The 142815-nt window shown below is 32.0% G+C and overlaps 14 protein-coding genes across 30 annotated transcripts; 5 read left to right on the top strand and 9 right to left on the bottom strand.

Annotated features, from left to right (window-relative positions):
* Nucleotides 1–12912: 12912 nt before the first annotated feature.
* On the bottom strand, nucleotides 12913–14510 carry LOC118044765 (cytochrome P450 71AP13). Its single transcript, XM_035053232.2, has 2 exons — nucleotides 13494–14510; nucleotides 12913–13356 (listed from the first exon to the last, which is right to left on the bottom strand). Exons 1-2 carry the CDS (start codon nucleotides 14403–14405, stop codon nucleotides 12913–12915), a joined length of 1356 nt encoding a protein of 451 aa, XP_034909123.2. The 5' UTR covers nucleotides 14406–14510.
* A 5835-nt stretch (nucleotides 14511–20345) lies between these two features.
* Nucleotides 20346–22241, bottom strand: LOC118044766 (cytochrome P450 71AP13). Its single transcript, XM_035053233.2, has 2 exons — nucleotides 21330–22241; nucleotides 20346–21192 (listed from the first exon to the last, which is right to left on the bottom strand). Exons 1-2 carry the CDS (start codon nucleotides 22239–22241, stop codon nucleotides 20581–20583), a joined length of 1524 nt encoding a protein of 507 aa, XP_034909124.1. The 3' UTR covers nucleotides 20346–20580.
* A 10894-nt stretch (nucleotides 22242–33135) lies between these two features.
* On the top strand, nucleotides 33136–36934 carry LOC118044768 (serine/threonine-protein kinase AFC2). 4 transcript variants are annotated; one of them, XM_035053234.2, is made up of 12 exons: nucleotides 33136–33316; nucleotides 33907–34096; nucleotides 34485–34511; nucleotides 34594–34747; nucleotides 34854–34902; nucleotides 35000–35114; nucleotides 35383–35474; nucleotides 35620–35776; nucleotides 35855–35919; nucleotides 36020–36117; nucleotides 36207–36309; nucleotides 36408–36934. In XM_035053234.2, exons 1-12 carry the CDS (start codon nucleotides 33230–33232, stop codon nucleotides 36552–36554), a joined length of 1284 nt encoding a protein of 427 aa, XP_034909125.1. In that variant the 5' UTR covers nucleotides 33136–33229; the 3' UTR covers nucleotides 36555–36934. The 4 variants fall into 4 exon arrangements, with proteins under 4 accessions (XP_034909125.1, XP_034909126.1, XP_073259703.1 ...); XM_035053235.2 differs by lacking the exon at nucleotides 33907–34096 and having other exon boundaries at nucleotides 33191–33316; XM_073403602.1 differs by lacking the exons at nucleotides 33136–33316; nucleotides 33907–34096; nucleotides 34485–34511; nucleotides 34854–34902; nucleotides 35000–35114.
* A 3479-nt stretch (nucleotides 36935–40413) lies between these two features.
* Nucleotides 40414–42215, top strand: LOC118044769 (cytochrome P450 71A1). Its single transcript, XM_035053239.2, has 2 exons — nucleotides 40414–41474; nucleotides 41556–42215. The coding sequence occupies exons 1-2, from the start codon at nucleotides 40542–40544 to the stop codon at nucleotides 42174–42176; spliced, it is 1554 nt and encodes a 517-aa protein (XP_034909130.1). The 5' UTR covers nucleotides 40414–40541; the 3' UTR covers nucleotides 42177–42215.
* Nucleotides 42216–50835: 8620 nt separating this feature from the next.
* Nucleotides 50836–53405, top strand: LOC118044771 (quinolinate synthase, chloroplastic). 3 transcript variants are annotated; one of them, XR_004686850.2, is made up of 4 exons: nucleotides 50836–51736; nucleotides 52304–52599; nucleotides 52846–53025; nucleotides 53141–53405. XR_004686850.2 is itself a non-coding variant. In XM_035053241.2 (4 exons), exons 1-3 carry the CDS (start codon nucleotides 50999–51001, stop codon nucleotides 52891–52893), a joined length of 1071 nt encoding a protein of 356 aa, XP_034909132.1. In that variant the 5' UTR covers nucleotides 50840–50998; the 3' UTR covers nucleotides 52894–53025; nucleotides 53160–53405. The 3 variants fall into 3 exon arrangements, 2 of the variants coding, with proteins under 2 accessions (XP_034909132.1, XP_034909131.1); XM_035053241.2 differs by having other exon boundaries at nucleotides 50840–51736; nucleotides 52315–52599; nucleotides 53160–53405; XM_035053240.2 differs by having other exon boundaries at nucleotides 50840–51736; nucleotides 52315–52599.
* A 5966-nt stretch (nucleotides 53406–59371) lies between these two features.
* Nucleotides 59372–62685, top strand: LOC118044772 (manganese-dependent ADP-ribose/CDP-alcohol diphosphatase-like). The gene is given in 4 exon segments (XM_035053242.2): nucleotides 59372–59570; nucleotides 59696–59740; nucleotides 61696–62225; nucleotides 62227–62685. Coding segments are annotated over 4 exon segments (1038 nt in total). The 5' UTR covers nucleotides 59372–59558; the 3' UTR covers nucleotides 62678–62685.
* Nucleotides 62686–63317: 632 nt separating this feature from the next.
* Nucleotides 63318–64817, bottom strand: LOC118044773 (high-affinity nitrate transporter 3.1). Its single transcript, XM_035053244.2, has 2 exons — nucleotides 64477–64817; nucleotides 63318–64034 (listed from the first exon to the last, which is right to left on the bottom strand). The coding sequence occupies exons 1-2, from the start codon at nucleotides 64604–64606 to the stop codon at nucleotides 63547–63549; spliced, it is 618 nt and encodes a 205-aa protein (XP_034909135.1). The 5' UTR covers nucleotides 64607–64817; the 3' UTR covers nucleotides 63318–63546.
* A 13528-nt stretch (nucleotides 64818–78345) lies between these two features.
* LOC118044774 (uncharacterized) lies at nucleotides 78346–80545 on the bottom strand. Its single transcript, XM_035053245.2, has 2 exons — nucleotides 80426–80545; nucleotides 78346–80327 (listed from the first exon to the last, which is right to left on the bottom strand). Exon 2 carries the CDS (start codon nucleotides 80255–80257, stop codon nucleotides 79265–79267), a length of 993 nt encoding a protein of 330 aa, XP_034909136.1. The 5' UTR covers nucleotides 80258–80327; nucleotides 80426–80545; the 3' UTR covers nucleotides 78346–79264.
* Nucleotides 80546–81902: 1357 nt separating this feature from the next.
* On the bottom strand, nucleotides 81903–86152 carry LOC140956233 (uncharacterized). The gene is made up of 6 exons (XM_073412933.1): nucleotides 84940–86152; nucleotides 84749–84813; nucleotides 84438–84610; nucleotides 82937–83343; nucleotides 82724–82855; nucleotides 81903–82639 (listed from the first exon to the last, which is right to left on the bottom strand). Exons 1-6 carry the CDS (start codon nucleotides 86150–86152, stop codon nucleotides 81903–81905), a joined length of 2727 nt encoding a protein of 908 aa, XP_073269034.1.
* Nucleotides 86153–91364: 5212 nt separating this feature from the next.
* LOC118044775 (protein MICRORCHIDIA 6) lies at nucleotides 91365–102403 on the top strand. 6 transcript variants are annotated; one of them, XM_035053249.2, is made up of 21 exons: nucleotides 91365–91766; nucleotides 92079–92414; nucleotides 92653–92727; nucleotides 92825–92859; nucleotides 93055–93111; nucleotides 93916–93994; nucleotides 94129–94218; nucleotides 94299–94374; nucleotides 94829–94907; nucleotides 95422–95556; nucleotides 96298–96396; nucleotides 96499–96600; nucleotides 96811–96957; nucleotides 97498–97590; nucleotides 98934–98985; nucleotides 99102–99213; nucleotides 99733–99941; nucleotides 100076–100176; nucleotides 100717–100793; nucleotides 101480–101522; nucleotides 102030–102403. In XM_035053249.2, exons 2-21 carry the CDS (start codon nucleotides 92081–92083, stop codon nucleotides 102138–102140), a joined length of 2106 nt encoding a protein of 701 aa, XP_034909140.1. In that variant the 5' UTR covers nucleotides 91365–91766; nucleotides 92079–92080; the 3' UTR covers nucleotides 102141–102403. The 6 variants fall into 6 exon arrangements, with proteins under 6 accessions (XP_034909140.1, XP_034909139.1, XP_034909138.1 ...); XM_035053248.2 differs by having other exon boundaries at nucleotides 91366–91747; XM_035053247.2 differs by having other exon boundaries at nucleotides 91762–91902.
* Nucleotides 102404–112396: 9993 nt separating this feature from the next.
* LOC118044777 (uncharacterized) lies at nucleotides 112397–115988 on the bottom strand. The gene has a single exon (XM_035053255.2). The coding sequence runs from the start codon at nucleotides 115530–115532 to the stop codon at nucleotides 112605–112607; it is 2928 nt and encodes a 975-aa protein (XP_034909146.1). The 5' UTR covers nucleotides 115533–115988; the 3' UTR covers nucleotides 112397–112604.
* A 2547-nt stretch (nucleotides 115989–118535) lies between these two features.
* LOC118044778 (uncharacterized) lies at nucleotides 118536–123162 on the bottom strand. Its single transcript, XM_035053258.2, has 5 exons — nucleotides 122728–123162; nucleotides 121396–121453; nucleotides 120430–120807; nucleotides 119484–119827; nucleotides 118536–119227 (listed from the first exon to the last, which is right to left on the bottom strand). Exons 1-5 carry the CDS (start codon nucleotides 122809–122811, stop codon nucleotides 119012–119014), a joined length of 1080 nt encoding a protein of 359 aa, XP_034909149.1. The 5' UTR covers nucleotides 122812–123162; the 3' UTR covers nucleotides 118536–119011.
* A 720-nt stretch (nucleotides 123163–123882) lies between these two features.
* On the bottom strand, nucleotides 123883–126804 carry LOC118044779 (uncharacterized). Of its 4 annotated transcripts, XM_035053262.2 has the most exons (6): nucleotides 126638–126798; nucleotides 126003–126085; nucleotides 125525–125658; nucleotides 125260–125437; nucleotides 124985–125151; nucleotides 123883–124615 (listed from the first exon to the last, which is right to left on the bottom strand). In XM_035053262.2, exons 2-6 carry the CDS (start codon nucleotides 126027–126029, stop codon nucleotides 124201–124203), a joined length of 921 nt encoding a protein of 306 aa, XP_034909153.1. In that variant the 5' UTR covers nucleotides 126030–126085; nucleotides 126638–126798; the 3' UTR covers nucleotides 123883–124200. The 4 variants fall into 4 exon arrangements, with proteins under 4 accessions (XP_034909153.1, XP_034909150.1, XP_034909152.1 ...); XM_035053259.2 differs by having other exon boundaries at nucleotides 124985–125437; nucleotides 126638–126796; XM_035053261.2 differs by lacking the exon at nucleotides 126003–126085 and having other exon boundaries at nucleotides 124985–125448; nucleotides 126638–126804.
* Nucleotides 126805–129217: 2413 nt separating this feature from the next.
* Nucleotides 129218–138700, bottom strand: LOC118044780 (protein MODIFIER OF SNC1 1). Of its 4 annotated transcripts, none has more exons than XR_004686851.2 (11): nucleotides 138509–138700; nucleotides 137043–137119; nucleotides 136555–136635; nucleotides 136415–136459; nucleotides 135883–136258; nucleotides 134345–134447; nucleotides 133804–133881; nucleotides 132330–133638; nucleotides 131984–132245; nucleotides 129531–131907; nucleotides 129218–129452 (listed from the first exon to the last, which is right to left on the bottom strand). XR_004686851.2 is itself a non-coding variant. In XM_035053263.2 (10 exons), exons 2-10 carry the CDS (start codon nucleotides 137072–137074, stop codon nucleotides 129613–129615), a joined length of 4581 nt encoding a protein of 1526 aa, XP_034909154.1. In that variant the 5' UTR covers nucleotides 137075–137119; nucleotides 138509–138700; the 3' UTR covers nucleotides 129218–129612. The 4 variants fall into 4 exon arrangements, 1 of the variants encoding a protein (XP_034909154.1); XR_012167542.1 differs by having other exon boundaries at nucleotides 138612–138632; XR_012167541.1 differs by having other exon boundaries at nucleotides 138607–138626.
* Between the last annotated feature and the right edge of the window lie 4115 nt (nucleotides 138701–142815).

The raw sequence follows: 142815 nt of genomic DNA, 5'->3' as shown, positions 1-142815 counted from the left end.
TCTATTCACAATTAAATACAAAAATATATATAAAAAATATTTACAGACACAAAAGTATATATTTGCAAATAATGACAATTAATATAAATAATATCACAACACACGATTTCACAATTAACAAAATCATGGTGTAAACTTTTTTTTTTTGTCTTTATATATATAAACACCCATAAAATTTATGGCACTAAGTAAATATTATCGTTCATTCATCAAAAAGATTTTATCAACTTAACTACCTGGAGAGTTTAAAGCAAAATTGACAAGAAATTTTTTTTCACAGATACAGTTTTTACTGTGTTGAAAATATTATTTACACACGTATATATACACAAAAAAATAGTGATAACATATAGTTTTAAGATCCTGTTTATTTTTACGTTTTAAAAACATTTTTAAAAAATAATTTTTTTATTTTTTTTATTTCAAATTAATATTATTTTGTGCTTTTAGATTATTTTTATACGCTGATATCAAAACTAATTTTTAAAAAATAAAAAAAAATATTATTTTGATATATTTAAGATTGAAAAAACACTTTAAAAGCAATCACATTCCTAAACATACTCTAAAAAAAGCATCTAGCATTTTATGGATAAAAAGTTGATGAGTTTTGTGGATTAATTATTTAACACTTATACAAATAAAAATGGTCAACAACACTGTTTTAAAAAAACGCAATAGAAAAAAAGATGTGTAAGAAGTTGATGATTTTTGTAGATTAATTATTCCTCATTTGTATATTTATACAAGTAAAAAAAGTCATCAAAGACATATATGATGGTTAGCGCAAAGCAGCCATAAATAACAAATATAAAGCTTTGTCGCTAATTAATCTTACATCACACAACATGATAAAGAGAATAACATCTTAAAAACTAAAAACACAATCATTCACAAATAAATAGTTTCACATCTTCATTATCCCTATGTGCATAAAAAAAAACAGTTAACCTTAAGAAATAGCTCAACTAATTAGATTTTGAATTTACTTCTAAATAGTCGTGAGTTTAAATCCCTTTAATGCTATTAAAGATTTAGTTCAATTGATTAGGTCTTGGATTTGCTTTCAAATAGTTACGAGTTCGAGTCCCTTCAAAGTTATTGCAGGCTTACATAATCGTTAATTTCAGGATTTATGAGATTAGTTGAAGCACATACAAATTAACCAGAACATCCATATTAATATAAAAAAAAAATTCATTGTATCGCAAATGGTACAAGTTCATAGAACTCTTAACACTATCTCCAAACACATCCATTACCAAATCCTCACAACATGAATGAATGTTTTGCCTGTAAACTCTCTGAATAGATTTACTTTAGCGTCGATTTCATGACAATTCTTTCCAAACCTAACTTTATGGTAAATAAATTTCCAAGTCCAACTCTGTATGCTCTAGCATCAAAGCCATCGATAAGGTTTATTCAAGAAAGACATGGGATTCAGTCATCCACAATCAAAATTGATGATGCAACAAACTCCTATGAAAGCTACGTATTTAGATATATTTAGATGGTATGTAAAAGTGTGATAATAATTATTTTTTAAAATATTTTTTTAATGTATTAAAATAATATTTATTTTATTTTTAAAAATTATTTTTAACATCAATATATCAAAATAATTTAAAAATACAAAAAAAAATTCACTTCAATTTATTTCAAAAACACTTTTAAAATATAAAAACAAATGAGCTCTTAAACCTCTATCTAATCCAGCTTCATGGCAAATCCTTTATAAAATAAAACATTTTACTCATCAATTAGTAATAAAAATGAACAAGATTTTCTTATCTTGTTCACCTGAATTATCTCTTCTCTATGTATTTTTTTTAAAAAAATGATTGCATTCTCGTATTACTTAAAAATTGCATGTTGGTCGTTTTCATCAATTACATTTTGAACTTTGCTAGCACCTTACTAGCCTAACAATTGTTGATTTTGGTGTGAAATAGCTTTATCATGCTAAGAGACATTTATTGATGGTGATTCCTAATCTTGGAAAGAGAGATTGAACCTTGAAATATAATTAATTTTTTTTAATTTAATTTGGATTTTTTATTTTTCTTTTCCTTTTATTAATTAAAATGAGCTTTTATAGTTGAAATTGGGTTCTTAAGAGCTTGATGAATGATCTTGGAAGTGTTTGTGGTTAAAATGGTGAAAGAATTGAGTTTTGAGAACAAAAATTGATAGTTTATTAATTTTTATTTGAATAGTCACGTTGAGCTTCTACACCTTGGCATTAAAGGCCTGTTTGGAATTGTGGTAACAGTAACGATTTAAAGTATTTTTCACTTAGAAATGCATTAAAATAAATTTTTTTATTTTTATAAAATTATTTTTGACATCAGCACATCAAAATGATTTTAAAAAATATATAAAAATTTTATTTTAGGTAAAAACTAAAATCAAAATTTTTGGGAACACGGTTTGTGCCTTGTTCCCAAACACACTTAGCCTTGGTGCAGCTAAGCCCTCATTTATTTGTTTGATCTTATTAATTTTTGTTTTCTTTTTTTATTCTCTAAAATTAATTTTTATTTTCAAATCTTATAAATAATTTATATTCTTTAAAATATGTTTTATAGAAAACAATAAAAATTGAATAAAAAAAATTACATTTTTAATCGTTATAGAATTAAAACAATTAATATTATTTCAAATTTCAGTGATAAAAAAATACTCACATGATACCAAATCATGGATACACAGCAAAAGTGGCAAACAAAAAATTAAAACAAAGGAAAAAATTTAATGAAAAAATTACTAAAATTTAAAAAATTATTATTATCAAAACATCAAATAATATGCTCCTTGAACATTTTGGATTTTTGACATATCATGTGGACCTTTGTTGTAATGAATTTACGGGTGATTTATCAAAAGAAAATGTAAAAATTTTAAAAGCTGTGGAAATGATTAACAATTGTTTGGTATCAGAGCTTTTCAAGAAAAGGAGTCAGGGAGTGTTTGTTTTTGTTGGAATTGTTGTGGTTGCGATTGGAAAAAAATGATTTTTGAAAAAAGCACTTTTTCTGTGGTTTGTGTATATAATTTGAGTGTTTGGTTAAAGTTGTGGTTTGATTTTATTGTGGTTAAAAAGATATTTGGTTAAATTATGGTTGCGGTTGCTTTTGAAACTAAAATGACTAAAAAGGACATAAATAAAATATTTTTTTTTGTTAAGAGGAAATAAAATATTGTTTGCACATAAATACCGGCTAAATAATCAAAGTTTGCTTTGTTATTACAATTACATATTATTGCCCCATCAAACAATTTGCAATGCCATCACGAATATCATCCATACTCGACACCCTCTGGTGTGAACTCATTTGTGATTGTGGAACGACATCGGGAAAAGTATCTTGAGGAACGAAATCAGGGTGGTTATCAAAGTTGTTGAATGCAACATCTTGGCTCGACTTCCGTCAAATATAGTTGTGCAGCGCCATTGATGCGCCATCGAGCATCTTTAACGTATACGTAACTCATCCACTATTTTTTAACACAACAATAATTGTAATGTACACGATTATCACCGCCAGGGTAATATCAAATCTTTTCAATTAATATGTGAAGAATATAGCCAAGAAATTACAATTGCAAGCATCGATCTTTTGCAGATATGAATATGAAGTGGTTTCCCTATCTTTACAACAACTTGAAGGAACAAGCCATACACTTGTCCATTGTTACAATCCCTTTTTATATAATTAAGACCTGCACTATATAGGGCCTATATTCATATCCCTTGTATCCTATCACGGTGTTATTTTAGAGTAGTATGCATTCAGAGAACTTGGTTCTGATTTGAAATGCCATGCAATCCCTTCATTGGTAGCAAGGTGTAAAACGTAGAAAACAATTTTTAGTTTCCTAGACTTTCCCTTTCAAAACAGATATTCCTCCATCTAGTTCTATCATCAAGCTATGACTTTCCCTTTCAAAGTTCAAGGAAAAAACCTAAGATATATATAAAACCTAAGACTTATTATCTGAAATGTCAATTAGTTTAAGGAAAAAACAATAGATTTATTGTGACTTTTTAGTGGAAAAACTTTCTTATAAGAGTTGAGATTAAAACATTACTTATATAAGAAGAGTCTTCAGCTACTTTCTTATAGGCTATGACTTTCTCTTTATGTTAATGCAATATTTTCCATTTTCATATTACAACTTAATTATCCATGACTTGGCCAGAAACCATAAATATAAAGATTCCTAAATATAAAGCTGAAAAAACCATAAATGCACTTATTTAATTGACAATAATAGCAGCCATAAAGAGAAGGGGCTGCTGTCAGTTGAAAAAAAACCATAAATGCACTTGTTTAATTGACAATAGCAGCAGCCATACAATTGTTTACACCAACCTTCTGCTAACAAAACATAAATATAAAGCATTATTAACTAAAAAGCATCCATAAAATTAACAACCAACCTTCTAAAGTCAATGCACTTGACGTTGCAGTGTAAAAACAGCAACAAAACCTCCTGAAACAGCTCTCAATACACGTTGGAATGCTTGCAAATTTTGTGTCCAGCCAATGAAAATGCAAAGGACTTCTAATGCATCTTAAATAGAAACACACACACCAACATATATTTACTGCTACCAAACCCAGCAGCAAACATTTTTACCATTACCAACCATTCAAAGGTACCAACTCCCATTCAACCCACTTTCAAACATTCATGTAAGGAACTATACTGCAACCAATCAGCTGCCTTTCAACTCAACATACATTCAACCAATCAGCAGCCATTCAACACATAAAACACAATGCAATCCATTACGTTACAATATAAAATTCAAGGCTGAAAAAAGCCAACTAAACACAGATTTATCCAGCATTCAAAGTAGACTATAGAAGTCAACACTAAACCTACAATAACAGCTTCTAAAAAGAACAACAATAGTTGTTAACAATTTCTCAAACATAACAAATAGCCGATAACTACAAATACATAAAAAGTGTTCAACATATGATACGTTACAAGTTACGAAACCTGGGAAAAACAGTAAAGGCATAATCGTTTGTATAACCCATTTTCCAATTCTACAGCCGTAGCAACACCTCATGAACCTCAAATTTGAGCTGCACTTTAACCTGCGAAAAAACACATAAACATTGAAATTTTTTTGACACAAAACAGAATTTCATTGCTGCAACATACAACACACAATAACATACATTAATGTAAGTTTTCCATGTATGAAATGTAAACTTACTTCAAGGTCGGTAGTTTGCCCTTCGATCGAACATTAATTTCAGCCACTGAAATTTTCGGTCCATATCACCAATTGTTGCCCACATTTCCCTCCAACTTCTAACCATAAAAAACTCAGTTGCAAAACAATACAACTCACTACCAAACACCACTTCCTCAATGGAGTGAAACTCCTTCATCACCTCTTCTATGCTACAACCTATTTTATCTAAAACACTTGACGTGCATTCACTCTTGGTAGAAACACTATCCACTAACTTATCTAATCGAGAAAACAATTGCGATCACCTTTTGGCACTCCTTTTTTTTTCTCATTTTGTCTAGAACTTTGTTGGACACCTTTTCTTTTCCCACTACTACCGGTGGGATTGCTTATGCTATTGGCAAAAGTCACACCAGCCACCATATTCTCCACATCGGCAACAAAATTGGGAAGACTACCCTCCTCAGAATCTCCACTACCTTCATGAAGATGAGGGTCATCATTCATTGCGTTAGTGTGCATTTGACCGACACCATCCTCATCAGAATTCAGACCCTGCGATGGAGCCCAAGCATACTGACCGGTTGCAACAGTGTTTGTAAATATGATATCATATTTACAACACAAAGTTGGATCGATCCCAGCATGCCTAAACTTTCTTGCCCCGCGTATCTCCTACAACACGGGACAATAAAGGAAAAAATACATAAAAAAATTATGTGAAAGCATGCAACCAAACAGTAAAGAACAGCTGTAAAAATACAGAAAAAAACAGACCTAGTTTTTAGCTTTCCACCATTCATCAGGAGCAGTAATTGTTCCAAGTTCAGCACTCCATCCTACTCCTGTTTCGGAAATCAACCTTTTCCATATTCTCCAATCTTTTTTAATTCCGTCCCACTTATTCTTTAATTGTGCTTTCGTTAATGCATGGCTAGTTTGATCCTTAAAGCTATTCATAACAAACTTCCACCAAGCTTTGTCGAAATGTGTGTTGGGTCGCATACCTTGCTCAATTGCTTTAATGCATATGTCACAAAAAGCATGCAACATCTCTCTAGTCCAACAAGCCTTATCTTGTGATTGAGAATCGTCCATGTTCTTGTTTTTGCCTAATTTGTGTACATATAAGAGGGTGAGGTGAGTCTACAATTGATCCCTACATCCCTAATTATGTCAAACCTTTTCATCCAAACTGACAGATTTTGGACATGAGACTCGTGTATGAAATCTAAATAAAATGTTAATGACAAAATTACCACAGCTCGTATGATATGCATGAGCTCTTAAAAGAAAATAGATCATTTTGATTAAACTAAAAGAAATGGGAACAAAAACAGGGTTGCCTTCATCCTGAAAGTTGCAGCCTCTTTTACTAACAAATTATACTGTTTTTCACCACTAGTTCACCATTAAGACACCATCAATACAAAGTGTAAATTCCTCTAATAAAAAAAGGCATTTCCTTTAAAATTGAGGATAAAAATAAATCGGAAGTAGCTATGACTTAAAGAGACCAAAAGTAGAAGGGACATGAGAGACAGGTTTGTGTGGAGCAATAAACCAAAACTTTCCTTCCTATTGTATTTTGGATTCTGACTTGATAGTAAGAGCATTATTCAGTACAGAACTACAATAATTGTATCAAAGTTGAAGATGATTACTTCTAAATTCTACATGTACTTGACATATTAATAATAATAAAAAAAAAAAACACTCAAACTCCTGACATTAATGTATTTGTGGAGATAGTGCAAATGAATTGTAACCATAAAGCATACCTCCAAATTCTTAATGCTGGATGTAGAGGAAGTATAATTGAACTAGTTGTGCTTTACAATAAGATATCATAATCTACACACTTTTTAGGTCATGCCCAGTGAAAACTATGTTGAACACAAATAATCATTATAGTAATGCTAATTGCAGAGAACACACAAGATAATACTTGAAATCTATGTGTATGCTCCATAGAAGCAAAGCATTGAGACAGGCACTCAGGGACTGCAACTGCCAGTAAGAGCACTTGGTTGCAAAAAAAATAAAAATAATTTCAGCTTCAAAACAAATTCAATTCGGAAGGAAATCTAACTAACAACAGATAAGACTGTATCTCAATTGTGTTTGGTGACAAGAAAACAAAAAAATAGTGATAAGAGATTGAATAAATAGTCAACTCGATTTTTAGTCTAAAACTACAGCAAAAGAGACTAACTCCTCAAGAATGGAATCTAAAATAGTAAGTTGGCTAAATTAAAAAATATATATATATACTGAATTTGAGTCAAACTAAACTTAATCCATGAATTTATTTTTTTAATTTGAGTACCTCAAACTATTTGTTGTTAATAAAAAATAGATCCTTATGTTAATTTTGACAATATATATTAGTTTAGAAACATGACACATTTCATAAACACAAGTAATTTGAAAAAACAAACAAAAACCTGGAGAAAAATAAAGTAATGCATGACATAAGAGATTAAAATTCAATTTTAGCAGAGACAATGAAGATAATGACCGGCTAGCTCCATTTAAAAAAAAACCCACATCAAAACCAAAAGTCTTCAACAGGATATCAAATGTATTTATGCCTATGTATGCATAAAAGTGTAAGCAAATATTCACATGTCAAATTTGAACACCATGCAGAACCACAATCACATGCAAAATTTCCAATGAGACAGATACAATAATTGTTGAACCGATACAGAGCAACTAACTTGGTAATTTTGTGTGCAACCAAGAATGAGCCTCGTAAGATGCTTCTGCTTGAGCTTTCCAGGAAGATAATATTTCGATGATCTCGTTGGTTCTGCAAATAAAAGTCACAAGAAGAGCACATTTTTGTTAGGGAAAACAGTTAGTTTAAGCTGATACAACATGATCTAAACATTTTTTTAGGTCAAGTGGGAATAAAATTACTTGGGTCAGTGCATGTCTTCTTCAAACGCGAGATGAGTTCATCATGACAGCAGATCGGTGGCAGATGGGCTTGATCTACAGTCGGCTAACAACCAATTCGTGTCTTTATTAGAGAATGGACGACGAATCACAATCAATCAAACAAAAGCAGGATTAATAAGTGATGTCTAACCTTGTTTAAAACAGCAGTAAACTATCTCTCTCCCTCGCCGCCAAGAGAGATGATGAGGAAGAAGCTCAACTCTCTCCTTCTCTCTCTATCTCTCTTTTACCATTTGTCTTGAGAATGAAAAGAGTGTGTGGGTGTGTTTAATCGCGAGGAGGAGAACTAATTTTTTGAGAAGAAGGCAGCTGTGGATCGGGAGCTCAGGGACGAATATTGCAGAAGAGGGGAGACGATGGTGTGTAGTTGAGGATAGATAGGGTGAAATTAATTTTTTGGTGTGGAATTAATTTTTTGGTAAAGTTTGCTGCGTTTTCTGAACAGCAGCAACGGTAAAAAGCAGCCCTCACATGCTTTTGTTTACCCTGCGTTTGAAACTCAATTTTTGTGGGCCCCATGGAGTTTTAAAACGGTGGTTGTTGTTAAACCAAACAGCTTGCACAAGTGAAACGCTAGAAACGTGGACGCTTCCACGTTACCAAACAGGTTCTCAGTGACTATTATGAACAAAGGGCTGGAAAATCATCTGGCTTTTATTAAACTATTATTAATGCCATCAACAATAATCATAAAATTATTACTATAATCACCACTATCATCTATATTATTTATATGATTTCACTGTTTAGTTATCATGTTTAAAATTTAATTTTTTTTTACTTTAAATTAATTTTTTTATATTTTCAAATTATTTTAATATATTAATATTTAAAATAATTTTTAAAAAAATTATTATTTTGATATATTTCTAAATAAAAATAACTTTAAACCGTAATAATTATTATAATTTTAAATATACCCTTAATAAAAAACAACTCACCTCGATTCTCTTGATATTTGAACACTTGGATTATTTTTTTTATTATATAAATTTTACATTCTACTATTTATATAGATGTAAGTATTTTTCATTTATATTCTCTGATATACTACAAAAACAAGATTTCTAACATAAAAACATATTAAAAGAATGTTGGCAAATCTAGTATGTGCATTTATATTATAAGAAGTTTGCTTTCCTTTTTGGTTCACTAAAAAAAAAAAATAGTTTAGTTTTTTCCTCTGCCTTGCCTGGTTTTCTTTACTGTCACTTTCTTCCCTTCCCCAGTACATTTTCGTTCTCTCCAAACACCAATTTCCTTTACCTACGCCTTCCCCTTAACCCAGTTAGTTTTTGCGCTTTAAAAAAATTTAAATTTTATTTTATTTTTTCAAATTTAAATTTTATTATATATTTTTAGATACACTATATCAAAAATAATTTTAAAAAATTAATTTCAATATATTTTTTAATAAAAAAATATTTTTTAAAACAATCACAATTACCTCACCAAACACCTTCAATTCCTCTTCTTTTTAGCCTTAAGTTTGAAACCCAAATTTCCCTTTCAATATTCCATTTCCCTCTCCTCCAGAGCAAGCAAACTCTTTCAAACTTAGATTGGATATGGTTAATATTATTATTATAAATATTATTATTTTCATGATTATTAGTATTTTTAATATAATTATTAATAAATTTTAAAAAATAAATATTATTATTATTGAGAAAAAACCATATATTTGATTTAAATGATAAAATTAAAAATTATTTTTATTGTTATTGTTGTTGTTGTTATTATTAGTGGTATTATTCTTATCATCTTTTTTTATTAATAATAATATTAGTAAATTTTTTTAAAAAATATTACTATTAAAGAAAAACCATATATTTGATTTGAAGAGTAAAATTAAAAATTATAAGAACTTGGGTCAGGCATATTTATTATTATTATTATTATTATTATTAATAAATTTGAAAAAAATATTATTACTACTGAAAAAACCATAGATTTTATTTGAAGGGTAAAAAATAATTATTATTGTTATTATTAATAATAAATTTTTAAAAAATATATTATTGTTGTTGAAGAAAAATCATAAATTTAATTTGAAAGAATTAAAAACTATATAAACTTAGTTAAGATAATTTTAATATCATTATTAATATTATTATTATTATTATTATTAGGGGCACCAGACCCTAGAAATTTAGGTATGGTAAAGATATCAAACTCAAGTAATTTAGGTCCGTAGTAAAGGCAAACCCACATAAGATGGGTCCTTTAGAAGCGCTAGCCAAATCCAAATTATTTGGATTTGTTAGAGACTCCAAATCTAAATAACTTGGGTATATTATTATCATCAGGTTCAATTTACTTAAATCTAATAGGCTATCAAATCTAATTTGAATATTAAAATAATCACAAATTTAATTTTTAACTGCCATTACAATAATTATTGTATTATTTATCAATATACCGCATGCCACCTATCTTGTTAAGAGCGTGTTTGTTTTCATGGTTACTTCTGCATTTGAAGCAAACCACATAAGCAAAATGTTTGGAAAATGACAAACGTTATTTATTGTGTGTGGGACCCACCATAATTTACGTTTCAAACACGGGTTAGCCAAAAGCAACATCAATCTGCTTCTCCCTTCCTGCCGTGTTTGTGCAAAGTGAATTAATTCACTTTGCACTGTTCACGTGAACATTGTCTCCAGTGTTCATTGGCCCGCGTTCAACCTGGTAAAAAAAACCATTTTTTTAATCGTGTTTTACTCGAAAAATTAGTGTTTAATATTATTTAATAATACATGTAAATTAGAAGGAGATTGCATGATGAAGTAGCATTTGCAGAATTTGATCACAATTCTAATTTTATTTCTGATGATATTTTACCTGATTTTGTTGCACGCTAAAAAAAACCATGAAAATTATAGTTCTTATCAGATGAATTTTATACATAATGAAATTATAGATAAGTTAATAGAACGATAAAAAATATTTGATATAAAGTATTATTTATTTAATAATGTAATAATGGTAGTTAAAATCTACAATATTTAAATTAAAAACCATCTATATATATATATATATATATATATATATATATTAGTTATTTTATAACCTCAATTTGAAAAGCATATTAAACTACTTTTTATTCAACCTCAATTTTAACCATAGTTTTAAGCAATCTCCTGTTTAGAAGTGTGGTTGTAGTTGTTTTTCAAAGTGCTTTTCATTTTGAAAAATATCAAAATATTTTTTTTAAATCATTTTTGAGATTAGTGCATCAAAACGATCTAAAACATACAAAAAAATTAATTTTTAACTAAAAAAATTGAATTTTTTTAAAATACAGGTTAGCCCGTATTTTCAAATACTCTTATAAATATCAAATCAACCTCAACTAAAAATACTTGTCATAAAAAAATATATATATATATATATATATCATAATCATAAAAACTACGGAAATACCAAACATATCTTCTGTAACAAAACGCAGCAAGTTGAGTGTGTTTGGTATTACGGTAGCTGTTGTGGTCGTGGTTTGAAAAAAATTATTTTATAAAAAGTACTTTTAGTTGAGGTTGGTTTGAAAAAAATAGGCGTTTAAAACTGTGGTTGAAATTAACGTTGAAGAAAAAGTAGTTTAATGTGTTTGGTTAAGAATGCTTTTAAAATTGAGATTATAAAATAATTTTAAAAAATATATATTAATATTGACGATTTTTAATTTAAATATTATGGATTTAACTATTGCTATTATATCATAAAATAAATCATACTTTATATAAAATATTTTTTATTATTTCATGAAACCATCTATAATTCCATTACGTAAGAAATGCATCCGATAAGAACTATAGTTTCCATAATTTTTTTAGCGTGTAATAAAATTAGATAAAATATTATCATGTATAAAATTCACTCTAAACTACTTTTAAAAAAAAAACACTACAAAAAAAAAATAACACTATATAAAAAAAAGTGTTCATATAATGCAAGTGAACAGTACAAGAGAATTGCACTGTTTACTATTTTTTAAGTGAACAATGCAATTATTTTACACTGTTCATGTTAATTGCATTATTTATTGAATAATACAATTAATGTGAATATTAAAAAAAACAAGGAATTCTTTCTTTTCAAATACAGCATTTCTAACGCAAAAAAAAAAAAAAAAAAAGGAGCCAATGAACAGTATATTTCTTTTTTCTTTAACCAAACAGCTGCTAGCACCCCATGGTCACCCATTTGAATTATTTCTCCCCTGATCTCCTTCGATCCTCTTCATTGCAGGAGCCCTGTGACAGTATGCAATTCAACTTTCTAAAAAAAACTCTATTTAATGTTCGTCCCTCCTTGGAACGGAGAAAGGTACAATAGCTTTACACGCGATGCTTTCTCTGTTTTTTTTTTTGTCAAAACCAAATTCTGGAATTCTAACATAGTTCGTCACTCATATTTTATTTGATGACTAACTAGTTCTTGTCATTGTAAATTTCGTAATAGCCAATCACTTTCTGTTACTATCATTGAAATCACTTGTAATGTCGCGGTGTGGAGGTCAGTCTTACGTTCTTGGTGAATGCTGATATCTTCCATTATTGACTCATGTGCTGCTTGTTCTTTTACAAACTGGTAATTGGATCATTTTATTTTATTTTTTTCACCCTTTTTTCATTTTCATTTATTGGGATCTTTTATCTTGCACAATATTGGTGAATGCAGATTGGTGAATGCAGATTCCTTTTACCTTTTTTCATTTTCATTTATTGGTGAATGCAGATTCTTCTGCCTGCTCCAAATGGTATCAGCTCAAAATCTTGCCCCTTGAAATCTATACCGCTGCCCATAAATCTTTCTGGTTCGAAAGTTTCAGGATTTTCCCACAGTTCTGGATCCCTCCCCATTCCCCAGACATTGACATAAATCCGAGTTTTAGCTGGAATGTTGTAGCCATCAATTACAACATCTTCTAAAGCTTCTCTTGGGACTAAAACTGGAGAGGCAGGATGTAACCGGAAGATCTCTTTGATAACAGCTTTCATGTAGTTCAGCCGGGGCAGATCACTCTCTTGCACCACTCTTCTGTCTCCGACAACACTTCGTACTTCAGCTTGTGCTTTCTCCATGACATGAGGATTCATGATAAGCTCTGTCATTGCCCAATCAAGGGTTATGAAGGTGGTATCTGTTCCCGCAGCAAACATGTCCTGCAACAATAGAACAATAATTATATCCTTTAGCTGTAAAGTATGTGCAAAGGAACTCATCTACAAGTAATTTGATGCTTGGAACACTGAAGTTGAAGCCTTGAAGGTATAACTAGACCAATAAAATCTTCACTGACCAAGATGACAGCTTTAATGTTATCCATGGTGAGAGGAATTTCAGAAGATCCATCCTTCTGAATCTCAAGTAGAACGTCCACAAGGTCCTTCTTCTCCTCTTGTTTTCCCTTAGAACTGCGGTGCTCAGCTATCACCTCATCGAAGAACTGATCAAAGCGTCTGAAGGTGTACTGGAGCTTCGATTTCATTCCAGTTAGACTGTGCACAAACTCCATCGAAGGAAAATAGTCACCAAGACTGAATCCTCCAAGCAGTGCTTGATAATCGTCAAGCATCTTTTGGAACCCGTGACGATCATACTCTCCTCCTCCAGAGAAATCCCTTCCCAGCGCAACCCGACAATGAACATCATTGGCATATAGTGCAATCATCGAGCTTAGATTGGTGATGCGAGGAGAAGATTCCGCAATCCGACGAATCAAGCGAGCAAGTTCTTCTTCTCTAACAAAGCTGTACCAATGGACACGCTTGGCACTGAGCAGCTCAAGTATGCAAATTTTCCTTACATTCCTCCAGTAAGCACCGTAAGGAGCAAAAGCAATATCAGTGCAACCATAGAACAAGTGTTTGGCCGAAAAGAGCTGCGGACGGCTAAAGAGTACAAGATCATGTGTTTTCAGGACTTCTTTTGCCAATCCAGCTGATGAAATCACTACAGTTGGGATCTCCCCAAGCTGTAAGAAAATGATGGGACCATACTTCTTGGCAAGCCCTTGGAGAGAGATGTGAGGCATATTACCAAGCTGGTGAAGGTTACCAATGATTGGCAATTTTGCAGGGCTTGGTGGGAGATTGAGCTTCCTCTTTCTCAGCTTCTCCTTCATGAGAAACTTGAGCACTGCTGCTAGAAAAATAGTTACAACGAACAAGGTAGGTTTGGAGCATTCTTTCAGCCATTGTAGTAAAGCCATTGATGGATCTTTTCCCTTGACAATTGAAGTGGTTTGAGTGGGTTAGTGTTGATACCACAAGCTAAACAGAGACAAACCCCTTCATAGGAAGTGATACGACTGAAATTTAGGTACTAGTTTTTGCAAGAAACAAATCCTTATCCTTGGTGGAGTGTACGGACTACCTGCTTTTTTAGTGGTTTGTAGTGATGATACCACAGCCTAAATAGAGACAAGCCCTGTATTAGGAAGTGATATAATTTAAATTTGTTATAAAATAATATAAATTATATTTTAAATTTTTATTTAATAGTTTAAGTTATTGGGTTAAGATGGTTCTTTGACATAATATTATAATATTGATGATTAAGCTGTCACGAGTTTAAATTTTATTATTTTTATTTATTTGATAAAAATTAAATATAAGATAGTAATGAATTTATGTAAATTTTAAGTTCAAAAAGATTTTTAATTAAAAAAATATATTAAAAAATAATATAAATTGTATGTTAGTTTTTTTATATAAATTTTAGATAATGGTGTTGCGAGAAACAAAGCCCTATCCTTGGTAGAGTGGATGTGTTACCTTCTCTCAAAGACCATTTATTAGTTTGGAACATGAACAGGGTAGACTAGTCAGTTGCGGGAGGACTACAGCGAGGAATTTTTTCTTTAATATTACTCAACTTAGTAAAAAATTACCGGGTAAACATAGATCTATCGACCCGGACTCTAAATCAAGCTGGCTTTCAAAATAAACCATGTAGGAAGGGTTTGATTCTTTTTCTAAAAAAAAATAGAATTGATATTGATTTAATTTTTTTATCCAACAATATTAAAATAAAATTATTGAACTCAATGATAAGGGTTGGATAACAATATTAAACTAGTTTAATCAGGTCAATTTAAAATGATTCTAATTTAATGATTTTTTATAAAAAATTATATTAAAATAATAATGCTTTGAATTTACTTAGATGAACCGGCTTAACATGTGACTTTAATCATGATAATGACTAATTTTTTTATTCATGTAATTTTTTTTAACAACAAAAATTGTTTTTTTATTAGCATTATAGATAATTAAATAAAAAACAACAACTAAAAAACAATTTGGAAAAACTATAAAAATGTGAAAGGAAAAGTTAAAAAAAGTATGTTTTTAATAAAAAAAAAATACATTTTCTTATTCACACATATTTGTTTTTCACTTTTGACAAAAAACATGTTTTTTTTTAATGAAGAGAATTGTTTTAAAGCAAGCACTAATTGTAATCGTGAAAACTAGCATCAATTAATAAATTAAAAAAAATATGAATTGATGATCTTCCAAAACTATATGGAAAAAATAAATAATATATATATAACAAATATATAATTAGAAAATAAAAAAACTAATATTTTGTTTTAATTTATTATTAATTAACATATTATTTTAAATATTCTACATATACAACCAATACATAGTTATTTATAAAGCAATTGATAATATTATTGTGAAAAATCTTAATTTTTTTTAAAAACAAAAATATATTTTTTTTATTTTAGTATGTTTTTTGAATAAAAGGCATCAGCAATTAAAATGAAGGTTTGTAAAAAAAATGTAACCATAGAAATAGAAAAGAGTAGGAAAAATGTAATTAAGTTCATTTTCTTATTAATGCATATCTTGTTTGTTCTAACAAAAACTTGTTTTTCAATTGCTAGCATTGTTTGAAATTCTTAATCTTTCTATTTATTTTACTTTTAATCTTTTCTGATTGAATTTTATTTTTTGATTTAATCCTTAATCATTTGATTTTAATTTATTTTTTCTTCAATTTGATCTTTATTTTTATGTTTGTAATTTCTTTTATTTTGATTTAACTTCTTGTTTGATTATTTTGTGGCAATTTTATATCTCATTGTTTAATTTCATTGAATTTTCATATTATATTTGGTGCTTATTTTTTATTATGCATTTAAAACTCGGCTCGGGAGTCTACACCGTCATGTCCCGGGTAACGGGTTGGGTTGAATAACTAGGTTTACCAGGATCAATAAGATTTTTTATTATGCGGGAAGTAAAAATGACATTATTTTGATAAAAAAAAAATAGCAAAACAAAATCAACAAGTGTTGACATGGTTTTCCCCTAACTAATCGTTTGATTTTTTTTTTTAGCTAAAAAGTAAAAATTGTATTATTTTGATAAAAAAATAATGCAGAAAATCATTCGAATTATGATCCTTTTTTATTGATTTTTTGTTTAGATTGTTTTTTTTTTTAAAGTTTCATCATTTTCTTTTGATTTTGTTTTGTTTTTATATTAAATATGATACTCATTCTCATGATTTTTTTTTAATCATTTTCTTGTTTTTTTATTTCATTTTTTTTAGATTTAGTTCTTATTTTTTTTAATTGCTCATTTTTTTATGTTTTTTTTAATTTGTTTTTTCATTCAATTTTGTCTCTCGGTATTTGATTTTTTACATATATAAAATTTTGGTTTAATTACTCTTTTTTTTATCAATTTTTTTTCCGATTAAGTTCTTTACTAGTTTTTATACTAGATTTAATCTTCATTGTTATGATTGCTATTTTTTAAAAAAAATTAATGATTAAGATTATTTTTTTTTTGAGATTGTTTTTTATCTTTTATATGGTCATCTCGGTCTCATGATTTAATTTTGGTTTTTTTTTACAAGTTTTAAAGATTAGCCTGATTTCATTTTGATTTTTTATTTTAATTTTTTTATTTCATCTTTTGACTTTAAACTATTGGAGCTTGAGTTTTTTTTTTTTTCCTTCCTTTTTAGTTTATTATAAATTATGAATTAATCAAGTTAACTTAGGTTTTTTATATTATCATCATTTAAATAAATTTTTTGTTAGAAAAAATTTATCCATTCTACTGGCACACAAAAAAAATCAAATAAATAAATAATTGTCAGCCTGTGCATATGTTAAATATCATCATGATTTAGGTTCTCTTGTAAGTTGTAACCATCTAAATATAGCTACACTGATTCAGATCTTTTTCGCAGAGGAGGCCCTATTAGCCATCTCTGTGATGGCCATCATTGTCTTTATCTTTTATATATATATATATATATTAGTACTGTTTAGTTTTGTATTTTAAATTTTTTTAATAAAATTAATTTTTTTTTATATTTTTATCTTAAATTAATATTTTTTTATATTTTAAATCATTTTAATGCATTAATGCTAAAAATAATTTTTTAAAAATAATAATAAAAAATACTATTTTAATATATTTTCATATAAAAAATACTTTAAAAAACAATTTCATATTTCAGTCTCCAGATGTGCTCGTTGCTTCCTTTACACATTCTGTTCCTATCTTTACTTGACAACTTCCACATCCTTCAAAAGATAAAATGTTGAATATCAACAATTGAAAATTAATTTTTTTTATTCATTCGATCATAATCTGAATATTGAATCTTATAATTAATTAAATGGTCCAATTTATTGTGAACTTTTAAAATTCTTTACTATTATTATTAATCTCACCGGTGATAATGCAAGGAACAGACTAGAAACGTCATTGACAGCTTCAAAAAGTCTATAAGGTGATGGAAATTGAAGGTAGAAATTTGTCTCGTAGCTTCGTTTTCCAATACATGCACGTCAGTGTTCAAATCAGCGAACGACTGGGGATACACAGCCTCTGGGAATCTTGCATTTCACTCATGTGACGTTTGGTGCAATCATCTTAAGGTGATATTCTAAGGAAAATGACATGTCGTTGGAAAATTTTACAACCTTTCTTCTTGTTTTTACCCCGTCTCTAGAAATATAAGGTGCAGAATAATGACTTCCAAAACACTGAACATCACTCATTTCTCACTTCATCAATATCTCATTGACTTGGTATATAATAAAATAGTAAAAAGCTTTCAGGAAAGGTCATAATCTCATGGAGAAATATTCTTGGAACGCTCAACAATGGCGTCAAGGAGAGTTGCATTGCCACTCTTCTCAAGGCTTTATTCATCCCCTTGTGAACACTAACTTCTTCTTTTGGTGGACGCTGCAGAGGCTCGGGAAATGTGATTTGTGGTTGGAAAATGTTCGGGAAGATAAAGAATTCGTCATTTCAGGGAATTAAAACTTCCCAAATTGAAAATGTTTTGAGATTCAATCTGAGTTAGTTGTTTTAAAAAAAATATATTCTTAAAGTATTCTTTCATACGAAATATTACAATTATTTATTTTTTTCAAAATTTATTCTTATGCTATAATATTTTGAGTCATTCATGATTTATTTTAAAAAATTAGGTTTTAAATGCATTTTATTTTTCAGGAACGGAAAGGTGTTGTTCATGCAATTTAAATCTATACATACAGGATCACCTTGACCGGCGCTATTCACAATTAAACACAAAAATATATAAAAAATATTTACAGACACAAAAGTATATATCTGCAAATAATGACAGTTAAAATAAATGATATCACAACACACGATTTCACAATTAACAAAATCATGGTGTATACAATTTTTTTTTTGTCTTTATATATATAACACCCCACAAAATTTATGGCACTAAGTAAATATTATCGTTCATTCATCAAAAAGATTTCATCAACTTAACTACCTGGAGAGTTTAAAGCAAAATTGATGAGAAAAAAAATTTCACAGATGCAGCTTTTACTGTGTTAAAAAACATTGTTTACACATGTATACATACACAGAAAATGGTGATAACATGTAGTTTTAAGATCCTGTTTATTTTTACGTTTTAAAACTATTTTAAAAAAAATTATTTTTTTTTATTTCAAATTAATATTATTTTTTGTTTTTATATCATTTTTATACGTTGATATCAAAAATAATTTTTTAAAAATAAAAAAAAATATTATTTTAATATATTTAAGATTGAAAAAACACTTTAAAAGCAATCACACTACTAAACATACTCTAAAAAAAACATCTAGTATTTTGTGGATAAAAAGTTGACGAGTTTTGTGGATTAATTATTTAACACTTATACAAATAAAAATGGTCAACAACACTGTTTTTTAAAAAAACACAATAGAAATACAGATGTGTAAGAAGTTGATGATTTTTGTAGATTAATTATTCCTCATTTGTATATTTATACAAGTTAAAAAAAGGCATCAAAGACATATATGATGGTTAGCGCAAAGCAGTCATAAATAACAAATATGAAGCTTTGTCGCTAATTAATCTTACATCACACAACCTGATAAAGAGAATAACATCTTAGAAACTAAAAACACAATCATAAACAAATAAATAGTTTCACATCTTTATTATCCCTATATGCATAAAAAAAAACAGTTAATCTTAAGAAATAACTGGACTAATTAGATTTTGAATTTACTTTTAAATGATCGTGAGTTCAAGCCCTTCAATGCTATTACAGGATTGGAGTTTTTAGATTAATAGGATATTAATGTCTTTGTTTCCAGCACAGGTTGGAGTATTTCTTGTTGCAGATGCCTTGTTTATCAGGATATAAGATCACATTGAGTTGAGCTTGAATGCAGTTGATTGATTCACCAGAGAGCATGTTTTTTGCGTTCTTAGTGACATATGAGATTGAATGGTATCCCATTTTTTAAACCAAGAGTAGTTTAGAATGCCCAAGCACATACCTCCATATCATGCCTTTAATGTCCAATCCTGTTGTATCTAGGCATGGGTTTCTTCCTTGTAAGATGATGTATATGCTCTGAATTATGTGTCTCTATAACCACTATCCAAAAACAGTGCTCAATGTCATGGATGGTGCTTCCTTTCTTTTTTAAAATGTCAAGTCTATCTGGTTCCAAGGCAAAGCAGATCAGGCATCTACTTGCTGCATCGTAGACATTCGTTTGGTATGAACCCCTTTGTCTTTATCCCATTTGTTGAGCCAAAGAATGCATTTGATGAAGGAAAATGGTTTTTCTTTCTTATTTATTTATCTGACAAGAGGAAATGAGCAGTTCTCAGAGACAAACATTTTGTCCTTGCAGTATTATGATTGATTGAAGCTCAAAGGTGACACAACTTATAACTGATTCTAGTGTCCAAGTTCCAGCAGCAAGGACTAAGGCAGGAGTTAAGTCGCGCCGAAGTTCTGCTTTCTTTTTACAAGCAAACCACAAGTAGTAACTTTTATTCGGAAAGAAAATTACAGATTCTAGTAGACAGACTAATTAAATCCTGACACTTCTTGGGTCAATCGAAGTGTGGTTTTGCAATGACTTGCAGGGGAACTGTCCTGTGCATTGAGATGCCAAAAGCTTCTGTATTGTCTATATCCTTTGCTTCGAGACCAGGAGGAAGCTTCCAATCAAAGCTGTGGAGGAGTTGAGCCAAAGCAATTTCAACGGTTGCGACTCCAAATGTGATGGCTGGGCAGCTTCTTCTACCTGCTCCAAATGGTATCAGCTCAAAATCTTGCCCCTTGAAATCTATACCGCTGCCCTTAAATCTTTCTGGTTCGAAAGTTTCAGGATTTTCCCACAGTTCTGGATCCCTCCCCATTCCCCAGACATTGACATAAATCCGAGTTTTAGCTGGAATGTTGTAGCCATCAATTGCAACATCTTCTAAAGCTTCTCTTGGGACCAAAACTGGAGCGGCAGGATGTAACCGGAAGATCTCTTTGATAACAGCTTTCATGTAGTTCAGCCGGGGCAGATCACTCTCTTGCACCACTCTTCTGTCTCCGACAACACTTCGTACTTCAGCTTGTGCTTTCTCCATGACATGAGGATTCATGATAAGCTCTGTCATTGCCCAATCAAGGGTTATGAAGGTGGTATCTGTTCCCGCAGCAAACATGTCCTGCAACAATAGAACAATAAGTATACCCTTTAGCTGTAAAGTATGTGCAAATGAACTCAGCTACAAGTAATTTGATGCTTGGAACACTGAAGTTGAAGCCTTGAAGGTATAACTAGACCAATAAAATCTTCACTGACCAAGATGACAGCTTTAATGTTGTCCATGGTGAGAGGAATTTCAGAAGATCCATCCTTCTGAATATCAAGTAGAACGTCAACAAGGTCCTTCTTCTCCTCTTGTTTTCCCTTAGAACTGCAGTGCTCAGCTATCACCTCATCGAAGAACTGATCAAACTGTCTGAAGGTGTACTGGAGTTTTGATTTCATTCCAGTTAGACTGTGCACAAACTCCATCGAAGGAAAATAGTCTCCAAGACTGAATCCTCCAAGCAATGCTTGAAAATTGTCAAGCATCTTTTGGAACCCGTGCCGATCATACTCTCCTCCTCCAGAGAAATCCCTTCCCAGCGCAACCCGACAAAGAACATCATTGGCATATAGTGCAATCATCGAGCTTAGATTGGTGATGCCAGGAGAAGATTCCGCAATCCGACGAATCAAGCGAGCAACTTCTTCTTCTCTAACAAAGCTGTACCAATGGACACGCTTGGCACTGAGCAGCTCAAGTATGCAAATTTTTCTCACATTCCTCCAGTAAGCACCGTAAGGAGCAAAAGCAATATCAGTGCAACCATAGAACAAGTGTTTGGCAGAAAAGAGCTGCGGACGGCTGGAGAGTACAAGATCATGAGTTTTCAGGACTTCTTTTGCCAATCCAGCTGATGAAATCACTACAGTTGGGATCTCCCCAAGCTGTAAGAAAATGATGGGACCGTACTTCTTGGCAAGCCCTCGGAGAGAGATGTGAGGCATATTACCAAGCTGGTGAAGGTTACCAATGATTGGCAATTTTGCAGGGCTTGGTGGGAGATTGAGCTTCCTCTTTCTCAGCTTCTCCTTCATGAGAAACTTGAGCACTACTACTAGAAAAATAGTTACAACGAACAAGGTAGGTTTGGAGCATTCTTTCAGCCATTGTAGTAAAGCCATTGATGGATCTTTTCTCTTAACAATTCAAGTGGCTTGTAGTGTTGATACCACAAATTAAACAGAGACAAACCCCTTTATAGGAAGTGATATGACTGAAGTTTTGCAAGAAACAAATCTCTATCCTTGGTAGAGTGGATGTGCTACTTGCTCTCAAACACCATTTATTCGTTTGGAACGTGAGCAGGTTAGACTAGTCAGCTGTGGGCGCACTTCTTCGAGGAATTTTTCATTGATATTACTGAACTTAGTAAAGATTAGCGGGTAAACATGGGATCCATCGACCCGGCCTCTAATAAATCAAAGCTGGTTTTCATAGTAAACCATGTAGGAGGGGTTTGATTTTCTTCTAAAAAAAAAAAAAATGATGTGGATTTAATTTATTTTATTAAACAATATTGATACAAGGATATTAAACTCAATGAGAATTATAATTTAGATCACGGGTTGGGTAGGTTAAGTTAGTTTGACTTCGGGTAAATTTTAAGTGATGTCAATTTAATGTTTTTTATTAAAAAAATATTGAAAATAAAGATGTTTTTGATTAACTTAAATCAAATCAGGTTCCCTCAAAACCTTGATTATAGCCATGACTGAGTTTAACAACATTAATTTTTGAAATTAATTTTTTATTTAATTAAACTATCATAAAAAAAATATTTTCAACAAAAACAATGAACAAAATTATTATGGATATACGTATTCTTTTCATTAAAATTATCCATTTTTATTCATGTAATTTTTTTTAACAATAAAAATTGTTTTTTATTAGCATCATAGTTAATTAAATAAAAAAACGTTTGGAAAAACTATAACAATTTGAAATAAAAAGTAAAAATTGTATGTTTTTAATAAAAAAAAAAATTTTCTTATTCACACATATATTTTTTTTTCATGAAGATAATTGTTTTTAAGCAAACACTAATTGTAATGTTAAAAACTAGGATCAATTAAGAAATTAAAAAATATGAATTAATGATCTTCCAAAACTATATGGAAAAATAAATGAGAAAAATAAATTAAATATATATATATATATTAGAAAATAAAAAAAACTAATATTTTAATTTAATTTATTTTAAATGAGCAAATTATTTTAAATATTCTAATTACTCTCATGCCCTTGAAAAAACAAATGACATAGCTAATATCAGAGAGGCATTTTTGAATTTTCATAATTTTTGTATTGTATAATTATCGGATAATTCCTGGGGTCAACTTTTTTTTGCTTAAGGTCAGGAGGTACTTTCAGTTTTTTAATCTCAGTTTTTTTGCAATTATCTTGTGAGGTCAAGGGTGTTTTTTTTTTTCTATAATTTAAAAATAAAAATGGTTGGTTGGTGCATAGCACGAGCCCAAAATGGTGAGGTGTCTGCGCAATGATGCATGCAGACACCCAGTTGCCATTGGTAGCCTTCTGAGGTGGCATCCAAAACAGAGCGTCACCCTCTATACGGTGGGGTGGCGCATGTCGACATCCATGACATGGAGGGGCTCCAACGATAATTTTTCTCCTCCACTCTCTTTCCTCTCTCCTTCACCTCAAAAGATGTGTTAGCCTTACAAAATTATAAAGTGATCCTCAATCTTTTGATTGTATCAAATTTGATGTATTTATTTTTTAATTTCATCCCTTGAAATTTGATTTTTTTATGTTTTTTAATTAAATTTGATCCTCGTTCTTTTGATTCCTATTTATTTTGCCTTTAATCTTTTTTTGAATGGATTTTATTTTTCAATTTAATCCCTAATCATTTGATTTTAATTTTTTTTTTGTTGAATTTGATCATCATTCTTATTATTCCAATTCCTTTTATTCTGAGTTCTTTTCTTGTTTAATTGTTTTGTGGCAATTTTATCTCTCATAGTTTAATTTCATTGAATTTTTATATTATATTTGATGCATATTTTTTATCATGCTTTTAAAATTCGGCTTAAGAGTCGACCCCTATCATGTCCCGGGTCATGGTTGGGTCGAACAATTGGGGTTACCAGGGCCATTCATATTTTTTTATTGTGCAGGAAGTACAAATAACATTATTTTGATAAAAAAAAAATGGCACAATAAAAAATCAACGAGTGTTGACATAATTTTCTCTTAACTAATCGCTTGATTTTTTATTCGGATAAAAAGTAAAAATTGTATTATTTTGATAAAAAAAATTAATGGAGAAAAAAAATTCAATTATGATTCTCTTTCTTTTTATTTCTTTTTATATTATTATTTTTAGATTTTGTTTTTCATTTCATTCTTTTCCATTTAATTTTGTTTTTTTTATATTAAATATGGTACTCATTTTCTTGATTTTTGTTTTTTTTTTTTCATTTTCTTGGTTTTTTTTTTAGATTTAGTTCTGAATTTTTTAATGGTTCATTTTTATCCTTTTCGTAATTTTTTTTCTTTCAATTTTATCTCTCGGTATTTTATTTTATTTTTTATACAATTTTGGATATCATTCTTTTAATTGCTTTTTCTTATTAGTTTTTTTATTAAGTCCTTCATTAGTTTTTATACTAGACTTGGTCCTCATTGTTTTGATTATCATTTGTTTCTTTTAGTTTTTTTATGGTTAAAATTTTTGTTAAAGATTTGTTTTTTGTTTTCTATATGGTTATCTCGATGTCATGACTAAAATTACTGGTAATATTAGCCTAATTTAACATCAGTTTTTTATTAAAAAAATTATTATTTTTTTAATTTTAGGTTATTGGAGTTTGAAGCTTTTTTTTTCCTCTTTATTCTCTCTAGAGTTATCTTGGATTATGGGTTAATCAAGTTAACCCGGGTTCAATAGAAACAATTTACCCATCCCACAGCATAGCACACAAATAAAAATCTAATAAATAAATAATTGTCATCACATCAAAGCGTATGTTAAATATCATCATGGTTTAAGTTATTTTGTAACCTTCTAGTGTAGATAGCTGCACTGATTCAGTTCATTTTGCAGTTGTCTTTAGCCTTTTCCATATGAAGTAATCATCAACTTGGGCTTGGCTATTCTTGTCCAGTTGTGCTCGTTGCCCTTTTTATCAATGCTGAATATCAACAACAGAAAATTAATTATTTTTTTATTCGCTAATCATAATCTGAATTTGAATCCATTGAATCTTATAATAAATTAAATGATCCATGTGCACCTTTAAAATTCTTTATTATTATTATTACTATTAACCTTTATTTATTTAGAATAATCTCTATTACACTTATAACAAATAAACATGTCATTTCACTAAGGTGATATTTAAAAATATAGTAATGGTTGTTTTTTTAAATATAATTTTTTAAAAAAATATATTAAAATAATATTTTTTATTTTTAAAAAAATAATTTCCAGAATCAGCACATCTAGAAAATAAAAAAAAAATAAATTTTTCCTAACCCCATTTTAACGTAATGCCAAACGATGGTTTATGGCGATTGACACCTCTTCAGTGTAAAGATTTTAAAATTAATTGAGTTTCTATATATATATGAAAATGAAATCTCACCCCATTTTTCTTACGGTGAGATAGAATTTTATGCGTTTTGGATTCTTACTTATGATAATTGTAAGAAACTGATTAGTCAAAATATATATTAGTGGGATATCAACGTTCACATAAAAAAAAAAACTTAATATACACTCATTGACAGCTTCAAAAAGTCTATATGGTGATGGAAATTGAAGGTAGAAATTTGTCTGATAGCTTCGTATTCCAATACGTGCACGTCAGTTTAAAATCAGCGAGCGAATGGCGATTCAGAGCCTCTGGAAATCTTGCATTTCTCTCATGTGAGGCTTGTAGCAATCATTTTAAGGTGATATTCTAAGGAAAACGGCATCTCTTTGGAAAGTTTTACAACCTTTCTTCTTGGTTTTTTCCCCGTCTCTAGTAATATTATAAGGTGGAGAATAATAACTTCCAAAACACTGAACATTAATCAATATCTCATTGACTTAGTATATAATAAAATAATATAAAGCTTTCAGGAAAGGCCATGATGGACAAATCTCATGGAGAAATATTCTTGGAACGCTTCAACAATGGCGTCAAGGAGAGTTGCATTGCCACTTCTCTATGTATTATTTTTTTTTTTTTAAATGATTGCATTCTCTTCTTACTTAGAATTTGAACACTCGTTTTTATTATTTTTTATCTTTGCCTCTTATACTCACCTTAAGGATGTGTGAATATATCTTGATCTTTATTAAGAAGTTTATTGGTTATACTTATCCTTGATGTTCAAATTAATATTATTTTCTTGTTTCATATTTATAAATAAATTGAAAGAGGAGAAACTAAACGAGGATCATCTCGCACTTCCTTCGTTTTTGGGTGGTATTTCTTATAATTTGTTTAACGACAAGTTTTGACAAAAATTGCATGTGGGTCGTTTTCATTGATTACATTGTGTACTTTGCCAGCCCATTACTAGCCCAATAATTGTTGATTTTGGTGATGTTAGAAAAAAAAAAGAGATTGAACCTTGAAATATAATGATGGAGTTTTGATTTTTTTATTAATTAAATGAGTTTTATAATGGAAATTCGGTCTCTCCTGTCATATAACATTCTAAGAATTGAGTCAGGAGTTGATTTAACATTTTTGGACTTTTTCTTTGAATTTTCACTTGAATTTCTTCGGCAATGTTGGAATAAGAATGGTTCATCTCTTGATATACAATCTTCACTTCATTAATTATTAAAGCAAATTAGAATGTATTACTTAAAAGAAATTATAATAAATTAAATGAATTTATATGTGTGTGTATGTGTATATGTATAAATTTTATATAAACAATATCTTTTCTCTTGTATATATAGGTGAAACCACTTTAGTTTCTATTTTTTATTAGGAAGTAATAACATGAACAAAACTTATTTACCACTAATTGAATGGTCAACGATACAATAGATAACTTGATGTACGCTTAAACACAAACTTCTTGTTTTTGTTATAGTTATTGTGAATTCTTTTCCAGTAAACCCTTTTTTTTTTTTTTTTAATTTCGATGTCCATGCTAGTATTGATTCATGCAAGACAAATATCTTCTCCATCCTTAAAGCTGCTTGATTGCTTTATCTTTTTAGCCAAAGATTGATTTTTACATGGATCTTTTCAGCCACAGGTTGATTTTCACATGGATCTTGAGATAGCACAACAAATTAATTGGAGTATTGGACAGGTAGGTCATAATATTATTGTGTAAATTATGTGCTCGGGTCGACCCCTTTATACATGAGAATAAATGAAATAGATATCATCTAGAGATTTCATCGAAATTTTTTGAGTAATTGTGATCGAGAAAGAAATTGAAGTTATGAAAATATACTTGGAAGTGTAAATTATATATATATATATATATATATATATAGAAGAATTTCGATTGGGTACAAATTATACCGTTTGGTATTAAGTGGTAAAATTGTTTGACGTTAAATAGTAAAATTGCAACGGACCTTTAAATGTAAGGTCTTTCCAATTTATCACTGCACGTTGAGAACAACCACCCAAGTAATTAATGGGTTTCTACTTCTGTCACCAATAATCGTTTTTGCAAAACATAATACATTGCCTACTAAAACTTTGAGCAGATAAACATGTTTGCGCCAGAGTATATTGCAAAAGCAATTTTTTTTTTAGATTAATATGATATTCTGGGTCACGAACTTACATTATCTTAAATTTTAAAATTCTAACAAGAATTAAATTTTTGTAATTCTAAAATTTATGAAACTCTAAAATTTTTTTTTTTTTTTATTTACGTAGGTGTCCGGGCCAGCTTGCGCGCACCACGACTAATCCCACGGCTCACTGAACATCCTGCAAACCCAGTGAGCATGTAAGGCACCGCGGGGATGACAGGCATGCACAATGAGGTTTGAACCAGGAATGCAAAGGAAGGGAACAAGTCTCTTCACCGCTGGGCCAAGACCTCAAGGTGCTTAAAACAATTTTTAATCACCCCTGTTGATGCATTATTTAACTCTAGGACAATTGTAATATTGGAACAGCCCAATTTAAAAAAAGAGCCCAAATCACTGAAATTAGGAATTATACAGCATTGCCCATTTAACACAACGGCAAGGTTCTGTTTATCATTGTGAATTTAAAAAAAAAAAATTAAAATTTTTTATTTTTTTACTTGAAATTAATAGTTTTTTAATATTTTTAAATTATTTTAATGTATTAAAAAAATATTAAAAAAAATAATTTAAAAATAATTTTTTTACATTAATAGGAATTATTAATTTCCCAATACAACAAAAAACAGCATCCAAAAAAAATCTTACCAATTGGTTTCTAGATCATAATAAATCATAACACCACTATGATTGATTAAACCTCGTTCTTTGATGAACTGAGAGGTTTCACATGCAAATGACATAAATTCATTATTCTAGTATTCTCTAATTGGCTTCAAGAACATATATATATCTAGATGCCAGCAAAGAAAAGAATGATAATGACAAATTGACGAGAGTTTGTCATTGCTATTGAATGTATTAAAGAATGGGAAACTCCAATTCAAGATGCTTTATTGAGTCAAAAAAAAAAAAAAGGAGAATACATTTTAGAAACGACAATATTTATTTGAAGCTTCTCAACTTAATATTCAATTCGTTGGATGATATATCTCTAAGAAATGATTGATCTTATGAGTGTGTCTCATATTTTCTTTGGCGCTAATGGGATGAGCATGAACACATGGCAGTAATGACATTTTATATAATCTATAGTCATTTATATTAACCACTGTTCGACATGTTCATCCAGCTCTTACATTTCTAGTAGTTGTGCGTCTCTACTTGTCTTGATTTTGCATGATCATCATAAAACTCCATATTTTTACTGTTAAATAAAGCTATATCCAATCTAACATTGACATCCATGACGGTGTTGAAAATTTCTCAGAAAGTTCAAGTTGACAAGGTTATGATAGAGCAGATTGTTAATAAAAAATCCCAAAAGATGGGTCAAAAAAACTAGTAAACTTTTGCTTATATGACTTAAGTTGACTTCAAATCACAGTCGTGTAAGTCCGTTGTTATTAAACGAATTTCTAGTAGCGGCAACAGAAACAGACAGGCATAGAATACACTGACCTGGATGTTGAATCTTCAAGAATTAATCTCAGAAACCTTGTCTCTCTCTAACCAAGCTCACACCATAGTCGAACTTTCTTATCCATAGCAATCTCTCTTTATGAAGCTCAAACAGTTCTAAAAATATTTACCCAGAGACAAGAGTAAATGAGCAAACGTTTGTCGCCGTCGCGTTAAACTCCGCTAGCACCGCAGATCCAGATGATCTCTCGTACAACATCGCTGTAGTTGAACTGTTGTTGATTGCTAGGAAAATTGAAGCCAAGAAAAAAAGACAGCCCTAATGCCATGTATAATTTTTTCTTTTCTCGCGACCTTTCCCTCTTGCGCCTTCTTCAAAAAGCCATACAATGGAACAACAACCATTCAACGCATTTATCCTCATTATGCTTAAGGAACATCATCAGGAAGCCATAGCTAGTATGAGTTATTTGCAACAGCAAACATGTCCAATATACTATTTGTCGAGCGATTGTCTTGTTTTACAATCTCCTGATTTATCCTCATTATGAGTTTTTTTTTTTTCCTGCTGCGGTTGCATTTCCAGGAGCATCTCTTGGCAGCTCAATATTGCTGTCTTGCATTTTATTATTTTTAACAAATGCAATTATTTCCATGGCTCAAGTTTTATGAGACTTCATAGCATTTTTAAGCTGATGCACCTGGATCCGCCTTTGGTTCAGGTTTTGCTGGAAGGATTCCCTCCAAATATGCACTTAACGAAGATATAGAGCGCTTCCTGTCTGGCTGTGAATCTGTTCCATCCTCAATCAGGACGTTTGTAAAGTTACTGTAGTAGTTTGCTTTCAAGTTAAACTGTTATAGAATTGCTATAATTTCTTAAGTTCATCGCTTGAAATGTTATTGCAGGTATCCAGATCCCGTTAAGTCTGCCGGAGGAAGAATCCCACCACTTCTGCAGAAAAAACAGATCCCACTACTTCTAAAGGAAAATAACTTCTGAAGAAAAAAGAGATCCCATTACAATGGCTACCGTACTCTTTTCTACACAGACTGAGGCGATGAATGCCTTAATTAAAAAGAATCGAGGCTTCTGTCTCAGTAATCAAATCTCAGTGCGGGTTCTCCATTAAAGGATTCTTGCCTGAAACACAGCATAGTTTATTAAGAACACAGTGGAGGTCATGTTTTTATGGAAGCATTGAATATTTTTGACGTTTCAATTATCATGAAGGAATACAAGCTGGCAGCTATTGCAATTTCTCTTTTTTTCTCCGAGGACTTTTAGATGGGAATTGGTATGGAATAAAACTTTGTGGCTCTTTAGAGCACAACATCGGATGTTCTTTCTCCATTCGTGCAAGAAAACTTTTCTTTATCCTTTTGTTTTGCAAACCCTATATACCATCCTTGAAAATTCGCTTCATCTTGCATAATCCTATTTTCCTGGGATATTAATTGCCATTAAAACTCTTTCAAAAAAAAATGAAAAAGAAAAAAAAAAAACTTTTTTCCTTCATGGTTTCTCTTTTCTAAAGGCATTTGATAAAATCATCTCCCACAAATTTGTCTGCGGCAAACAAATAAAACTAATACTTTATATTTCCCAAATTGAAGAGAGAGCTGGCTCAGCTATATATTTATATTATTATTTTTTAATTAAAGTGAGTATTCGAACCAGTTTGCATATATCTCGACTAATTTTATAGATCCTGAAATTAAGGATCATATAAGATCCCAATACTTTCTGAGATTTATAAGACTCGGATTAATGACCTTTAAAAAGTAAATTAAAAAGTGTAATCAATTAAACTATACATCTTAGAATTGGATTAGAGCTATACTTTTTTTTCTTGTTGAGAGTGCTCAAATTAGACACCATATGATTTGCTATGCTATATTGGAATTGAAGTCCTAGGAGATGATTTCAAAATTCTAAAAAAAAATTTACTTTAATCATCAAACTTTTTATATTATATCTATTCGATCCCTTAATATTTTTTCAATTCAATTTTGGTATAAAAAATATTCATTTAGTTTTTTTCCTTATTTAAAAGAGGAGAGAGAAAGATCAATAGAGAAAAATCACTAAATTTCTACTATAAGAAGATAAATATTCATTGCCAAATGACTCAGTCACCAACAAAATCGATATTTTGTGTTAAATGATTTCATTTAATGAGAGAAGTTCAAACTTAGGTATTTTTTTTTTACCCTAAAAGTGCTTAAAAAAACATATATGAATTTGGAAAAAATTTTATTTCAAGTTTTAGGATAAATTTCTAGATTTTTTTAGGCTATGAATGGATTTATGAAGGTGTGTAAGGTGTTTTCTAATTCTTTTGAATAAAAAATGATTTGAAAAATAGATTTTTGAATAAAAAAACATTCGGCCTTTAATTTTCCAACTATTATGGTGACTGAAATTTGAGCAAAGTGTCAAGTGACTTTTTTTTTCTTTCAAAAAACATTAAAGCATATTACATTTTAAAAACATAGGCTAGTGTGCGGGCCCTCCAAAATAGGCCAAGCGCAACATAGGCCAAGCCCAACAACGCCTAATTTCTTTCTTGTTTTTGTTTTTTGTTGTGGTAATTTTGGCTTAAAAAAAACAATCATACTTTTTTTATATCTAATTTTTTAATTAATGTTTTTTAATTTATATTTAAAATAATATCCCTTATCACTGATTTTTTTATTTTTTTAAAAGTAATTCTTTAATTATTTTGTATGTATTTAATTTTTGAAGAAATCTTTCTATTCATATATTATATATATATATATATATATATATATATTTTCTTGTTTTATATAATTGAAATTTCTTTTTAAAAATAAAAAAAATATTTGTTTTTTGATAGCATTTATAATAAGTGCAACCTCGCGAGATATTTAATTTTCTTTTTGAATTTTATGTATGTGTCTATTTCTACTATCATTTGATTAAATAAAAAAAATAATGTTAATAAACAGAGTTATTGAATATAATCAAGTAAATGAACCGTATTGCGAGATTAAATATATTAATCTACATTCGTCTTTCAACTTTTCTATATATATGTATTTAGTTATCATCAATGATTTTTTTTTGTTCACACAAATAATTCTTAATTTATTTAATTGGAAGCATGCATAAACATTTTAATTTATACTTGATATTTTTTATGTAAAAAATGTTGAAAAGACCTATATTTTATTTTAAAAAAAAACATGTTTGACATGCAATTAAAAAATAAATTGATTCACAACAAAACACAAGTTAGAAAAATAGTTTTTTCTCAATGGCTCGAGCTTTTATTGTGACCTCCAATCCTAGTATAGGTGCATATTTAGTTTTAGCCGTTGAATTATAATTTCAATATATTTTGAAAATTTACTTTTATTTTAATTTTTTTTAAAAAAAATTAGATTATTTTAATGTATTGAAATAAAAAATAAATTTAAAAAATAAAAAATATATATTTTTTAAATATATTTCTAAGAAAAAAAACTTCGAAAATAAATTGAAACAGCTGTCTAAAACAATTCTGTTAATGAATAAACAAAAAATTAAAAAAAAAAAAAAAAAGAATTTGGAAATGATATTATGTTATCCAACCATCAAATGAACGGTTACGATTAAGTCTTTTGACCTGCGTGTTTGTAACGCTTCGATTTCGAAATTATTGTCATGGTCAACAAAAGCTATCTCAACTCAACCACGGTTAAATCCTAACTGTAGCCAATAAACCGAACCGTGGAATCAACAAACACATGTCAGACTCAAATCCACGGATAAAATCAACCCACGTTGTCGGTCAGTTCTCCTCCTACTTCATCCCCTCCTCCTACCTCATCCACTTCATCCCACTTTATTTATTATTCACATTAAAACAAGGGTCAGCTAGAATTCTCTCTGCACCAAAAATCGTGAAAATTTCTCTGGATTTCTCTTCGATCATGGAGTTTGAACACGTGACCGTCATTCCCATAACGCACCTGGATCGACCAAGGAAGAGAGCGCGTTTTGGCTGGGACGTGCCTCAGGTATTATCAGCGTTTGACTGTTTCAATTTGTTCTTAATTTGATAGATCTGATGTATTTTAATAGTTTTTGAATAGATCAGATCTTGAATTTAGTCTCGGTTCGTTTTCTGTTTTAAAGATTTGGATCTTTGACTTTTGATTTTTGATCTGTTTCGATTTGTTTTTATTTGCTTACGATTCTAGTTTTGCAGATCTTTGTTACAATTGAATTATTTTTGTATATGGCTTATAATTTTTTATTATAATGTATTTAATTGTTAATAATTTTGTTTTTAGTATGATGAGAATTTCTGTAATTTTTTTAATAGAAATTCAGATAAATTTGTGTTTATTTTATAACTAATTAGTCAGATTAGAAATGAGTTTAAGAGTTATGGATAATTTTATAAGATTTTTTTTTTCAATCCTGATTTCTGTTCAATTATGCAAGAAATATGATATGATATGCATTTTGTTTTTATATTTTGTTACACTCACAAATGAGTTTTTGGCAAATAGTGAAAGGGGATGCCGAGGGTGTATGAAGGTATCAGGTGAAAAGTTTTGATTTTAATATATTGAGTGGTGCATAAATGGATGGCTGTGTGTAGGCCCAGGTAGGAATATTTTGTGGACAAGAGGTTGGAAATGTAGCAAGCTATGCATCTTCAGGAGCAATCTCAGACCATACTAGTTCTCTGTTTGTAAAAGGAGTGGCTCGAAATGGTTCTCCCCCATGGAGGGAAGATGACAAGGATGGTCATTACATGTTTGCGCTTGGAGATAATTTAACTTCCCGCTGTAATTACACTTTACCACCCGTACCTTATAAACAATGAATATGCTTATATATCAAGTCCTCAAGTTGCAAACCTTTTGCTACTGGTGGGACTTTGAGGACCTTTTTTCCACCAATTATGGATATAACAGCAGTAGTCTATTAAGTTAATTTGACTTTGATTACTTTGTTGTATTGAAGTCCTATCAAGGAATAGGTTCTTCTAATATAGTGAGAACTTTACACGATCCCAGGTTGTTGGAATTCTCATTCCATAGTTGCTAGATAGTACTCTTGTCTTTGGAGATATTAGAAGTAATTCTACCGAGATTTTATCTTGACAGGTTACTTGTGATAGTCTCTCACCAAGTTCTTTTTTATTTTTGTTCTCTCTTGCTTCGACTGTTGCAGACAAGATACACAGCAAAGTGGGAGAAGGTATGCTCTGTCACCGATTCACATTCCTTGTAGTTTTCCTTCATCAGACATTGTGGCTTTATACTATCTGTTCCTTGTATAGGCACCTTTGGTCAGGTTTTGGAATGCTGGGACAGAGAAAGAAAGGAAATGGTCGCCATCAAAATTGTACGTGGCATCAAGAAATATAGAGAAGCAGCTATGATAGAAATTGAAGTGCTGCAACATCTTGGTAAACATGATAAAGGGAGCAATCGGTGAGTTTCCCTGATCTGTCCTAACCTGCTCTATTTCCATTGCTGGCCATGTGACCTGCTTTCTTATGCTTCTGTGCCAATGGTTAAATGGGTTTATTCCTTGCAGTTGTGTGCAAATACGGAACTGGTTTGACTATCGTAACCATATCTGTATTGTAAGTATATATGATTAGTTTGTGATGGATTAATTTCCCCAATTCACAAATAACTTGGGGGTTAAAACTTGTGGGTGAATGTAAATGGTTTTAACAGGTATTTGAGAAGCTTGGACCAAGCTTATACGATTTTCTTCGCAAAAACAATTATCGCTCATTTCCCATTGATCTTGTCCGTGAGATTGGAAGACAACTGTTGGAATGTGTAGCATGTGTGTAGTAATTACTTTAGCTAGTTCCTTTTTATGCATTGTTTTTATTTTTTCTTTCCTTTATTTTTTCTGTCTTTATAATATTAATGTTTAGTTCTTAACTATGATGGAGATACATAAATTCACTAATGTTTTTTTGACTCAGGCAAAATTTTTTCTGTCATTTGTCTCTCTTTAGAGTAGCTTGCTACATTGTTCGGTTAAAATTAAGTAAGGGTTTTCTTATGATTCATTTACTTACGCTGGTTCTGCCCTTCAAAACTTGCAGTTATGCATGACCTGCGTATGATACATACTGATTTGAAGCCTGAGAACATACTCCTGGTTTCTTCTGACTATGTAAAAGTTCCTGATTACAAGGTAATGCTTAGCTTCTTAGCTTGTTATTTTATGTTTTGCTCTTTCTGTGTTTTGTAGTTTCCATGTGGCATTTGCTTTGTCCTTCTCCAATTCTTTCTGGATGACTTGGCTTATTAAGGTTGTTTACATATTTTGCTTTGCACAGAACTCATCTCATTCACCAAAGGACATTTCGTACTATAAAAGAGTCCCAAAATCAAGTGCCATTAAGGTAATTGATTTTGGTAGCACAACTTATGAGCGACAAGATCAGAATTACATTGTATCAACACGGCATTACCGCGCACCAGAAGTTATTCTTGGTAATTCTTGGTCTTATTTTCTCTGTTTTTTTCCTTTCCTTGTTTTGAAATTACAACTTCCAATTATTATTATTGCAGGACTTGGATGGAGTTATCCTTGTGATATATGGAGTGTTGGTTGCATCTTAGTGGAGTTATGCACTGTATGTTTCTGTACCTCTACTTAGCTTTTCTTGTTTCCTACTGTGCACTACAATGGCTAAATGCAAATGATTTTGTTACAACTTTGCATATGTTGAACAGGGTGAGGCTTTATTTCAAACACATGAAAATTTGGAACATCTTGCAATGATGGAACGAGTGCTTGGTCCTATACCACAGCATATACTGAAGAGAGTGGAGTAAGTTATTTGTATATCTATATATTGATATATGATCAAATGTTATCACTTAAGCTTTCAGCTCTTAAACTTTTCTTCTGCTTTCATAGTCGACATGCAGGGAAGTATGTTAGAAGGGGTAGACTGGACTGGCCAGAGGGAGCTGCTTCGAGAGAAAGCATGAAAGCTGTTTTGAAGCTACCCCGACTTCAGGTTTATTTTTCCCCACGTATTTTGTGTAATTGCTGAGAATGTTGTTCTTTAATTTGTTTGTTCTATTCTTACCATCTCTTTCCTGCATTTTTTCACAGAATCTAGTAATGCAACATGTGGACCAGTCTGCTGGAGATCTTATACATCTCCTGCAAGGACTGCTTAGATATGATCCCTTGGACAGGTTAACAGCTCGAGAAGCTCTGAGACATCCCTTCTTAGCAAAAGTTCAGCATAGGAGGTGAGGAATAGAATTGGTCATGCCAAGAGATGAGGGCCTGTGATTGTGTTTGCTCTATTGTTGGTTTATGGGGGCTGTGGCCACGAATCCAGCTTACAATGGTGAAGTTCTTGCGTTAAGAATCTGCGTTGCCTATTTTACCCCAACCACTGGAGAGGTTGGCACCTGTAAATATATGTGGCATAAATTTCAGGCACCTCTGCATAATTTCAGGAACCGCTGCTGTGCGTCTTGCGTAATGTATTGTTAGAAGTTGCTAACCCAATCCCAAGAGTGTACAGTAGGGAAATCTTGTTGAGAATTATAAATAGAATGTTGATTTGGAAGCAGTACGTCCAATTCTTTTACCTTCTTTTCGTGATTAAACAAGTTCCATTCGTTTTATTTTCCTTTTTAATGGTTGCCTTTAATACAGTTTTATTCTGTCAACTCTGAATGATCATTTTCACAAGTTCAAATAGAAAATTGTTTCCTTTTTTTTTTAATCCTTTTTATATATAAATCATGAATCAGGATATTAGAAATCAACAATCTGGTGAATATTATAGATTTATTTTATCTAACAACCGGTGACTGATGCAATTATGTAAAAAATCGTATGCTAGTAGATGGATGTTGCAATTTGAAAGATTACAAATTATCAGGATTAAGTTTGTACAATTATACTATAATTGTTTTAGATAATTGCAATAGAATTATAATTTTATGTTTAAAAGAATAATCATATAAATAGTTCATCTAGTAGGGATGCTCAATAAGTAATTAATGACTTCATATTAGTTTTATAATGAAATTATATAAATAGTTTATCTAGTTGGGAAATCCTAATAATTAGTGATGTTCTATTAATTTCTAGGGGTTTTCTTTTTAAGAAAGTCGGACACACAAAGATCTTTAACGGCTTACCTTGAAGAAAAAGTCAAATATAAAATGAAGGAAGAAAATGAATTTTTTGATAAATAAAAAAATTATAAAAAATATATTCACATAGTATTTCTTTCATACTCATCAATTTTTATTTTTATTTTAACATAAAAGAGTAATTAATAGGATATCTCTAATTACTCTATGAATACTATAAAATTTCTCCATTTAGTATCATTTTTTTTTTTCAATATTTACAACCTTTCTTTCACATTTTATAGCTTTATTGTATCTTTATTTTATTTTCTATTCTTCTAGTGTTTGTTATTTTTTGGCATTATTCTAAATTTGTTAGGATCAGGCTATTTATTTTGCGAGGCTGCTTTATATATACCTGCTTAGAATTAAGTTTCTAATTATTGTTTCCCTCCTATGAAATAAATAATGAAGAGTAAATAGCATATTCATCAAGGAACCAATGATCATTTGACAAGTTGATGATCAATCTCTAAGACTTTCTATATGTGTCGCCACCCAATATCGTAATAACCTTAAAAAAAAGAGAATAACATATATTTGCCATCTTTGTTTTTTGTTTTTTTTTTTTTTGAAAAAATGGGTCTAGTTTAAAGAGTTTTTACCAGAATATTATAATCAATAGGAATCTTAATTGGTCATAAAAATTATATAGTATAAGATTAATTACAAAAAATAGAAAGATATTATCACCCTTAAAACATAATACTTAGTGCATTGATTCAAGTTGTACCACTAATGTTTCTAATACAATATAGGAATTGAAGTAGGCTGCTATTTAAATATCAGGAGTTGACTAAAAAATTTTTAGAATTATTTTTAGATATTCACCAATCTTAAATGTATTTTTCACCATAATATACGAATTGTGAAAAATTCTTTCGCTTTTCAGGATAAATGAATCTTGTCAAGGCATCTACATGGTCCATTTTCTATAAAAATTTATCTGAGTATGCAAGCCTATAATAAATTCAAAATATCAGATATATTTGTAAGAGTATATACTTAACATGAGCTATATACTAACCATCGATTAAAAACTCATCAAAAATCTTTAACCATATAAAGACCACACAATGTAACTTACCTCATGTAAATTTCATTATGGGTACTAATACTTCCCTAACCACAACTAGTCTTTTACCCTATAATTTCTTATAAAACTAGTACACTCGGGTCTCATAGTGACTTTGAACCAAACAACCAGCCAAAAACTCTTTGTCCCTCGACGCTACTTGCCTACGCGCAACAATATCTATAAAAAATGGATGTAATTAATTTTTTTTTACAACCCGCTTTGCATGCAAAATGAACGGAATGAAGCCACTAATGTGCGTGATGACGAAACTATGAACACACCAATTCCGATTCTCCGCACTGGAGTGTGATCATTGTACGAAATGTTTGGATATCACGTGCTGAATATATGCCGCTCACCCAACCTCTAAGATGTACAGCGGTCTGAAATCCTTCCACACCACTACGGTCTTTCAGCCTATAAGCTCTCTTTCTTTCATATATTTTTATCTTTTTTTTTTTGCCACGTATAAAAAAAATCATGCAACCTATATGGTATAAATGAATTATCTATTAGTAAATGAAAAATAAAATTGAATAAAAGGATTAATAAATTTTATCTTGATTTCAATCTTACCTAGTTGCAGCGTGATTCTCTCAAACCCTCATTGCAATAACATTATCAACTTTATCCTATTCAAAATTTTCCTTGCAACTAGAATTTGTAAATGAAATTTTCATTAATATTAATAAACTAACCGAATTAACATAATAATAAAATGTTTAAGTTAATACTAACCTTAAACCTTCTGAATTATGCATTAATTATAGGTTTCATTTAGAATATTAGAAAATCTGACTCCTTTTAAATAATATAATTTTCATTGATGATTTTATCATTAATGTTATGATTATGACAACCTTTAATATTTATAAATTTGAAATTGTATTTGTTAATTGAAATTAATTTTTTTAAAATTTATTAATATGTCTAGGAAAAACAAATTTATATTGAAAGATTGTTTTTTTAATAAGCCTGGTACTCCAGAATAAATGAATCTTATCATAAATTTTTTTCACACGTAAAGCGTGGTAGCTTGTGTCTGAGATACCCTGTTGCTAGCCGGTCCTCCTGCAGAACAGACAAATTAGCTCGGTAATTAAGATACATCTTCATCATATTTTATTTGAAGGGCCCATTTTTTTATATATATAAAAAAATTGTTTCGTTGACTTCGGAATGCCAAGTACCAGATCACTACGTACCTAACTAAAATCATTATGGAGAAGCATTTGATATCTTGGTCTAGCAGTTGAATAAATTTGTTTTTTTTTTTATATATTTTGGGTTCAAACCTCATTTTACCGTGCATGTCTATCATCTCTGCGGTGTCTTACATATTCATTGGGTTTGCAGGAATTTCAGTGAATCGTGGGATATTAGTCGTAATGCTCGCACAAGTTAGACCGGACATCCACGTAAATAAAAAAAAAAAATCACCATCGTGAATCATGTACCTTAAGATCTAATTCATATATCAAAGTCCAGCTGTACATGCCTCTGTTTTGAATTTCTTAATGTTGATGGTGGCAAGTTGGAAGTGGCTTTTATGATATTAGGTTCCGTATCAGTTGATTTATCAAGCTGGAAATGATATTTTGTAATCAGATTAATGCATCTCTGCTCAAGCAATTGGGAATTTGTTAAATTTTTACATCATGCATGAATGTCAAGGTCAGCTTGTATATATTTCAGTTAATCTCATGAATTCTAAAGTTAACAACTATAAAAAGTATCCAATGACCTTAAAATTTATTGAAACTTGAACCAGATGATTTTTAAAAAGTAAATATAAAACTTAATTAATTAAAGTATATCCCTCAGAGTTAATTCCACTATTTTAATGTTAGTTGGAGTCCCTTCCTCTTATGTGAATTGTAAAATACATGTTACTATTACCATCTTCATATCAATTTTTAGTCCGTAGGAGAAACGTGTAAACATCTCAAGAGGCAGGCAGTTCTATTTTCTGATAAAAAAGCTGCTGTATTGTTAGTTTTGTAGGAAGAAAGAATGGATCCTTCGATTTTTTTGCACCAGTATTGGCTAGAATTGGATAGAACAATCTTGTTCACTGTCCTGGTTCTTCCATTTCTGGCTTTCTGCACCATTTATTTCACCAAGTCCATTCAAACAGAGAAGCTCAACTTACCTCCATCCCCATTGAAGCTGCCAATGATAGGAAATCTTCACCAGGTAGGCAGGCTCCCCCATAGGTCACTCCGTACCCTGTCTGAGAAGTATGGACCTCTAATGCTCTTACACCTTGGCAGTTCTCCTGCTCTCATTGTTTCCTCAGCAGAGACAGCCAAAGAGATCTTGAAGACACATGATAAAGCTTTCTTGGATAAACCTCAAACAAGGGCTGGAGATGCTCTCTTTTATGGAAGCAGTGACATAGCATTTTGTTCTTATGGTAACTATTGGAGACAAGCGAAAAAAGTTTGTGTCCTCGAACTCCTGAGCCAAAGAAGGGTGCGGGCATTTCAATTCGCCAGGGAAGAAGAAATGGAGAAAATGGTTGAGAAAATACACATTTCATGCCTCAGTAAAGTTGCCATTGATCTTGGTGCGGCGTTTTTAACCATCTCTAACGACATACTATCTAGATCTGCTTTTGGAAGAACATATGAAGAAGTAGATGGTCAGCAGTTGGCAGAATTGTGGAGGACGGCTATGGACCTGGTTGGAGAGTTCTGCTTTAAAGACTTGATTCCCTTGTTGGGCTGGATGGATGTTATTACTGGTTTAGTTTCTAAACTGAAGAGGACTTCCAAAGCACTTGATGCTTTTCTTGATCAAGTGATCGAAGAACATTTGGCGGTTTCCAGGACTGAAGATGACATATCTGATAAGAAAGACTTGGTAGATATTCTACTTCATATTCAGAAGAATGGAATGACCGACATTGATCTCAGTCGAGACAACCTCAAAGCAATCCTCATGGTCTCTCCCTCTCTCCTCTCTCTCTGTGTTTTTCTGTGATTGCTCACCTTCTGCTGAAACTTGATTCTTTTTTAAATACAGGATATGTTTCTTGGAGCAACAGATACCACTGCAACCACCATGGAATGGGCAATGGCGGAACTAGTGAAAAATCCAAGTGCAATGAAGAAAGTCCAAGAAGAAGTAAGAGGTGTTGTCGGAGAAAAATCCAAGGTCGAAGAAATTGATATCGATCAAATGGACTTCTTAAAGTGTACTGTGAAAGAGACTCTGAGGTTACATCCGCCTCTCTTTATTGGCCGGAGAACATCTGCAAGTCTTGAATTGGAAGGCTATCACATCCCTGCCAATTTGAAAGTGATGATCAATTCGTGGGCGATTCAACGTGACCCCAAATCATGGGATAGTCCTGAAGAGTTTATGCCCGAGAGATTTGCAAATAAATCAGTTGATTTTAAAGGCCAAAACCACCAGTTCATTCCTTTTGGTGCTGGCAGAAGGGGTTGCCCTGGAATTGCATTTGCAGTTGTACAAGTTGAATATGTTCTAGCTAATATCTTGTATTGGTTTGACTGGGAGCTTCCTCAAGGCATCAACGCAGAGGATTTAGATATGAGTGAGGTGTTTACACCAGTTATTCGTAAGAAATCACCACTTCATCTTGTTCCTGTAGCCCACTTTCAAAAAACTATCAGTAACTGATACGAGGTTATGTTCTTATTATCAATCTTTCTTTCCCAATCTACGATGACTACACAAACCATATCGACAACTTGATGTCTTCTCTCCCAAATTTGTAAGAGGATTCTTCTTGTTTTTTTTTTTTTTTTTTTAACATGGATATTCGGGCCAGCTTGCGCGCGTCTCAACTAATCCCACGAGCCCTGAAATTAACGACTATATAAACTTCTAATAGTTATTATATTAGCAATAACATGATTTAAACTTGAAATCACATAGAAACAAATATCTTAATCTCAAACACTTATCATTCAACCACTTGCTGAAACCAGAAACCTTGTGAATTTCTCAGCATTAGCTTTTAGAACAGGAAGCATTGCTATAAAACTAAGACAAGACTAATTAATCTAGAAGAGGATGTTTTTTAATCCTTGCATGTTCCCTTTTTGCAGGGAGGGACCTCATTAGCTTCACTGTTCCTTAAGTTTCAGTGTGTTAGAATGAAGGGATGGAGTTAATATATATATATATTTTTTTGTATAAAATTATATTATTTTTTTGCTTTTTGATTGAAAAATTGAAGCCTAACATAGACATTTTGTTACATGGATATTTTATGCAACATCATCCCACCTTTTAATGCAAATAAATAAATGGAAGATATTTTGAGCTCTTTGAAGGTTCAAGAGGCAGCGTAGAGATTTGATCAGGGTGCAGCATTCAGTAGCATACCTAACTATGATGAGGAAAGGGGTGTGCTAGGGCCAAACCAAACCCTAAATTTAAGCATCGTGTTTATATAGAAAAATGGTGTCTAAGATAAACAATACATTAAAGACTTAATTCATGTTTTCAAATTATGAGGAAATTCCTTTCTTTTATAGGAATTATTTTTTAAAAAGAAAATTATTAGATGGTTATTAATGATGGCAGTGTCCTTTCTATTGAATAAGATTTCTTGTTATTGAAAGCATGATTTTACTTATGATGTTAAAGATTGGAGATATTATACTCAATCCAATAAAGTTCATGATGGTAAGTTGAAATTTTATCGTGGCGAATTATGAAAAAAATATTAATTTTAAAGTTTGTATAAAATAATTACAAAGATATTTTATATAGTGCGCGTAGTCTAAGATATTGTTAATATATAGTGTGTAATGGGTTAGATGCATCTTGCAAACAAAGGAAGAGGGATATATTATTATTATATGGTGAGACTAAACGCACAAGCAAAAAAAAATAAATCATGTTATAAGATCCAATAAACTCTTTATAATCATTTTATACTAACTTCAAAATTAATAAATATTTTTTTCCCATGATGAAATTCCACACTTACCAGCACAAACTATGTTTTACTGAACATTGAGAAATAAGAAAATTTCTAAAACAGCAATTTTTTAGAATAATTTGGACACTATTCCAACCTCGGCTAGCCTTATAAGATCCATTCAAATCACAATTGAAGCCGCGGCTCCGGCCACCGCAAGAACGATTACGACCTCTACTTTGAGACCGATTGGAGGAGTTATTGCCATAGGTCTACTGCTCATTTTTCTGCAGCCGAGGAGAAGCACACTGCACTAAACTTGCAGCACGCTGGAGATAGGCTGTAACAGCATCGTGTTGGCGGAGTTCTTGTTTTCTTTATTATTATGCATGAAATAAAAATAACATTATTTTAATAAAAAAAAGTAATTAAAAAAAAATTAATAGGTGGTGACATGATTTTTTCCAAGTTAATTACTTGATTTTTTATTAAGCTAGGTATTATTTTGATAAAAAAAATAGAGAAAAAAGTTAATTATGATCTCTTTTTTATTAATCTTTCTTTGTTTTGGATTCTTTCTTAGATTGTTTTTTTTTTTTTTACCTAGTTTCATCAATTTACATTTACATTTGATTTTGTTTTGTTTTTATATTAAATTCAGTGTTCATTCTCCTGTTGGTTTTTTATTCTTTTCTTGTTTTTTTTTTAATTTAATCCCTCAACATTTTCTTTCATTTTTATTTTCGGATTTAGTTCTCATTTTCTTAATTTTTTTTTATCATTTTTTTTAATTTTTTTTATCTTTTAATTTTATCCCTTAATATTTTATTTTATTTTATTTTATCAATTTTTTTCATTCTATTTTTCTATTAAATCCCTTATTATTATCTTCTTTTTTTTTCATTTGGTTCTAATTGTTTTAATTACTACTTGTTTTCTTTTTAATTTTTTGATAATGAAAAATATTATTCAAGAATTTTTTTAAAAATTTCTTTATGGTCATCTTAGTCTCATGACCAATGATACTGGTTTTCAAGATTAACCCGATTTAATTTTGATTTTTTTTAATTTTTTTAATTTTATCATTTAACATTAAACTATTAAATCTTAAACTTTCTATATTATTTTTTTATTTTTTTCCTCTGAAGTTATACCAAATAATAAGTTAATTAAATTAACTCCAAGCATTCATCTTATCACCAATTAAATAATTTTTTTATTATTAAAAACAAACCCGCCTCCCAGGCGAGAAAAGAAATATCTGGTCGCTATAAAAGCCATCCGGAATCAATTTAACATACCCCACGGAAGGGGAAGTACACTATGACATCATAAATGGTCTCCTTAGCTGTCAGTGCTTACGTAAAAACATCATAAATTGTCTTTTAGTAAAGATATAAATAAATAAATAAATCGGAAAGTGAGACGCATTAACTCCTACTGCGAGAGGGACACTGAACATGGCAAGAAACTCAAGCCCACCTGCCCTTCAGTAGGTGCAGCAACACCAGTTTGAAATTTAAATCCAACAAACACCGCTGGGCCTCGTCCTTTCTATTGCTTTCCATTAATGAAAAATATTTATTCATCAAAAAAAAAAAAAAACCAATATTTTATTTTATTAATATTAAAAAAAACTGAAAACTACACATTTTGGCCTTTTCAATACTACAATCTTGGATTCGTCCTTGTCTAACATGATGTAAACAAGAATAAATAATACTAAGCATGATTGAAATATGATAAAAAAATAATAATCTAATAATACATATAAATTATTAGATCATGATCTTAAATTAATTAAGATCTATTTGCGAGTCCCACTAATCTAATAGTCAATCTTAAAAATTCTAACAATATTTATTAATATTTAGCAGTATTTTATAAACATACGTTGTTAATTAACATTAACCACTTCATTTATTATATTATCAAGTTTATTAAGAAACTCCATATTGCTATGTTCACAAGTCTTGAGATGTAGCGTGGTCAATGTTGTAAAATGTCATATTAATATAGGTTTTTTTTTATTGTTTTTTACACATTTTTAAAAATATATTAGTAAAATAACACAATTGAAAAAAAAAATTGATAAAATAACACATTTTTATATATTGTAATTCAAAAACATGATTTTTATAGCTTATCGCTTATCAGAATAACGATATTCTTTAAAAATATTAAATAAGCAGGAGAGAGAAGTGAGGAAAAAGAAAACAAAAAAAAAAAAAACTCTAGCAATACATCAAAACTTCAATTACAACACACTAATAGCATAAAAAAGATATTAACAAAACAAATCTAACAACACCAAAAAAGGTTATCAAAGGTAACTCAAATGAGTCATATTTGCCGCCAAAGATAAGTGAGCTACCCTCCATCATTGATGATTTTTTTTATGTTGTTGAATTCATCTTGTTGAGGTTTTCTTAATGGTATTAATGTGTCAGTTTCTTTTTTTTCTTTCTCTCCTCTCTCTATTTTTTAATATATTTTAAAAGATATTATTATGAATAGCGAAAAGTTATAAAGACGTTTCTCAATCACAAAATGTATAAATTTTATTATTTTATTATTTTTTAACTATGTTATTTCATCAATAATTTTAATTAACTGTGCTAACTTTTTAAAAAGCTACTAATTGATGACTAATTTGTAAGGCCCTAGTGGTTGCATGTCACTTTCCATTCAACTCCCATTTTTGACCAAAGAACATAAATCAAGATTGATAACTTCATAGTATCCCTTTTCTTTTCCTTCTCTCTAAGCTTTTTTCACTTGGATTTTTCTTCGATTTTGTACTCGTCACTCATTAAAGACAAATAAAAACTTGCAAATCTAAAATTTAAAACCATGACTTATGCTTACACCAACCGAATAATATGACTTTTATAGTCAATTCAATGAATCAAGGCACATATTGCAATGCTACCTCCATATATATTTGTGGAGATATATGAGAGCCTTTCCTCGCGCACAAACGTGTGGATACGAGGAGTTTTACCTATTGACGGATATGACTTTAACCAAAGGTGTTAATCATTGAGTTAGGGTATCTTTCTTTTTTATATTTTATAGCATTTAGCGTCCACATTTGCTTCTTGCACCAAGAAGGTTAAATACAAGCACTATCGTCCAAATTGCAAGGGCTCGACCTTGATTAGCTGAATCTTGCTCTCTTAATTGGAAAAATAAATTACCTAGTACATTTGCTTTGTATATTTTTATCAAATTAATTATTTTTAATCAATAAAATTAAATTTTACCTTTTCAAATCAAACATCAACGTAAAAAGAAGGTTATGAAGCTAACTGAAATAAATTGTCAAGTTTAATTCTAAATAAACTTAACATGGAATGATAAAATTAAAAAATTAAACAAAAAAAAGGAAAACATTATTCAAGCCAAAATGCTCCTATTTACAATGTACAATGAAACCATAAGGAGATTTAGATTTTTTACTAGATCATTAACCAGGCTACACCATAGGTCAAATCGAGGTTTTTTTTTAAATGTAAAAAACCATTCAAGTGTTGTTAATATGTTATTTAGTAAAAAAATTAAAATATATAAAAATTGATCTAATGTAACTTGATCGACTTAAAAAGTTTAAAAACAACTCAGACGACCAATACAAATATAGTTTGACTAAAAAAATCAAGCGATATATTTTTAAAAATATTAAAACAAAAAACATATTAGATCAACTTGGGTTAATCTACAAAATTCGCTACCAAGATCTTAAGACCCTGGTAATTCTATAGAAAGTAAATAAAAAATAAATAAATACAATTCTTAGTTATCCCAATGTTAAAGAATGAAATTAAAAAATAAATTTCAACTAAAATATTGAGTCGAGACAACCCAAGTTAATTTATTAAACCTGGGTTATGAGACTAGTATATTCTCATAGAAAGCAAATCAAAAAACAAATTATGAGACTCAATTCTCAATCAACCAATGTTAAAAGATAAAAATAAAATAAAAATCAATTAAAAAATCACATAAAAAAAACCACCCGAGTCAACTAACTAAACCTATGACCTAGGTAATGAGACCAAAATAACCTCATACAATGCAAACCAAAATAATTTTGAAACCTAATTCTCAATTAACTCAATATTGAATGATGAAATTGAAACTAGTTCAACTAAAAAAAGGACAAAAAAAACCCAATCAACCAGTCTAACATGTGACTTGAGTTATAAGATCGTGATAACCCTATATAAAAAAAATAAAAAATAAATTATGAAGCTCATTTTTCAACCAACCCATTATTGAAAAATTAAATTGAAAAACAATAAAAAAAAAAATAATTCAAATCAACCCAGATTAACCCGCTAAACTTAAGTCAAGAGATCAATATAACTTCATAAAAAAAAAACCTCAATATTGAATGATAAAATTAAAAATAAAAAATATTTATTTTAAAAAAAGAACAACAAAACCCGAGTCAACCTAACTAACTTGCAAAACTCACGACTCGGATCATGAGATCATAATAACCCCATAGAAAGCATATAAAAAATAATTATGAAGTCTGATTTCCAATCAAGTCAATATTAAAAGATGAAGTTGAGAAGAAAATCAATTAAAAAAATAAGCTGAATCAACATAGCTAATATGTGAAACTCACGATATAAATCATAAAACTGAGATAACTCTGTAAGAAACAAATGAATAAATTATAAATCTTAATTTTTAATAAATCTAATATTAAAGAATTAAATAAAAAATTTTAATTTCAAAAATAAAAAGTCCTAAAGACTTTTGAAGGTAGAGTTGAAGAAGACCTTGGCATTTATTACTGCATTGAAATGAAATTCCATGGAGGTTCTTTTTCAACTCAGTCTTTGAAAATCTCGAGAACTTTTTATTTTTTATTTTATTTCATCAAAGCATTTTAGCATATGTTAATAATATAATTATAATAATATACGCTTGTTCACGCACTTCCATTTACAAAATAATTTTTTTCGATGATTAATCTTGATTATTTAATTACAAAACTTTGAATAACCTAATACATGTGTTTGTCTACTCAAAAGTTGAGCTCAAGTTCAATTTGGTAAGAACTAATTAACAGGGTAAGGCTCAATATATGCTACCTACCGTGTCTTGGTCATATAAAAATAAAAGAAAAAGACAAATGTTGTTAAAGGCTCACGAAGGGCTTCGATCAATTGCTTACTTTTCAAAGTAACTAATCAACGTCCAATCTGTAGTTAATATTTTTGTTTTGTGGACCCAGCAATAGGGAAAAATTGATGTTTTATCATTATGGCTAGAGGTTATAATATTCGGTATTAATAAAGAAAATAACTAAATTTAATATTTTTTTTAAAAAATTAGAACCGGTTCAAATCGATCAATTTCAGTTTGATTTAGTTTTTATGATAAAAACCGGTTTAAAGTGGTTGGGCTCAATTTGTATTAAGTTCGACTTGATTTTTTCCTGTTTGACTCGATTTTTTTATTTAACTTGGTTTTTTTTTACTATTTTTGGTTTGATTCGGTTTTTTTCAGTTTCAAACTAATAAAATCAAAACTAAATTAATTGGTTTTTTTTAAAATTTTAATTGGTTTAATTAATTTTTTTTATATAATTTAAATTTTTTAGTTATTATTTTTTTAGTTTTGTCGTTTAATCAGTTTTGATAATTTTTTTTTTATATGGAAGGTGAAGACAAATAGAAAAAAACAATACCATTATCAAAGCTAGATCCATCATTCCACCTTCATTTCAATTTCCAATCTTCATTCCACCTTCACTTCTTTTCACTTTCTAAATCTTTTGAATTTGAAACTATTAAACTAAATCCATCACGCCAATTTCCAATCTTCAATATTTCTAATCAAATATAGTGTTCAAGTTTTGTTTTTTCCTAATTAAGTTATCCACTAAAGAATAGTTAAAGTTGTCTCTTGATCATTCCACGTCCATTTCTTTGCACTTTGTAAATCTTGTCAATTTGAAATTACTAGACTAAATCCATCATTCTTATTTCTAATCTTTAATTTTTCTAATAAAAAATAAGGTTTTTTTTTTTCGTTTCTTTTGTTTTAATTAATTAAGTTAGCCTTGAGCAAGCTTTATTGTACCAAGATGAAGTCGTTGCTAGGTAAAGTCTTAAACCAACTATCCACATTCATATTAAAATTATATTTGAAAATATAGTAGTAGTTATTTTTTAAAATATTTTTTATTTTAAAATATATTAAAATAATATATATTTTTTAAAAATATTTTTTGATATTAGCACTTCAAAATGATATGAAAATATCAAAAAAAATATTAATTTAAAATAAAAAAAAATTTAATTTTTTTCAAAAACAATTTCTAAACACAATTTCAAACACATCCTAAATCATTTAAGAAAAAGTTATCTTTCATAGTTTCTGGCATGGAATATATAACTAAAGAGTTCATAGACCAGCTTGATTTACAAAAGTCCAAGATATTCCTAGTAGAGAAGGGTTCAAGATGATTTGATCACACAAGGGAAGCCATTTGTTATATCTTGGTTTTGAATAAGGTAATTATTAAAGGATTGATTTATACACCCAAACTTTGAAGAGTACTTATTTCATAAATATAAAAAATATATCGAGAATAGAAAAATAATCATGAATATACTTCTGTTTTCATGAAAAAAAATACTTCTGATTTAGAAGACTAACAATAGCTATAATTTCTTATTTTATTTTCTTGTTCTTACAACTAAAACAACTAAAAATTCTCTTTAAAAATCTTAAATTTCACATTTTTCTAGCTTTCAAAATTAATCCCAATAAAAATACATAAAATAGAGATGATAATAATCCCTTGCAATTTCATTATAGGTTTCTATATTAGAAAAACTATATGGTTAGATATAACTAGGTTTAAGGTTATGTTATATTGCAGGTTAAATAAATAAAAAATTGAATGTAAGAAAATATATTTATACCTTAAGAAATTATTTAACACTATTATTAAATCTAAATTAATAAGTAAATCATGAATTCTTCTTACCTGATTTTTTTTTAATCTAATTTTAACGTGATTAAGTTGATTTGATGAGTCTAAAAACATTTTAAATAATTAGTAAAAAACATGATTTAATTTAAAAAAATTAAAATAATAATTTTTTAATATTAAAATAAAAATATATTAAATTGATCCAAACTTTATAACTTAACTTACATAATCTATAACCCCCCGAATCATTAATTTTCATTTAATTTAACATTTTTTTTAAAATACAATAAAACCATAAAAGCGAACACCACTAAGAGCAATCCTTTATTTGATTGCGAAGGGAAACACATGCAATGGATGACCAGACCAAACAGTTTGGTTTTTTTTTTTTTTTTGTGCTCATAAAAAAAAAAAAAAAAGATCTTGGAAGTTTCGCGCCTCCTTTCATATTCTTTTCCCTTCTTGGCTGTTCAGCACTTTAGCTTCTAACTCTGACCCTGTTTCTGGCCTTGCATTAATACTAACAGAAGACCCTCCTTTCTCTGCTTTCCATAGCCACCCCTTTTTTCTGCTTCACACACACTTCAAGAACCCACAAACACCATAACCATGTACTCCTCCGCAACTGCAACAATCTCCTCCATAAAAACAACCATCTCACCAAACCCTAAACCCACCAAGAAAAACCCATTTTTCCCCTTCGAAAAAATCAATCTTCTTTCTTTCTCCTCCTTCAAATCTCTTAAATGCATCCACTCACCACCTTCAAACCCAAAACCTTCAAATTACTCACCTTTAACCTGCACAGCAGTCACCTTCTCTCCTTCACACACAACTGAGCTTGTCCCAAGTAAGCTCCACCATTTAATCACCGAGTTCAAGTCCCTCTCTCAACCAATAGACCGTGTTAAACGCCTCCTCCACTATGCAACCCTCCTCTCTCCACTACCAGACTCTTCCCGGGTCGATTCCAATCGGGTCATGGGCTGTACTGCCCTGGTCTGGTTGGAGGCACAGTTAGACAAATATGGTAAAATGATGTTTTGGGCTGATAGCGACTCAGAGATTACAAGAGGTTTTTGTGCTTGTTTAATTTGGGTGCTTGATGGGGCGCTGCCAGAGGAGGTTTTGAAGGTGACAACTGAGGATTTGGCAGCTTTGAATATTGGATTGCATGGTGGAGCGAGGTCGAGAGTGAATACTTGGCATAATGTTTTGGTCAGTATGCAAAAGAGAGTAAGGATATTGGTGGCTGAAGGAGATGGGAAGAAGGATTTTGATCCGTTTCCATCCCTGATTGTTAGTTCTGATGGGGTTCAGGCGAAGGGGAGTTATGATGAGGCTCAGGTTAGGATTAAACTTTCCAAATTCTCTTCGTATTGATTGGATTTTGTGCAAAAGAGAAAGCAAGTTTGGTGTAGAATTGGACAAATGAGATTAGGATTGTAGAACAAAAGTATTGAAGAGATCAGTAGTATAATTTTTACTAATGTTGGAGACTGCTTATAGCACCCCACCCCGATAATCTTTATAGGTCTTGTAGAGCGAATTTGGAGATGATATTTTTAGAGGTTCTGTTATTAAATTTCTCTTGGACTATTCTTGTTCATGTTTAATAAAGGCTAATGATTTTCCTCTTCCTTTTTTTCTTTTTTGTTCTTAATTGTTATTATATTCTCTTTTTTTTTTTTTTTTCTTTTTTCTTTTTTGGGTGCCAGGGCATGCGGTTTTCTTTTATAGGCTATAGGCATCCATAAGAGAGATGTCTTTGCATTTCTATTCTGGATTAGCAACTGGGAGAGTGGGACAAGGATTTTAGATTAATGATGTCTTTAAATGATTTAACTTGGATTAGTTGTTTATGCTGTTGGCGATAAAATTTCTGTCTTCATTAAAATCCAAAGTTTGTTTTAGTTTAATTGCAGGCAAGATACTTGTTCCCGGATGAATCTAAGGTTCAAGAGATTGTCAACGTATTAAAGGAGAAGAAAATTGGTGTTGTTTCTCTTTCTTACATGGATCCTGAAGTTCAAGGTATCTTGACTGCTGCACAGAAGCACTGGCCTCACATCCACATATCTGATTCGTTGGTCATGGCGGATAATGCTGTTGAGATGGCTGAAGGCGGGTGCAAGTTCATTACTGTTTTGGGTGTGGATTTTATGTCAGAAAATGTGCGTGCAACCCTTGATCAAGCTGGCTTTGGAGAGGTATTTCATTCTCGTTGCTCGTTTTTCTTGTGTCGGTTTCCTTGGTCATTTCTTTACTGGTATCAAGCACCCTTTGTTGTGTTTTATATGGATGATGATGCATAAAATGATGTTACTGTAAAACATTCTTACATAGTATCATCTTTTTGAATTTTGTACACAGAATTACAGATAAACTGTGGTGATGGTGTAACATACCATCAAAGAAATTCATAATTTTCTTTCCTCGTGGCATTACTACTGCAGGTTGGTGTGTACGGGATGTCAAATGAATTATCATTGGTGGTTCTTTAGCAGATGCTGCATCTACTCCTGCTTAAATGAATTATCATGGAGCCGCTTCAGGGTCTCCTCCATCTTTGCAAGTTATCTTCATTAACACCTCACCTGAGACAAAAGCTTACGCTCAAGAGCTTGTTCCTGCAGGTTAGTAGCTGTTACAAGCGTGCTTTTACCTTCCGAATCTTGTAATCTGGTGTTGAGCACCTAAAAAGGTTACGTTTGTTTCTTCTGTTTTTTCTTCTATCCCATTCATCCACAGGCTTTTGCTAAAATTCCAGATTTGAACATTCATGGGTGCCAATATTGCAAAATTGTTCCTGCAAATGACTGCGATGACTGATGAAGAAACTGCCAAGATACATCCAGCGCGTAGTGGAGATTCCATTAGATTACTGCTTCCTCGTTTACATTTGAAAGTCCCTTTTTTTCTGTTTACTACATGTTAACAACTGATACGATAATACTCTGTAAATACTAATCAGTAACCAAATAAAACAAAAAAAAACGAAAAACTTAATGCACAATAGCTGGAAAGTAGATTACAATCCATCTATAGTTTGTACTTCTCGCCTATTGTTCATATAGCTGCACAATAGTTTTTCGTTTGTCCATGTGTGATTATATTTATATTATCTATTCTCTCTCCTTTTATCATCAGCGAAAAAAAGTGAAACAATAAAAAAATAGAGAAAATAAATATGAAATCATTATATAATCTTTAAAAGTCTTAAAATCTATTAAAAATTGGAAAGAGAAAGTACAAAAAGCATTAAAAATATAAAAAACACAAAAACAACGCAGATGCTAGTACAAGATTTAGGGAGGTGGATAGCAATAAAGTAGATTAGCCATCATATCTATTATATTTGTTTGTGTGTTGTGTATATGATACACGTCATTTCGTTTATAGTGCATTTCACTTTCAATGTTCTACAATCAATCTTCCACCCTGGACATCCGGGTACTTCTACCAGCCTTTTTCAGGAGAGAAAGTCATTGGTGGTGTTTTAAACATTGTTTTAAACCTTGTTCTACGTTGTGCTTCTCCCCTGTCATGCGCTTCATCAGCATGCATATCCATTTAATCTCCAACACTCATTCATCATCCTTGTTTAAAGCATATCCCATCTTGATGAGGGTTCTAGTGCTTATTTCCATGTTCTTGGAGCACGGGTTCCTATTCATACTCATGAGCAAAATCTCAAAATACTTAAAAATTATGGTTAGACACAAACTATAGGGCAAAGACTTGTGCTTCTGATCAAGTGCCATGATAAAATTCCTCATCATGATATATAGCTGGTTAATTTGATGACCTCTAATCATGCAGTCAATTAAGTATAAATCCATAAAAATTACTTCATTAAAATGCCCTTTCTAGGGCAAAATGTCATGTGCAATGATACAATGAAGTAATCTAGGTTGTAAGAAAAACTCCTGTCATTTATTCTTTGCTTTAGGAGCAAAGTCATGTCTACTAATGTGTATGATCACAACCTCATCATACCCAAAATCACCAATAGTAGGTATAATTTTAACCTCAAATACTTTAGACCCCTTCTTACTTATTCCCAAAATATTACCTAGAGTTTCATAATCAAATTCAATATGTTTGTTCAATAAACTACTTGCAGTCCTAGGTTCCATATTGATCCTAATGTTTTATAAAAAAAGCCTAATTAATTTTGGATATGTGGTATTCTTCAAATGAAATAATCCACTCCAACCCATATATTCAAAGATTGTGTCTATACTAAAGCAATTAAATCATTACTTAATCATATCTATACCAATAAATCTATTTGCAAAAGTACTCATAAATCTCTAAATATCATTACCTTGATATGATGTAGATCATTGACACTTTTTCTTCATGATATCACAACCCATATATGTTACCCATATATGTTTATTGGGCGCCATTGAGTTTTAATCTCTAAATAATTGACTCCAAATAGGCTTAATTTTGTGGATTTTGAGTGAATTTAGAAGAAGAGTCACAATTGAGGTTAAGGTTCCTCTATTTAGGAATTTTGGTTTTTGGTGGAAAGTAATAGTTCTATATATGCTATTGAGTAATCGGTTTACCAGTTGAAACCCAAACTTGAAATTTCTTAATTTTCTCTTTTTATCCTTTCTTTACACTTAAAATGGGTCATTTTCATATTAAAATTATAACAAAAAAGTACAGAAATCGAGGGGTGAAAATATAAAAATTTAAACAGTAGCTTTATTGCCCATGCTTTCGCTTAACCGATTAATCCAATTATGTGACTGATTGACTGATTCATATAAAATCAAGATTTTCCTAATTATCTCTTTTACAAGTGTTTTATGAGTCGAAATTTATATTTTTGTCAAACTTGTAAACTCAAAAACTAAACCCAACTCAAAACTTAAAATCTTATAAATTTGATAATAGCCATCCTTTATTTATTTGGTTTAACCAGTCGGCCAGTTGAATGGTTATAATGAACCAATTGATTGGTTTGTTATTGTCAATGAATTTTTTTTTTAGTGGAATAGATATTTCATGTTAAGAGGGTATGTATTTTATCATTTAAATATGTCTAACTTGTTTCCAATAATATATACACACATAAATAATACATACCTTAAATATCTTTATCATCAATAAAGCCTAAATTTCTTAGAATTTTGCAAAAACAGTCTTTATTTAAAGGCTTATAAAAATCAACATGTTAATCAATGAATGCACTTGAATAGCTAATCAAATTCAACTTGCTTCCTTTAAATACCACAATTATAAACCAATTATACCATGCAATTTGAAACAAAATTTTTTTATAGCACTAACATATAATTTTCTAGGGCAAACTTGAAAAAATGCACTTAAACACACAAAGCATAATATTGAGTCTATTTGCAATTAATTATAAACGAAACGATAATACCTTGAAATTTGGTGATTTCTATATTTTTACTATTTTCGTTCATATCGAGATTAATTGATGTGTTATATCCTAAGTATATGGAAGATTTTAATGTACTTGTTTTGATTGATGAAAATATCATTTATATCTTGTTGAGCAAGCATTATCAAAAAACCATTCTTCATACTTCCTTGATTCTTGCATATAAAAATCAAGAAGATATTTTTGGAACTCATATCTTTTTTACGCTTTTGTGGTTAACGGTGGTTCCTTTTAGAACCCAAGTCATTCCATAAACTTTATCCTTTCTTAACAAGACATGTATAAATCAAATAATCAATAGCTTAACAATAATTTCATTTATGGTTGGGGTCATATGATTGTTTCGCTTTAACAAAATAGTTTTTGAAATACTTTTGATTCTTTTTATATTGATAACCTAAACCTCTTTTGTTAAAAACATATCTTTGACTTGAAAGCATGGTTTATAAAATCTTAGAACCTTGTGTAAATTTAATCAAGGTAGTGTTCAACTTATCAATCTTTTCTTTAAAAACCTTATTTTCATCTTCAAGTTGGCTAATCATTTTACTATCATCAATTATAATGTATGTTCTCTTTTTTTATGTATCTTTTTTAACAAATAAACATATATGAATCTTTTTCAATGAACAATATTTAGAACTTAGCTTTCTAAATTCATTATACAAAGATTCAAAAGCATTATGCAACTCATTGTAAGAAAGGTCAGATTCATCATTCAAAAAATGTACTTTATTCTCACTTTCAATGGTTATGAAACACATATTTGTTATATACTCTTCATCACTTGAGCTAGAGTCTGAACCATCACTCTATGCAACTTTTATTACTTTTTTGTGATGATAACTTTTCCTTTTGTTTTGAAGAAATGGATAATCTCCTATTATGTGTCCTATCTTGTTGTATTTGAAGCACTTTAAAAGTTCTTTGCTAGAATCTTCCCCATTCTTATATTTTATAAAGTTTGAGAATCTTTTGTTTTTTATTTTCTTCCTCAGAAAGCTTTAAAGTTGGCTTATAATTAGTGCAATATATTCTTCAATTCCTTTTTTATCTTCATCATCATCATCATCTTTAATTTGATGAACAATTTTGAATGCCAAATTTCCTTTTGGATTTACTTCTCATTCTTGTTCCTTCATGGCAATTTAATGAGTCATTAGAGAACCAATAAGCTCTTCCAATGAAAGTTTGGTGAGATTCTTAGCTTCTTCAATAGTCATCACATTTGCTTTCCAAGTCTTCAATAAAGACTTGATAATTTTGCTCACAATATCAACATTAGTATAAGTCCCTACCAAAAGCATCCAAATTTTAGTTATATTTGTCATTTTATTAAACATATTAGTTATAGATTTATTTGAAAGCATTTTGAATAACAAATTATGAAGCTAAATTTCAATAAATCCAATGTTTAAGGATACTATTGAAACAAATTAATTTAAAAATTATAATAAAATGACATAAGTTAACCCGGGTTGACCTGTCTAACTCATAACTCAAATCATAAGATTAGGATAATCTAAGAGAAAGCAAATTGAAACAAATTATGAAGTCAAATTCTTAAGTGTTGAAAGATAAAATTGAAAAAAAAAATCAATTAAAAAAAGACAAAAAAAAAACTACTCGAGTAAATCTAGATTAATCCTATTAAATTCATGACCCTAGTCATGAGGCAAGTATAACCTCATAAAAAATAAACTAAAACAAATCATGAAGTCTAATTCTCAATCAATCTAATGTCAAAGGATGAAATTAAAAAAAAATCAATTAGAAAAAAAAAACTCGAGTCAACTGAGTTAACTTGTCAAATCAATGGTTTGGATCATGAAACTGGAATAAAATCATAAAATTAAATTTAAAAATAGTTATAAAACATAATCACCAATAAATCTAATATTGAAGTATTAAATTGAAATTTAAAAATCTTTAAAAAAAAACATAAGAAAATGACATAACTCATATCAAGTTAACTCGTCAAATCCGTTACTCAAGTAAAGAGATAAATATAACCTTATAGAAAGCAAACTAAAACAAATCATAAGTCCTGATTCTTAATAAACTCAATGTTAAAGGATGAAATTGATAAAAAAAAAAATCAATTGATAAAAAAAAAAAAAAACTCGAGTTATCCGAATTAACTTGTTATATCTTGCAATCTAGATCATAAAACTAAAATAGCTTTATAAAAAATCAATTATAAAAATTATAAAATTTAATCTCCAATAAATTTAATATTGAAAGATTGAATTGAAATAAAAAAAAATAAAAAAAAAAATCACCATTCAAGGGAATAGTATCGTATGAAGAAAGGTTACAGTTGAAAAAGCCTTATCTTTTAGTGATTTGTTTTTGTTAATAATATCGAGTACCGTTTAATGCTTTGATATCTTAAAAACAATTATATAGTAAAACTATAACTCTCTCTTAAATACATGAAACGTGGGCATCTCAACTATTATTATTTTTTATGACAAGTGTAATTTTTTTTTTAATCTTTTTTTCTTTGCTCCAACCTCCATGTAAGATTCTCAAAATAAATGCATTTTAAAGTGATGCTATGATGATGATAAATTAATTATTTGTGTAAATGACATTTACAAATCACTCAAATACTAGGTTTGTCTTGTCCGGAATGCAGATAAAAATTAAAATATTAAAAAATCACAATTTCTTGAAATAAATTTATGATAAATTATTTTTTTAAGTAATTAGAAAACTCATATTATAAGCTTAATTTAATAATGCATATTGAATAATTTGTTATAAGATAGAAAAGCAATAAATAAATATCATTTCAAGGTCTTTCAAATTATTCAAAATTTTATTATAGAAGTTCATTTATATATTCTTTGATTTCTTATTATTTTTCAATTAACTTCCTTTTTTCCCCATAAAATTATGAAACCAAATGATACACTACTATTTAAAAAAAAAAACAAAATTAAGAATATTTAAATATTTAAATTTAATATGCATCAATAAAATAAAATATATCATATATATTCTTTTAAAAAATATAGATTTCTTACTTTATTTTTAAGATAGAAATTTTAAAATTCAATTTTTAATCAATAAAAGAAATTTAAAAAATGTTACCAAGTTGAAAGAAAAAAAAAGTAAAAATTTAGATTACATATTTTACACATACAATATTTGTTAATATTTCTATTTACATAGACATAATTAATAATTATTATGATTACAATTACACACAAACAAACTATTAAATGACTGATTATATATAAATAAATCGAATAGCTAAAATTATTGCGAGACATAAGACTGGCTTCTAACGAAAGCTATATACAGGACCATTTGTTACGTTAACAATGGTGGATTCTCTTGGACAATTGCCCACTTAGTCACAAATCACAATTGTCGGTCAAATTAATCCAAGCAACCACAGAAAGGTCACCGCCCTTTTCCAAACAAACCTGAGACTTCATGTCCAAATCCAACTAGAACACTGTTGTGACTTGTCGTTCCAAACAAACTAACCTTCCTCGTTCCATCACTGCTCTGTCTCTGTCATCGACAAACAAACGTAAGCAACCAAAAATGTCATATCTCTTTCCTTTTAGTTTTTTTTTAATCTATCTATGAATGAATGAATATGTTCTTGACTTTCTGTGATATTATTTTTGAGTTTTGTTTACTTTGATGAAACAGGAAGCCAATACTGTTTCTGGGCTCTCATAATTATTGAAAGAATTTTTGTTTTTCTCATTAATTACTGCTATGGTGAATAGCGTAAGCAACATTAAATTCTGGGTTTATTTATCTTAAGTTGGTGGATGCTGTTTATAATGGATCATGAAGAACATCTCATGGCGTAATTGTTATTAATTTATGGTTTTTTTTTTTTGGGTTTTCAGTGTAGTTTATGGATGGTTAGAATTTTCATGGAAATAGCATCATATGTGAATCCCAAATCTGCTCTTGATTCATTTTAGTATTTACAAAGAATGGGTTTTTTATTTGATTAGAGTCTTGGTGCAGTTCAGCTCTTATGTCATTAATTCCACTCAAAAACTTTGTCTTTAATGTCTACATCTCTTTCTGTCTGTCTGATTGCTGTCGAGTATGCAGTTAGATATTATAAATTTTAGTGTGTGTTGGATTGGGTGATGTAGGCGAAACTTTTGAGTCCTTAACTGCTGTTATTGCTCATCATTTTCACTCAGGCTCTGTTTGAAGAAAGATGAAAGCAATTTAAAGAATGGGAAAATTGTTAGTTTAATTAGTGGCCTTAATCGTAAAACCTGCGAAGCTCTTCTAAGAAAACTTGCATTGGGTAGTCTTAGTTAGAGGGTCAATTCAGTGGTTTCTTATGGATCCCTTGCAGTTAATACTGTGTTATTTTATGTATCTACCGGTGTTAAATCCTGCATTATGCAGAGTTCAGTGACTCATAAAAGTCTGGCTTCTCTAGATCAAAGGTCTAATCTCCTTCATCTGTTTATATTCTCACTATTCATCTTATGGTTAGGCTTAGAAGGTGTGTGGTTGTGGTGCCTGTTTTTCTTTAAGCACAAATTCTATGGTATTATCATTAATTGTGTAGGTGTATATAATCCTGTAGATTCTTTTTATTCAATATTTGAGAACTGTGAACAGGATTTAGTTTCCTTTATAAGATATTGATCATACCATATTTGGCTTCTGTTCAGACGTTAGTAAAAAGAGATTGCTTGCTGTAATGTGTGTAGTTAATAATGTGTGGGCTTGTGGTATAAAATTACAAGTTAATCAGCAGTTTAACTCTACTGGAACTTTTTATTACTCACAATTAGAGTAAATTATTTCAGAACCATTTAGTTGTATGAGAGGTCATAAAATTGTGTTCGCAGGGTGCATTTTTTCATTTCCAAAAAAACATGTAGCTTTTCCTGAGAGAGATGATGGTTTTTTATTCCTGATTTAAGCATTTGAATGCCCTTCGAAGATAAAAAGAAAAAAGAAAAAAAGAAGCTAAATGCATGCCCCAATTTTGTGTTTTAGATTTTTAGGCACATGACATTTTATATCCAATGGAATTGATTTCTTATACTATGATCAGATGTATCTCTAGAAAATCTGTGCAGGATATGAAATTCCTTGATCAGATTATTATTGATTTTATAATATTTGCCATCATACTGTTTCTCTGGATAGTATGTTTATATAAAACTTTGACTATGTAGTCATATTTTCCTTTGGCAATGGAAATATGATTTGACAAATTAGTTTTTATATGTTCTGGACATGTGGTTTTTTTAGTTTTTGATTCTGCATACCTGAAAACCTTTAAAACAGCAGTCTGCATTGCTAATTTTTGCAAGATTCAAGAGTGTTGCCTGGTTCTGTATAAGTTCTTTCTTTTGAGTTCTAATGACCCACAGAAGGAAAAAAAAATATCAAGAAAAGATCACCTACATCTCTATTGTCTGTGACATACTGAATTCTCTTACAATGATCAAAATGGTGGACTCAAGTCATGTTGAACGTGCTTTAGCTATACTGGTTTTTGTATGCACAGCTATGATGGTTCAATTCTTTTGCTTCTTTACCTTTGAGAATTCCTTTAGGGATAGAATTAACTCTCAATATGTGTTAAACATGTTTTTTTCTTTGTAAATCCATCATGAAAGTTCATGGATAGGATAAGCATATACCACTTGATTTGATGGTTGGATAAATATTTCATGGTTGACCACCTGCCCAAAATATATTCTAAGTCTGTGTCATTTTGATCCTGTGAAAAACACATACACCACAACCCTGATGAGTAGCACATTTACTATGAGATTCCTCCTTACCCATACTGATTCCATTCTCTCTTAATCAATTACTCGGAAGACCTTGGCTGATGATCTATCATCTTTTCCCCTGACAGGGTATCTGTGCTGGGGATACAATGGGGTCAACAAATGGATTGGTAAGTCCACCTGGGAAGCGACCTCTTTTTTCATTTGGTGTAATCTCTGATGTCCAGTTTGCTGATATTCCTGATGGTCATTCATTCCTTGGTGTTCCCCGCTATTATCGACATAGCATCCATGTATTGCAAAGGGCAGTACAAAAGTGGAATAGCCACCAGAATCTTAACTTTGTGATCAACTTTGGGGATATTGTGGATGGGAAATGCCCTCCAGGCCAATCTCTAGATGCTGTAAAGAAAGTAAATAATGAATTCCAGAAAATCAATGGTCCTGTTTATCACTTGATTGGCAATCACTGTCTCTACAATCTTCCCCGTGACAAATTACTACCACTATTGAGGATCCCAGGTCTCAATGGCCTTGCCTACTATGATTTTTCACCTACTCCAGAATACAGAATCATCGTGCTGGATGGCTATGATATCAGTGCAATTGGATGGCCTCAAGGTCATTCTAAAACTTTACAAGCACTAGAATTTCTTGAAAAAGAACCCAAATTCAGATAAAAACAGCCCAGCAGGATTGCTGGGCCTTGAAAGGAGGTTTGTAATGTTCAATGGAGCTGTTGGGAGAGAGCAACTTGAATGGTTGGATGGCACACTTCAGGATACAACAAAGCTGAAGCAGAAAGTGATCGTTTGTTGTCATCTGCCTTTGGATGTTGTTGCATCATCTCAAGAAGCACTTCTATGGAACTATGATGAAGTAATGAACGTAATCCACCAGTACAATTGTGTCAAGGCTTGCCTTTCTGGACATGATCACAAAGGTGGGTATTCAGTTGATTCCCATGGAGTACACCACAGGTCATTTGAAGCAGCCCTAGAGTGTCCTCCTAACACAGATGCATATGGACACATCAATGTTTATGACGACAGGCTACTGCTTTTTGGCACCGACAGGATTCAGAGCACCGAAATGTGTTTTAATCCTTAACCTGACTTGTAAGTTTTACATTTTATTTGGTTAAACTGCCATTCATTTGTACATTATATTATCCGCATTGGAATAAATAAATAAATTAACGAGCCATGGAAGAGCTCATCATTAAACTCAACTCGGCAATTGTGTTGTGCCTTTCTCCTTCCAAAAGAGGTATGGATGCAACTGTTGATTACTATCAATGTCCAAGATTGAATACCCTACACATTTGCGATTTACTCTTGATGGTCTCTGTTGCTCGTTCTCATTTGTTTATGTTTAATTGTCATGATCGCGGATGCCTGTTGTTACTCCATTGGTGCTTATTTTCAGAACTCAACTTCCTTTATCATCTCCAGACTTGTTGGAGGTATTACCAGAATAAATAGAGTAATACTTTGGATGATGCCAGAGATGTTTCATTGCGTGAAGATAGAAAATGTGATCACCATCACCCACATCTTCATCGTGACGCTTTGTTATTTTTGGTCCACCCTACATGTTGTCTTGTCTGCTTTTTCTTCAAAATTATGCTAAGCTGGCGTGATCATGTTGCAATTCTTTCTTTATGCTGCTGTTTTTTAATCTTTCTGGAAATGAATTGGAAGTCAATGGTTCTCTTACAGCTATAAAAAATCTTAAGGACTTGTCAAGATAAAATAACCGAGCTGACTCAAGCTATCCATTCCATATATCAGCTGCTCAGTTTTTCATAATAAAGCCACTTTCTTTTCCTTGTTTCCCCACTACAAAGTCTACATTTCCTGCGAGTTCAGATAATATAAAAAGCTCAACACAAATTTAAGAAAATAAAACATGGCACCCGCTACTTGGAATGCTACATGGGCTTATTGTCTGATATGATATCTGCTGCCCTGTTCACTTCATTGTGACCTCTTGGACTTTCTCTTCTCGATGTAGAAGAAAACAAGCAGGGACACAACAGAGAAGACACTGAAGCAAATTGAGCAAATATCCATTGTCATGTGGCGGCCGGTGATTGATTCCACTTGAAACAGACTTGTGGTCTTGTATGCATCTGTTGTTTGCCCGTAAGCCACCTCGCTCTCATCGGCGTTATAGGCATAGGCACGTATGAAGTACGTGGCGGTGGGCACGTCACGTTCAACAGTCCACTCGAGGGATTGGGAGGTCTTGTTGGCAGAGTTGTAAGGCCTGGCAACGATCTCATGTTGGCAAGTCCTGTCCTTCTTTATGCTGTCTACAGTTTTTCTCCAGGCGCGGTCTACTTGGCTCGTGGGCGCGTAGCATAGTTTGACCTTGATCGTCTTGTAGGTCGAGCCCGTCTCGGCTGTGAGGGTTTGGTTTAGCCCCCAGGTCACAGTGATCTTGTCTACACCACCTTTCAATACTGCAAATTTTATTTATAATTAGTACAATTCCTAGACTGATTTAAATATATAATTAGTACGATTCAAGGAGGATGACTTATGATGTATAATGAAAAAACAGAAGAAAAAAGAGAGTAAACTTAAGAACATACATAAACTCGTGGATTATGATTTTAAAACGAAACCCAATTATGAACTCCACAAACCCAACAATTTAAATATATTTTGAAGTTTTATTATTGTTTTTTCTTAATATTTGACATGATGAATATCCAATGGAGCACGCGGCCATCAAACGCGTAAACGCTGACAAAATCTGACCTTGTTAATCAATAAAACCTACAAGATGGTGTTCTACGGCTGGTTATCTAAATCAGACAGAGAAAGAAGATGGACTGTGAGAACTGAGGAGTTGCAAAACAGAAAGAGCAAAGAAGAAGACAGTACTTCGGGTTGCGTTACCTTGTCCTGATGTTGGTGAAGCCGTGACTGCAAGAGTTCTTTGCAGAGAGGAGAAGAGAACAGCTCCATAGCAAGGCAGTAGAGAGCAAGAGAGAACAAGGGATGCCAGGAGAAGACGACGTGCCGCCATTGGTATAGAACTGAAGATACTCTTTTCTTGTACAAAAGCAGCAAAAGAGGCTACGATCCTACTAAAACAGAAGGTATGATACTATAAAGTGGAGACTGCTCGCCTTCCTTATATAATACAAGGCCAGACAAAATACAGTAAGATCCTTCTTCTTCATGGGAATAGAAAAGAGTTTTACTTATTAGACAGATGACCCTTAACACCAGGAAAGGGTGGGGTTAACGAAAGAGTTCTTGCTTGGGATGGATATGCTTGTAAAATTTTGTTCATGCACGGTTTAGAAGTACGGTTGTACTGTGTTTTTTTTATTTTTTTTTTTAATTTTATAGTGGATGTAGAGGGTGTTGGTATACGTATACGTACCGAGGACATTTCATTCTTCGTAGACTTTTTTGTAAGTGGACCATTTCTATGGGTTGGGTTGTCCCCTAGCTTCTCCAAGAGATTAAATGATTTTTTGTATTTTAAAAGTATTTTTAAAAAAATTTACTTTTTTTATATTTTATTAATTTTAAATTAATATATTTTTAGTATTTTTAAATCATTTTGATATGCTAATTTTAAAAATAATTTTTTAAAAATAAAAAAAAAATATTTATATATATTTTAGTATAAAAAATTATTTAAAAAATAACTACAACTACCAGTCAAGCTCGAATCAAGGAAAGTTGCTGATCTAAACATAGAGGGAAAAGCCAAATAGAATGGATTTGGAAAGGAAGAGGAAAATGGTAAAGCTCTGTTATTATACGAGTGAGTGCCTTCTTGTCCCTCAACTTGACTCCAATTTTATATTATATAGTCACTAATTGGGCTACCCATTATTCTCCTATATTAAATTTTAGTCATTGATAACGGTCATTTTTTAAGATATTTATTTTTATAAAATATATAAAATTAATATTTTTAAAAAAATTATTTTTAATATCTAGATATCAAAACAATAAAAAATATAAAAAAACTAATTTAGAGTAAAAATAATTAAATCTGAAAACGCGATTTCTACTTAAAAAAACAAGCAGCCCATGAAACATGGTCCAGGTCAATGATCAGTAACATAATGAAGGCCCAACGTCGTTGATTACTCATTCGTTCGCTTCGTCAAAAGTCAACCAAAAGTCATACTCCTTGAATCCAGTCCGTTGATAATCAAGCCAGGTTCCCTCTGATTAGGGCGACTCGAGTAGAAAAAAAAAAAAAAAAAAACAAATTGGAAAATTACACGTAATGGGTTCCTTGAGAGAGGAAAGTTTTTATAGTAAACTCTAGTATCGATGTCCGATGCTCATTTTCCCTGCGGTAAGGATCAAAAATTAATTTTAACATAAAAGAAAAAATATGTGGCCGTTTTTAATTTTGAAAAAATTATGAAAAATCCCAGATTTAAATTGAAAACTTGAAATGTATTTTTAATTATTAAATTAATTGATAATTATATTTATCAATAAATATTAAAAAGAACAAATAATGATAAGCAAAGAGTATACCATGGTTGACTTGGCTCTACAATGCTGCCAATGTATGGTATGACTTTCAAATTAAATTGTGTTGTTGTTGGCTTGATCTGATTCATTTGATTTAGTGATTCTAAATGTAATTTAATTAAAGAAATTTAAAGATATTATTTTAATTTTTTTTAAAAAAAATTTGAGATAAAAATATTTTTTTATTGATTTTGGTTAGCTCGTTAAATCTGTAAAATGAGTTATGAATTTGGTTGTATTTAATAATTTTTAATTTTAAAATTATTATTTTATATGATTATATGATTAAAAAATAAAAATGCAAAGGAAAGTAATGGAGTAAGATTTTATTTATATATATATATATAATATTAAAAAAATATATGTTATAATCCTATTAAAAAAACAAAGTAAAAATTGAATTAGATTTTATAAAATAATTTATAATATAGGATTTTTTTGAAAAATAAATATTTTTATTAGTTAATTCATTTTTATTTATTTTTATTTTCTATTATGTATTATTATGCTTCTCTTTTTTTATTTTTAAGGAGTGGTTTTTTTATTTTATATTACATATTAAATATTACGAGGATTTTATAGTTCTTTTTAAGGAATGGTTTTCCTATTTCACGTTTTTGTGCGATGGGATGTGTATCTCATTGCACTGTTACAGCTGTCTTTGTTTTAAATTAATTTATATATATATATATATATATATATATATATATATATATATATATGAGAGAGAGAGAGAGAGAAAGAGAGATGTGAAAGGACAGTAAAAAACCTAAACTTCACTTAAAAATTCTTTTCTTGACCCAAAAAATGATTAAGCCGTGAAATGATAAATTTACCCTCTAATTTATTTGAAAATATGGTTATAATTGCTTTTTAAAATATATTTTAATAGAAAATATATCAAAATATTATATTTTTTATTATTTTTTAAAAATTATTTTTATATTAGTATATTAAAATAATTTGAAAACACTAAAAAAATATTAATTTAAAGTAAATAAAAAAATAAAAAAAAATTATTTTTTTTAAATATTTTTAAAACATAAAAATAAATAGATCAGATTACTGTGATAAATTTTAATGTGGTGCACCTGATTTTGACTCGAAAATGATGGTCTAAGCCAATTTTATTAGAAAATCTGATTTTAACTGTAAAAAGATGATTTTGATCGTGTTAAACTGATTTTAACCAGTTTTGACCCTATAAATCTGGTTTTGATGTTTTGGTCATGTTTTTGACGGGAATCTCAATTTTTGACTTGACAACTTTGTTTTTTCTGAAAAAAAAAATAACCTTAAAAAAATCAATTTTTTTTTTATGGGTGTGGAAAAAATTATTATTATTCTTTTGGGGTAAAAAACAGGTTACGTAGAGACATGTGTTATTTATGTATCTTTTTTTTCTTTTTTTTTTCATAAGGGTATCAAGATTGATTTCATTTCCACTTGAGATAAAAATGAGTTTTTATTTTTATTTCTTACTATCTCACATAGATTCCTACTTCAGTTGTCTCCGTCAAACCAAACATTACCAATAATAAACGTATTAATGGATGGAGCAAATGCTCATTGGCTTGGTGTGGTATTCTAGGCTGCAATTGGTACCAACAACAGCAGCTCAAAATAATGAAAGGGACCATATTATTAACGATGAAATGTCAACAAAAAAATAATAATAATAAAAGAAAAAGCCCTCAAAGTATAGTTTTAGTTAAGAGAAAGCCGTCTTAGCAATTTAATCTTAATTAAATGGTTTTAAATAGGCAGCAATTAATATATTTAATCTTTAACTTCACTCCAAGATTAAATTTGATGGACCCATTTATAAATAATATGTGTACAATTTATGTGTAGACTCAAACGGTGCCTAACAATTTAAAAGAAGACATACATATGTTTCTCTTTCTCAGGCCCTCCTGAAGTTTCTTCTTCTTCTTTGGCTATTAGCCCTGCAAAAACAAAAACGAAACGAAGGAAGTTCAGAAAGATAAAAAGAGAGCAGGGAAGAAATTTTGGCCATCTTATTTACTCCATATTCAATTGAAGTCGAGGCTAGCATATCACAGTTTTTCTTCTCCTCCGATATCAAATAAGGCTTATTATTTATTTCAGAGGGAGGGACCTTTCAATAATAAAAGCAGCCCTAGATTACTTACAATCCTTCTCTAGGATTGATTGTCTTATTGAATCTTACAACCAATCATCTCCCCCGCCACTTCTTGACAAGCATTGGCTTCCCAGAAAATGTATTTTTCATGGTGTCGTTGTTTTTGTTGGTAAAGGTAAAAAACCAACGCATGTTATTGTCACAATTGGTGTCAGTAACTAATTGGTAACAATTTTTGAAGACATTAACTATAGGTTCGGCCCGATGATCTTACAAAACTTTTCAAAGAAGGACAAAATTGTCCATCTGTTGGGATTTAGTTAGCCTAGACTCAGTTGGTGGTAGCTAAAAACCTCATTCGCGAATCCTTGAAGAGGAAAGAAATACTCCATTTTATACATATAGATGGGGCTGTAATTTCAAGATAACCATAGGTGAAGCTCAGGATCTAATTGTTATTATGATCAATATGGTCAAGCACCTGAGTCATGTGCTCTCCTAATTAGTGGCAAGCAATATTTTCTATATCCTTAACACTTACGCTGCTGGGACATCACCCTTAGAGGTCTGAATCAACCTCCCTCTCTCCTGAGTATCTCTAACAAAAGCACGAGAAGGACTTTTGCAAGACCCTCTCTCCTTTTGGATTAGATCAGAGATGTTTTGAGGTCTTGTTACAGGAGCAAAATTTTAAATTCATAGAAAGTGAAAACAAAGAAAAGTCACAGGCAAGATAACTAGGGCTATAAAAAATTTCTTTTTGTTCCCACCATCAAATAAAAATCCTTTCATATTATCACAGATCTAAATAATCCATTTAATTACTGCATTAAAAGCCAATTGCCATTTTGTTTTCCAATAGACATTTTCTTTAAGTAAAGACAAGCCATCTAGATTTAAAAATCTTAAAAGTCCTATATGGGACACATAAAATCTTATAAAAAAAATAAAAAGGCTTTCATTTGCTGATGACTAAGACTTTCCAAATCTTTGTTTATACTACATAAATATTTGAAGAGCTAATATCTTTTTTGCTTTGAAGACTTTCAAAATCTTTTTTAAAGGATTAGAAGTGAAACATTGATAATCTATAAACTTTTTTCAATTTTACCGACCCTTTAATTTTAGTATTCCAATTAATTACTTTCCGACCAAGAGAATCGTCGAGAAAATATATAAAATGTTAAACTCTACATGGATCTTTCTTTTCCTTTTTTCTTTCTTTACCGTTTTAATTACCATAGAATGTTATCTATATATGCTGAGACGGATCGAGCAACGGCGAAGGATAATATTGAGCCATCATCACCTGCTTCACCATTGACATGGCCTTCAACATAGAATTCATTAGTAGATGGACCTTCAAGTGCTCAAAGTTCACAGCAAGACAAATCTATTTTTTCTATTTTTATCATCATTAGTTTTTTTTTAAATTGCTTTTTATAATATTTGGATTGAATTTATTATTTTTACATTTTAAATTATATTTAATTGTATTTTAAAAATATGTTTAATTTGAAAAAATATCAAATTAATATTTTTTTACATATTTTTTGATGATTTTAATATATTAATATTAAAAATAAAAAAATTTATAAAACTTGTTTTAATATATTTTAAAACAAAACTTAATTTAAAAAAAACACATTAATTATACAGTACCTCATGATGTACTTGGTAGTTAAATAACAATAAATGAGCTTTCATTTTTCAACACTTTTCTCTGTCCCTTTAAATAACAATATGAAAATTACTGTAATAGTTATTTTTTAAAATATTTTTTATTTAAAAATATATTAAAATAATTTATATTTTTTATTTTAAAAAAATTATTTTTATTATTATTATTATTATATCAAAATCATCTGAAAATAAAAAAAAATTAAAATTAAAAAATATTCATTTAAAAAAATACTTTTAAAAAATAAAAATCCAGTAAACTTGTATTTTTTCAACCCATTTTTTATGCTTTTCTCTCTCCTCCTTTTATATGTGGAAGTATGTATTAATTAGCAACTCTGAGGGATATAGCTCAACTGGTCACGTTATAAATTTATTCCATATAAATCACTAGTTCGAATTCTATAAATTTCAAAATTACTACAAGCTTATCTAATCATTAACTTTAAAACTTAAAAAAAAAAAATATATGCATAACCACAATTAAAAAAAAAAAGAAAATCGTAGTAATTAGCTAGTGCCAGCGCGTAGCTAAAGCCTACATATCGAGCATGCAAGTTGCTATTATGGCTGCACGATTAAATATAGACAAGAAATTTGAGCGAGTGATAAGGGAGATCAATTGAAGTTCCCTTCTCTTTAGAATTCAACTCCCAACTTGTACAGCCAACTTTTTAGGAAGCGCTCAGCTGGTCCAGATTGAATACTCTCTATAAAAGGCCTTCTGTATTCGTCAGAGGCGAACCCAGCCATAGATCCCTGATACACCAAACCATACAGAAAAAAAGAAGAAAAAAAAAAAGCACAGTTGAGCGTTGCCATGAAATCATTGCTTCTCCTGACTATGTTGCTAGTCTTGTGTACAGGAACTAGTGGTGGAAGAGATCCCAATTGCGCACTTATCAGCTCCAATCTCCATCCATGTACCGATGTCCTCCGCCTTGGCTTCTTGGTCGGTGCCCCCTCTTTCAAATGTTGTCACGGTCTTCGAATAGTCAAAAAGGTTAAGATCATCCTTGGGAAAGAAACAACATGCCATTGTGTCAGAGACTGCATCGCGGTTCATATACTCGGAAAGAATGCACCAACTCTCAGCACTTCTGAAACTTCGGATCCTTCAGATAAAACTTCGGATGCAGATCTCTTTATCCAACTCCAGAAGACGTGCAACGTCACATTAGGCTTCGGTATTGATGAAAACACTCCCTGTAATTAGGAGGAGACGTTTTTGCGCAAGCTATTTTCAATTTAGAGAGTACCAACTACAAAAAGGAGAGAAAATGTTTGGAGTAATTAAGAGCATGGCATGGTGTGGAGTAGCTCGCCTTGTAGCTCTAGGACGGCTTCTACCATACACTGCATGTTGTTTATGACTGTGTTTTAATGAGGTAATAAATAATATGGGGGCAAAAGAAAATGGTGCTGTAGTTTACTTTTTTATTTGGAAAATCGAGAGATAATACATGGAAGGCAGGCAAATTCTACTGTACTTTCTCTACCTATCAATGTATTTGTTTTTTTTTTTTTTAATTTAATATGAATGTCCGGACCAGCTTGCATGCACCAGCTTATTACATATTAACGTATTTGTTTTTTCTATGGATGACACATGGCTAAACAATTTCTGTTTATGTTTTCATGTGCTATTCTACAACCCAAATATTTCATATATTAGTCCTTAAGCTGTACTTACTTCCCTTCATTAAAAAATGGGAGAAAACTGGCAACCACATCTGGCGATGATCGGTGGAATCCGACCATTATGATGAATTAGGTCTAAACTAGGTAATTTCAAAACTAAAAGATAGATGGATTTGGAGTTTTTAGCTTGGAAAAGTTTATACAAATCTTGGATTCAAAAGCATGCGGAAATGGGTCCTTAGCATAAGAGTGGTGGGAAGTATTTGGCCGGAATCTGGCAAGGTCGCCTAGAGCTGTAGCAAGAGTTTACTGTTAAAACCGGTCAGCTCTTCTAGCAGTTTTGAAAGGAGAATCCGCTCGAACTCTCATTTGTTGTCGGAGAGCTAGAGGCATGGGTCCGTCTATTAGGTAGCTTTACCGGTGCTTCTTTCTAAATCTCAATAACAAATTTATTTCAGACTCATGCAAGGCTCGAGTAGATAGGAAGAGGTGGTTCAAGAATTTGATATCTTTCCGACACAACGGAAGTGCGATGGAAGAGGTGAGGTAGCGGTTTCGAGCAAATTGTGAAGGAGATGATGGACGATGCCCAACTCCTTTTGTTATTTTATAGGGATATTTACAAATAATAATAATAAAAACCCTCATCTAATTTATTCATTTTTTTACCTTGTTTTTATTATTTAAAAAATTACACTTTAAAGTTTATAAATTCATTACACTTTATACTTTAGATTAAAAGTGTACTTGAGAAATTTCTTTTTCTTTCATTTTTTTGGACAATCCTTTAGATTTAATAATTAGATCTACTACGAAAGTATACTTGAGAATATAAAAAGCAAAATTTACACAATCCTAGCCACTAGCCTTACAATCCTCATCTTTCCCTCGGTCTTCATCTTGTTGTTCTAGGACTCCATCTTTCCCTGTAACCTTAATTGCAAACCACTCCAATAGCCATCCCTGTTTCTAACACCATAAAGCTCCAATCTTTCAAATCTAACCCAAATTTGTTTTTGGGTTTTGTTCAATTTGATGTCATCTTCAACTACGTAGTCATATTAGTGCTATAGGTGCAGCCCTTTCACTCAGGATTGGAGACAAAACTCTGTAATTTGCCCAAAACATGAATTTGAGTTCATTGAAGAAATTGAAAACCCATTATTCAAACAAAAACATTACATGATGGGCAGTGGTTGATGTAAGGTGGTGGTGGGTTTGAGCTTTAATATAATGATGATGGTGGGTCCAAAATCATTAGAAAAATTATTTTCTTTTCATTTTTTTTTTGTCTTTCTTTTTTTAAAGATAGTCGTTGTTATCAAGAAATTATTTGTGATTCAAGACTTTTTTTCTACTTTAATAGGTGATGTTAAAAACATCTATTTTTATTATTATTTGGTTAGAAATCAAATAACTTACCTACCCAAACTATGTTGTTAAAAGCAGACCCACGTAATAAGAGTGAAGCCTCCTTTAATTTGGCTAGAAATCTCAATAGTTCTTTATTCATCATGGTGAGATGGGAAACTAGATTTTCCCACATAAATATTGTTGTAAAAGCAATGAGCTTGGTTTTTTATTCATCTTTTGAGTTGTTTGTATTTATCTTCATTTAAACAATAATTATATAGCATTTGTCATTAATATTTGTGATTGAGATGTCAAAACTAAGGGGAGAAGAGGAGGTTGTTAGGTTAGAAAAAAGGGAGAAGATTTGTGGTGCTTGTGTTATATTTTATATATAAGGGTAATTTGATAATTTTATCAGATTTGAAAAATTAGGTTGATTTAACGGGGAAAGTGAAAAAAAAAAACTATATAATGTATTTTTTTGTAATTATCCCAGGCTTTTATCTTATTTTGTTGTTTTAATCTTTTTTTTTAAGGTAGGATTAGGAGCCTATGTACGTGTAGACACCTGGGTTTATTGGTAGGCTTAGTAATTCTAAGTTCATTCCTTATTCATTTTTATGTTTAAGATTTTTCTAAAACATATTTGGCTTACTTTTAGAAAGGGATAATAGTTTTAATTTTTAAAAATTTCTTTGACTTATTACCTAATACATCTAAAAGACTTGGTGATGTCAACTCAACTCCTTTACCTAATACATTAAAGGAGGTGACCTTTTTTTGCACCTTTTGTTTTTTGCATTTCCACTTCTTTTTCTTCTATCATTTTCTTCATTTTTCTTTTAATTTTATCTTTCAACATTTACTTGATTTTGAATTTTTTTTTTTCATATGTTATTTTAGTTATTTTTCTATAAGGTTATCATAGTTTGAAACAAATATCTCAACATTTGGTTTGCACTCAATTTCACAAGTGTTTATTTTTTTTTTATCTACAATTAATTAAATATTAAGTGAATTTAAATCCCTTTCAAAAGTTATCCACCCATGTTTAACAAGTAGACCAACCCATTTCTTGAATGAATTACAAGTCTTATTGCTGTAGCTTATCACCCTCAAAATGGTAATCACATTTCTCCTTTGACTTGTACCAATATAGGTAAAGTGGTTATAAGGTACTATGAGGCATATGGAAGATTTGTCATAGCTTGATCAGGTGTTGGTATAACTCTTTAAGGGGCATGAAAATAGGTGGTAACTAATCTTGGTATTGTTTTGTGTTTTGAGTATGTGCTTGGTTATTATAGTAAGATAGAGCATTTGGGAAGTAAGGTCATTGATGTGAACCTTATGAATATAAAAACAAAAAAATTCATAATCAAACAATCATTTCCATAGAAAGCTAAATTCATGCTTTGAGCTTGACACAACAATAACCTGTACCAAGAAACCAAGATTATAAGTAACTGAAAAAACCCCACCTAAAACCTATGAAGAGATGTGAATGAAAGATATGGAAGACGCCACGAAACTTGGTCAATTCTTAGATAAGTCATATTAGTTTAATGAAAAACCAAATAAAGGTCTGATCATCACTTGTTAAAGATGTAGACTCCTTGAAATTAATCCTAGCCAAAATACTCTGAATAAGCCCCTTAAATGCATATTTGAGATTCTTTGTCCTTAACCTGATGATTAGCCCATTTAGAACTTCTAATAGGTTCTTTAGTGTTGTTCAGATATTATCATCCCTTCTCTTCTTAAAAGAATTTGATAAACTCATGGAATCAATATCGAAATAAATTAGAAAGTCTATTTCTAATGAACCATTTATTGAAGACCAAAAGTGAAAAATAAAAGTTAGTTTAAAAATAGGACCCAATAAAAGTGACTTTAGTAAACCTATATTAGTGGTTGACATTAAGCAGCGGGCCAAACCAAATTTTTCTGAACACTAAAAAGAAACACATTTAAGGTGACGCTAGAGTTTGTTAAGGAATAAAAAAAAAAGAAAATCGAGACTCCAATCATTAAGACAACTGAGTGTAATAAACTCGGTTAATTTAATAATATTAAAAAATAGACAATCCTAATTTAATAATATGAAAAACCAAAGTAAACCTGAGCAAATCTTTTAAACTTAGGTTAATCACCTAAATTCATGACCCATGAAATCCTATACCCGGACTCAATCAAGAAGTTCAATTCCTAACCAAATTAATATTGAAGGATGAAATCGGAAAAAGCAACTAATTAAGAAAATTTGCCAAAGCAAAATAAAAAATAACAATTGAAAGAATGAGATTCAAACCTGATATGAAAAAAAAAAATTAAAGGAGATGAAATCATAAAAAAAAAATCAATTTTAAAAATCATCTCAATTAAAAACAATAAGCAATCAAAAGAATGTCGACCAAATTTGAGACATGAAAACAATTAAAGGATGAAATTGAAAACAATTTTCAAATTGAAATAATTTATTCAAATAAAAAAATTACAACTAAAAGAACAAGGACTATATCTTACATAAAAAAGGGCTATTATTAAGTTTTTTAGTGGAAAAGAAAAGGAAAAAAGAAAATGCAACTAGCAGATACTATAATAAACGCGCTACTCAGAAAGGTAGGCACCACCATGACAAATATAAAAACATCAAGGGAGGCTATTTTTGGCCCACCTAATAATAACAAAAACACCAATGTGAAAGTACAAAAAAGCCCATTGAGTCTGGTTTTAATTTTAATCTAAGGGTAACATGGTAGTTTTAATGTGCTTTGAAAAATGGAATCCCAAAAAAAGCCTTTATAAGGCTATTGAATTTATTTTTTTAATCTTTTAGGAGTAATTAAGTCATTTTACTATGTAAAAAAAAACACAAAAGACTGCACTTCCCTCAATCAATCCAAGAATGGCTAATGAACCTTTTGAAAAGATTCATTTACACCCCAAGACTAGTTCATTGATTTTCATGGTTAAGGGTAAAAATGTAATTTTATTACTCTATTCTATAGTGAATTATACCTTGTCCATAGTATTTTTACCAAGGTAATTAGGTCATGTTAATGAACCCCATGAAAATACTCATTTACCCTTCAAGGTTAGTTAATTGATTTTCATGATCAAGGGCAAATATGTAATTTTTGTGTTCCTATCCACCGTGAATTACGTGCGCCTTGTCCACATTAATTTTCTTACTAGAATTAGTTTTTTGTTAATTCTAATTAGATTTATCATTATTATTATTGGGCATCTGGTTTTACTGAAGAAAAATGTCTATTAAGCGTAATTTATTATTATTATTTGTTTTAAACAAAAATGTTAGAAAGAATTAAATAGTCTCATTGGCAACATCATCTCATTGTCATCAAAAGAAAGTATTTTGTCGTTCATATTCTGTAATATAAATATAGCTATTAATAATATTAAATCTTTAGACATCCTGTAATTAGCTATGTTTATTATAGTTTACCATTCTATAATGATAAGTTGCTCCTCACATATGTATTGGGTCCAACTCTAAGCCAACATTTGTTTGTTAGAGCTACGTATATAATCTGTGTAATTTATGTGATGCATATTGAGCCAGAAAAAACAATGTCTCATAATACAGGGAGTTGATTAATTTTATTATGAATTCCAAAAGTAGATCTCATTTGTTTGTAACTACTTTGCTCGAGTGTTTCCAGATAGGAGTGCCTTACAAAAGTGTTTCTTTTCAAGTTAAGCATGAGAAGACAACATTTTAACGATCATAAGAATGACCAAAAATATATGTGCTAGCTCAAACTTGTTTTGCAATCGACTCAAAACTTCTAGCATTAAAAGATAGATGATTAAAATGTAAAACACGGTGAGAATATATAGCTAACCCTAGATTTACAACAAATATTATTTTTGTATAAAAATTCATTTTGTTCAATTTTAAATCTATAGGTTTGAGAAACAAGAGAGAAATTCACCAGAAAATAACGGTAGAGAGAGAAAGGTTTCAATTGTCACTATTTTAACAATAAAAACAGCCAAGATTGGTGTTAGATGATTTCATTCGACGAGAGGAATTTGATGATGATGGTTTCTTACCTTTATCTTACCTGAAAAAGTACATTAAGCTCGAGAGAGAATTCTTTTTGGTTTGATTTTGTGTTTTTTGAACCAATTTAAGGGTGTTTTGAGTTGAAAGATTGGTTTATTGAGGTTACTAAGGTGTTTTTTTATTTTTATTTTTTGTGTGAAATAGGTTAAAAAAATAGACTTTTGAACTCAAAAGCACCCCAACTTGATTCTCCTGCCACCTTAAGTGATTGGAATCTAGGTTATTGAGATTTTTAAGGTGTTTTTTTGGTTTTTTGTGTCAAATAGATTAAAAAATGAATTTTTGAACCCAAAAACACCCAAATCTAATTTTTCTATCACTCTCATTTTATTGGAATCTAGATTTGTAAACAACAGATCATATAGATATGATGCCTATAAATCTTTTCTTAAAAAAGTTTCCTATAAAAAAAAGAAGAATTTCATTAAAATTGGAAATGCATCAACGAAAAGGATGACAATAAACCAAGTCTTCAGTGCATTGTCGTTTGTAAACACCACTCTGTATGTAAATATGATGTTTATATAGGTTTGCAAGAATATATTTATGGTTTGGTCTACCTCGAGGTAAGTCTCTAAACATATTCATTTTCTCATTAAGATCTATATGTTTTCTTGTTTGCTTAACAATTGATGCAACCTATAAAATCTTTGCAATAGAGTTGTTTATGCTACCTCTTGAGCCTTATAGGGCTCCACATAGACTCCACTCCTTGATTTGTCTCGCCGGATGGGATGATATTGTCAATACCTTCCTTCATTAGACATGTCAACATGCTTTATATAAATTGACACAACATATAAAAAAAAGATAAAAGGTTAGACATTCTCAAGCTCTAAAAATTATAGCCCTAAATTATAGAGAAATTACAATCCTTATACTATATATAAAACTCTAAACTAAAAAGTTCTGATTAAATCTTTTAATACGTTTAATCTAATAATCTATTCAAAAAATAACGTTATATCCTTATTTATACCTAGTCATTGACCTGAATTTTTATAGAAAAGAAATAATTATTGAAAGTTGCATTGCTAATAAAATTCAATTATCATTAGGATTTATAAATTAAATAAGAAAATAAAATCACTAAGAAAAATAAAGAATTTATTTTAACAATTTCTAGATCTAATTTGGCCATGAAAACAAACTCAATCCTTATAGAATTCGGCTTATAGAATACTTATTAATGTCAATTATTACACGTCCCATGTCAAATTTGTATGGTTGAGATTCAAACATCGAACACCATGAAAAACGATTCAATGCTATGGTTTTTTTTTTTTAATTTTTAATTTTTTGAGACTTCAAAACAGCCAAAAACCCCTGCCTTCCTAGAATATTATGTCCACTTGACCACTCTCAATTTGGAAGCCTTGCCATAGGTTAAAATTCTTACCTTGGATGCACAGATCATGTCAGATATGAATCTGAGTCCGAGCAATATATATACGGGATTAAAACGCATTTACCTTGGATCTTCGAATACGCTTTTACATAATCTGCTGTATACATGTCTATTCTAATAGAATTGGCACCTTGAAAAGGTTTTATTTTTCAATTCACCAGGCCAGTTTATCTCTAGTTTCCATAGAAAGAATACCAGTCAAGGTGTCAGGGCCGGATTTTAGTTTCCCGGAAAGATTATGAACAGAAAAATCTACGCGTTCGTATAAGTAAATAAATGGGAGAGTGAATGTGAGAAGGCAGAAGAAAAGAGTGAGCAAATCAAGTGAAAAGGTCTTGTATGCATAGAAACGTGCATGTGTCTCTTCATCGTCATCCATAGCCCGCTAAATCCTCCCCTATGCTCATCATCACACGCATTTGCCTTGTTTTGCCTGATACAGACATTCAGTAGCCTACTGAAAACATGTTATATTTTTTCTCTATATATAAAATTAAGGAAGCATACACCATTGATACTATAATCTGAAAGCAAACTGCTCGTACTTCAAGACCAGATCAAGTGAGAGAGAGAGAGGGAGAGATGATTTTGAGAAGATAGACAGGAAGATGCCTCTAGATGTGAAAAATTAATGTTGGCCATGTTATGTGATGCTATCTGTCTTGTCCAATTATGCCCACTTGCTCAACCCCAGCTGGAGCTAACTCCCAACCTCAGTATTGGACCCCATTTCCTTTCTTAACCAAATCATCTGTCACTGTCTTAAGCCAATCTGTATCCTCACTACCTCATGCTGCTGGCCCATCCCATCAACACCCCATTTTTCCTTTCAATCTTATTCTCTTGGGTGTTGATGATGATGATGTAACGTTGGTGCTTCTGTATATCGCTGTCATTCAGCTTTCCAAGCATAGAGAAACAAGCAAAAATCAAATGACCCACCATCTGCATCAAGCCTCTCTAGTGAACCAGAACCAGGTCCTGTCTGAGAGGACAGTGGTGTCAATGTCGATGAAGATAATGGTGGTGATGAAGATGACGTCGATAGTGATGATAGAGATGTGCATGACATTATTGGCTTAAAAATAAACAAAGCATGCCTTAAACCAGGACTAAATAGCCAGTCATGGACATCCCAATATACTTCTACTCTTACTTTATGAAGGTTAATAGACTCGTTACCTCTAAATTTCCATTGGAGATGCTTCACATGAATGACCAAGTCTCCATCGATCCTTATGTCCATTTCTGGTTCATCCCCGTTAATAGAATTCCCATTACTACCATTGCCACTGTAATTACATCTATTCTTGCACTCGATTGAGATCTCATGAAACCTACCTTTCTCATGGAACTTGATTCTTGTAGCGAACTTCTTCTTGCCAAATATGTGCTCCTTTCTTGAAACCAAAATGGGATCAATAAGACCAGGCCTACAACCAGTTTTCCTATAAGCATCTTTCTTTAGATCACCAAGAAGAAGCACAACCTCTTCATCGCAAACAACAGCGACATAGTACTCAGAATTAGGCTCAGTTTCACCATTGAATCTTGCAGCCTTGAGGTCCCAGAAGATATCCACAGCTTTACCGGCCTCCACTACAAACCGTTTGGAGCCTTGTTTCCTCCAAAAATACCAAGGCTTCAGCTCCACTTTGCAGGTGTGGTGGCTCTCTCCCTCAGGACCTTCAATCGATACTGATAGACCATGGAGCAACAGATTCTTGCACCATCTTATTGTGATCAAACGACACTGATCAGCAATCTTTGTACGATAAACAGACACGAAAACACTCTGCCCTGACCTGGTTACTGTGGCAGGATCATCAGTTACCTTCTCACCGGATGTAAAGCAAGCAGGGATCCCAATTGGATGGTCTAGCATTGTAATTAACTTCAAGATTTGCTCTACTTCAATGGAAATACTTGGTAGTTTAGCCTAGTATAGAGCAGAACTGAACAACAAATAGAAGTACGACAACAAGATGAGAATGAGTCATGAGCTGGATAAAAACTGATCTTGCTTACATAATTAGAGAGAGAGAGATCTTACTGGTTACAAGATGTTATCAAGTCACAGATAGTGCCAGAGGTTTTCTTGGCAGCATTAATGGAAATAAAGAAATACTGAGTGAACTGTGAAAGTGAGTGAAGGAGAACACCCCTTTTTATATTCAATTACGCTTTAACTGCTCTTACCTGGATTTTGTATTTTATAAACTTGTTTTGTTTCCTTTGTTTTCATGACCTTTTTCAAAAAAAAATTTCCTTCTTCTTTTCTTTTTAGCAAGACAGCTTTAATGAATCCAAGGTGTTTTTGCTCAGTCTACACACACACACACACTTAAAATACGCATCCCATGCATGGTTAAAAGAAGAGAAGGCCATTGTCACCAGATTGAGAGTATAGATTTCTACGTACGTTGGTAGAATCCTTGGAAGCATGACAGCACATGAGATAGGAGGAGTAAAAGATATGACCAGTCAAAACTTTAAAAAATTGAATCATCGAGAAGTTGGCTTTCCAATGTGGGTCTTACAGGATTTTTTTTTATCATTTGATAAAAAAATTAATATAGTTTGATTTGTGGGTGGTCAGGTTTCAGCACTTTCGTGGTGTAGGAGAGGAATCTAGGGACAGCTGAAAAGGTCTGTGAAATCTACGGTTGCCATTTTGGGTCCTAGGACAGAGAGGTTTTGCAGTCTTCACGAGCCAGCAAGCCCAGTATCTGCAGTTTGACAGAGATGGAAAAGAAAATTAAAAAGAACAAAGGAAACATGTCTCTTATACAAGCATATGTCTAGCTTACTTTAATGGTATTTGTACAATATAATAAATACAATAGAATAATATAACAGATAATTGGCCTATGACTATGTTGGATTAGATTGCTTCAATACACCCATGTAAGTTGAAGGTGCCACATTCAACTTGGATGATAGAAGCATAAACCATGGCGAGAAATGTAACAAACGAATGTGAAGTAGAGAAAAAACAAAATTGTAAAGAGAAGTTTTCTCTTGTGTATTGAATAATACAGCTCGTCGAAATATATACAGCAGGCAAAGAATATTCTAACTAACTTATCCCATGCAATATCAATGCTACCCTTTATGTATAGTGCTTTACAGATGCAATTAAAGAATAAATAACAGAGTAACAGAATTCAGGTAACCATGCCATCCTTCTCTGCTGTGACGTGGTGTATTGATGAGTCATCCTCTAATACCCCCCCGCAAGATGGAGAGTAAAAATTTACGATGCCTATCTTGGATAAATGAAAATTGAGAACAGAGGATGATAGAGCCTTTGTCATGATATCAGCAAGTTGATTAGAGCTGGAGATATAACGAGTGCAGACGTGGCCAGCCTGAATCTGATCTCGAATAAGATGGCAGTCGAGTTCAATGTGTTTAGTCCTCTCATGGAATACTGGATTTGCCGTAATATGGATAGCAGCTTGGTTGTCACAGTGTAAGAAAACTGGTTGTAGATGTTGGACATGGAGTGCAGACATAATGTATTTCAGTCAGGATAATTCAGTGCAGGTGACAGCCATGGAACGGTATTCGGCCTCTGCCGAAGACTTAGAGACCACATATTGTTTCTTAGATTTCCATGAGATCAAGGAAGAGCCAAGAAAAATACAGTAGCCACTAATAGAACGTCTGGTATCAGGGCAAGAAGCCCAATCAGAATCGCAATAAGCCTCAAGATGTAAAGAGGAAGAACTGGAAAATAAAAGCCCCTGACCTGGTGCACCCTTAAGGTAACAAAGAACTTTGTGAGCTGCATGTAAATGTGCATCAGTAGGATTAGCCATGAATTGGCTCAAATTGTTGACACTATAACAAATATCAGGCCGAGAGACTGTAAGATAAAGGAGCCTGCCAATAAGACATCGGTAAATACTGGGATCAGATAAGGGAGTGCCTGTGGTCTGAGTAAGGTTGAGATTTTGTTGCATTGGAACCTTAGCAGGGGTGCTGCCTAAGGTGCCAGAATCTGCAAGAATATCCAATGTATATTTCCGTTGGCAAATATAAATGCCTTTGGAGGATCTTGCAACCTCTATGCCGAGAAAGTAGCGTAAAGGGCCAAGGTCCTTGATCTGAAAATGCTTGTGAAAAATGGATTTCAATTCTTGCACAACAGTAATGTCACTACTTGCAACCAGTATATCGTCGACATAAACAAGAATAACAACAAAAGTGCCATTAATGTCACGGGTGAAAAGGCTATAATCAGCCTTGGATTGAGAGAAACCTGCAGCAAAAAGAACATTAGAAAATTTAGAATACCATTGCCTTGAAGCTTGTTTGAGACCATACAAGCTTTTGAGCAATTTACAGACTTGAGTAGGGGATCCTTTGGTGTAGCCAGGAGGTTTATTCATGTAGATATCTTCATGCAAGTCCCCATGCAAAAACGCATTATTTACATCGAATTGATGTAAATGCCAACCTTTAACTGAGGCAGTAGCTAAGAGACACCTCACGGTAACCAACTTAGCCACAGGAGAAAAAGTCTATTGATAATCCACTCCCTCAAGTTGGGTGAAACCGCGAGCCACAAGTCTTGCTTTAAGACGTTCAACACTCCCATCAGAATGATACTTAATTTTATAAACATATTTGCAATCAATGAGAACTTTGCCAGGAGGTAAATCCGTAATCTGCCAAGTGTGATTGGCCTCCAAGGCTGCTAATTCAGTGTCCATGGCTTTACACCATCCAGGGTCTTTAAGAGCTTGCTTATATGTTCTTGGTTCAATATGAGTGGAAATAGTAGTTGAAAAAGCTTTATAAGAAGGAGAAAAATACTGGTAAGAAATAGTATTATGAAGGGGGGAAGCAGTACCTGAAGGGGAACATAACAGCTGGTCCAACGGTGGGATAGGAGGAGTTAGAGCAGTCTGATGACAATGGTAATCCTGCAGGTACTCAGGAGCGCGCCGAGTTCTGGTTGGCCTGCGAGAAGGGGAAACTAAAGTAGAGGGAGAAGGTAAGGGAGTATGAGGTAATTCAGGTGAAGGATGTAAAGACTGTGGTGGGGAAGGAGGAGAAAGAGGAGAACTCGGAGCTAAAAAATATGGAGAGGAAGACTGGGAATTAGTAATGACAGGTGAGGGAGTAATGGTGGGGAGTAATGGAGGAGATGATGGTAGAGTAGGAATAGAGAGGGAAGGTGAAACAGAAGGTGAAAAATGAGGATGGAAGGGAAAAATAGATTCATGAAAATGAACATCACGGGATAAAAAAATGTGATCAGTTTGTATATCAAGTAATTTATATGCTTTAACCCCAAAAGGATAGCCTAAAAACACACATGCTTGCCTCTAGGATCAAACTTCTTACGCCCTTGTGACAAGGTAGAGGCATAGGCAAGGCAACCAAAAACTCTCAAGTGTTTGTATTGAGGAGAAGTGTGGAAGAGATATTCATAGGGTGTTTTGTTATGAAGAAGAGGGGTAGGAGTTCGATTAATAAGGTAGGTTGCTGTGAGAACACAGTCAGTCCAATATTGGGGAGGAAGGTGCGATTGAAACATTAAGGCACGGGCAATATTCATTATATGTTGATGTTTTCTCTCAACCCTGCCATTTTGTTGGGGTGTGTCGACACAACTCTTTTGGTGGATGATGCCCTTAGCTTGAAAAAAATATGTCATGCGAAACTCAGCTCCATTATCAGTTCTAATGGTTTTGATTTTAGTGTGAAATTGAGTTTCAATTAAACTGTAAAAGGCCATAAAACAAGACCTGGTATCAGATTTATTTCTAAGCATATAAACCCATGTTGTCCGAGAGTGGTCATCAACAATTGTAAGAAAGAAACGTGAACCATCCACTGCAATAACTGAGTTAGGACCCCATATATCACAGTGGACAAGATCAAATTTATGTAAGGCAGAATGTGTAGAAGTTGGAAAAGAAACACGTCGCTGCTTAGCCAAAGGACAAATGGAACATGGTATTGGATTATGAAATGTTTGATTATGTGTGATATTGGGATCAGTGATTAAAGCTAATCTAGAAAGGGAAATGTGTCCTAAACGATAATACCATAAATCACATAAGGAAGTAGTGTGAGTAGCGGAAGCAGAAGGAAATGAAGGTGAAGGATGGAGATGAGGCAATGCATCAACCAAAGCAGAGGGTGACACCCGAGACCTGAGAAGGTGATACAGACCAGTTCTAACTTCACCCATCCCAATCGTTGTCCATAATGTTAAGTCCTGAAAAAAACAAGCATTGGATAGAAAAATGAGACAACAAGAATGATGTTGAGTAAGTTGCTTGGCAGAAAGCAAGTTGAAGTTAAAGGAAGGCACACACAAAACATGGTGTAAGACAAGATGCTTAGATAATCTTACGACACCAATGTGAGTAACAGGAACATCTTGGCCATTTGGAAGTTTAACTTGGTAGGAAACAGTGGCTGTGATAGACGTAAAAAGGGAGGTACAACAGATCATATGATCTGTGGCACTAGTGTCAATAATCCAAGGTGAGATGTGTGTGTGAGAAGATGAGTGTGTGCGTGTACTGAAGCAAGTAGCCATACCAGAAACACGAGAGTTGCTGACATGAGGATTGGGAGTGGAAGAAGATGGTTGTGTAACAGATAGTGAAGCCATGGCTGAACTAGTCTCCTTGGAATGCAAAAGAGAAAGTAATTGTTGGTATTGACTCCTGGTAAGCATCATTGATTCAATTGAATCTTCCTCATGATCATCATCTGAGAGTGCTCGGGATTGAGTAACAGTTGCTGCAATACCTTTACTATTATTTCTTGTATAAAGTTTGTGACCAGGTGGGTAGCCATGCAATTTATAACATTTGTCCGCAATATGGCCAGTCATATTACAATGAGTGCATTGTGGTGGATCAACATTTCCAACCTTGAAACAATTTTCAAGAGAATGACCAGGAAGCTTGCAATAAGAACAGTATGGGCGATTAGTTTTCTGGGAAGTAGACTTGGAGAAATTTTTGCTGGAGGTAAAAATTGGTTTGGCCATCATTGCCATAAGGTCAGGGGTTTTGATAGAAGGAATCATCAAATGTTGTCGTTCTTGTTGTTGGATCATGGAGAACACACGGTTAAGGGATGAGACAGGATCAAGTAGCATGATCTGATCTCTACTGTTTGAGTATGCATCAGATAAACCCATAAGGAATTGAATGACACAATCACGGTCATAACGATCATGAAGGATTTTTAATTTTCCACACAAACAATCGGGAAGAGGGTCATAGATAGCAAGTTCATCCCATAATGTTTTGAGGTGACCAAAATAGGTACTGATGTTATCTTGGTTTTGAGATAAGCTGGCTAAATCACGTTTAAGTTGGAAGATTCGAGGGCCATTTTGGTGAGTAAAACGATCTCTGAGTTCCAGCCATAATACTCTTGAATCCTCAACTAAAACAAGGCTGGATTTGACAGAAGGACTTACAGAATTTTGTAGCCATGAAACAACCAAGTCGTTGCATCTCTCCCAAGCTTCAAAAAGAGGATCTGAGATATCAGTAGGTTTAGACAATGTACCATTAACAAAAGCAAGTTTGTTCTTCGCGCGAAGAGCTCGAGAAATCGCACGAGACCAACTGACATAATTATCAGCAGTTAAGAGTTCAGAAACAAGAGCAGCAGCTGGATTATCACCATTCTCAATTCGGAATGGATTGAAAGGATCAGAAAAATTGAGATATTTGTTTGTGGGGTTTGTATCATTGAAAGACTGAGAATCAGTTTCTTTAGGAGCGTTGGCCATTGATCGGCTGCTCTGATACCATATAACAAACGAATGTGAAGTAGAGGAAAAACAGAATTGTAAAGAGAAGTTTTCTCTTGTGTATTGAATAATACAGCTCGTCGAAATATATACAGCAGGCAAAGAATATTCTAACTAACTTATCCCATGCAATATCAATGCTACCCTTTATGTATAGTGCTTTACAAATGCAATTAAAGAATAAATAACAGAGTAACAGAATTCAGGTAACCATGCCATCCTTCTCTGCTGTGACGTGGTGTATTGATGAGTCATCCTCTAATAAGAAAAGAGGCTTGGTGAATATATCTGCAGTCTAATCATTGGAGGCAACAAATTGAACTTCAAGATCTTTACGAGCTACCATGTCATGGATGAAGTGGGAATCAATATCCATATGCTCCATGAAAGCATGAAAGATTGGATTTGCTTCTAAGTTATCGTTAATCAAAGAAAATGAGGAATTATACCCGAATCACCAGGATCATGAAGAAGAAATTGAACCCATTATAATTCAGCAATAGCATTAGCGAGAGCTTAATAACACTCACTTTGGGAGTTTCAATTAAGAAATTTTATTCAAATAAAAGAATTGCGGGGGCTATATAGAAGGAATTGAAACAAAATCAAGGAATCTCGATTATCAAGATTGATGAATTTCAAATAATGCTCAATTTATCAGTTGGGACTTGGGAGAAGTTGAATCACATATAACATTGAATCTACCCTTATCTGTAATATCTTATATCAGCAAGTAAGAAGTAAGTATCTGGTTTTATTAATAATGCTGGTTGTTGACTTGTCAGGCGTGTTTTGCAACCATGCGTGGTCATCAAAAACCAATTCATGATAATAATAAAACTTAAAGTAGACAATATCTAGTAGATTAGATCGGGCTGTGACATTATCAAATTGCTTTTGACATGTGAAATTATTTAAAAATGGTTTATCATTTGAAAGATAATGCGAGGAGATTTCAACATGAACATCATCTTCAAAAATATGCACGGTGTGATAAACTAGTCAAGACTATTATTCTAGTTTTATATATATGCATCTTTTGAATATGATAAGGTCTCCATAGATGCAATTTCCTTAGTAGAAAAGATTCATGATAAATCTAAATGATATCAATTTCTCATGAAACTTAGAAAAGAATATGAGCCTTTTCATGCCATGTTGATGAGCAAACAACAACTACTAACCTTAATTTGAAGTAATTGATGTCTTTCATCAATTTGTTAATCTTATTGCCACTCATTTCTCAAAAACTATCAAAGCATTGCGTTCTAATTCAAGGGGAGAGTGCATGTCAATTAATTTTTAGAAACTTCTTCAAGGGAAAAAAAAGAAAGTATTTCATGACAAATCCTATCCTTACCCTCCCCAATAAAATGATATTACTAAATGAAAAAAAAAATTATCATATTTTAGAATTTTCTTGTGTATTGTTAATTGACTCATATGTTCTTACTTCTTTATTGGTTGAGGTTATTCAAACTATTATATATCTTATTAATCATTAAAATTCCTCAATCTGAGACAACACATCCTCATTCTTTAAATTATATGGAAAATCCCTATATTAGGCTTTAATGTATAGTTTGGGCATGGTTATTTTATGTATCTTCCTTCTCATGGACGAACTAAGTTTCTCTTTAAGAAACACGATGTGTTTTCCTAGTATATGCCTTAGGTAAAAAGAGTGTTTTGTATTATAATCCTAAAAAAAGAAAATATGTGTTTTCCTTCGATTTTTTCCTTCTTTTTATAACGTATTATATTCTATCTTTATTTGAATCACTTAAGGCCATTCCCGGATGTTTTAAATCTAAATTTGTTAACTAATAATGATATTATATGATTAATTACTCTTGTATCGAGGAACCCTCTTCATCCCTAATTCTAGTTCCTATTCATCATTCTTTTATCAGACATGTCCTCTAGATTGATATGTATATTCTCCCTCTTTTTTCTATGTCTTTTAAGGCACTTTCCACATCCTCAATTCTTTTAATTATGTAGTAAGACACCTCCATTAGCAAAAGGCTAAGTATGAAAGACTAGAAGCTCTAGCTAAAATCATATTTAGGATCTTACACCGTGTCTCTTTTATGTTAACCACATTAAGGCTGCGTTTGTTTTGCATTATTTTTATGTTTGCGGTGAAACAAACACAGCAAGATATTTAGTAATTGTAAAAAATGTGTTTTATACTGCGGGGTCCACTAAAAAATTGAGTTTGAAATGCAGTTTTTATGAAGCAGGTTTTACATGTTTTTTTAACTGAGTTTCATAAAATAATGTTTATTTTTTTCATTTTAAAAGCGCTTTTGAAAAAAATTTAAAAAAAATTATTTTTTTTGCTTCAAATTAATATTTTTTGGTGTTTTTAAATCATTTTGATTCGCTGATATCAAAAATAATTTTTTAAAAAAATAAAAATATATTATTTTAATGTATTTTCAAGTAAAAAGCATTTTGAAAAGCAGCCACAATCACACAACTACCAAACATTTTATACATGTTTTTATATAAGGTTTAGTGAGCTCAAAGCTAAACTTTATTTTGATGTTGGGGTGTTCTTGATGATCCAACTTACTTTTTGAAAAAAAAATTAAAGTCGACGGGTATGTTTGAAAGTATAGTTGCGATTGTTTTTTAAAATGCCTTTTGTGTTAAAATGCATTAAAATAATTTTTTTTTTATTTTTTTAAAAATTATTTTTGAAATCAGCGTATCAAAACGATTCATAATATACAAAAAAATAAAATAAATTTGTTAGAAGTGTGGTTGGTCCGTGTTTTCAAATGCAACCCTAGCTTGATTATTACACTATATAATATAACACTAGGTTAATCTAGGTTAGGTTTTATCTCAAACTAATTTGGATATTATTTTGATCATACTCGAGTGATTGAATATATTGACTTATTTTATGATTGATTTAGCTAAATCTAGGTGTCACTTGTCAATTTTTTTAAAAATAAAATAAAAAAATTAAAACAAAAACAATATTGTTTCGAATAAAATAGTTAACTTGAATTGACCGATCCCAAGACTTTTGCTAAGTGTATCTATGATCGGGTCTACTATCTAAGCCATTCATTGATTTTTCATTGTCATTGTCTACTAATGTGTCCTATGTATAGGCTCAACGTAGAAATCCATGAGACAGATACAATAATAAGATCAAGCTATATTTAAATACTAGATACATGACCCGAGCGATGCCGTGGGTTAATTTTTTTAACATAATTGTTTTTTTAAAAAATAAGATTTAAAAATATTAGGTCTTTCTGAAAAGTTATACCCAAGAGTCTTAGGTTTGACTACAACGTTTGATCCAAGAGTAATATTTATAAATTAATAATAATATTAAACTTACATGACCTAAGTTTAAGTGAGTCTGGCTGCAATACCGAACCCAAGAGCATTGGATGTGGATCTGGCTATAAGATTGTGTCATAAACGTGTGATAATTAAATAGATTAATTAAAAAGAAAAAACCAATATGAAGAAAAAAACTAATGAAGAAAAAGAAAAAAATCTGAATTAACTGGGTTAACCCTTCAAATCAGGTTAACCGGTCAAACCTGGGATCCGCGTCATAAAAGTTTGATAACTAAATAGAAAAAAAAATTGACGGGTTTACCCAGAATTAACTGGGTTAACCTGTCAAACCAAGTAAACCCGTCAAGCCCGATATATGTATTATGAAAATTTGATAATTAAATAGAAAAAAATTTAATATTAACAAACTAAATTAAATGAAAAAAATTAATTAAAAAGAAAAAACAATTCCGGATTAACTCTCAAAATCAGGTTAACCCATCAAACTCGGGATCCGTGTCATGAAAATCTAATAATTAAATAAAAAAAAATTATTAGAAGAAAAATAACGAAAAAAAAGACAGCTATAGTATTTTTAGGATATGTTATAATATAATAGAATAATATAATAATAATAATAAGAAAAGTTAAAAAGTGTGGAAAAGCTACAATGTCTTAAAGTGTTCCTTAATATGCTGTTCATCTTATTAACTAGTCTGATGGCTATAATTTTGTTCTTGCAATTGCCTTTTCTAAAAAAAAAAAAAAAAACCATCTCCTTTATTTGTAGGCCCATCTAAGAATATTTTTAGTTCTTATTCTAAGAATATTCTACACCATCTAAGAATATCTTTATTGCATTTTTTTTATTTTTTATTCTTATTTGATTATTGTTATGCTCACTAAACCTTTTTTATTCTTAATCTTTGATTTTCTCTTCTCTATTTTCTATTTTTTTTTTATTCTTTTTAATATTTGAGTTAATATCACCAAACCATTTTTTTTTTATCTAATAACAAATTAGCACTTGAATCACCCACCACGGGTAAATCATTTAAATAACAATGATCGAATGACTTCAGTCGTGAGTCGCCCCTCCACCTCTTAATATTAAAATTTAAACATATAAATTCAAAAGCTAATTAAATTAAGAGATTAAAATAAAAAAAATGCAATAATTAAATTACAAAAATAATAAGTTGTACTTTTTCTTTAATTAGATTATAAAAAGGATATCTGAGTGTATGAATTCATTTTGGTCCTTCAAGTCCTTTCCAGTAAGTTTGTTTTGTACTTATTTTTGTGTTTGTAGTGCAAAAAACATAATAAGGTGTTTGATAACCACAAAAATTATGTTTTATATTATGGAGTCTGCTAAAAAAATGAGTTTGAAACATAGTTTTTGTGAAGCAGTTTTTACATGTTTTTTTAACTACGTTTCGTAAAACATAGTTTGTTTTTGTATTTTAAAAACACTTTTGAAAAAAGTTAATAATTTTTTATCTTTTTTCCTTACTTCAAATTAAAATTTTTTTAGTAGTTTAGATCATTATGATGAACTGATATTAAAAATAATTTTTTTAAAATAAAAATATATTATTTTAATGCATTTTTAAATATAAAAGTATTTTGAAAAGCAATCACAACCATAAAATTACTAAATATTTTATACTTATTTTTTTATTACACATAAACCTCAATCATAATTTTTACTAAACATATATCTAAATCTAATAAACCACATTTTTTTAAAACTACAACCATAAAAATTACTCAGAAAAACAAACACACTTAATAATGGAGTTTCAACTTGCATTTCTACAAAAGGAAAGGGTCTCAGGAGTTTGTGTAGCTCTACTTTCTTTTTTCTCCTGTAAGAGTTTGGAAAATCTTTAATCAAACACTTAAATAGAAAAATAATAAAATTTATAAACCAACTTTGCAGTTTGGTTCACATCAAACTAAACCAAACCATCCTTCCATTTCCATTTACTAACAGCAAACATCGAAGCAGACCCAAAAACACATACTAAATTCCGGACCACCTGCAACCAACAAACAGCCACTCCCGCCACCATCCGTCAACCACCTCCGCAGCGCAGTCGACACAGAAATCTACATTCTTAAGACTGAAACCCAACCTGAAAAGGTGGGGGGGAAGATGAGAAGGGAAGGAAGCGAGAACCCTCAGGGGAGTCGCCAAATCTGGTGTCAGCAGAAAAAGAACGAGTAGATCTACAAAGGGAGAAAAAGGAACTTACTGTGAGAACCCTCATTTTTGGTCTATCTCTATCCTCCTCCTTGTCTCAATTTGTTGACATCAAAGAAGTTATTGTCAAAGGAACTTGTTATATTTTGAAAATTCATCTCCCAACACTCACTAGACAACTACTAGTTGAATTGCAGTCCTGGGCTTAGTAAGGTTTTCTCCGTCAATATTGGCGTTACTTGATGTCTTCCCATGTTCATATTATTCTGATTATACTGCTGCAGCATGTTTTCAACTTTCTTTGTTCTGAGAGTTTTCCGTAGTAGCATAATCTGCTCAATTATTTATTTATTTGTTTGAGATGAAGCATTGTTCACTTTGCAGTGATGGTGGGCTTGGAAAAGGTTGATTTGAAAGCTATTAAGTTGGAGAAAGGATATGTTGGGGAAGGAGTGCAAGAGGAAAACCGCCGTAAGGCCCAACAAGCAGAGGTTCGGAAGTCTGGCACTCAATCTAAAAGACAAGAATCTGAAGAAACTAGAAGCTTGAATGCCTTAAGTACTGGCCAGAGTAATTCAATTGTATTGGAGCAAGGGCAGCCTCCAGTGGATGACAGTGGCATTTCTTTTGCATCTACAATATGTCCAGCACCACTTTGTCGTCAATTTTGGAAAGCTGGGAATTATGATGACGGGCTCAATTCCGAGACCACACTTCAAAGTATGCAGCTATCAATTCTTTCATCTTAATTTCATGACTGTCACTTATTATTGAAAATCTCTACTTTGTTGTGCAATCTATCATATATGTTGTGGTGTTGCTTTACTCCTTGTTTTCTCTTATAAGTTGGATGGTAGAATCTTTTGCAATTCGCTGAAGTATCTCTTTTCAGTGTGTGTTTGTACTCGATAAGCCATTCTCCAAGTTGCTCCTTTTAATTTTCTTTATGGTATAACAGATGGCAAGAGTTATCTCCATGTCCACCCCATGTTTCTTCATTCAAATGCCACTTCTCATAAGTGGGCTTTTGGTGGTATGTCCAGCTAATACAGTATTCTATTCCACCTGTACTTTGGTGATGATGAATTTAAGAGTAGAGTTTGCATCTAACTACCTTTTCATGTTTGCAGCCATAGCAGAACTGATTGACAATGCAGTTGATGAGGTAAGTAGCCAGTTTTCTTTTTCTTTTTTAACTGGCTTATACAAGTTTGATTATCATGTAGTCTATTGTTGAAAGTACAAAATAATGTGGTGTGGTGTTTTTGAGATCATTGTTAGTGGGCCTATAAGCCTGTACATGTCATGTCGTCACACTTGTATGTTCTTGCTTAGATGTTCTCTTGACTGGACAGAGCAGTGTCTGAAACCCAGACAAGATGTGCATATCAGGGAACTGGTTGGGACACCTGTCCAGGTGATCTGCTTAACCTGGAGGTTGTAATTTTTTTTGGTTGATGTTAATAGCAGGTTGTACAATTTTTCATTTCTAATGGTTTTTCCAAAATGTGACAAGAGATTACTGCCTGCTTTAACACACACACATGTATGTGCATGTGCACGTGTGCATCCCCAAAAATAAGCGATAAGAAAAGTGAATAACTTCTCAGTTGACATTTGAATGCTTAAACCACTATTTATAGAACTTTTACCATTTCTCAACCTTAGCAAGCTGAATCTAAAGTTTATGAAAATCTCATCACATCAATCATAATTTTTTCTAAAATAATTTACTTAAAACTACTAATTTAAAAGGAAAAGACCACATATTAATTTAATCTCATTGTATGTTCATAGGCTAAATAATTCCACTTTTATTAGGTGGATGTGTATGGATTTTATTTTTAATTCATTAATTAAACTTATACATGTGAATGATAACAATGTAGTTTACCTATTGACTTTGTCCATTTTCTGATTCAATGTGATGCTTGGTTCTTGACACATTTTGGATGATGTTATGACAGCACAAGTCTTGATACCTGTGCTCCTTTGTGCTTTCTTCTTTGGAAAAACGCATGTGGGTCTGTTAAGTGCTAATCCTAAGGCAAATCAGCTTTTATTTCACTAATAGCCTTTCTTATGTCTATTGCTATCAAATATATGCCATGGTCACCCTAATGTGTTAGGATCTCTTCACCATTTATTTCTGTTATCATAGGGTGACATCTTCAAGCTGTGAATTTCAGTTTTCATATCCTTTTTTTTTTTCACTTGATAGATCCAAAACGGGGCCACTTTTGTAATTGTAGATAAAACCTTAAATCCAAGAGATCAAAGTCCAGCATTGGTAATTCAAGGTGTGTTTATCTTGTCAAACATAAAGACTTGTTGTCAATGCTGTTTTGTAGTCTTTGTTGATGAAATATTTATCTTGAAAATAAACTGAATACTTCCTGATTTTGGTCTTTGCATGTTGGTACTATATGACTAGATAATGGTGGTGGAATGGATCCTGAAGCAATCCGGCGATGCATGAGTTTTGGATTTTCCGATAAAAAGTCCAAAGCAGCAATTGGACAATGTACAGAACTTGTCTGTGCTTTTACTGAATTCTATGATTATTTCCTTCCATATTTATTGCTTGAGCTGTGGTCCTTTCAGATGGTAATGGCTTCAAGACCAGCACCATGAGACTTGGGGCAGATGTTATTGTCTTCAGCTGCCACTTGGGTGATAGGTTTGATTATGATTCTAAAACTTTCACTGACTTGTTCATCTGAATTTAAATGTTTACAATTCTTGTACAAACCATGTACAAGTGAATTGATAGCCACTGCTGGCTAGTTATATATTTTCAAATATGCGTGCAAAAACATTCGATGATTTCCTAGTTCATTTATTAATCTTCAACATATTTCTTACCTCTGCCATCACAATTGTTTCTTCCCTATCTTTGATGGTGAAACTGTATAGATGACAGTAACAGGTGAGCCAAATTACGCATGATTTCACTGCATACATAAAGAACAGATATCAGGTCAAAAAGAAAAAGAAAAAGATAAAGAACAGTCTCAGGTCAAAAAGAAAAGAAAAGGAAAAAGAATAAACCTTGCTCCTTTTGTTTTCTAATATTGTGTAATATGTAATTACCCATTCAATCTTGTTTTCTTATTAGTTTATATAATGAGCAGGGTAATGACACAAAGCATTGGTCTCCTCTCTTATACATTTCTGACACAAACAGGGCACGACAGAATAGTGGTGCCAATGGTGAGTTTCACTTCCCCACTTAATTATGTTAGCTGAATTTCTTTCTGATTTTCTTCTATTTTGGGAATTGTTTTTTGGAAAGTTAATAATTGCAATTTTTTAGACGGCATTTTGTTGCTTTCTATAGCATGTAAATGTAGTGTACCACACGCATGCCACAACAGCTTGAGTTGAGGTTCTGCTTATTAGTCTTTTGGATGGTATCCTGATTTGATAATGCAACATCACGAAGGTTATTTTCATCCAAAGGAATGAGAAGATCCCAAAAAAATTGTGGGATTTTAAGGGATGAGGTTATATGATCCCAAATATTAGGCTCTTGGGTCAGACCTCAGCAGATTCTAGTGAACCACAGATCTTAAATCCTGTTATTATATAGCTGACTTAGCTGTTGACCTTTTGGTTTCCAAGACGTGTGGCAAACTGCTGCTTCTATGTTTTATCCCTGCTTTCCATTTTTGTTTACAAGTTTGTATTTCTGGAGTCTATTTTAAGAACTTGTTTCTATATGCAGGTGGATTATGAGCTTAACACAAGTACTGGTAACATGGAAATTTCACATCGGTATGATAAAGAATACTTTATGTCTAACCTTTCCATGCTATTGCGATGGTCTCCCTATTCAACAGAAGCTGAGCTGCTGAAACAAGTAAATTTTTTATCGTATATCTTTTCCTCTATTTGCCATCATTCATTGCATTTTATGTAGCTCCTTCATATGTGTATAGATTTGTTTTACAAGTTGATGTAGCTAATTACACAATAGTCTTTCTTTAAGTTTAGTAATGATATCCTGATGGTTCATTTTACTCCTATACAACTTCTGAGCTATTTAACACAGAGGTACATTTGTACAGGCATGTAAAAATCTAACTGCTATTTTTGCCCCAAAATTACCTTCCCTTCTTTTTAGAGTTGGGTTAAAAATCAAATGGTACAAAAGTGGATACATCTTGAAGTGTTTGTTTAAGTGATTGTTCCATTTTCAATAGATACTGCACATAAATTCAGAAAGAATGTGACGTAGGGCAATAGAATAGAGAAAATTCTCATGGTTGCTCAATGTTGAGCTGGGGGTGTTATGAGTAGGCCAGACATATTTTCTGCCACAATTTTGCTAGAATTGGAAGCTGAAATTTTTGTTTAGCTGTTGCAATGACATTTGGATGGTAGTAGTATTAGAACGACAAGCACCAAGCTGCACCTTGAAAACTTTTCAAAAAGTTCAATTAATCTTTGTAGTCATAATAAGTGAAACACTACTAAATGGTACAAAACTTCCAGATACACCATGATTCTAGATAAAAGCTAGAATTTGGAAATGCTTTGTTGATACTGTCTTTCTCCCTTGCAAGCTCATTTCTTAAAATAACTCCAATTTGATTTGCAGTTTGATGACATTGGATCGCATGGCACGAAAGTTATTATCTATAATTTGTGGTTCAGTGATGATGGGAATGTGGAGCTAGACTTTGATACAGATCCCGAGGTTGGAACTTCTTTCAGCCTCTTTGTAGTTGTTTTCTCCTCTGAACTTTATTATATACTACGATCACTCCCAGTTAGCTGTTTTGTTGTGGCATGGTTGCAGGATATTCGTATTGGTGGGGATGTAAAAAAAGTACAGGCAAATCCTGCTTGGAGGACAGTCAATGAACAACATATTGCCAATCGATTACATTATTCACTCCGTGTAAGTTCTTTTTTTTTTATCTGTCTCTTCATGGAAGTTTACAGTTGAGGTAATATTTCATAGACAGTGCCTCCTTTTTTGTGATAAGCCTCCCCACCTAAGTTCATGGTGGAGACATCATAACTCACTCATGCATGCTCGCTCCTGTGCAATCACATCTAAGGAATGTATGAATATGATTTTCACTGTCTGATATCTTATGCTCCTCAGGCTTATTTGTCCATATTGTACCTGAAAATACCAGAAACTTTCACAATAGTGCTGCGGGGGCAATTGGTGGAGCATCGTAATCTTGTCCTTGATCTCAAATTTCAAGAATTCATTGTGTACAGGCCTCAAACTGGTGGATGTAAAGAGGTATTACTTGCAAACTTTCTCCTTGTTCAGTTACTCTCTGCATTGCATTAAAAAAATATTGAGTGATTGAATGTCTCATTTCTCAAGTTGCATCTAGTTTTAACTACCAGACCATATTAACGATGTTCTCTCAACAATTTTTGTTGTTTCTGTTATAACTATGAGTCAACTGCTGGAGGTTCAAGTATCATATTGGTGGGTAGTGCCACCCTTGCTCTCTCTTCTGGTGGGAGATGGGATCTCAGAAAACCATGTGTGCATGTGCGTGTGTGATTCTATTGTGCCTTAGTGTGTTCTGCTAAGATTCATGACAAATATATTATTCCTGCATATCTCTCGACATTTTTTTTCATATCTTACTGCCCATCATTGTCCAAGTTTTCCAGTGTCACTACGATACTCATTTGTAAAAGTAGTTTGTGTCTTGCTGCCTTTCTTGTCTAAGTTTAGCATGTTAATCTGATGCTTATTTTGTAAAATGCACATGATTCTGATTTTCAGTGATTGTAATTCCTGTTCCTACCTGGTTAAATTTTGCAGGCTGAAGTCTTAACTACAATTGGGTTTTTAAAAGAAGCTCCCCATGTCACTGCCCATGGTTTCAATATCTACCACAAGAACCGTCTTATTCTGGCAAGTGTCTTTTAACTAGGAGGTTTTACCTTTGCATTGGCAGATATGAGAACAAACCATTGACCCATTGGAATTTTGCACTGTTCCTTGGTTTTGGCCCTTTAGTCCATTGTGTATATTTATAAATGCTGTTATGAAGTACAACCATTTTATGACTGAAAAAAACACAAATTCAAATTCTCTAGAAAACTATTTTATTTAATAACCATCGCATCATAACATAACTTGAGTGCTATCTATAGGCCCCAAAGCAGATAGAAATAGAAAAACTAAACAATTGGAAAATTTACTAAGTAAGAAATATAGCTAGGTTACTTATAAGCCAGCTTTAAATAATAATATAAATTTGGAAGGAACAAGATGGTCATCACTTTGAGATAAAGGAGTTAAAACAATGGACTTTGTACAGGAAAAACTAGAAGAGTGGCACATTGAAGGTTCCATCATTGTAAAGTTTAAACAAGGTTTCAATCACATTGACTTTTATCATTCTTTCCAAACTTAATTTTTAGAAGACTATATCGTATAGTCATCATTACTGCCACTGTTGAAGAAAAGTGATAGGTATCAGAAGCAAAATTGTTATGTTAATTGTTGATGTCATAGAAGTTCATGGAGCTTTTGCTACTTTGTTACTCTGAAATCTAAGGTCTAGAACCAGGAAAGAGTAAGGGTAAGGAAGGACTACTTTGGAAATTAATTTTCAAGTATTCTAAACTTTTAGTAGTTTGTAGGAATTTCGCTACTATTTAATAATTGTTAAGTAGATTTAATAAGGAATCTAGTTATGGAGAATTGGATAATCTGAGAAATTGAAATCAGTTGAATAGTGTCATGCTCTGCATTTTAGTACAAAATCAGAATAGTTATTGCAACACCTAAAGATGATGGGAAACAGATTGCTCATGGAATTACAAAATTTTACCAAAGCAGACTAATTATTGTAACATCAAAAGATAATGAGAAATGAGAAGTGGATGTGAGATCATATCAAATTATGAAAGGACTCTTCCTGATAGAAATGTTTAGGATAGCTGGCAAAGCCATTTAAGCATGGGGGCAAGACCACAGAATCTTACTTGTTGACTTCCTTCTATGCATCTCCAAAATAAACCACCTTATTTCCATAGAATGTTTAGATGCCTTCTTTGTGAAGTTTAGATGCCATGTGATTGTGTGTTGCTGTGGTTCTTTACCTTCACAGTAAAGTTTGCATGGAGCCTTACCATTTCTTTTACCTTGGTAATGTAAAAGGTTTATTGGTAGCTTTATCTTGCTCAGTTTTGTTCTGAAGAAAATGATGGCAAACTTCTGAGAGGTCTCTTCTTTCTCTTGCAATGCAGCCATTTTGGCCTGTTGTGAGCTATGCAGACAGTAGGGGAAGAGGGGTGGTTGGTGAGAAGCTTCTAAAAAATCCTTTCTAGTTTTTTGCCCTTTTCCTATGGTGTTGAGGTGAATTTTGTTCAGAATTGTAATTAATGCTTGACACTAATCTAGTATTACTTCCATAGGTGTTCTGGAAGCAAATTTTGTTGAGCCCACTCATAACAAACAAGATTTTGAGAGAACTTCCCTGTTTCAGAAGCTTGAAGGTCGATTGAAGGAGATGACATGGGAGTACTGGTACACTTCTCAATTTCTACTCAAAAAGAATTCTTTGTTTTGAGTAATTTGAAAGTTTTCGTCATGTTGCTCTCTATTTTGAGTAAAGAATCCTTTATTTTGAGTAATTTGGAAGTTTTTGTCATGTTGCTGTTTCTGAGGCTCTTCACTTGTTTTTTCTAATTCTATTTTGCAACTTCCAAAAATTGCCTTGTCTATGTGTCCAAACACTGTCTATGGTTGTTCAAAGTTACTAAAAAGATTATCGCACAATCTCAAGCTTCCATAATCTTTTTCCCTTTTTCTAAATAGATTACTTGATTTGTTGTTAAATGGATTTGCATGGGATCTGTGCACCTAATTGATAAATCGAAATGATTCCTTGTGGTGAAAAATGCCCCTTATTTGCTTTGGATCTGTGCAACTAATTGATTAATTGAAATGATTCTTAGTTGTGACAAATGCCCCTTACAGTGAGCATCTAATTTATGTTCTTATTTATCGATGACTTAAGTCATGCTGGTTATTGACTTTTGTCAGGGATTACCACTGCGGACTGATTGGTTACCAGGTCAAGAAAAAGCTTCCACCAATAGAGCCTCCACAAGATTCACCCCCTGGCATGCCAAATAGTAGTAAAATGAAACATGTCGCATTGAATCTTGGTATGCCAAATGGTGGCAAAACAAAACCTGTCACATTGAATCAAAATCACCATTCTGTTAGTGTGAAAGCAGCATCTGCTGCAGGTACACCCTTTCAATATGAAAATGTTGTGCTTGAATAATGCTAGATAATTATCTTTTATTCCCATGTGCTTGATTAAAATAAATTTGTTCATATCTCGGAGCTTTCTTTGGAAAAATTCCTATTGTTGGGACAGGACTATCATCAAAGAGGAAGGAGCATGGTGATTTAAACAAAGTTGAAAGAATGAAACGGCGGGCAGGGACAAGGGCAGATGCTCACAATTTGGAAATACAGGTCTGAGCAAGGAGCATGGATCTGAATATCTTATTGAAGTGAAGCAGTGCATGCAGATTACCCAATTCCCTTGAAAGCCTTGACCTTAATTCATCTCCCACAAATTTTATTTGGTCTATGCTTCTTCTATCACAACTATATGTGTCCAGGCCTAAATCTGTCTCTTCCATGCTTCTTACTTCTGATGTTGAATTCATTGTCTATGGTGAAAGTAGGAGAACAATAGTTAGTATGGTACCCTAACCAGAAATTTCTAGTATAGTAGCATTCAAGACAGAGAGGTGATTCTCAGGTTGCTTTTCTGCAAAAACTCTAAACTGATAATTTAACACGCACGCACGCATAAAAGACAGCTTCTTTACTGTGGGATTATTTTCATTACATAGCTTGCTTTTGCTCTCTATTTCTTGACCAAAATGGGTGATTTCTCTGTGCTTTTTGCAATTCATTTTCTTGTTCTGATCTATTCATTTGTTTGCTTCCTGTCATGTCATTTTTTCTAAGAAATCTGTTGCTAATTTGGCCTGCAATCTTTTGTAGTCTTCAAGTACTGCGAATCAGTTGATGGATAAGGAGACTATGAACTTGATTCAAGAAAACAAGAAACTTCATGCAAAGTAAGTATTATCATAACATTCCCGGTACATCAGTTTTTGTTCAATGTATAGGTTGAGCTAATCCTGTGAGTAATTGGTGATGCAGAGTAGGATGAAGGATTGTTATTTATATTTACTGATTTATAATTAATTATTTTTTTAGAGTTTTACTATTATCTTTGAAGTTTTATAGGATTTATTTTTATGGAAGACTATTACTAGGGTTGCTTGGTGTCCATACAAGCACCCTATTCTATCAATTATGATGAAATTATATTGAAATTGAGAAGTATTTTCTTTAAATACTTGTCCAACCCTCTGTTATAGGGTTTTCTAGCCAATTCTTAGCCTTTTCTACAGGGTTTTCTTTTATATCCCTCAGCTCCCTTCCAGAGGAGCTCTCTTTTACAGGTTTTATTCTCCCTCGATAAACTTATTCATCTAGGATAGGGAGTTCTACAACCCTTTATCTTCTTTCTTCCCCCTGTTCTATATCAATTGGGTTTTGTATATTGATCTTTTGTGATTAGAGATAGCTAGTGTCGTGAAGTTAAAGATTAGACTGGCACTTGATGAACAGCATCAAAATGCAGTTCAGGAGAATTCTGTGTTGACTGACTGTAAACATTTGGCCGTAATTGGAGGAACTTGCATTGTTTTAAGCTTGGCATCCTTGAAAATTTACTCATGTTTATTTTATTTTTCAGATGCTTGGAACATGAGAAAAGGAGGGAAGACCTTGATCTGAAGGTATTTTATACGCCACAGTTAATAATTACATGCATATTCTATGTTTTCCTTCTTTTTCAAATTTAATAAGCGTCTTTATCACGCTTGAAAGTGTATAGCAGTCCATTGGAGATGTTACACACATAAGTATTCATCTCAGTATATATGCATGTATGCTGCCTCTGTATTAATCACTGGAATGGTATAACCATGTACTTTGTGTTTTTAATTCCATCATTCTAGAAAGGCTTTATTTTATTTTTTTAAATAACTACAATAGGGGATTTGAGTTCAATACACTAGAAAATGATCTTATTTTGAAGTGGTGGAATTCTGCCAATTCTAGAAACCCTGAACTCTTGCCAGTAAGTGCGACCAAGTTTTGTTGATTCCCATTTGGCATCCAAACAGATGCAAGAAAATAGTAACAAAATCACACTCGAGGACAAGCTCTCTTGCGTTCGAAATGACGAGTTAAGTTTCGATGATTGATCAAATATCAAGCTGATGATGTTCATATTCGTGCAGGTGAGGCAGCTAAGAAGGGAACTAGGAGATGTTCAACAGGAGTATGATCGGCTTATGGTTGAACTAACATCATTAGACACGGTTAAGGAGGAAGAGCATGGACGTACGTAGAATGTTTTGGGTACTATTTTCAACCCTCTTATCGTAGAACACCTTTGTTGTTGTATCATATTCTGGGAAAGAGGGAGGGAGCTCAGTGTATCGGATTCTCAGCATGTTTAGTGTGGACGTGAACATGCATGATGCTAATTGAGAATCAACAACGCTGATGCATTGATGGGAATCGATTTATGCTCGAGTACGAGTCGATTATCTATGTTTACACACCAGCCATGGACCTGCAATATATTAGCTGTAAAAATTATTATCTATGTTTACACGCCAGCCATCGATTATCTATGCAATGGAAAGTTCTTAGAGGAAAAAAATGTTCAAGGAGGGAAACTTATTCCACTCTGAATTAAGAAAATGTTTTATAGAAAAACATTTATGGGAAACAAATGCAGGAAAATAAGTTTATAAAAAATGTTTTTTAGTTAATAATTTCTAAATTATACGACGAACCAATAGTTTCTCTTAATTTTCTCTGGTGGGTTTTTGTTGTGATGGTAGAGCCAGGAGAAGAAAAGGGTTGTGTAATTGCATTCCAGAATCATCCCTTTTTATTCGCTGAAAAACAAATACATCCATGTGATTGCATCTCTGGAGATTAAAAAAATGAAAATTGGGTGTCTGCAATTAATATTAACCTGCAGCATCTTTGGTTCGATTTATTTTTTATAAAAAATATAATTAAATTGATTTGAAAAAAAAAATCAAAACCAAACTGAAACCAGTTCAAACCGACTGGTTTTAGTTCGGTTTGTTTTTTTGAACAAAAATTAGTTTGGCTTGGTTTTTTTCTAGTTTTTTTTTTGGTTTGGTTCGGTTTGAGTTTTTTTTTTTTTTTTTTTTAAATTTCAAGCTTATAAAATCAGGTTTTTTTATGGTTTGATTTTTTCAGTTATTTTTTTTATTTTCTTGCTTTTTCAGTTTTTTTCCGTAACAGCACAATGAATTTATACTCTTATGGTGTTTTATTGATCATATAAATAGTGAATTAATATTGTGTCTTAGCTTAAGTGGTTAGCTTGTGTATCTAAATAGTTTGTTTAAAAGTGTGGTTATAGTTGTTTTTTAAAGTATTTTTTATATTAAAATACATAAAATAATATTTTTTTATTTTTTAAAAAATTATTTTTAAAATTAGTACATTAAAAAATATAAAACAAACTAAAAAAAATTTAATTTTTATAAAACACGATTTGAATTTTTACACCACGTTCCCGTGCCTAAGAGATCACAGGTTCAATAGTTGAAAATGACAATATTGTTTTTAAGAACTAGAAGACATTTTCTTTTTCAAAAAAAACATGGAAGACATGTTCCTCTTTTTAATTAAAAAAACTAAAAAAAATTTAGGCTCACGCATGCCTAGTTTGCTATTGGTGGGCCAGGCGCTAGCCCTTGCACTTTTATGTCTTTTTCTTTTTTTGTCACTCAGTCACTCAAAGGAGAATTTGATTTTATTCATGTACTTATGTACTTTTTAGTTTGAATACAGTTCTTCAATATTATTATAAATTTTAAGTTCAATTTTAATAATTTGCTTCCCAGTTATTATGTAATTGATATGAAAAAATAATAACACTAACATTAAATTATTCATAAAAATTCAATTCAAATCATTTTTTATTCTTAAAATTTTTAAATGGATTTTAAAAATGATTTAATTATATTTATGATTTTTTTTTCCTTTTAATCATGCATAAAGTATAAACATACTAGTTTGATATTTTTTATTAACTTGATTTAACAATTATAAAAAATATATTTTTTTTTCACAAAAACAATTATTTCAATTAAAAACTTTGTATTCACTAAGGTAAATAAAAGATACATTAATAAAAAAATTTATCTTGATAAACAAAAATTTTCAAAATAACTGTATTTTTAAGTTTAATAATAATGCTAAAGAATTTCGTGAAACATGAATTCTTTTTTATATTTAGAAAAGTTGTGATCTTCCGACAATGTATAGCTTGAACATAGAAACTAGTGATTTACAATATGGTTGTTAAATTATGTCCCGTTTCATGTGGTCTTGAGTCAACAATTACAAGGAGTTGTACATGCGTTAAAATTGAATCATATAGCTTAGATATCATTTGGTTCATTAGTGTGGTTTTTTTTTTTTTTTTTTTTAAATGATGTTATTAAAACTAGTTGGTTCTATAAATCAAGTTGCTAATTTTACAAGTTAGTTAGAATTAGTTGTAATATTTATTAGAGAGTGTGGTTGTGGTTGTTTTTTAAAGTATTTTTCATGCTGAAATATATTAAAATAATATTTTTTTATTTTTTAAAAATTATTTTTAAAATTAGCATATCAAAACGATTCAAAACATATATAAAAAAATTTTTAACAAAAAAAATTTAATTTTTTTTAGAAACACAGCCACGTTTCCAACTCTGGTAGTTAAAGGTTTGATGTTATATAAAATAATTATTTTAATTTAAGACTTTAAATTATTAAATAAATTTACAAAGTTAGTTTTTAATTGAGTCGTGGTAGTGGCATACTAGCGGGCTGTGAGTCTAGAAACTCACCCACTTGTTATTTGCAAGTTGCACTGTAAGAGATGAGCAGAACGGCAACTTGCATGGAAATTAATAATTGTTTAATATCAGGGCACCTGCGCCAACACCTTCCTTCCTTCTTTGAATATGCCCGCTGCCCAGAAACCCTAGAAAAACTTAGACCCCTGCATAAAACCTTGCCAAACCCCTCTCCTTTGCGTAGCCTCTTCTTTTCTTCCTCCTCGCCACCCTCTCTCTCTCTCTCTCTCTCTCTCTCTCCTTCCTTCCTTCCTAGTTTTTATCATGTTGGTTTTCTTTTATACATGGGAAGGTTATCCACCTACCTGTGTGTATGGTGATCGTTTTTTTTTTTTTTTTTGAAGGGCCATGCATGATATTGACATTTAAGGGAGATTAATTTTGAGCATTTTTTTTTCTCTGTTTTTTTCCTTGATTTTGTGAAATGAGGTTCAAATCCAAAATATGTGCGAAAAACTTCCATCCGCATGCGACTCATTGTGGGCAAAGCGGCCATATTTTGCACAAATTGATTTAAAAGAAATTACCGATATATATATATATATATATATATATATATATATATATATATATATATGGGTACTCTTGCAGTTTCTAAGAGGTCTTGTATTGCAAGGTATACATAAACCTTATAGATTAGCATACAATTTGTGAGCCAAATTATTTTCAATAATCCTCTATTGTTGTGAACTTCTGATAATGTACCTTCTCATTGTTTATAGCTCATTTTGTTGGATCTTAGGCAGTAAATTGAAATAATTCAATCGTTAGATTCAAATAAAGAAATTACTGTTTCATTTCTGAGAAGCCATCAAATGAATGCATATGACAACAATTTTCAAGAAAAAAACTAGTTAATTTGTCCTTTTAAACGCTGAAAAAACAAAACTGATATGATTAAAATCATCCCTCCAATTCATTCTTATGCATCTCTACCTCCTTCATTTTACAGCTTTGCGCCTCATTCCTTGAGTCTTGCCAAGCCGAGTGCTGTGAAAATCTATGATTTCTCATCTATTTTTTCACAAATTTAATTTCAAAATCGGGATTCTTAGAGAGTGCGTAGATTTTAAATCCAAGTGCTAGAATACACAACATGAAACTTATTGGCTGATGAATCTAATATGAATTTATTCTTATTTATTCTTACTTTTATGAGTTGTTAATTACATATTGTTAAGGCTTCTGTGATACATGTAATCTCTATATATGTGTGATATATTGTAATATAAAAGGCATGAATAAAGCAAAAGTTGAAAGACTGTCTTCTTAAATTACTGTCTTTTGCAAATATTTGCGTGACTATTCAATGGGAGGACACTCGAAAATAAGTCATGAACTTGAACATCAAATCAAATTTATTTGAAGCTTGAGCATTTGTATCCAATTGGAGACCTTCTAAAGAGAAAGGGTAAAAGGATAGAAGACTCAATTTAAAATATAATCATTGCACCAATATTGGACACTTATTTGATCGATGTTAGGATCTTCATCCTGAACTAAAATCAAATTTTTTGAGAGAGAACAAAGAAGGATATAAATTTTTTCAACCACCAAGGTATAAAGCAAATTCTATGACAATCTAATCTACAAATGGATTATCAACTTTTATCTTTAGTCTAGTCAACCTCATCAATGAATTTGCATCATACCTTCATGCAAAGAAGAGTGCAAATGATGAAGAGGAGAATAAAGATCCATCCACATTGATTGGTCAGTTTGTAGGATTTATAGTTGCAAATAAAAATGTCTTGGCTGAGAATGTAGAAGTTATTTTGACTGTCTTTTCTACAGCTTTTACTATCAAGTAATGTGCATGATTTTGGGGTCATAGATTCAGTGGTGTCATTGATCACACAACTAATAAATATAATCAACAAATATAACCAACAAATATAATCACCTGCTTGACTTTAAAAAAATTTCTCCACTATCTCAAATATTCGTTGCTAATGGTAAAAGTGCTCCAACTTTTGGGCAAGAGAAAATTAAATTACTTTTTCAAACAATTGCATCTTTAGCCTTGTATGTTCCTTCATTCCCATTTAAACTATTCTCTGTTGTACTTAATGAACTTGGGTTCATAAGAAACAATGATGACCACTCATTATTTATTCGTATAAAGTCTGATGAAAGGTTGGTGGTTTTAATTTATGTTGATGATCTTATTTTAACTGGTAATAATCATGCAGCCATTACCAATAGTAAGAGTATTCTTCATCAACAATTTGTTATTAAGGATCATGGAGTTCTTAAATATTTTCTTGGCATAGAGATTTATACTTCTCACATAGGGTTGTTTTTTAATCAAAGCAAAAATGTTCTAGGTTTGTTGCGTGAAGATCATATGCTTTAATGCAAACCTGCAAAGACACATCTAGATAGCATACTACAGTTGACTTTGGATAAGAAGTCTTTTGATCAACCTTAGCTTTATCAAAAATTGGTGGGAAAAATTATTTATCTTATGATTACACGGCCTAATATAAGTCATTCAGTTAGTATTGTAAGTCAATTCATGCACTCACCTACTACAACCCATATGATGATTGTTAAATAAATTCTTCAATATCTCAAAGGAACTATTAGACATGGAATCCTTATGCAAAACCATGGTCACACACAGATACCCAGTTACACTGACATAGATTGGACAGGAAATAATCTTGATCGCAAATCTACTATGGGGTATTGTATATTTGTTGGAGGAAATATGATTTCACGGAAAAGTTAAAAATAATTAGTCATTGCTTGTGCTAGCACAGAAGCCAAATATCAAGCCATGACCTTTATTGCCTCTAAACTTATATCGTTGAAAGCCATATAATATGATATGTTACCAATTTAATATGATTTTATTCTTTTCTATTCTTATTGAGTTGTTAATTAGATATTCTTAAGCTTTATAATAGGAGAAATATCAGTGGCATAGCTAGAATTACTTCTCCATATATATATGTGTGTGTGTGTGAGAGAGAGAGAGAGACTACAATACAAAAGGCATGAATAAAGCAAAAATCTTTCTTTATAATTTCTTATCTTCTTCAAAACTACTTAGAAATTAAGACATCATGCAACCCATGAGCTTCCTCGCTGGATATTTGGACATTTGTTTTCAGCTACCTATCCTTTGTATTTACTTTCCTTTACATAAAAGACTATATATTTGGAAATTATAGGTAACAATGGTTAAAGGGTATGTGTGTGTGTGTGGAAATAATAATAATAATAATAATAATAATAAATACAATATAATTTATTAGGTTTTATATTGTTCCATTTTTATTAATTACAAGTATTATAAGTAATACTGAGTATATTAATAATTACATAATAATCTAGAGAATAAAAAAAATTAAAAATCTAGAGTAACTTATGTTCTATTTTGTTTCATAAAGAACTTTATTTTTATACGAATTAATTTGTTTTCTTTATAAATAATTTTCTAAAAATAGATGTAGGTAATAATTTTCAACAACTCCACTTTAATTATTCTTAGAATAGTGCTTTACTTGAAAAAACATTATTTCTTAGCCGTTTCTGATCATAATTTATAATTTTATAATGTTTTTATTTTTGGACCACAATTGCCATATGTTTTACATAATTATTTTTTGTATTTAATTATTAAAAATGCATATTTTATAAGTAAAGCACAGGGCTATAATAATATGGTTCAAGTGTTTGGTGATTTTTGGAGAGAATTTTAGGGTCATTTAAACTAGTGATATATTTAAGTTTTGATTAAATTAGAAATTAAAAACAAGCTCATGTATTGCATTGGATATCAATGCACATATAATTTATGGTGATTACTATTGTTAGGTTACTTGGAGTGTTTAGTTGTCTCTAAAGCTAATATTGAATTTGTGTATCAAGTAAGTAACTATTTATCTTTTTCATTTGTTATTTTGAGTTAGAAAATATATATTTATGTACTAAATGAGTTTTCTTATTAGAATATTTATTGTTTTATAAATTAGGAGGATCATACATGATAAATGATTTGTAAATAATGTTAAGTTTTTTTTTAAAGTATGTTTATGATTGCAAAAGTATTTAAATATGATTTTGAATATGTTTTGCTTTTATGAACTCATTCATGGATTGAATAAGAATATGAATTTGATTGACTATGCTTTAGATCCAATCTTTGAGATTAAACACTTATAGACATTTCTATTTAGAATTTGATGTCTAGTTATATGACAAGATATGACTCATTGTTATTGTTGTTAGAATAATCATATACCTTTGACTCAGAATTTGACTTTAAATATGAATGTGCAATCCACATTTCTTTTCAAAATGATTGGTTTGAATTATTTAAGTTTGTGAATGATTTAGAAATGTATTTTTGATCTTTTGAATATTTGAAATTACTAATATTTTAGTGTAATAAATGAACTGAATTTAACCTAAATATATATTAGTAAGTTTTGCCATGTTTGGTTCAGTTAGAAAGATGAATTGTTATTTACTAAGTGTATGATACTTAAATTTTTTTTTTTCCAGATGGTTTGGAAGATGTATAGAACATCAAGTGGTTTCTTCAAACCTTTATAGTTGATTTATATACTTTAATATTTCAATTATTATATCAATTTATGATCTTAGACTTCTTGTACATTTGTTTTTATTTGATTTTAAAGTTAAGTTATTTGACGTGAGATGATTTATGTTTGGTTAATTTAATTTATGATTCAAAGTAATTTATTTTAATGGAGCATTATTTTGAGTATTATTTTTAAATTGGAGTTAGGATATCTTGCATGTCTATAAGGCATGTAGTGTTGTTATGCAAAAAGAGTATTTTCATGGTTTTTGGGTTCGGTGCATGACAATGATCAACATAATAAAATACTATAATTTTTTAACAAACATTATTACAATATTTTTAATAAATATCATGCTATTTTAAGAAAATTATTATTATTATTATTATTATTATTATTATTATTATATATTTTAAGAAAATAGGATTTGTTTTAAAAAAACAGGAATCACCTGGAAAATAGTGGGCTATTGGCTAGTTATAATATATATCAAAATTAAGTTGATGAAATTCGTAATACTTGACCAATGAAAGTGGCCCAAAATTAAAAGATAGTGTCTCTTCCTCTTTTATGTTTATTGAGACATATAAACATAACAAAAAATAATTTTTAATTTTAAGTGTTTTTTAGGAATCCTAAGGATCCAATGAAACAATTTGAGATCATTTAGTGTTTATATAAAAATTACATGAAGAACAATATTTTTTTCTAAGGTTCGATTAAATCTTTAAGGTTGAGTTATCACAAACCATAAATCATTCAATTATCTACTATCTAACAGTAATTCACACGAACTTCAATATTAAAAAACTCATAAAACTCTTTTAGAAGAGAGAGAATGTTATGCTTTGAATGCTAGCTCTTTCTTTTCTACTCAGACTAACTATATAAGTGTATATGATGTTTACAATGTGTTTTTCTTATAATTTTATTAAAAAAAACAAATATAAAGCATAACATTTTATTTATAGAAAAAAACATGATAAAATATCATTTTGCCTCCTGAAACATATCGCTTATATTACTTCAAGACAATTTTATATATTTATACAATAAAGTGCTTACTTGATTTATAGGTCTAGAAATGCAATCTCTTGTATTAATTACATTCAAATCCTTCATTTATAAAATATATGTATAATCAAGTCTTACTTAATTAATCATTTCATTTTAATTTCTTACAATAATTCTATTGTAATTTTAAGAATTTTGATTGGAAATGAAAAAAAAAAAATAGTAAGGTGATCTCATCATACATTACATAAAAGTGTTAAGAATAAAAAAGAAGGGATAACAATGTATTTTTGAAAATGAATAGAAAGGATTACACCACAACCAAATAGATTGTCTAAATACAACAAGCCATCATATGATGACACATAAGAGACAACCCTAGATCTTTCTAAAATGAAATCATGTTGTTAATAGTCTAGTTAAATAGAAATTGATCTAGTTTAAATTTCAAATCAATCTAATTTAAAATTTAAACTATTTTCCAAAATCATATTTTAGCTATTTAAAAATAATAAGGTAGAATGATATTTTCATCTTAAAGAATTCAAAATTCAATTTTAGCCTTTAAAGGCTCAAACTACCTTCAATTTGTATATAATAGTTTTAATTTATTTTTAATTCAGTTATTATGATTGTCTAATTTTTTGCATTGTTTGATAGGACTGGTATGAGTTAGCTGGTCTTTCCTGTTTGATGGGACTAGTGCCCTATTCTGGGCTAAGTTGACTAATTTTCCTAGTGTTATGGAACTTATGCAAGATGGCTGGTTTGATCTGTGTAACGGGACTGGTGCCTTGTTTTAGGCAATTGGATGGAGGGATTCCTAAGTTTTTAGGAATGTGTATGGGTTTAGGCACTGAGTTTTGGAACCCGGATTGAGGGTTGCCAACTAAGGTTAGGTCGTAAGAATTCTCCTTGTTTGAGAAAGAAGTAAATTAAGTTATTTGAGAACTTAATTACAAATAGAAATAGTAGGTGGTTAAATTGGTATTTGTTATGTTGTCACTTTATTTGTCATGCAAATTAATTTACCTTAATATTAAATTAATTTTGAAGTTCAACACGACCTGACAAGACTTAGTAGATTTGAGACATTATTTTTTGTGTAAGACTAATACATGTACTCATGATAACATTAATAATTGTGAATTTTATTCCATTCTTTTGTTATACCTTGGGTATTTTATTTGAATTATTAAAGTCATGTAATAAAGGAATTATATTATGATGGATTTAATTTAGTCACTTTTGTAAATGAAGGAATTTATTACCATGTTGAATTTAATTTATTTACATATATTTTATGTGAGGTAGTATTAAATTTCTATCATGTTATTTTAATTATTTGGATGAGGAATGAGTTCCATATGTGGTTGTGTTTCAAAAAATAATTACCTGAATTTTCATATGTGTGATTGTGGAAAATTCTGGGATGTTACATGTTTGGTACATGCGAAGCACACTAAGGCATGTGGAAGGCTCATAGCTTTTAAGTGACACGTGAGCCATCCTCCAAGCTCCCATCAATGTTATTTTTTATGTTGTTAGAATTGTCATAACAACATCTTTCTCAAAAGGTAGCGCATGTTTCTATGATTGGTTTATGCTATTCTTCCTTTATGCTTCAATATTTTTCTATTCTTTAATTTTAATCCCTCTACTCTCAATCTTTAGATAAATAAAAAATCCAGATAATATCTCAAAAAATAAATCATCACCCGATGTTGGGATAATTATTTGATATAACAATGAGCACAAAAAAACACATTGAAATAAATTATCAATAAAAAATCATAATCAATACAATATAGAAGGATGAAATAGAAATTAAAAAAAAAAATCAATGGCTAAAGAAAACATAAAATATGAAGGACCAAACTTGAAAGTACCTTTTGTTAAAACAACAAAAAGGTTGTTCTATTTGTTTTTTTTTTTTTTTTGAATTCTTGTGCCTTATTTTATTTTTGTGAAATCAATAACCAATTTCATATCAAGATATTTTTTCTATATCACAGTGACCATATTAAAATAAACCATCAACTTAAATTCCCAACAAGCAAACTGAACGTGTTATGACAGAATTATATGTAATATCATAAACCAAAATGCAATCCCACATCAAGAATTCAATGCAAGCACTTGTGGATTCTTGAACAACTGCACATGATATTTGCCTCTAAAACAACAAGCACCTAGTTCTATAAATTTTGAAACTATTGAAACTACAGGGTGGAGCATTATAATTTATAACAATGCCACTTTGCAAAGAAAGGAAAAGAAAGAAAGAATTACACAAACTCAAGACGCTGCACAAGTTTTGAGAAAGAAAAAAAATCACTCCATCTCCTCAAACCAATGTATTCCCTGTGATTTCTGCATCCATTTTGAAATGGAATATGCATGTTCTAGGAGTTTGCTTATCTTGTGAAGGAACCAATGCCATGGAATTCACTTTCCAGTACTCGCCATTCGTTCTCTTCTCCTTGTCTCCATACTCCCATTTTTCTTCTTCTCTTCTTTGTTCAGTGCCCCCAGCATCCATGCTCGAAATCGTAACTTTCCTCCAATTACACCAGATTCTTACTATCATATAAAGCATCACCAAGCATATTAAAGAAGAAGTAAAGACAATGGCCACTATAATACCAACAACAGCAGTGTTTGAAAGCTCCCTTTTTTCTTGACCCGCTGATTCCAAGCATGATACTAATGGTGGGCCGCATAGCTTGTCATTGCCCAGGAAGGAGCTAAGTGGGAATCCTGAAAAGGTGGAAGGAAGTTGGCCCTGGAGATCATTATTTGACAGGTTTAGCATGTGAAGGCTGGTCAGCTTTGCAAGTGAGAAAGGTACTTCTCCTTGGAGGTGATTTAGAGATAGGTTCAATCTCTCTAACTTCATCAGATTTCCAAGAGAAGATGGAATCTCACCAGAGAAAGAATTTTCACTCAGGTCCAAGATCACTTGCAACTCGGTCAGCTTTCCTAGCTCAGGTGGTATAGAACCAGTCAGGAAATTCTCTGAGAGCCTCAGTTCAAAGATTTTCTCGCACTCCTGAATTGTTGAAGGGATCAAGCCTGAAAGATTGTTTCTCTGAAGATTAAGGACATTGAGAGAAGTAAGGTTTCCTATCTCCTGCGGTATGTTGCCTGAGAGTTTGTTGCTATGAAGAGAAAGCTTGAGTAATCCTGAACAGTTGCCAAGCTCAGCAGGTATATTTCCATGGAAGTTATTGAATGAAAAATCTAGTTCTCCAAGTTCTTCTAAGCTCCCTAACCAAGGAGGCATGGTGCCTGCAAGCTGGTTATTGTTAAGTAGGAAGTGTTGGATCTTTTTACAGTTTGAAAGCTGAGGGGGCACTTCTCCTGTGAGGTTGTTGAATGACAAATCAAAGAAGGTGAGCTTGGTGAGTGAGCCAAACTCACTAGGAATTTCTCCAGAAAGATGATTGTGAGCAAGACGGAGACGGCTTAGATTTCTTGACTGGGTTAGTTCAGAAGGAATGGGACCAGAGAAGCTATTGTTGGTTAGGTCTAATACAGCAAGAGAATTTGAACCCAAGAGGGGAGAAATGCTGCCGCTAAACCTGTTGTGTGAAAAATTGATGATTTTGAGGTTTTTGAGAAGAAAGAGGGATGCGGGAAGAGGACCTTCAAAGGAGTTGTTGTAAAGAGTTATCTTGTTCAGTTCTGTAAGGAATCTGAATGTTTCTGGCAAGGTTCCTGAGATCTTGTTATCTGCCAACGCCATGATCTGAAGCCTTTTGCAGTAGCCCAAGCTCGGTGGGATTGGACCTGACAAGTCATTCTGTCTCAGTTGAAGCATGTTCAGATTCTTAAGCTTCCCTATTGTTGCAGGAATCGATCCCGTAAAGTGATTTCCAAAGAAATCAATTTTTGTCAAGCTTGTGCAGTTTGTTAACTCTCTTGGTATTCCTCCTGACATCTGGTTGTCATAGAGATAGATGGTACTCAACCTCTGCAACTTGCCAATTTCTGGTGGGAGTCTCCCTGTGATCATGTTGTCAAAAAGAATTAAAGTTTCCAAGTTACTCATGTTTCCGATTTCTGAAGGTAAATTTCCACTGAAGCTGTTATTATTGAGCAGAAGATCTGTGAGGTGCTCTAGTTTCTCGAGGCCAGACGGCAACCCTCCTTCAAAATCGTTATCAGAGAGGTCTAATTGTTGGAGCGAGCGGCAGTTGAGGAGATCCAATTGGAACTTGCCAGAGAGACTATTTCGAGCCAGAAAAAGCTGTTGCAGTTTCGAGGAATTGCTGAGGCAGAAGTTGCTTGGGATGCTGCCTGTCAAATCATTATTAGACAGAACTAAAGTTCTAAGATTCTTCAATTGGGCATTGAAGAGGCTAATGGCTCCTGAGAAATTATTCACTGACAAGTCAAGTGTCTCAAGCTGAACCAACTGGTTAAGCTGTGGAGGAATCCGGCCACTCAATCTATTTCCAAGTAGACTCAAGTACTTCAAGTTGGAGAGCTGGCTTAGCTCAACCGGAATCGAACCTGAAAGGCTGTTATTGGCTAAGTTCAATATTTGCAGCGATCTAAGCATCCCTATTGAAGCAGGGATATCTCCCTCAAGCTTGTTGTTTAATGCTGCGAGATTTTGAAGCTCCTCACAGCCATGAATCTCTTCTGGTATGTGGCCATCGAGACTGTTCTTCTGCAAGTCAAGAGATGCCAGATGCTTCAAATTACCAATCCCAGAAGGAATGCTTCCATTAAATTGGCAGTAGGAAAGACCCAACACTCTCAACTGAGTCAAGTTGCCTATACTTGGTGTAATCTCACCTGATAGCAAGTTATCTCCTACCCTAAGAACTTGCAAGTTCTTCAAAAGGCCTATCTCTTCGGGAATTTTACCAGAGAGAGAATTTGCATAGAGGAGCAGCATCTGCAAATTTTGAAGCTTTCCAAGCTCAGAAGGAATTGAGCCAGTAAGAGAATTCAAAGACAAGTCGAGTATTTGAAGTGATGTAAGATGCCAGAGCTCGTGTGAAATGGAACCGGATAGTCCTGAGCCTGACAAGTTCATGCCCAGAACATGAGTTTGATCAAGGGAACATGTTAGTCCATTCCAGCTGCAGATATGAGCTCTTGGAGACCAGTTATCAAGAACTCCAACAGGATCAACTAGTTCTGATTTGATTCTCAGAAGCCAGTAGGATTCTGCTGAATTATCTTCACCAGGATTACCAGCAAGAACAGCATGAAGTATTGCCAGAAACAGCACCAAATTACACATTTGAGCGCTGCCCATTTCAAGTTGTGTGAAAAGGATGAATCTCAAATGACAGTCTCAGTCACTTGTTTTAAAAAACTCATTTTAGTCAATTGAGGAGCTTGGTTCCATGATGAAAGAAAAGGCAAAATCAAACAAGTGAATCTCAAGTTCAGTAGAATCAGGAAGAGAAAAGGCAAGATAGGATAAGGAATTAAAGAGGAATGTGAATGAGAGAGACTCAAATTTGTTAACTGCTACGATGATGGAACCTTTGAAGTTTATATAGTTCAGTGGAAGTAGGGCTGCCTATGATTATTGTTTTGAAAGTTGACAAAATGAATCAACAGTAATCTAGCCTTAACCACAAATTACTTTCACACACAACCTGCTCTTCGTACCTTTTCAAGGATTTCTAAAAGGTGGGGTTTTTTTTCTTTTTTTCTTTCCTCCTTTTCCTCTCAAAGCAATTATTATGGTACTCTAAATAGTAGCATGCTTAATAGCTTGTGAGATGGGGAATTGTATCTGGATAAGGTAAAGTGATGGGCATTGTCTAAAGGAAAACAAAAGGTTAGGGGAGATGCCCACTTGCTCCTAGGAAAAAAAATACCCCACAGATGGGGTCTACCTAGCATGGATTTTTTGCTACAGGAAATATCAATGGACTCTGATATCATATTAAGAAAGTTTTGCAGAAAAGAATCCATCAGAAATGTTCCCAAAAATCAAAGTAGATTTTGACTCTCTAATCCCTGCCAATTAAACTTTCAACAATTGTCGGTTTAAATTGGAATGAACGCATTACTGATTGAAGCAAGAGGATGTCCAATGAGCATAGAGGTCCTTAATGATTGAACAAACCAATATGGTCCAGTTGGGCTACCATATATTCCTTGATTTAGCAGCACAGAGGACCAGATATATCGTCAGGACAGAAGAAAAGGAAATTGGAAAGCAATCAAGGATAAAGATCAGTGACTCAATCTTGGTATGAATGGCTAGAATCATTTGTCTTCGGTGAGTTTACGAGGTTTTCCTAAATGCATCTGTGTAGTATTTTCTTTACCCCCATCATTTTCCTCTGCGTGCGCATGCGTGTACCTTGGTGAATAGATAGGTGCAATGCATTTTAAAAAATCTTGAGAATTTTCTTTGCCAACTACTATTTTGTCCAGAATTTATCCATTGGTAGTCCACGGGCTAAATCTCATCTCCTCCCTCAACCTAAACCACCTAATACCATTTTGAAAACAGGAAGAAAACAGAGGAGCAAAACAACCACAACGAATTTTACAGTAGAAACCAACTTGCTAATGATATTTAATTCCAGAATAAAGTCAGGACCACACGAAGTTTTCTCAAGAACTGCTTCTTTGGTCCAATTAGGACTTGATTAATCCTAATGAAAGATAAGTTTGCATCTTGAAAGGATTCTTCCAAAAAGAAGCTAAACATGTAAGGACAAGCAAGTTCACTTCAGAGTTGATTGGAAATTGTGTTTGCATCGGTGGCAGCTTTTTACATCTACCTTTGCTTAGCTTCTCAGGATCTAAGCAGAGACAACCACAACGAATGATATTCCAATAGTCTTTGTCCCATCACCAACCCCAGACAAGGAAACAATGTGCATATCAGCATGTACCGTTTGCTACCCAAGTGCTTCGATATTTGCTTTTGCTTTTGCTTTTGCTAAGGAAGAATACTGCCCTAGTGACTATAATTACTCTTTGTTTCCTCACTTCCCTCCCTCAGCAAAGAACAGTATCACCCTTCCAGTTCTGCATGCTGAAGATATGTTAGTATCTTGTGCAATTAAATTTAGATTTTGCCACTCTTTATACCTGCCTTTTTTTTTTATGATAAAAAAAAAAAAAAAAAAAAAGCCATTTGGGAAAAACGGTAGTCCATGTCACCATTTAATCTCAGATAACCAAGAAGGTCATTAAACAAACAGATCTTTTTTCTTCTTTTTTTTCTTTTTTTGAGAGAGGGAATTCTTTTTTTAGCTTATACCTAATCAGAGTTTATTTAAATTAATCTAAAGGAATGTTATCAATCTACAATTTAAAATGAGTGTTTAAATTATCACACCATTGACAGACAAAAGCGCAGTGGAAAAGGAGGATAGAGCCAAAGGAGAAGGTACATTATTTGAAGACCATGATGGAAGTCAAGGAACGGTAGGAATTTCATATTATAGGCAAAAGAAGCTCACGGAACAATTGTCAAAGCTGAAATATGAAAATAGATATTTCAGTCCAAATGAAAACTCATAGATAAAAGAATGAAAAGAAAAGAAAAAAAACAAAATTAAATGACACATGGAAGCAGAAGAAATAGCTAGTTTTCGGTGATAATGGCGGATGTCTTTGCCTTTGATAACAGGAAAACGAAAAAGAAAAGCATGTACCTAATGGAAGATGAAAATAAAATATTATAACTCTGGTAGCATAGAAATAGGCAAAGCCTCTAGTCATGTACTTTAAGGTAAGAGTATTGATTCCAAACACTAATCATCCAACCGTCCCATACCAGTTGGCATCGTCTAAATTCGTTATGCAGGGACCAAAAGACTTCATTATGATAACTACCAGTAAATGCAGACCTTAACACTGAAAGACAGATAAGATGGCTTTTAATGTGGTATTATCTGCTCCATCCTTCCAAGAGCTTGTTTTGGCAGCCAACTCTTCTTTGAAGTCCCCTGCAAACTGGGGATATCTAAAAGTAAGTAAAGGTACTCAACAAGAAATATCTGGCCCCTTATGTCCCTCTTGCTTCACCATTCTAAAGCAAAGATGCAAGTGATTGTTAAATGGTTCCAACTTGTTACACTCGAGGGTAACAACACCATTGCAATATTGATACAGTCAAAGAAACAATATGATAAATCAAATTTAGTAGTAATTAGAGTTTCAAGAACACTGGCATGCAAGCTTCCCACGTAATAATATTTAGATGCTGAAACATCTCAACAATGTATAAAGACACCTTTAAGCCTTGATCGTACTTTTTAATAAGCCAACGAGTACAAGAAAATGATTTGTACGCTTCAAAATTTCAATAACTTGTTTCAGTAAAAAGATGAGGAGTGCGGATGCATCCATAAGTATAAATTAGCCATGATGCTTTTGATACATGAAAAATCTAGAAGGAAAAAGGATCAGTATACAGGTAAAAGTGGCCAATGACAAAAACCAAGTGCTGTTTAGCATCCTGATCATAAGATTAGAAACTCGAAACAACACTAAATTGCAGAAATAACATCACTGCCACTTTTAGCAACACTGCTCTCCAGTATGTGTCTTCATTCAAATAATCCCACCAGTGCCACAATTTTTCACCATGCTTTCAACAATTCAATTCTTTAATATCCATTGAGCTCCAACTGCTCACCATACCAGAACCATAGCTCAAAGAAAGAAACCTACATGTATTGGATTACCTGAATCAAGCATTGGCATTCTATTCAGCAAAGCGAGATACAGCCATACCAACTTTTCGATGTTCAAGCATCACTCTGCAGTCCTGGCAGTTGGTGGGAAAAATTTCATGAGGAAGCTTGACAGCGACCAAATGCAGATGACCCCAAGGAATTGAAGGACATTCAAAAGTGTGCCTAAAGAGCTGCTTATCTCCAAATTGTGTGAGGTCATTTCAGCTCCTCTCACTGTGAATGACAGGGCTGTCACCAGTTGTGCGGCTCTATTCAGTTGATGCAATCTATAAACCTGTTAATCAAAAAGAATATCTTACATTTACACTTAACTGACTAGTAACAATAAATAACTCAAATAGAATCTCCTATCAAATACGCCAAATTTAATGAGTTGAATTGTATATATCATGAGACTTCTAGACTGTATGTCAACTATAAAACCAAGTGTATCAGAGAATAAAACTAAACACTGTTTCTTCCTCTTTTTTCTTTTTTTTTGTCCTCTCCAAAACCTAATCGTACAGAAGATAGGTCACATCTGCCCTTACTTGAAAGATGATTGGAATGACAGGCCAAGAAGGTGACTTCTGGTATCTTGCATACTGCTCAAAAGCAAATTGTACTACGATACCAACCAGGTACGGAGCAAGAGTTGCAGAAGCTGCAGGGCCAGTCCATGGCCAGACCAAGCCCATTGTAACCATGGGAATTATAAGACTAAGTACCAAGGCAGCTACAGAAGAGATTCGATGTCCCAAATGGGGAGCCAGGGTTCTGTTATTGTTTACAGAAGATAATGGTTCCACTGGCCTCCTTAAATGGTCTATTAGCAGAAGAAAAACAGCAACACCACAGTAGAAAAGAGCTTCCGTGAAGAACAATATGAGAAAATCTGCAGATAGATAACAAAGGTTCAGAGAAGAAGCAAATACATCCAGCAATCAAACTAGGAACACGAAGCAAGAACTTAAAGAGACCATATCCTAGAAGCAAATATCATTTCCTATTTCTCAAAAAGTAACTACTATTCAAGTTACATTAGACTTTGAGATACCATATCCTAGTTGCACACAACTTCAATGCTCTTTGATAGAATCCTCTAACACCATCCTTCACTGATATCCTTTATATCTCATTCTCCCAAGTTGTTAGCATCAACTATCCATTCTCGTTCACAGCTTTCTAAAATAAATGTCAACTGAAATCTCTAACATGGTCTGTGGCTCCTTGCTAAAAATCAAGTATTACAGGACAGCATAAACAGTGTGATACTACCAAGATTCGTATAAATGTAATATAGTCTAATTATATACAATACCTAAAATAAATAAACCAATCCCTCCTTCCAGACAATCTTAGTGGAATTTTTTCCATTCTTCTATGCAGTTTTCTGTATTTTTCACTCTCTTTACTTGCTCATTTAATGCTTGTAAAAAATAACAATTGACATTAATTGAAAAGCAATATCACAACAAAATAAGTAAGCCTGATCACCTGTAAGCAAAGAGTCCTCGAATACCGCAGAGAGTATTTTGCGTAAATAAAGCGATGGGAAAATGAAAGAGGCTACAAGGACAGCAGGACCAATGAACCATAATAGACTGCTTGGATTCCTTTGCACATTAGATATAATGACTTCATCCACCATTTTATATGGGCGATTATAAAATGAAATTAAACCAGGTTTCCCATCAGTTCCCGGGAAATGATTAATTGAACTGCTAGTAGTAGGGAGAGCTTCAGCAGTAGGATGGTCATCTTCTTGTTCTGATGCCTCTGGTTTGATCTCACTGTACTGTGACTGATCTTGAGAGGCTGCAAAGATAATATGTTGCCTTCTGGGAAATTTTCCCTTTAATTTTGGTAGATCATCTATGAAGTGGCACGAGTGGACCATGCAAAATGCAGAAGAAGACTATTAGAAGGCAAATTTAGTGCAGTGGCAAGGACTGAGAATTTCAGAATTAAGCGCACCAATTATATTATCAAATTTGAGAATCTTATCAATAGAGGATAAATAACTATATCATATTTTACTCACCTTGTCACATAAAATTGATATATTGATCCATTTTTCATAAAGCATAATGTTGAAGGAAGTGAATTAGATGCACTTCACATGTGCTTATTTATTCTTAAATGTGAATTTAATCTTATTGGTTTGTTGAACATTTTGTCCTTAAGATAAGGATAAAAAAGAACTTGCTTGCTTGTCTTGATGACTGAAGTATGGACATACTTTGGGACTATAAAAAAAAAAAAGCATGTGAAGACCAATATTACAGAAAGAAGGGCATGACAAGAAAAACCAACTTTGTCACGCACTGTCTACTGTATGGAGGCTCTAATATCACTACAGTTAGTAGCATCATGGACTACATCAGATTTATGGGAGTCAAATTGCACCTTAGAATAAAACTTTAGAAATTTGGCAATCATTCAAGCAGTCTGGGAACTTACCATCAGCATTTCTAAGCTTATAATGTAGTCCATTATATGGTCTTTCTGACAAGCTCAGCTGAACAATGAAACAAGGGTGAAGTGTTAGAAAACTACCATCGAGCTTGTCATCTAGAAACAGATCTTTATGAATCCTTGGCTAAGTTTAGCATAAAGTAGCAAGAAGTCAAACGATGCATCATGCTCATTAAAAAGAATTCACTGCTTTAAATAGAAACTCTGCCAGAAAAAATATCATAAAATTTGAAATTACTCAAGAGTTTAACAAGCAAGTAGCAACAATCTAAACAAGAAAAACAGTTAAATTGCTAACAAATTCACATGGTATGGAATTAAAAAAAAAAAAAAAGTTTATGAGAAAAAAAGAAGAAGCATGCAAGCATTAGTTAAGGCGGCTGAGTTGGTTTAATTAGTTGGTCTCTTCCAAATCTGGTGGAAACTTTACGAATAAAATCCTGAGAAACATGACCGAGTATTTCAGGTAAGAGTATATTAGTTGTTGTCAATTTCAAAATTGCATGCATAGAAGAGGAGAAGTTGAGGATGCCGCCTGAAAAAGAAAGGGAAAGGCAGGAGGGGATCAAAGGGAACTGCCCTGGTTGGAACATGTGACAGCTGATTCATTTTGAATGTATATATTTGGGGAATATCTTAAAGGAATGAAGAAAAACCATGAAATATGAAGCCATCTACTGAAGAGTCAATCAGCCAACATAACTTGTATCATCTCACACATACATCAAAAGAAAAGCATTGCTCTTATGGGCCATAGACTATTGTGCATAATGCACCTTCATCTTTCCAGAGAAACAACAATGCTAACAGAATAAGTGAAGAGGATTTCCGCATTTGATTCTCATTTTACCAGTGTACAATGAAATATTAATCCCTCAACAGAAGTTAAACATCAATTTCTAACTCCATGCTTAACTGCAGAAGAGGATTTAATTATTCACCCCTTCTCTCAAATTCCATTATCATAGTAAGAAAAAAGAGAGATTTCTTCTTCAGTATTGGTGAAATTTACCATGCCATAAATCTAATTCCTAAAATCTGATCCCAATTGTAATCAAAATAAATCACCCAAAAAAGAACTTGCAATTCTAAGAAGCATTAAAACAAAATGCTGTCACCAATTGCAAAAATCACAAGCATCTCATTTGAAGCATAACAATCCAATAGGCCGTACTCAAGAAGCCAATTTAGACCAAATTACTCCTTTCTATCATCATGTCACTGAGAATCAATTAAAAAAAACTCTTACTGCACACAAAGCAATAACAAGAACCAGCAATACTATTAAGAGAGACTAAAACAAAGCAAAAAAGATACCTGGGAGCTTCTCCTTAGTTTAAAAGGAGAAGAAAGCGGAGTGGCAATGCAAGAAAATGAAGAAGAAGCAACTTTGACAGCCATCTGAATAAGTAAATGTAACAGCAAAACCCAGTTTAGTAGAGAGTAAAGTAATGCATGTTGTCTGATTTTAAAGCAAACCCATTTGAATTTGACGGATTTTAAGGATACCCATATGAGATATTATTGAGGAAATGGGATTTTATTAAGGATGGGAAATAAATTTGACGAAGTCGGAGATTTTAAGGTGTTGGTTTTTTTTTTTTTTTTTTTGTGCGTGTATATATAAAGCGGGTGGACTTATGTCACATTCTATTTCAGAGGACATTTTCTTTCGATTCAATTTCCCATCTTTTATTTTCCCTAGGTATTATATATATTTCCATCATAGAAATAACAGAATAATTGCTTTTAGAGACCAACTTCATGGCATTGTATCATAATAAAGCTGTTCTAAGTGGTTTTAGAATACAAATACAATAATAATAATAATAAAATATTCTGCTTGTTAAAAAGTAGAGAATAAAGATCAAAACTGAGAAACTCTTTTCTATAAACAAACATTAAAACACAACCCTAAAGTTTATGTTCCATAATTTCGTTCTTGTTGCGTACTTGCATTGCACGAGTTAATTTTGGGAAATGAGAGAGTGGATTTTCACTCTTGGTTTAAACAACAAACTAGTTAGCGATGGACAGCAAGGAACGAGGAAGTAATAAAAAGTAATGAGCAAATAAATGTTCCATATGGATGAAGCTACATATTCTCTGCAAAAAGTCGGCCTTAATGGCATAAGAGTAAAGCTCCACTTTGCTCCTTAATTCATTTGGTATTAAGGATAAAATATCCTCTATAATCTTCTCATGGGATTTGTCCCCGGGTAATATTGGCTCGGAGAGTGGCGATGACATTTTTCCTTGCAAAGGATTCTTTTTTATTTTAGGAGCAAATTCAGCATTAACAAACCAGACGACCATGAAGAGAGATGAGAGAGGAGGGGACTTGCAATTTAATAGGAAATGAGGGGCGAGAGTAGAGGACTTGCTCCTAGCGAGGATGCAGAAGGCCTCAGAACCTTGGAAAAGGATCCCAGAACACCGCCCTTTTTTTTTCTTGTTTTGGTTTTAAGGGTATATTGAAACCATATAAATTATCATTAATATAACCCAATAATAGAGTTGAACACTTGCATGCTACAATGGAACCTCAAAGAACATAATACAACGAGGAACAAGGTGATGGGAATCTCGTGCAAGAATGCCCTATAAAATTACAGAAAAAGGAAAAATCTGCCTCTGTTGTGCTCCATGACTTGCCTGATGATACGAGAACCCCGATCTAAAATGGGATTGGTCAGCACTTCTTAAAAAATCTCAACCTCTTGAAACATTTTCCTAAGAAACTCTAACCTCAACACTTCTCCCTTGCCTAAAACTTTAACATTACCAAATTTAAATCAGATTAGCCTTCTTTAAAAACCTGATTGCCCTACAATAGTAGGGCCATATAGATTCCACATAATCTAGGTACTTCTCCGTCAACCACTCTTGCAATTCCTTTGTCTTTTTTCTTGAAAACTCTTTGCGGTCTAAGTTCTGTATGTGTAGCACAGGTTGCAACACATGAACTTGCATGTCGTCTTTGAGCTTCCCCTGTCTGATATAGCCAGAGGCGACAAGGTAGTAGGCAGGTGCATTCTTGATTAATTTAACTATCTGCCTAAAGCTGAAGACATAGAGAGTCCACAAGCCCTGGAATAACTTGATGTAGATGGCAACAATCAGGGGCCCCAAAATCCACAATGGAGTCAATTCTTTTGACACTCCAGCTCCATATATCACATTGATGGCCAGGACCAAAGGGATGCTGAAATTGCAACAACACAAGTTAGAAGCAGCCAAAAAATCTTAAGAAGATAACAAATATTACAAACTAAAAACCCTTGAGATGTTTACATAGCGTGTTCATTTAGAAATCAAGAGTTCGAAGAATTCTTGTATCATTAATAGATTATCATGTAGCAGTGTAGCGAAAACTGTTCAGTCGAAATGTAAAATCAAATACTAGTTTTGCCAGTCCAATAACTCAACAAAATCTCACTGCTTCACTGTACTTGAGTCAACTAAATGGTAAATCCTTTAACCTTTGAGCTATTTTGAGTCATATTTTTCATCAGAACAAGAAGTGATTTAAATTAATTCCCAATAACATAGTGGCAGAAACAACAATACTTACAATGTTAGTATGGGTATCTTTATTGTTGCATCCAGAATCAGGAAGCGACACCAAACCAACTTTACAATCTCACCTCTTTCCTTATTTTGGGTGGTATTTTGAGCTTGTTGCAATTCTTCTCTTGGAGGAGGTCCTTCCAGAATCTCATCTGCATCTTGACTTGGTGTCTGCGTGGGCAACATGCTCAGCCATTTCTTGAATAATTTATTAATAGCAGGAGATCCTGCGATTCTGTCATTTGCTTCAGAAGTATAGGAAACTGGAACAGTGTGCACCTTTGAAGAGCTGATTATGGTCTCCCCATTTTCTTTTGGCACATAAGAAAGTTTAACATAATTTTTGGAAACTTTGGATCCATTCGTTCTGCCTCCTGATTCATCATTTTGTGCACTACCCTTAAATGCTGAAATTCTCAAAAGCTTCACTTTGGGTCCAAGAGCAAAAGCCCCTGCACTGTGAAAACACTGTGGCTCAATCTCAATTTGGTTCAACAAAGAGAAACAGGCTGATCATGAATTCAACTATATAGGCATATCTTACCTTAAAAGAAGACTGCGTTTTACTGAGAAACACATATCTGTTCTTCCAAACATCTGAAGTGTCGTTACATGTGGCTTCAACTTCACCCCTATGCTCCATGATAAAGGCCTTGAAGGAAATGTTGCATAAGAACCCTAGTTGCAGCAGACAAAGCAATATGTTTTATAATTACAGTTTATTGGAGTGCAAAATAAGGGACATTGCAAAACAATGTGAAAATATGATGTTACAGACTTGAACTTCCGTTGAACAAGGAAAGTACAATTGCTGTGATACAAGACTATCAAATTCAATAAATTTTGCATCTCAGAAACATGGAAGGAAAAACAAATAACAAAGTGGAATTGATGAAAAAGACATGAATAAGGATAATTTGATTGCCATGGATTAAGGCTTAGATGACTTGAGAATAACTTGGGGGGAGAAAACAGTAACACTTTTAGGGCATAAGATCTACGCAGAATTACATTTCAAGTACCTGCATCTGATGGGTCACGAATGCCATTTTCTCCACTTCAAGCACCCACTCATTTACTCAACAGCGCCTTATTCAATACAAAGCTAAAGAATAACCAGACAAATATCAGCACAAGCTAAAAAAATCATTTTTATTAATGGAATCATTAGGATGAGGCAACAAATACTCTCATGCTCCATTCAATTTCAAAAAACCAAAGGGGGAAAAAAAAACAAAACGAAAGTTTCTAATTTTTTTTTTCCATTTGCACTGATCTCCAACAGGTTACAGAAAGAATAAGCTGAATTTTGCCATCAAATTAGCTGAAATGACCAGACTTTATTGTTTTATCCAAAAACCCAGTATCCCAATAACTTCAAATTCCTCTCGTTTTTATAATTTCCTTCAATTTTCTGAGCAACCAAACAGATACACAAGCTAAACATAGCTACAATATTCACATAAAAACCAGGCAAATGCAGAAAGCTTCAAAATTTTACGGGAAACCAAACAGACCTCAAATTACAAAGAATCCACAAAGCAGAAAACATAACTAAGCAAACCCAGATGAAAAGGTAGAAAGAATTGAGGCTTAGATTGAATAATTGAAGGTAATAAATGAAGAAAAGATAGAATTTTGATAGTTGGACACAAACCTGTCGACTTGAATTCATGAGAATAGGTCTACAGAAAGACAAGCTTTTTGTGATTATTTGATTAAAAAAAGAGAAACCCTTTTGGTATCTGGATTGAATTCCTGTTTAAACAGAACGGATGGATGGATGGATCATTGGATATAGAGAAAGAAAACAAGAAAGAAAGGTGTCTTCATTTATTTATTTATAGTTTTTATTTATTATTATTAAAACAGCGGTGGTGATAAAACTATAGGGATGTTTAGAAGTGGGATTATAAATGTTTTTTAAAGTATTTTTTATTTAAAAATATATTAAATAATATTTTTTATTATTTTTTAAAAATAATTTTTGATATTATATATTAAAATAATTTAAAAATATTTCAAAATATTGTTAAAACACAAAAATGATTTTTTTTTTCATTTTGTTTTGAATAAAATAATTATGGGAAATTAGGAATAGAATAATACAATAAAATAATAATGATAGAATAACTAGTGGCTGACTGGGCTTTGATGAAAGGGTCGAATCCACCCGAAGTCGGGGGTGTTTGGGTTATGTTTTTGCTAGGCCTAGGCCTCTTTACCTTTACCCATTCTGGCACATTGCGGCTATTTTCGTTTATTAACATGGTTTTTTTAAGAAAATTGGTAAAATAATAATATATGAAAAAAAAAACCAATAAAATAATATAATTTATACATGTCGATAATTAGAAAAGAATAAATATGTGACTTAAAAAAAAAAAGCCAACACAAATTACAACAAAAAATAAATAGATAAATAAATAAAACATTGAGACATAGCTAACTTTCGATTATGGCATTATCATTATCATTGTAAAGATATTAACAAAAAAAATCTGACACTAATAAAGATTATAAACGGTGACCTGAGTGTGTTGTACTTGTCATCCAATGATAATAAAAGGCTCACTTGCTTTTTGCAGCCCATTTTATTTACTGTCACTGGCTTCTTTTTTTTGTATATTTGCATTTTTTTCATTGAAATTTTTATATTAATATTAATGGTTTTGTAATGAGAGTTTCATTGTATTTTTTATGTATTTTTTATTTTTTTTCTCTCTCCTCTCTTTTCATTTGAAATTTTATTTTAATGTCACATGAATAGAAAAAAAAAAACTTTAATTTTGAGTTTTTTAATTGTGATATGTACAAATTATATTATTTTACTAAAAACAAATTAGATTATTTTATTTTATAAATTTAAAAAAATACTAATTTTCAATATATATATATATATATATATATATATATCTTATTATGTGTTCGATTTAATAATGGTTGATATTGGTTATATTGTGTATTAAAGGAATCTTTGACAGCATAACTTGTGAAAATTTTATTTTCATGGCACAAAATAGATCTAAATATTGCCAAATTGTCCATACTTATTATTTCTAAATTCTAAAATGCCTTTATATGTGTGTATGAAAACAATAAAAAAATATTTTAAATAATTTATTTTTAAAAATAAGTTAAAAAGAATATCGGTTCTCTTAATAAGTAAAATAAATAAATTAGTTATTTTTATATATAACTTGGAAATAAAATAGTTGATTTTATGTATTCATGAAACTTATGAAACATAACAGATAATTCAATAAACATAGTGAAAGTTAATTGTTATATTTATGAAACTAACAAAAACTTATGAAACAGAATAGATAATTCGATAAACATAGTGAGAATTAATTGGTTTTATTTATGAAACGAACAAAAATAAATAAATAAATAAAATAATACAAAATGTGCTCTTAAAACTACAAAAAGAAAAGGAAAAGGAATGACTACTTTTTATAATCAACAAACAAATGATTATTTTTACAATTTTCACAAGAAAAAAAGTATAATTTCTATACTTGTATATATACACGCTAGATAAGGATATGATGAATATCCTTGGAAAATGCGCGCTGCGAAATAGAACAGTTGTGGTGCAATTTTGATTATAGATCGTTTTGTTGATACACCGTTTTGTTAAAAAAATAATAATTGTTTTAAATAATTGTTTTTAGTATTTATACATTAATTTAATGAGATAATATCAAAAACAAATTTCAAAAAATAAAAAAATATATATTATTTTAATATATTTTTAAATAAAATTATTAATTTCATTCTGTTACATCAAGAAAAGTTAGTATATTTCATTCTAGTTTAAAAAAACAAACCCCAACATATTTGAGCTCAATTTCTAGCTGGAGCATTTCAGTTATATTTAGCGTACTTTGTTTTAGTTAAATAATGTTTTTTTTTTTTAACATCAATCATATTTTTTAATTTAATTGTTTGAGTATCCTAATATATTTTTATATCCCAGACTAAAATTTTAACAGTAAGGTCCTACAAGACCACTAATAGTAGGATAAAAATATAGAAATTAACTTTTGAACTCATTAATGACATTGTCAATATTTCATTAAAAAAAAATCATTTTATTGTACTTTTTTAAATGATTTTTTAAATTTTATTATTCAATAATAAATTAAATTTCATAATTTATTTTATTTTAAAGTTATTATGGTTTTATAAATTCAATATCTTACCGTCTCGTCTCAATAAATGATAAATGATGTGGGAGAACCAGGATAGCTCCTCTACTTCATTCTTCCTGGTGTTCATATAAAAGGAATATAGAGCACTAGTTACACTGCCCAAAACATATCTAGGGTTCCGCAGCAAACACACTGCGACCAGTCAACAAATTACACTGCTCAGATCAAATACATCTTAAAAATAAGAAAATAAATCAACCACATCCGAGGGCCTCCTGTCTGTCTGTCTTCTTTTTGCTGGACGCACTCCAAACCCTGCTCAATTAATATGCCATGAGCTGATGATGATCCAATATTATTTACAGCAGAATATGACTACCTAAACTAAAATACCTGAAACTGTGAGGGATCAAGCCCAAACTTTTATGGAGGCATTGTTTTTTGACACACCAGAAACGATCTGAGAGTTTCATCCCTAATCATAATTGGCATCTACCCGAACACTACCAGTTTGCCATCCATGAGAGTTTCCCCCGCCATGCCTTGAGCGACCCTGACCTCTCTCCCTGGACCTTGCAGCAGAATTATGGGAACCATCTTTTGAAGATTCAAAATTGTTAGCTTTGTAAATATTTTGTGGCCCTGCTGGCTGGCACTCATAATGTGCATTCTGTACCTGCCTTTCACGGTTTGCAGGTACGTTGTGTTGCTTGTTATCTTTCCCAGAACCACTCCACTCGCCATGAGAATCATGCTCTCCGCCAAAACGGCTGTTTTGGTTTCCATTTTTTTGGAACCCTGAAGACACACGTTGCTCTTGTTGAAAATCTATATTCAAAGAAGAAGGTTTAACTGGGTTACTAGGCTGTCGTCCTTTATGTGAAGGTATCTTCCTTCCATTCTTACCCTCTTGATGCACAGTGCGTGGAACTTCTTCCAAAATGCTTTTTTCAGACAGAGAGTGATCAGGATGAGGCTGGGCCTTAACTGTAGCAATATCCCTGCCAGGTTGAGACAACAGTGGCATGAAAGTTTGGGAAGTGGAATCCTTTTTATTACCCCTGCCAACTTCAGAGCCTGTGTTCTGACCACCATTGGTCCTGCTTCCTCGCTGATTAGTTGCTGAAAATGGCTGAGATTTGGGTTGCCAATGAGATGCTGATCTTTCCCCAACAGACCGATTTTCTTTTGTAGTTGCAGGTAAGTCAGCTTGATGCATATCTGAGCCTGAAGTTTGGACATAAACCTTTTCGGTGTCCCCAGTATTAATTCTCTTCTCATCAGGCTCATTGCTATATCCTGTGCCTTTTTTTCCCCTGTATGATTGCCGCCTACCTCTGGCTGTTGCACCCTGATCTTTTATAGCAAGGGTAGTGACTGGCACATCAATATTTTCAGGAATGTTCCAGCCATCAGGCTCATTCCATTCATCAGAATGACTCAATTGCTCTTTTGCTGAACTTACATCAGGTTTCTGGACTTGATGCTCAATTGATTTTTGAACATTCCTACTTGTAAAAGATGTGGTTGATTCTTCTGATCCCCGTTGGCGCCATGATCCGTGCATTTTTCCAGACTTATTTTGCCTGCCATCCCCATTCTTAGCTTCCAAAGTGGATCCTACCTTTCCCATGCCTGTGGAAGAGGTTTGAGAACTTTCAATGCTTGGAGAACCAGATTCGGGTTTTCCAGCAGTCTCATCTGGTGTAATCTGATTGATTAATGGAGCCACTGACTGGGGACTACTTCCTTGCTGAGCCATTTCTTTGGCTACAGGTTTTGGAATGTATCTTTCAATTTCTGCCCGTTTAGTTCTTGCATTATTCTGCACTTGCTGATCACTCTTCATGGGTGCACTAATGGCATTAGCCACATTCTTCTGAGGGGCTTCATCAGCAGCCTCAATTTTACTTTGTGACCGAACAGGAGCCCAGATAACAGCATCGCTACTTGGGAATTTTTCAGTTGATTTATTAGCTTGTGGATTCCTTGGCATCCTGCGAAAATGTTGCAGTTTCCACTGGTTATTTACTCTTCCATGAGCTTCTTCGTTTGGTGATGACGTGCAATGATCCATGGACTGATTTCCATCTCTAGAATCAGTCTGAGGCTGAAATGAGCTTGGATCCAAAAGAGATTCAGAAACCGACTTGCCACTTTCAGCCGAAGTGTCTAAAGCAGCAACTGATTCTTTTGATAGAGTTGGTGTTACAACTGCCAATGTTGATGCATCATCCATTTTGTGCTTGTTCTTTCCATTCCTGTTCTTCCTTCTATGATTTACTGAAGACTCAGCCATGGCAGTTGGGTTGATGGGTAAAGTTGATTCTGAGTTTGAGGTAAGCTTGTTCACACCCTCAAGAGAAACAGGAGCATTAGCTGCTATATCAGTAACATTTTTTGGTGCTTCAGTTGTAGAAGACGATAACTTATCATTGGAAGTCTTTCCCAAGGGACCATTCTGCTTCTGTCTGTAGCTCACGCGCTTCTGCTTAGAAGCTCTACTGTCATGAATATGTGGGGCATTATCAGGGTGATCAGCATGACTATCATACTGTAGCAGTGGTTCAAATTGGTCATGTATCACAATGGACTCCTTATGGGTCACATTTGGCTTCTCTGGCAGCACCTCACTTAAACTTTCTGCTGCTTTTGTCCACTTATTCAACTCTCTTGCAAGTGCCTTGGCCTTTTGCTCTCTTTCCCATTCCTCCTCTTCCTTCTCTCGCTGTTTAATCTGTTGAATAGCTAGCTCTTCCATCTTAGCAGGCTGATTAAAAACTATAGCAAGTAAAGATGCTGATAGATAACAATGGAATTATAAAAATAAAAGACGAATATATTACTTGTGTCAGGCTATCACTGGGATCAGGGTGAGGTGGCACAGATACTCCATCATCCTTCCCTTGATGACATAACCCAGACTTTTCAGTTGCCTCTGCAAAACTATGGTCTTGCCTATAAACATTAGAACTTTCAAAATGAGAGGACAATACACACTGCAAGTCTACACCTTGGGATCTTCTCTGCCACCTATCAGGCTCTTGGGTGATAAATCTCCCTTTTCCATGATGATCAGATCTTCCATGCATACCTTGAGTTGATCTCCTGTGAATTTGAATATTAGTGCTGTCCAAAATTGGAATAACAGATCCATTGTCAATGAAAGCCTGCAGGGAAAAAAGAACACACCTGGAGCTTGGTGTTTCATTAGCATCTTGTACCTCAAGGCTCTTATCTGCAGCAGAAATGCGGTCTTCATGGAAACCAGTGTCAATAATGACACTGACATGAGTTCTTTGAGATACATAACTAGTACCAGCTTCATTTGCAGAATGATTAGACTTGGCATTACGAACTTGTAACCTATTCTTCTGCTCCTCTCTACTGGAAACAAATTTAACTTCTTGCCTTCCATCAGAGGCCCGGGCCTTTGTATTTAAACCTATTTTCCTAATCAGACTGGGATCTTTCGGGGCTGCTGGAACTTCTGGAAAAGCAGATGCTGCATGTTCTGAATGTTCCAATTCCTTAACTGAACTACCAGCAGCAGCCTTCCAATTTCCCACATGTTCAAGAGGTTTCACTTTAGCACCTCCTTGGTTATCAGTGGCCTCAAAAGAAAATTCTTCTCCATATCTTCTTGTATCTCTCTCTCCATTTTTCTTGTCATCTGCTCTCCAGTCATTCTCCCACGATGACTTTCTTTGATGGTCTGCCTTCCCAGGATATGAGGTGTTGGTTGTCATCATGGCATCCCACTTGTGTTCTTCATCTTTTCCCTCTGAACCATCATGCTGCTTAAGGACTTTGTATGGTCCTCGGGTATCATGTTGATGACCAGACTCAAGTTGTTCAGAAATCATTGTGTGACCACTAGGGCCATATCCACCTGGTCTTCCATGGGAATTTCCAGGATCAGGAGCATTTTGACCGGAATATCTGTTATAGGGAGCAGGACCCACTGCCATTCCCATAAACTTAATATCTCGATCATTGGAATTGCAGTAGCCCACAGGAGGACCATAGTAGTTCTCATAAGGGACTGGTCCAGGATAAAAGCCATGCCCAAATGGCATGCCCGGGCGAATAAAGGCATCATGCATATGGGGTCTGAACACATCTCCATTCTTTGGATGTGGTCCTCTAGGTCCAGATCCTGGTGGAGGACCTTGCTGTGGGTTGGCAAGAGCAGCAGGTGGAATCTGCGGACGATAATAAGGAAATGGCTCTATTGGAAAGCCACCAGGAGCAATCGGGGGTGCAAAAGGCGGGCCTCCTGGAGGCCCTCTGTACCATACACCACCAGGATGATTATTTACAGGAGGGCCGCGCCAAGAATCATAATTTTGATGACGGATATTAGAATTAGGATACAAATGGGGATCAAGGTGCCACTTCTCCATGTTAGGCCTCGACCCATCTTCACCATACATGGGATTCTCTCTCCTCCAAGAACTTGCAGATTCAATTTTTGCATTTGTCTTTATAGAAGCATCACCTGGAAATTAGAACAGAAAAAAAAATAACATGACTATTGTTTATATTTAGTCAGGCAGTGGCTGTTGTCACATGTAAGGCATGCACTCAAGCGCGCCAGGTTACATCATAAAAGAGGCAGAAGCATTCATATAAAAAATAAAAGTCCAGTGCCAAAAATACAAACCTGCAGAATTTCCAGTACTCTCCTTCCCTGGAGCTACTACACTTGATGATGAACCAGGACGACTGTAAGAACCATGGTCTGCAATTAAATAGTTAATATATATGACTGATCATGAATGGGAAACATGCAATTAGAATAGATTAATACATCCATATGAATAAATCTTATGTGTAACATTATTTGAGAATGAGATTGGATGTCAGGATTTTTTTCAAAAGTTAATGACTCGGCATACATAAACTGATGCCAGGGAAAAAGAAAACCAGCCAATTCATTAAAATCTTCCCCGCACCCTCAATAGAAAAGACAATTTACACAACCTTTTCAAAATCAAAACAAGTAGATATCAATGTATATGACTTGGTTACACCTACAAAGACAATTGAACTATATGTGATTGAAAGACTACAAAAATGACAGCAAGTTTTCTTGGCTCTTTAAGAAGCACTGAATTCTAAAAACACCCAAACAATCATATAATGAGCCCAAATTCATATCCCAGGTTGATAGTATTAGAGGTCAAGGCAATGTAAGTATGAACCTTGGGACTCCAAGTTTTTTCCAGAGATTTCTTTTTCTGAACCCAGTGTTGGAAAGTCGCCAGAAGTCAAAGAAAACCCATCATTCTTAGAGGATGTCACACCCTGCACGTATTTAAATCAGGTAGTATAAAATTAATAAAAGAAAAATGCACAAGCAAACCCAAGAAACAAAATAAAACCAATTTGGTCTTGGCATGGGTTGTTGGGAATGATCAAGCACATAGGATGTGAGTTACTAACAACCTTATGCCAATACATGGACCAAATAGCCCAAACCGATTTTTTATCAGTAAACCAAATCTAGCCTCCTAGGACAGCCTTTCTCATTGTATTGCAACTACCTACTCTTTCTTCAAGGTATCATAATAAGAACCACAATCCGTGCTGTAAATGACTAAGACTTTCCTTGTAGAATAAAATCAAATCATATGCATATGTATGACACATGTCAAATGTTATAGGTGGCATATTCAATATTGCCACAAATATGGTTCATTCCCCAACTCTTCAAAGTTTTTGCCCTTGAACTCTACATTTACAATGTGGTAACGCCCGCCACTCAGCAGTTTATATAGCAAAAACACTTTATATCCTCCATCAAATGAGTGTTAATAAACAGATTAGTTGAAGGCTTTTATTATTGAAAAAGCGGTCAATGAGTAAGAAAAAGTTTTTATAGTGACGAGCTGCCCATTACAAACGTGTGTGGGAAAAAAGGGTAACTATGGAACACAGACAGATGTATTTATATCAGATAATAATGACAATTTGAAAATATGTAGCTCCCCAAGGGGTAGGGAAGCCATAACCTAGTATGGATAACTTTAACAGATCAATATGGTTTTCTAATGTCGAGACATGGGGATTCCTAGCAACAACCATTATGATCCAAGCATGTTGATGCCCGTCTGAGAATTTTGAGTTCATCAATTTGAATTGTAATTTAAGAGATAACGAGGAAGGAACTCCATGCATTCACAATGCAAGGAGAAGGCCGTCAAATGGATTGAAAAAGCAGCTAATAAGAGGTTTCAGGGGCTAGGGCTACTGGTTGCAATTAAAAGCAACAATTAACTTAACATGCATTTAATTACAAACATTTTAATGAATACAATCCTCCATATGACTTAGAAGGTCCTATTATAATCACTGCCAGTGAACTGTTGTAGGGTTTACCAACAGAAGCACTCTACAATTTTCATTAATCTCTCATGGCTACCATTTTAGATATTACTAGCTATATAATCAACTAATTAAACAACCTGTTGCCTACTCAAACAAACACCACTTAAGCAGCAAAGCAGCAAGTGCCTCAAGCAATTCAGAAACCTATTTGCCTATCACTATCTTGGTTTCTGCAATTGTTTGAAACAGCAGGTTAGGGGAAAAGAGCCCTCCAATACAAAGATCTGCAATAAAAAGGAAGGGGTGCCAAAAATGAAATGCACATACTTCACCAGCCAACATTAATACATGCCATATGTTCATAATAATTGGTATGAGATGATTTAATCAGTGATCTTTAAGAAAACTATACCAACTTTTCTGCTGTTTCAGTTGTACACCATGCCACTGGATTATCAGACAACGGTTCAGCAAACCGAGATAACTGTGAGCTACCAGGTCTTGTTTCTGCACTGCGAGGACGCAGCAGCACAGGTGATGTTTGATTTGATGTCAATGCTCCTGATGCCGAAGATGGCCTAGAATTTGAACCCCATGCATTAGTGATGGGTTCATGGGTTCTATCACTGCTTGCAGTTGATGGTCGAGTGCCACTTCCACCAGATGAAGGGCGGCCACTGAGATGGCTTGGAGAACCACTACCACCATCAGTGTTTGGAGAAAGTGTTGAAGAGCCCCAGGCGTTAGGTGTGGAAGAAGATGATCTGGTGCCCCAGCTATGAGTACCCCTGTCAAGGTTAGGAAGAAATTGCAGATCAAGTCTAGCCAAGTTCATAATGAAGAAATAAAGTAATGGCATCAAGGCATTTCATGAAGAATAAGAATAATAGCAAGAAAACCAGAGAAGGGCATCAAAAAACCAGAAAGGTAGATGAATTACTCACTTGGGCACAATTTCAACATTTGGGTCCAGACCATGATTTTCTAACCTTGAAACATCAGAGAGAAAACATGAAGTTTGATTGGGAGTGAACCAAGGGCCTCATCATATAAAACACACGTTATTGAGAAGAAACCTAAATACCTTTGGCTGGGTAGGTTTATTGGTTTTGGAACTGCAACTTTTCCCAAAACTTTCATGCCACCTTTTCTTGCAGAAGCCCATCTGCAAACGATCATTTTTAGATAAAAATTCTTAAGAAAATTGTTGGTTATATCCAATAATTTCAAGTTCAAAACCATTCAAACATAAAAGTTGAAACCTTTCCATAATGCAAAAACATAAAACAAAAATACAGACGCCCACACTGCCGCATCCAAACCACAACACTCTTAAATGTGAGCATGTCAAAGGCAATACAAAAACTGCATGGAATCTATGAAGTATGACATGCCTAGCAATCCTGATAAAATGGTGATGCCACTCTAAGCCAATATTGCACAAGTGTGCAGGGTAATATCAATACCATGTGAAGAAAATGGCTGCCCTCCCAATGGCCATGCAAAACCAAACACATGCTAAAAGATAATAGGTTATTTCAAAAGGCATGAAACTGCATATAAACCCCATACCTGCGCTCTGCGGTCAACATACTTGATGTCATAATTCAGAAATCTTAGCAAGGTCATCCAAAAGACTTTGACACGATCTAGGAAGATAAAGAAACAAGATAAAACTACATCAATATGACGTATCACAATAAAGAACATGGCAAAAGGATAGTAAATATTTCATGTGCAATAAATAATGATCTACATAATTTTTCATCTCTAATAAGAGGAAAAGAAAAAAGGGAAGCATGCACTAGAAGAATTAATGTCACATTTTCTTCCTAACACATTCTAGAATTCTAAAAACTAGCTCAATCCCAATTCTTTCCTAACAACAAACAGCATCATTTCTAACTCACTTCATATAAACACAAAATTTACATTTCTCAGCATTCCAACCCAAAAATTAACCCCTGTCCACATTCACCATAGAAAATGGTATTGGCATTTTATACCAGAATATAAATATACTACACACAGCATGCAAAATCCCCTTCTCCATTTAATGTTTCCGGTCCTCGCTCATGGAATCCAAACTCGAGGTAAGACAGATGTTATCTTTGCTCCCTCTTGATATCCAGAATATAATTTCCATGCTAAATTTTCTCTTTGATTTCCATTTAATCTTCCGGTACTCACTGCTCTTTTAACAGTAACTAGTGCCTAGATTTCCACTAAAGCCACCAAACACTTCTACCCTCAATCATTCACAATTGTAATCAAATAAAATCATAAAATGCGCACACAAAACTGCACCAATGTATAGAATCCCATTCCATTTGAAACCAAACCCAACACTTAGATCACTCAAGCTGAATCAACTGTGCATCAAAAACTTGCAGTTCACCACTAATTATAAAAATTTTCAAGCTATTGGACGAAAAGAACTCATGCAACCGAACTCATATTGTTTAGTGAAGAGCTGACTTGGAAGAGTTGAGAGTTGTATAGACAAAAATAACTCATCCCACGTTTCCTTTATAGCACTTCTTATCCTCTCAACATCATTCCCAACTTGCTCAGTTCATGAACAACACGGAGGAATCTAGATTTCTCGACACACGAAGTCTCGTAAAATCATGCCCTATATTATTATTCACTCCAAAACCAACATGCGAAAGGTGGGTTCCTCTCTTATCACCAACCTATAATCCCACTCTACAGTATCCATACATAGGAAAACTAATAAAGCTCTTTCAATAACTGTTATCAAATAAACCAAAAAATATATATACTAAAATAAAAAAAATGTTAGAGCATGGAAAATTAGAAGATAAAACCTAGGAAACTCACTCGAATAAACATAGAATCCAATCAATAGAAATTATACATAAGAAGGAAATTGAAATCACAATGTAAAACACGCTGGCTAGGTACAAATTCGACAGATAAAATAAGATAAAAACCACTCTATTTTTTCCGGCAGTTTCTCGGCAAGCAAACAGAGAATAAATTAAGAACGATCAATTAACTAGAGAGCTACTTGCCTGAGATTTGATTTCTTTCGTTTTATTATTAGTTTTTTTTTTCGAAACCCTAGAGGAGAGAAAAGGCGGGGGAGAGAGAAAGAAAGAGAGAGATTTACGTAACGGGTTTCGTAAGGGATTGGGAAGAGACAGAGATCCGTGCAGGGTGAAAGCAACGATTGAGGAGAGTGAGAATCGTTTTCTATTTTTTTTTTATTTAATTATAGTAATTTTTTAGATCCACGAGTGAGAAGAAAGAGAAAGACGAAGAATTTAATTGTTATTTTTTAAAATATTTTTTATGTTAAAATATATTAAAATAATATTTTTTATTTAAAAAAATTATTTTTAAAATTAACATATTAAAATATTTAAAATATATAAAAAAATAAATTTTAATTTTTAAAAAAAATTGATCTTTTTTTTTTTTACAGTGGCCTTGATATTTGACATGAATTTTTTTTTTTCAAACTCAGAAAATAAAAAAATATCTACAAGTTAACTCTTACACAAAAATAATAATACTAATAATAAATAAAACAATTAAAGCAGAAGGGGGTTGGGTAAGTAAATAAATTGAAAAAATATATATTAAAAAAATAAAAACTTTAAGGAATGGCAAAAACGTTGTTACTGTGCACGTTGCGCCGTCAACAATAACAGTATTTTTACTATGTTACCCTTCAAAGGAAAAACCTTATAGCTAATGGTTATGGGTAAAATTATTTTGCAATATGACCATTTTGATATTTTAAAATTGACCAATGACAAGATTGGTTTTATACTTTCTACTTGCACAATAAAAGAACAACAAAGCTCTTAAAAGCAAGAAATTATAACACTACGATAAAAAGTTATTTTTGTCTTTTTATATAAAAATACACGGTAAAATAACATATTTATTTTATAATAAAAAAACCTTTGACTATAATGAGAGGAGTTTTCATTTTTTTTTTTTTGATAAGCATAGTAGAAAACCTAGTTGCCCTTGAAATTCAAAATCTTATACCATGGATCAAAGGATAATTTTTTTTTCATTGCGCTTTTGGTTTTTTTTTGTTATTATTGGGTTAGGTTAGGGTCAATTTGGTATTTTAATAAATAAAAAGTATTAAAAAAACATATACTGACACATGTTGAGCATGCGTTGGTGCATTAGCCGCTTCGTTGTCATTGGATGACACATGCGATTGATTCCAGCAGTTGAAAAAGTCATTTTGAGGTTGTGTCGAATTTGTCTTGGCGTTTCCTCCATGATCCCGCAACACATGCACCAAATAGGCCTCCAGTTTAGCGCCAATAACCATTTTCACTTTCTTTTCTCTCTCTTCCTCGATGTTTGCACTATGCCCTCTAATTTTTCAAATCAACCCCTCAACTTCTCTTTCTTTTCAATTTAGTCAATGTTTTTTTGGTTATTATTTGTTTTATTTAAAATAATTTATAAAATTAAAAATTTATTTCGATTACATCCTCGTTCAATTTTTTTCTTTGTCAAATTTGATTCTTATTCATTTAATTGTTATTTATGTAATTTAATATCATTTTTAGAATTGATATTTTTTTTGTGATTCACCCTCCATCATTTTTTTTCTTATTAAATTTTATCTTTATTCTTTGGATTGTTGTTTTTTTGGCTTTGCCAAAAATTTCATATTGGTATTTTTTTAACCCATTTCATCCTTCAACATTAAATTAATTTGGATTTGAGCTTCTTTGTTAAGCCATATCTAGGATTTCGTGAGTTGCAAGTTTGAGAAATTAACTCAACTTTAGAATGTGTTGCTCGAGAATGCCTTGGGGTTTTTTTTAATCATTTTTAAGCTAATATTATTTTTTAATTTCACCCTTCAACATTTATTTAATTAGAGATTAAGCTCTATTTTTTATTTTTTTTTCTATGTCCTTTATTTTATCATTTGTTTTTTTTATTTAATTAGGTTATCTCATGTCATTTTAATTGTTGTTCTTTGTTAAATTAATTGTTTTTAAATGAATTTTATTCTTAAATTAAATATAATTGATAGATTGAACATAGGCGAATGCCTACTTCATTGTGTGTTTGTTTGATTTGCTTTTCTGGGGTGTTGCTTTAGCAACCCATGAGGCTTCTTTCAATATCATCATATAACCTTTTGTAGTGAGGTTTGAACTGTTTGAGCAAAATCTTTTGGTGATGGGTGATGTCCATGGTGGGATGACGGTGAGTCTTTAACGATATTTTCTTTCTTTTCTTTCTAAATATTATATTGGTGGCTTATTTTTTTTAGTTATTTGTTGTCAAATGTTTCTTTTGTGGTTTGTCTATTATCATTGCCTATAATTTAAATCATGTCATTAAATTACTCAATCTTATTGGATCTAATTAAGTTAATGACCATAGTATCGGGTTTTTCTTACTTCTTCAAAAACACTATCATCACCTAAGCATCCCTTTTTAATGTTAAAAAAATTGGATTATGTAGTGGTGTAACACGAATCACCGATCTAGAAAAAAACTAAAGGGGATGGGAAAATCACTATACACATAGACTCAAATTACTACTTATTGTGACAATGTAATTATCATTTTACCCTTCTTAAAAAATCAATGGCCCTAGTGTTGGGAACTTGGGGGTATTTTTTTCTTTTCACATTGCATATTGATCATTATAAGATTGATAAAGGGTTGATTAATGTTTTTTCTTTTTTAAAAGCACAATAAAATTACTAATTTACCTTTAAAAACAAAAAAAAAATTAATTCTAGCATCTAAGAGTTTTTTTTGGTATTTTTCACCTTTTTAAACATAGTAAAATAACTCAATTTCCTTTACGATCAAAAATTTTAGAATTTGCATCCAGGTGCATTTTAGTCTTTTCAACCTACTTTTTTGTTATTATCAAGTTAGTCAAAAGTTATTTTGTCTTTTAACAAATATAAAATATTATTAAAATTGAGAAAGTGGTTAACGTATGTGTGTGGCAGACGCCCACAATCTTCTGGTGGTGTGTGTAGTGACTCAAAATAGTTAAAAATGCCCTTCCACTATTTCATTAGAATCGTTTGGGTGTCATCTTTCTAGTGGGACGACGTGTGGTGGTGGTGGTTAGACATATTATCATAGGTAAGGCTTTCCCCCCCCCCCCCACTTTTCTCCCTCATTCCCTCAAAAGTGTTCAAAATTTTAGAGTTGTCATCTTAGTTATTGATATTTTAACTTCGGTTTTTGTTCTTTTGATTTTTAATTTTTGTTTTTTATCCTTTTTGTAAAAGTTTTATTTGATTTCAATTTCATCTTTTAATCCCACTTTGTCATATATTACTTGTGTTGTTACTCATTTTTTAGTCCCGCGTGCTGGAGATGGTGTATACCTTTTTTGAACCGAATGCAGGAGTTTAGCTCATGGTTGTAGGAAGATTGACAAAAGCAGAGAATAAAAATGTGTTTTTCAAACCCTGTTTCAACTGTTTTCTGCTCTCCTTATCCTCCCCATTTGTTGCTAAAATCATCAGGATTCTTTGTAACACCCCGTAATTAATACATTCATAAAAGAACTTTGAGCCTTAACTTAAAAAAAAAAAATAGGTATTTTTTTTCTTCCATTGAACTTATTTGAGATTTGCTAAAATTCCTGTTGAAATCTCGATAGAGTTTTCCTTATACATGAAGATCTCAAGTTATTGACAATCATCCTGCACAGTTATACTTATTTCTCAATCATATCATAATCATGTAGAACCTCAACAACACATCATTCATTGTGCATGCATAACATTTCGCATGTTCATTTCTTTCTCATTAACGCACATAATTCATAATAATTGGAAGTAAACAAATATTAAGATTCCAAATACAAAATAATATACTTTTATGTCCCGACACTTAATGTAAAAGGAGTATTATTACATATTAAGTCATTTAGTTCCTTAAAGACAAAATACATCAATGTTCATCTTTTTATTTAATCATACAAAAAGAGCTAGACCTAAAACATTACTCCTAGCATGAATCTGAAGGACCTGTAATTTCATAATATATAGATTAAATATAGTAAGAATAAAATATAGCATAGAAGGAAAATCACACAATACATGCATAGGTAATTAAACATATATTCAATGATGTATAATCATAGTTCTTTGAGACTCTCATTTAACCTTCTATTATTACGTCTCTATTCATCATTCCTGGAATCATTCAACATTTTCATTTTGTGTCTTGTTTTATGTTACGTGTGCATCTAATTCGTTATAATATCTACCATGTGATTTCTCTTTCTCTTACTCTCTATTTCTTTATATCAATTTCAATCCCAACATTTATTATACCCATTATGGATTTTCCA

The sequence above is a fragment of the Populus alba genome, chromosome 12 (assembly GCF_005239225.2).
Source record: "Populus alba chromosome 12, ASM523922v2, whole genome shotgun sequence".
Classification (NCBI taxonomy): domain Eukaryota; kingdom Viridiplantae; phylum Streptophyta; class Magnoliopsida; order Malpighiales; family Salicaceae; genus Populus; species Populus alba.
This window is presented reverse-complemented; position numbering and strand designations above follow the sequence as displayed.

Coding starts and splice junctions, on each gene's coding strand:
- LOC118044765 (XM_035053232.2), bottom strand. CDS start 14,405: ATGGCTTTACTACAATGGCTGAAAGAATGCTCCAAACCTACCTTGTTC. Junction 13,357..13,493: donor ACATTAAAGCTGTCATCTTG/GTCAGTGAAGAT, acceptor CTATTGTTGCAG/GACATGTTTGCTGCGGGAAC.
- LOC118044766 (XM_035053233.2), bottom strand. CDS start 22,241: ATGGCTTTACTACAATGGCTGAAAGAATGCTCCAAACCTACCTTGTTC. Junction 21,193..21,329: donor ACATTAAAGCTGTCATCTTG/GTCAGTGAAGAT, acceptor CTATTGTTGCAG/GACATGTTTGCTGCGGGAAC.
- LOC118044768 (XM_035053234.2), top strand. CDS start 33,230: ATGGAGTTTGAACACGTGACCGTCATTCCCATAACGCACCTGGATCGA. Junction 34,512..34,593: donor ACACAGCAAAGTGGGAGAAG/GTATGCTCTGTC, acceptor TTCCTTGTATAG/GCACCTTTGGTCAGGTTTTG. Junction 36,118..36,206: donor CATATACTGAAGAGAGTGGA/GTAAGTTATTTG, acceptor CTGCTTTCATAG/TCGACATGCAGGGAAGTATG.
- LOC118044769 (XM_035053239.2), top strand. CDS start 40,542: ATGGATCCTTCGATTTTTTTGCACCAGTATTGGCTAGAATTGGATAGA. Junction 41,475..41,555: donor ACCTCAAAGCAATCCTCATG/GTCTCTCCCTCT, acceptor TTTTAAATACAG/GATATGTTTCTTGGAGCAAC.
- LOC118044771 (XM_035053241.2), top strand. CDS start 50,999: ATGTACTCCTCCGCAACTGCAACAATCTCCTCCATAAAAACAACCATC. Junction 51,737..52,314: donor GGAGTTATGATGAGGCTCAG/GTTAGGATTAAA, acceptor GTTTAATTGCAG/GCAAGATACTTGTTCCCGGA. Junction 52,600..52,845: donor ATCAAGCTGGCTTTGGAGAG/GTATTTCATTCT, acceptor TTACTACTGCAG/GTTGGTGTGTACGGGATGTC.
- LOC118044773 (XM_035053244.2), bottom strand. CDS start 64,606: ATGGCGGCACGTCGTCTTCTCCTGGCATCCCTTGTTCTCTCTTGCTCT. Junction 64,035..64,476: donor TTCACCAACATCAGGACAAG/GTAACGCAACCC, acceptor TAAAATTTGCAG/TATTGAAAGGTGGTGTAGAC.
- LOC118044774 (XM_035053245.2), bottom strand. CDS start 80,257: ATGCTAGACCATCCAATTGGGATCCCTGCTTGCTTTACATCCGGTGAG.
- LOC140956233 (XM_073412933.1), bottom strand. CDS start 86,152: ATGGCCAACGCTCCTAAAGAAACTGATTCTCAGTCTTTCAATGATACA. Junction 84,814..84,939: donor CAGCAACTCTCGTGTTTCTG/GTATGGCTACTT, acceptor CGTCTATCACAG/CCACTGTTTCCTACCAAGTT. Junction 83,344..84,437: donor ACTTCCTTATGTGATTTATG/GTATTATCGTTT, acceptor CCCTTCTCGCAG/GCCAACCAGAACTCGGCGCG.
- LOC118044775 (XM_035053247.2), top strand. Junction 96,397..96,498: donor ACTTTGATACAGATCCCGAG/GTTGGAACTTCT, acceptor GCATGGTTGCAG/GATATTCGTATTGGTGGGGA. Junction 99,214..99,732: donor GAGATGACATGGGAGTACTG/GTACACTTCTCA, acceptor GACTTTTGTCAG/GGATTACCACTGCGGACTGA.
- LOC118044777 (XM_035053255.2), bottom strand. CDS start 115,532: ATGGGCAGCGCTCAAATGTGTAATTTGGTGCTGTTTCTGGCAATACTT.
- LOC118044778 (XM_035053258.2), bottom strand. CDS start 122,811: ATGGCTGTCAAAGTTGCTTCTTCTTCATTTTCTTGCATTGCCACTCCG. Junction 120,808..121,395: donor TAAGCTTAGAAATGCTGATG/GTAAGTTCCCAG, acceptor GCCACTTCATAG/ATGATCTACCAAAATTAAAG. Junction 119,828..120,429: donor CGAGGACTCTTTGCTTACAG/GTGATCAGGCTT, acceptor ATCTATCTGCAG/ATTTTCTCATATTGTTCTTC.
- LOC118044779 (XM_035053259.2), bottom strand. CDS start 126,029: ATGGCATTCGTGACCCATCAGATGCAG. Junction 125,438..125,524: donor AAACGCAGTCTTCTTTTAAG/GTAAGATATGCC, acceptor GTGTTTTCACAG/TGCAGGGGCTTTTGCTCTTG. Junction 124,616..124,984: donor AAGATACCCATACTAACATT/GTAAGTATTGTT, acceptor TTGCAATTTCAG/CATCCCTTTGGTCCTGGCCA.
- LOC118044780 (XM_035053263.2), bottom strand. CDS start 137,074: ATGACATCAAGTATGTTGACCGCAGAGCGCAG. Junction 134,448..135,882: donor CTGAAACAGCAGAAAAGTTG/GTATAGTTTTCT, acceptor AAATACGTGCAG/GGTGTGACATCCTCTAAGAA. Junction 132,246..132,329: donor AATGAAACACCAAGCTCCAG/GTGTGTTCTTTT, acceptor TCAAATTCACAG/GAGATCAACTCAAGGTATGC.